General features: G+C 43.6%; 1 protein-coding gene across 3 annotated transcripts; it reads left to right on the top strand.

Annotated features, from left to right (window-relative positions):
- Positions 1–28,816: 28,816 nt before the first annotated feature.
- TUBGCP3 (tubulin gamma complex associated protein 3) lies at positions 28,817–125,224 on the top strand. 3 transcript variants are annotated; one of them, XM_050766587.1, is made up of 22 exons: positions 28,817–29,097; positions 48,504–48,611; positions 51,965–52,032; positions 56,976–57,053; positions 57,939–58,156; positions 60,701–60,873; positions 61,914–62,032; positions 62,737–62,862; positions 67,882–67,950; positions 68,314–68,446; positions 70,164–70,330; positions 83,169–83,279; positions 83,600–83,708; positions 88,741–88,930; positions 91,494–91,629; positions 92,467–92,535; positions 95,230–95,365; positions 107,191–107,279; positions 107,773–107,904; positions 113,031–113,171; positions 121,231–121,347; positions 124,077–125,224. In XM_050766587.1, the coding sequence occupies exons 1-22, from the start codon at positions 29,022–29,024 to the stop codon at positions 124,233–124,235; spliced, it is 2,724 nt and encodes a 907-aa protein (XP_050622544.1). In that variant the 5' UTR covers positions 28,817–29,021; the 3' UTR covers positions 124,236–125,224. The 3 variants fall into 3 exon arrangements, with proteins under 3 accessions (XP_050622544.1, XP_050622545.1, XP_050622546.1); XM_050766588.1 differs by lacking the exons at positions 121,231–121,347; positions 124,077–125,224 and adding an exon at positions 113,280–118,945 and having other exon boundaries at positions 28,825–29,097; XM_050766589.1 differs by lacking the exons at positions 121,231–121,347; positions 124,077–125,224 and adding an exon at positions 113,276–118,945 and having other exon boundaries at positions 28,825–29,097.
- Positions 125,225–143,802: the final 18,578 nt, after the last annotated feature.

Raw genomic sequence — 143,802 nt, 5'->3', positions numbered from 1 at the left:
AGGGAGGCCTGGGGCAGGAGAGGGAGGCTGGGAAGCGTGGAACCCGCACGGAGGAAGGAGAAATTAGGCGTGTGCTGTCAGGCTGGCTACCACTGTTGGTGACAGGCCTCAGGGGAGCCCTGTCCACTCTGCAGTGGGGTGGGAGGAGTCCTGTTACTCCTGGGCCCCTATTCCCTGGTGTCCAAGCATTGCCACAGGGAGTGTTGATGCCCTCATGCGTCCAGCCCGGGGATCCTGCATCAGGAATGCCCCAGAGAAAAGCAAGGGCCGCAGAGAGCAGCTGTGTGACACTGGCCACCAGGGCAAGGATGAGAACACAAGGTGGGACTCAGGGGGTTGGGGCAGGGCCACAGAAGAGGCCAGTGCACCTGCAGAGGGCCACAGAGAACAGCTGGGTGACACTGGCCACTAGGGGAAGGGTGAGAACACGAGGTGGGACTTGCGGGTTGGGGCAGGGCCACAGAAGAAGCCAGTGCACCTGCAGAGGACCACAGAGAGCAGCTGGGTGACACTGGCCACCAGGGCAAGGATGAGAACACGAGGTGGGACTTGGGGGTTGGGGCAGGGCCACAGAGGAGGCCAGTGCACCTGCAGTGACCTTCTACCAGCTCCACTTGGCTGGTTTCTGTTCCCCCTTCAGCTCTCAGACGGCCAACTGCCCAGTGCCGCAGGGAGGCCCCATTATTCTTCTTGGGATTACTTCCCTCATGTTTTTGTTCCCCATAATTTGTAGCTACAATGTTGTTTACTTGTTGACTGTCTTCCTGATTCCTTGAACTACAAGTCCAACTAGCCAGAGACGTGTATTGATTGTATGTTCACCATTACGCAAGTCGCCCGAAAGAAGTGCCCTTCTGGTCACATCCTTCCAGGGGGTGCCTGGTACCCACATGAACTCCTGGCAAGACTTTCCTCAGAATAGTCTGGCCCACTTCTGACAGAGCCATGGTTCTGCCATCCCATGGGGTCCCTGCCCGGACATCTCTGTGAGCAGTTGGTTGAACATTTATTTATCTGTCTCTCATTTATTTATCTACACAGGAAAAAAAAAAAAAAAAAAAAAAAGGTGGGGTGGTGGGGACTTCGAGAACCTTGTTAGGCATCTGTCTGAGCTTGAGCACTCACTGAATGTCCATTCGTCACCAGATGGAGGGTCTCGACAGCGAGCTGTCCAGGTTCTTGGCACGGTGAACAAATAATTGAACAAAACGCAGAAACAAAGCAACAAAAGAATGAAGCGATGAAAGAAGAAAGAAGCAACAAAAGCTCAGATTTACTGAAGCAAAAGTACATCCACAGAGTGGGAGGGAACTTGCGCCAGCGGCTCCAGAGTCCCCCGTTAGGGATTTTATTAAATCGCTACCTAAAAGAATTTGGTAACACCCCCAGCTGCCCTACAGAGGCCTCCAACTGGCCACATCCTATTGGCCCACGACCAATCAGAGGCTGAAGTGGAGGCAGCTCGTGGCCCATCAGATGCTGAAGTGGAGACAGTCTTGTTATTTCAGGAGGGAGGCTGTGGCCTGCGTGCTGCCTGATCCCGCCCAGAACTGGCTGCACCTGCTGTTCTTTTACTTCTGCCTTATCCCTTGCTTACCCTCATTCCCTATTCTCCTGCCTCACATGGGCCTCTTTTCCTCTTCTTTAAAGTGGGGATAATAATAGTCCCTACCTCACCGGATTGTCAGGAGATCGGCAATCAAGTAGGTTGGCATATGTAATATACTTACGTTTGGTACACAAGACATGCCTAGTTATTATGACTACCTGTGCATTCTAAAATAGAAGAGAACCTTTATTCTTTACCTTTCAGCCATAAAGAATACAGAGTCATTAATGCAAATGTGTCCCTTACAATGTATCTCATAAAAATATAGACAACAGAATGTTACATGAATTTTAATTTATTCCATTTCCTAAACCCCAAACGTTTATGGTTTAGGAAAAACAGGGGCTGGTGGTGGAAGCGTGCACAGCAGGACGAACCCAGCATTCTGCTCAAAGCGGCCGAGTCCCCAGGTGCCAACCAGAGTGAAAAGGAATCTTAGGAACAATAATAGTAGAAACCATTAGAATGTGTCACAGCCCGCCAGGCGCGGTGGCTTGCGCCTGTAATCCCAGCACTTTAGGAGGCCGAGGCAGGCGAGTCCCTTGAGGTCAAGAGTTCAAGATCAGCCTGACCAACATGGCAAAACCCTGTCTCCACTCAAAATACAAAAATTTGCCAGGCTCTGTGATGGCAGGTGCCTGTAATCCCAGCTACTCAGGTGGCTGAGGCACGAGAATCGCTTGAACCCAGGAGGCAGAGGTTGCAGTGAGACGAGATCTCTCCACTGCACTCCAGCCTGGGCAACCGAGTGAGAGTGAGTGAGACTCTATCTCAAAACAAACAAACAAAAATAATTTGTCACAACCTTGAGACACAAAACTTTATAGGTGAGGATACTCAAGTTCAGGAAGATTGAGGAACTCCCCCAGGATGAGACAGCTAGAACGTGGCGAACTTGGACTTCTGCCGACCGGCATCCGGCCTTGGGCCCCTTGCTTTTCTCGTTGCTGAGGATCGAGAGGCCTGGGGCGGCTGGGTCCAGGGAGATGCCACCGGCCCTCCTGTTGTGGCTGCCACTTGCTGTCTCTGAGCAGCTTGGGATGACGTCACTGTGTCCAGGCCCCCAAGAGGGGGCGCAGGTGAGCTCAAGAGCTTCGGGGGGACCCTCCCAGGGCTCAGCACCTCGCCGCTTCCTCTCAAGGCCTGAGTTAGCATGAAGTAGGAGCTCAGAAATTATTTACTGGCTGATTAGACATTTCTTGAGTTTAAGTCTTAGTAGAGATGCAACAGGTCTCTACCAAGAGAATTTGCAAAAAGAATAGAGTTTGTAATAAGGGCTGGGGAGAAGTGTGGTGCTGGGGGCTGGGCTAGTTCATGGACTCATGGGTGACCCCACACTATAGCATGTCCTGTGAAAGAGGACCTCTCCACAAATTTCTCCCCTGTGGAAAGGCTGAGTCCCTGGGACGGCTATGTCCAGGGAAGACAGCGAATGGGCACTGAGTGGCTGCCTCTGGGCTGCCGTCTCAGCGGGCATGGGTGTGGCATGTGTCCAGATCTCAGGCAGGCCATCTCCTAGCCCAGCATCCAAGGGTCAATGCTGTCTGTCACACGGTGAAGAATCTGGAGCTCCCAGGGACCTCTGCTGTGACCTGGCCGGGGGTCTCCTGCTCTTTCCTTCTCTTTGGATCTGTTTCAGCTCTGGATGGGTCACTGGGCCCTGGAGGGAGGGGGTGCCCCAGGTCTCGCTGTGTTCACCTTCATCTTGAATCCCGAGAGAGCAGCCTGCATTTGGATTAGGACTGGTGTCCACATTCAGCCCTGTCTGCAGCCAGACATGCGCCTCCCAACAAAGACAGACGGACAGTGGGACTCCAGCCACCAGGCGTGAACCACCGGCCTCTGGACTGACAAAGCCACCTCCCAGCCCACAGGAGAGAGAGGCTCTGCACCTTGACCTGGTGAAGAATAAGGGGCCGTAAACCATGGGATTCCTTTTGGAGTCCCTTGGGGAGGGAGCTTCTGGCAGAGACGATTCTTCTGGACAGGTTTGATGTATTCAGGTCTCACTTTGCAGTAAGAATTGATTGCAAGAGAAGAAGATGGAATCACCTTCCCTAAAGGTCTTTAACGACAGGATTGGTTTCTAACTGTGTTGGGTCAGTTAACTGGATCCTGCCTGAAGGGAAGAAAAGGAATCAGGGCATTGCCCAGGTTCCTCCTAGTCCTGTGCTTGTGTGACCTGAAATAAAAGAGGGTTTGCCTCTGCATCTAGAAAACTGAGTGGATGGGCTTGGCTGGGTCTCAGATGTAATCTGTTTGCATGTGTCGTTGGAGGTAATTTAAATTATCGAAAATACTTTGTATCTGATGTCTTTTAAACACCAATTTATGAGCACAGTGAGAACAAAATGCTTTAGGCCATCCAAAGAGGTATTAAAGACAAAATACCACACTCCCGTGTCAGTGGAAAAACCAAACTCTGCAAAATACTTAAAGAGATTTATTTTCAGCCAATATGAGTGACTGCAGCCCAGGGAAACACAACCTCTAGAATCCTGACCGAGTGCTCCCAAGAATCCTGACCCAGTGCTCCCAAGGATCCTGACCCTGTGCTTCCAAGGCGGACAGCTTGTAACTGTTTCACACATTTCCAGGACGTGTGACCCTTACAGGCAAAGTCACAGATCAACACATGGAGTTTATGCCCTGGCTTGGCCAAAAAGGCAGGAAGTATTGAAGCAGGGACTTCCAGGTCCTAGGTGGATTCCGAGATTCTTAATTTTGAAATTGGTCGAAGGAGCAAGGCTTTGTTTAAAACTTGGGATCAACAGAAAGGAATGTCTAACTTTTGACTTTACCATGTGTTAGTTAAGACAAGAAAGTTTGCTAGCTGTGCCAGAGCAAGCCACGGTTCCTGGGGTCAGGGTGGCCTCTTAGCAAGGCTGATGGTCTGCAGATGCAACTGTTGACAGGTCCCTTAGGAAGGAATTTGGAGTGAAGAGCGGTGGCCAGAGCTTAGTGCTCATTGTCATACTCCAGGACAAACCAGGGTACGTCCCCTGCGGAGGTGCCAGGAACAGTTCCAGACATGCTCCTCCAGGCACGGAGGAAGAGAGAAAAATATTGCCAGAAGACCAATTGCAATGGTAATTTCTGGGGGAAAAAAAGCAGATGAGAGATGGATTTACCAATCAAAATAGGAAGCCGTTGAGGGCAACACTGAGTTCTCTAGAGTCAGGAGGACCTCAGGCTCCTCACCAAACCCGATCCCAGCACTTGGGGGACCTCTCTTTAATTTGGAAGAGGCAAATCCACTACTTTTCAAAGAAAGCGTTGAGCTTTTATAATAAGTCAATTAATGAAACTCCTAATGATATCATTAATAATAGGAAGAATTAAAAGGATTAAATAAATTAGTTGCTGGTGGAGACAAAGTAGCCTTGAGGACAGCTGGGACTTTTAACCACCTGCTGTCAGCTCCAGCACCACTGGATCACTCCCGAATGCGGTGTTTGTACTGTGGTTGTCAGATCCCAGCACCCTGAGCTGGGGGGACGGTGAGTGACCGCGGCGATAACTCTGAGACCTGCAAAGAGGGGCTGGCCGCCAGCTGCAGGGAAACTGCATACATCTGGCAGGTTGACACTCTTTTCAATGTGAAGAAATAGCCATTTGCAAGTTATTGGTTTTACGCCAAACACATGAATATCACACATCACTTATGTTATTTCACAAAAGCCAAACTTAGGGAGTAAAAGTATCTTTTCTTAGCCTTGTAAAATGCTGAAGAATGCCTCCTATTTGGCCCCTTCTCTGAATATTTATGATTCACTGAAGGTCTTTCCCCTAAGTGCCTTTTGAATCACATTTAATATGTCTTCATTTATTTATTCATAGCAAACACTTATTGAATGGCAATATATCGATGCTGGGATATAGGTATTAATAAAGTATGGCCTCCACCCTCAAGGAGCTCAGAGTCAAATGGATGAATCGCACGAGAGTGGTGAGGTTCTGTGCTGAGGCTGCCCTCACTGCCCTGCCTTGCCCCGGGCACACCCACCAAGGGCCGCTGCTGCCAGTACCTGGGCCTCTTCCTGAGGGCTCCCTCCAACTGCCAAGGTCCACTCAGCCTATGAGGCTGGTGGGGCAGAGGGAGTGGGGTTAGCATCCCTGGGAGCAGCACACAGACTTGGTGGGTAATTACCCAGCATCCAAGTCACCAGCAGGTCGGGGAGACGAAGATACACGAAGCCAAACAGTGCCCGATGGAAGCTTGGAAACCTGCCATTTAAGGGATAGTGGACAGGAGGAACCATTCGTCAATTAGTTTTATAAAACCAGGAAAGAGTGGTGTTCCCAACACCAAGAACAGAGAGCTTCCAAAGCGGTCATTGTCCAGTGCTGGGGAGAGCTCAGGTAGGATGAAAATTCAACACTGACTTTTGACCCGGCACTGAGGAGCTTACGCTGACCTTAGGCCAGCAGAGCAGCTCTTTGAAGGGATATGGAAGGAACGAGGGCTGGGAATGCATAGTAACCCTGTGTCTACTAAAAATGCAAAAATTAGCCAGGTGTAGTGGTACGTGCCTGTAATCCCAGCTACTCAGGAGGCCGAGGCAGGAGGATCACTTGAACCCAGGAAGTGGAGGTTGCAGTGAGCTGCGACTGCATCACTGCACTCCAGTCTGGGTGACAACAGAGTAAGACTCTGTCAAAAAAAACAAAAATAAACAAAAAGCCAACAAAAAACAAACAAGCAAACAAACAAAAAACATTGAGGGGAGGTTGGAGACAGGGCTCACTGGGGCCAGGGGTGAGGCGAGGTGTCCTCGACAGGGCCCAGATGTGATATCTTGGGGCACCGCACAGCAGGTGCACATAGAGAAGAAGCATTTAGGTTTTTCCTTAGTGCAACATGATTCAGAGATCAGGAGGAAGAACGGAGACGCACAGGCAGTCAAGAGCAAGCTCCATAAAGAAGAAAAGGAGCAGGGTCGGGATCTCAAAGCCGGGGCGGACCCAGGGCTGAGAGAACAGGTGGGTCTGTCTGCAACCCCAGGAGATGAAACCTTGCATTCAAAGCCTTTGAGGAGTTCTTTAAAACACCTGCCTTGGGTTCAACCTGCAGAGATCTTGGTGGTATTTTAGAGAGCACTTCAGGGAATTGCACAGCCAGGATTGGGAGTGCTGGGTCCACGCACGGGCGAGCAGAGGCCCGGGATGGCTTTGAAGGTGATTTATGTAAAGTGCCTGCGCTCAGTGGGCACACAGGAAGTTTCTGTTTCTCTCCAGCATCTTTTAGTTCCTTCCACATTTTAACTTCTCAACCATCTCCCACAGATTCCACAAGCTTTGCAAGAAATCTGCCCTTGCTTCTCAATGTTGTGTCCTATGAGATCACTGCAAAAGAAAATCATTTTTTTAACCATCATTTTATTTATTTTGCCAAAATTGCACTTTTGAGTCTACTGTTGGCAGGGGTGGCAGCATCATTTTTAAGCATTATCGCATACCCGACAGTGGCATTATGGAAACTTGATATAAAACACTCTTTCTATCCTGCTTAGATATTGATTTACTATCAGAGGACCATTTTCTTTTCATCTCAACCAGATGCTAAAAGGAACTTGAGGTGGACAGGAAGGACGCGTCCTGGGCCAGCTACCACTCAGCTGACCGAAAATAGAAGACAACTTTTCTTCTCCTTTGAAGCATCTTGAGGCATATTTTAATATATAGAAAGGAACACGTAACTGCGTGTTAAGAGACAGCAGGATTCTAAGTGATAAAGGTAAATCTGAGGGACCCTTTTTGGCTATTTAATTTATGTGCACCCTTCACTGTGACTGTCTGGCATAGGAGCAGAGGTCCGAGCCCACCATATGCCTCCGTACACAGAACCCCAAGAAAGGCCACTCTGAAAAAGGACTAATGGCCACAAACATATTGATAATTGTGTTTATTTATTTGAATACTTCACCTCTTACCTCATTTCTTTTCCTAGAGTTTGCAACAGGGCTTCCAGGGCCATGCAGTCAACAAAGCAACTTCATTTTATTCCTAATCTTAAAGGAAATATTTATATATACCATATAAGGATTCCCTTTAAGAATTTATTTAATAATACATTATTTATTATTATTATTATTATTGAGATGGAGTCTTGCTGTCACCCAGGCTGGAGTGCAGTGATGCAATCTTGGCTCACTGCAACCTCTGCTTTTTGGGTTCAAGTGATTCTCCTCCCTTAGCCTCCCGAGTAGCTGGGATTACAGGCATGCACCACCACACCCAGCTAATTTTTCTATTTTAGTAGAGACGGAGTTTCACCATATTGGTAAGGCTGGTCTCAAACTCCTGACCTCAAGTGATCCACCTGCCTTGTACTCCCAAAGTGCTGGGATTACAGGTGTGAGCCACTGAGCCCGGCCAATAAAACATTTAAATGTTTGCTTTTGAGTTAAGTACATGTACTTGCTTTATTTAGGTAAAATTTGCATACAGTGATATGCATGGAGCTTCAGTGTCCTATTCAATGGTTTTGACACATGTATATCCCCAGGTAACCAGCACTGCAGCCAAGATATGTAGCCGGATGTGGCATCTCATACCTGCAATTCTAGCACTTTGGGAGGCTGAGGTAGGAGAATCGCTTGAGCTCAGGAGTTTGAGACGAGCCTGGGTTATGTGGTGAAACCCCTTCTCTACAAAAAAAAAAAAAAAAAAAAAAAAAAAAATTTATAATACATTAGCCAGGCATGGTGGTGCGTGCCTGTAGTCCCAGCTACTTGGGAGGCTGAGGTGGGAGGATTGCTTGAGCCCAGGAGACGGAGGTTGCAGTGAGTCAAGATGGTGCCACTGCACTCCAGCCTGGGTGACAGAGCCAGACCCTGACTTGAATTAACAAACAAAAAGATGTAGAACTTTTCCATCACTCAAGAAACTCCTGCATGCTTCATTTTGATCAGGCCTGACCTCTCCCCGACATGAGCATCCACAGTTCTATCACTGTTGATTAGATTTGTGTCATTTCAACTTCAAATAAAGGCAATAACACACAATTGTTTCGGGCTCCTTTATTTTTTATTTTTTATTTTTTTGAGATGGAGTTTCACTCTTGTTGCCTAGGCTGGAATGCAATGGCACCACCTTGGCTCATTGCAATCTCCACCTCCTGGGTTCAAGCGATTCTCCTGCCTCAGCCTCCCTAGTAGCTGGAGGGGATTAGAGGCATGTGCCACCATGCCTGGCTAATTTTGTATTTTTAGTAGAGATGGGGTTTCTTCACGTTGGTCAGGCTGGTCTCGAACTCCTGACCTCAGGTGATCCGCCTGCCTTGGCCTCCCAAAGTGCTGGGTGTTTCTAGCTTCTTTTGTTCAACATAATGTTTCTGAGATTCATCCTACATTTTTATGCTCCAATTGTTCTTTCTTTTTTCAACTGCTGAATAGAATACCACTGTATGATCACACCACACTGTGTGTCTGTTCTCTTGTTGATGGATAGTGCTTTCTGTTGGGGCTATTGTAAACAAAACTGCTCTAAATATTATTGTGAAGTTTTTTTGTGTGGACATATACTTTCATTTCTCTAGGAGAGTTGCTGGGTCATAAGATTGGTGGATGTTTTGCTTTATAAGAAATGTGACACATTTTCCAAGCAACTGCACCATTTTATTATACAATCCCTATGGCAGGAGGGAGTCCAGCTGCTCCACACCCTTTGCTAACTGATATTATCATCTTTTCTGTGTTGGCCATTTTAGTGTAAAGTCCAGTTTTCATTTGCATTTCTTCAAGGGTTAACGATTTGATTCATCCCTCGAAGTTGCCACGTGCATGAGTGTAAGTTGTAGGTATGTTCATAGTAATCCCTTTTTATCCTTAATGGCTGCAGGATCTGCAGTTGTATTTGCTGTTTTATTTATTTGTTTGTTTATATATTTATTTTTAAGACAGAGTCTCACTCTGTTTCCAACGTTCTCTTGCTCGTGGCAGGGGGGAAAGAGCTCGTCCTCATTCTGAAAACCGCCTTTTTCCGTCAGGCAAAGACTGTGAACCACGATCAAAGAGACTCGTTTGTAGAACTAGGAGAACCCGCCTCCCTCGTTTGCGGAACTAGAACCCTCCTTACGGTGAGTTTAGCATTTTCTTCTCTGGCACCGGTTGCGGCTCCCGCTGGACGGCAGGGGGCAGCACCAGGCCGCCTCAGGGACGGACCCGCGCGGGCGGCGCCGGCGCTTCCTCTCAGGCTGCCGGGGTGGGCGGGGCAGCCCGTGGCCTGGGCGGAGTCGGGAAGGGCCTGGCGGGCGCGAGCCTCAGACTGAGGGAAGGAGAGGGCGCCTTTCCGCTCCTCTTTCCCTGGAGAAAAGAAACAAGTTGAGAGAATTCAGAGCCAAATGTAGGTTTTCTCGAGTGGCTCATTCCACACAGCGATCTTGCTGGTAGCCGGGAGTGTGTTTCTTCTGCATCAGATGTTCAAATGCTGTCTTCCAAAATGTTTCTGACTGAGGCAGGAATTTCAAACGAGATCCTAGGAGCTAGATGAAGAGTGACAGAGAATCGCGAATTTTCAGGCAAGACGCCAGGGATCTGGGGAAGAGAACAGTAAAACGTAACAGAAACAGCAGCTTCCTGATACGGTGGAAGTCATCTGGTGAAGATTTCTTGTACATTTTATATCGACTTTTTATCTCCTACTTTATTAGTAAAGTGTTAACCGAAGAAGTAAGAATGCATTTTGTAGCTCATCATTGTTTAAATGGAGGCTTTGAAATTCAGTCCGTCTTGGTGATTGCAGCTGCAGTGGCTGCGGGAGGGATCTGGCCTCTGCTCAGCCTCTCGCTGCTGTGGGAGCTTGGCCAGAACACTTGCTGTCTCTGAGCCCGTCTCCTGACGCCCAAAGCCAGGCTGTGATATCTGTGGCTGGGCTGTTCCGTGAGGAAAGGCGCCTCATCCCCAGCTCTTCCTCAAGGCTATGAATATAATCACAGGTGGATGCTCAGGGCCGTGAGTAAGAGTTCAGTGATGCAGCGTTTCATCCAGTGCATTTCTCTTCCCAGGCCTCTGTGACATCGTTTTCCCGACCAGCTGCCCCACTCTGGGCTTTTACATCGCTTTGCAGTGGCCGCACTGAGAGTCGACACCTGCTTCAGGACTTAAGGTTCCAGCCCCGTCCCCTCTTTGCTTCCCAGCACTACCTGGTCAGATGGTAGAGGACAAAATGGAGGCAGAAGAGGGAGGCGCTGCTGACATGTGGGCCAAGGGCTCCCCAGGCATTCTGAAGAGGTGGCTGACAGAGAGCCTCAGCTCCATGGAAAGGTTGGGATAAAGACCTTGTGTGATTGTCTACTCCAAATTCCTGACTTTACAAATGGGCTTCAGCCAATGGTTTGGGTCCCAAGCTGTTATTATTATTATTATTATTATTATTTTCATTATCATTTAAGACGGAGTCTCGCTCTGTCACCGAGGCTGGAGTGCAGTGGCGCGATCTTGGCTCACTGCAGCCTCTGCCTCCTGGGTTCAAGTGATTCTCCTGCCTCAGCCTCCCAAGTAGCTGGGATTACAGGTGCCTGCCACCACACCCGGCTAATTTTTTTGTATTTTAGTAGAAAAATTTTAGTTTCACCATGTTGGCCAGGCTGGTCTCAAATTCCTGACCTCAAGTGATCCACCCTCCTCGGCCTTCCAAAGTGCTGGGATTACAGGCGTAAGCCACCGTGCCCGGCCTCAAGCTGTTTTTAGAATGGCTTTAACTTTCTTTATATGTAATAGTGAAAAATAAATTTAAAGACAAGCCAGATGTCATGTTTGAAGAGGGGAATTAATCCCATAAAGAATAGCACATCCATGTGATGGGGTATTAGGAGGCCCTTAATAGCCAAGGGGTAGCCTTTTTGATGACAGAGAAAAATATGAGATATGATATTGAGTGAAAAGGGAGGTTACAAAATATCATGTGTAGCGCAGTCACAAGTGTATGCACACACGCAGTGGAGAGAGACTGGGTGGACAGCGCTAACTCATTACCAGGGCTGTCTCCTTTTTTGTGGTTTCCAGATTTTTCAATGCACATTTATTATCCTGGGAGCAGGAAAAAACTTATTTTTGCCAATGAAATAAAAATAAGTTTGGGCCAGGCGTGGTAGCCCACTTCTGTAATCACAGCACTTTGGGAGTCTGAGGTGGGCGGGTTGCTTGAGCCCAGGAGTTCGAGACCAGTCTGGGCAATATGGCAAGACCTCATCTCTACAAAAATTAAAACATGAGCTGGGTATGGTAGTGCATGCCTGTAGTCCCAGCTACTCAGGAGGCTGAGGTGGGAGGATTACTCGAGTCCGGGAGGTCAAGGCTGCAGGGAGCCGTGATGACACCACTGCACTCCAGCCTGGATGATAGAGTGAGACCCTGTCTCAACAACAACGAAACAGTCAACTTTGTTGGTGAATATCTGAAGATAGTTTCTCAAACTAAAAGATACCAAAAAAAAAAAAACCTTGGAAATACAAAAAGAATGCATGAATTGAAAACAAAAAGCCGTAATACAAGACTCTAAAGACATGGAATGAAACCTAATAAAAGACTGGTAGGTCAAATGAGAGCAAAGCATTTGAATTTGACTGGATTGTTTTCTCACTGGAAATAGTGATTCTATTAGTTCATCGTTAACACACTTTTTGAAATTCTGTAAGTAGAACTTACGCAGTGACTTTTTGCCTGGAAAACTGCTATAGGATCCCAGGGAGGACTAAATTTGAACAGAGGAAGTAGATGGTGTTACAGTGTCTGTTCTAGCTTTAAGTTCTAGAATAGGAGAGTTAGAGCACCTATTTGGGGTGGGGAAGGCAGAAAGCAATTCTCGGTATCAATCAAGAGAGCAGAACAGCCTCTCTCCCTCCATCCTCCATCTGCCCTCTTCTCCCTCCCTCCTTCTCTGCTTTCCTTTCACTCTGTGTATGTTAGCTTTGGCCGCATTCCATAAGCCAAGATAAAAATGTTAGGCATGATAAATTTGTGACTGTTACTAACATTTAGGATTTTTTTTTTTTTGAGATGGAGTTTCGCTCTTGTCGCCCAGGCTGGAGTGCAATGGCGCGATCTCGGCTCACTTCAGCCTCTGCCTCCTGGGTTCAAGCCATTCTCCCGCCTCAGCCTCCCAAGTAACTGGGACTACAGGTGCGTGCCACCACGCCCAGCTAATTTTTTTTGTATTTTAGTAGAGACAGGGTTTCACCATGTTGGCCAGGATGGTCTCAATCTCCTGAACTCTTGATCCGTCTGCCTCGGTCTCCCTAAGTGCTGGGGTTACAGGCGTGAGCCACCACGCCCAGCACATTTAGGATTGTCATTTGAAATTCTTCATAGGTTCTAAGTTTTAAAAAAACAAAATCTACCAAATATTAGATATTTAGTAGTTAAATAAAATCATTAAAAGAGAGCAAAGACTCGCCCAGTTTTAGGTGGAGTAAATTCTGGAACTTCCAATACAAAGATAGGCTGGGAAACCGCAAAGATACCTTCGCAGTTCTTCTTGGTGTGCATATCTGTAATCATGGATGGAGAAGCTGGGAGGAGAATCAGAAGGCAAGGTCAAACTTTATGGGACGTGATCCATTTGGTTCTTTAAATAAGAATCCAAAATTGGTAAAATACCACAGTTTGTGTTTCTCAGCTGAGAACATGGGTGAGAGGAAGTAAAATGATTTATTGTCATCAGTAGCAGAGCCACCCAACCCCAGTCTTTGGCCTCAGGCTCTTTCTGTGCCTTATTAAGTCAGCTGCTTTTAAACAGAAAGCCGAGTTTGCACACCAGACTATAATGCAGGTCTTGCTTTGGGAATATTTACATGGTAATCTTATATTCATTCGCATTATACACTAAATGTTAGCTGGGCCATTGTGTAGAAATATAACTTGTGCAAAATAAAACTGTTAATGTGTAAAATACATGATGGGGGAGTTTCTTGGTTTTGAGTGTCTGCCTCAAATTATACAGACTCATCTGTAAATTCCAGCTGTATCTTTAAAAATACACTCAAGCTAATGTTGAGTAAAATGAACAAACACTAGTGGCAGTGCGTGATCGGTCACTAGCCCACTCAATTGTTTTGTGAGGCAGATGAAATATAAAAATATGACAAAGAACAAATGTTTTCCTCTCCTGTGCAGAGATGAACTGAAGCCTGCCGCTGCCAAGGTAATTTATAACATATTTATAGAAATAAATGGCCCGTCTGGGCGTTCATGTGTTTCAAATCAATCACGGAGTACAATGCTCAGTGCCGAGGGAAAAGAGAGGTATTCAGAGGCCTTTTGAGACCTCCTCTGACCACGGTGGTGGCTCGCAGAAGAGTTTGCAGCTGCAGGTTCTGTGGTGGACAGAGGCTCTCTATCTTTACATTATTAACCTGGGTGAAGCGCTTTGTTCAAGCAGAAGGGGAATAAGCGCTCTAATCATCCGGAAACTCATTAACTTCTTTCTTTCAAATGTCTTATCAGATTTCTCCCTTGATGCTTTCCTCTAATTCCTTAGGACTGAAGGGCTAAAGACACTGGAGAGTGTATGAAAATATATTAAGCAATCACAAATGTCTGAATGCGAGGCACTGCCGTAGAGCTGGAAAGCAACAGCCTGGGGGTCTTGCTGCGCAGATTCAACCCTGGTCTCCCCCCACCGTGAACTTGGGCAGGCTACTCACAACTTCAGATTGCAGCTTCCCTTTCTATAAAATGGGGAGAACAAGATTGACCTTGTTCAGTTGTTGTGAGGATTGGAGATGTAACTGCTAAGCGCCTGGCACAAGGAGCAGTAGTGCAGTGATCTTAATTTATGAAACAGCAGTGACATCCTAGGGCTACAGAGGCACAGCAGGAAGTGCAGACACCAGGACTTCTAGGGTGCTGGTCTCTCTGTAGCCATGGCCCAGGGGCACCTGAGCTCTCCTACCCTCTGGCTTCCAGAAGCTTAATAGACTTGATTGGTCACAAGGAATATTCTGTCATGAAAATCAATGTTTTGGAGCAAGCTGAGTCCAGAAAAAGGCTTTGAGAAGGTTTTATAAGCCTGAAAAGGGGGGACATGGAGCTTGCCTCACATGGCTGGGGATGAGTTGGACCTGATTGGGGCACACCTAACTGCCACCTTCAACTCGACTCCAAAGGTCTGGACCTTCCAGAGAGATCTGACCTCAGAACCTGACATTCCAGATGTCTCAGGCCACCTGGGCGAACACAGACATCTCAGCACACGCTTCTTGTTACCTCATCCACTCCTTACAGCAGCCCTGGCCAGAGCTGTGGGAACTGTGAAGCGCTGTTAACGCTACCGAGAGAATGAATCCATCCTCATCTCAAGCCCGGGAGACAGAATGAGAACACTAAACCAATTTACGAAGAAAACCAGTTTATGAATAAACAAGTTAAAGTTCATGGCAAGTGCATCATTAAATGGGCCATATGAAGAAGAGCAACATGAGAAAAGATTAAAACATTAGTCATGGAATTTTGTGTCCAAACAAGGACATTTCATCACCATTATGAAAAGCCATTTGTATTCTTTTTAAATTTGTTTCGTTTTGTTTTTGAGACAGAATCTTGCTTTGTGGCCCAGGCTACAGTGCAGTGGTGCGATCTCGGCTCACTGCAACCTCTGCCCCCCGGGTTGAAGCAATTCTCCTGTCTCAGCTCCTCAGTAACTGGGATTACGGGCAAACGCCACTGCGTCGAGTAGAGATGGGGTTTCGCCATATTGGCCAGGCTGGTCTTGAACTCCTGGCCTCAAGTGATCTACCTGCCTTGGCCTCTCAGAGTGCTGGGATTACAGATGTGAGCTAAATTGTGTTTTACAATTAAAATACGTTTAGAATCAAAGAAACAGTGTTCCCCTTGAACACCATACTAAAAAACTTAATATGCCTCAAAAACTGTAACTATAGACCTGAGTTATAAGACAGAAGAATACAAGCAGAAATGATTCTGGAGAAGAGGGGAGTAGTGGCTTCTGCTTGCTAACCTGGAGAGAGAGGCAAAAAGCATCCTTCGATCCTAGTGATATTTATAGTAAAGCCTTATCAAATGTCAACCTTTGAAAATTAATTCCACTTTTTAAAAAAGTATAAGAAGAAACACTACATGCTCATAAAGCAAGATAACAGAAAGGAGAGTGGCTTAAAAGACTTCTTGACTTCTAAAGTAATTTATCCATCTACTTTCAACAGTTTAATGACATTTTCCTGAAAGAGAGGAGTTTTTCAAAGCCTGGTTGAAGTTTCAATCTGTTGAAATGATGTCAGAACAACAAATCATTCTGATCTCATAAAAGAAAAGTGAGTATAAATTTATAAATTAATTGTAATTTAAAAAATCATTCACTAGTTTTAGTCAATCAATCAGAAGCTCCTGATACTAATTGAGTGGAGTACTGATAAACTCATTAGTCATACAGCTTCCAGTTTAGGCAGGTTGAATGCATTTTCCCTCTATAATATCAAGTGTGACATGAGAGATAGAATATAAAAGAATTTTAAAACTAACCCACATCACGGAGAGAAGAAATGGACTCACGCCGAGATGAATGATTTGCAGCCGTCTTTGGGAATTCTGCACCGCAGCATCCCACCAGCGTCGTGTCACCTAAAAGGATCCATTTCATAGAGAAGAGATGACAGTTGGGGCACAAGTGTGGGATTCGTAGTCTTAGCATGGACTAATGCGAACTGTGGACCTCAGTTAATAATCATGTTTTCATATTGGTCCATTCGCTGTGCACTAATGCAAGATGCTAATTATAGGGGAAACCTGCCATGGGTGGGGAGACGGGGAGAGATGTGTGACAGTCTGTACTATCTTCTCATTTTTTTGGTAAATCTAAAATAGTATAAAAATGGTATAAAATCTAAAATGGTATAAACCATAAGGTGTAGGCTGGGTGCAGTGGCTCATGCTTGTAATCCCAGCACTTTGTGAGGCCAAGACAGGCAGATCACGAGATCAGGAGTTTGACACCAGCCTGGCCAACATGGCGAAATCCCGTCTCTACTATTAAAAAAAAAAAAAAATTGGCGGGCCTGGTGGCATGTGCTGGTAGTCCCAGGTACTCGGGAGGCTGAGGCAGGAGAATCGCTTGAACCCAGGAGGCAGAGGTTGCAGTGAACCAAGATTGCACCACTGCACTCCAGCCTGGGCGACAGAGTGAGACTCCATCTATAAAAAAAATAAAAAACAAAAACGCAAAAAACCATAAGGTGTACTAATTTTTTTTAACTCCCAATGATGAGAGAATGTGAAGGTGACACAGGAACCAAGTGAAAGAACTTCAAATATTCAAGTCTGAAACAATTTGAGCAATAAAATAAGCAAAGTAGTTTTAGATTATAACTCAAAATATAAATTAACTGCCCACAAATACTGATATAAATAAACTATTGAATAAATAAAAAAATGAGGGAGAATAGACAACTCTCTCAGTCAGAACAATGGTAAATAATTTATGTGGCATTCCATCCATAAGGAAGTGGAGCATAAGGACCCATGTATTAGGTGTGGGCTGCATAGTGACTTGTTTCCAAAGACTACAGTATGGAAAGAAAAAGAAAAGGAATAACCTCATAGAATAACTTTACCTGACAAACAGCACCCCAAGTCAGGTGATCAAAGTTATTACCACCAAGAGTGACAAGTCATGTTGACAGTATGCACCCTTGATAACATGTGATGAGACCTGTACTTTACCTCTGTGGATTTAGTGCTTTTATATTTGATGTAATTTGTGAGATATTTTGGTTTGATTCTGCCATCTTTATATTCTTTTTTCTCTCTTACAGTATGTTTATTTTTATTTATTTATTTATTTATTTTTTTGATTGATGGAAACCTTTTATTGTCTAATAATTTACTTTTTTTTTTTTTTTTTTTTTTTTGAGACGGAGTCTCGCTCTGTCGCCCAGGCTGGGGTGCAGTGGCACGATCTCGGCTCACTGCAACCTCCACCTCCCAGGTTCAAGCGATTCTCCTGCCTCAGCCTCCTGAGTAGCTGGGACTACAGGCGTGCGCCACGAAGCCCGGCTAATTTTTTGTGTTTTTAGTAGAGACAGTGTTTCACCATGTTAGCCAGGATGGTCTCCATCTCCTGACCTCGTGATCCACCTGCCTCAGCCTCCCAAAGTGTTGGGATTACAGGTGTGAGCCACTGCACCCGGCCATAATTTACCCTTTATTAGTTTGGTAGTTATCAAAATTTTTACTTTTCACTTAATGGTTTCCCTAGAAACTACAACAAATATCCTTGACATATCAAAGTTTAATATAAAAGGTACTTTTACCTCTTTTAGGACATTTCAAGGGTAACAGAGCACTTTAATAATATTTACCATCTTCTTTATTGGTGAGATATTTTTGTTATGTATTTAAGTCTACATATGTTAAACTTAAACTATTATTGTTTTTTCTAATCAATATCCATTCATATTTATCTTGTATTTATGGCATCCACTGTTGTGTGTTCCTGCCTACAGTGCCAGCCTTCAGCTAGTATCATTTTTCTTCTGCCTGAAGGAAATGTTCTTTAGTGTTTCATTTACTATAAATCTGCTGGTGGTAAATCTTTTTCATTTCCATTCTTCTAAAAAAGCCTTTGTTTCTCTTTCTTTGTAAAATGTATTTTGGCCGAGTATAGAATTCTAGATTGGCAGTTGTTTTATTTCTGCACTTGGAAATATAATTCCATTTTCATCTGGCCTCTATGTTTTCTTTCTGCTGAAATATCGACTATCAGGTTAATTAGTGCTCCTTTGATGATAACCTCTTTTTTCCTCTGGCTATTAAGACTGTCTCTGTTTTTGCTCTCCAAGGATTTTGCTTACATTTGCCTCGGCATGGCTTTCCTTAGGCGAGTGCGGCTGTGGTTTGTGGCACTTCTATCATTGCCTTGATGTCTTTTGCCATATCAGGAGTGTCACTTGCCATGATCTCTTCAGTTATTGTCTCTGACACATTTTCTTTCTCCCCTTCTTCTGGATCCCAATTATATGAATGTTATGCTTTTTCACTCTGTCCTCTATGTATTTCATATTCTTTCTCATATTTTAAATCCTTTTCTCAGCATGCTTTAATGTGTCTGTTTTCTTCATGTCACCATTTTTTTTTTAGTTGTATCTAAACTGCTATTAAGGTCACACATTGATTTTTAATTTCAGTTAATGTTTTTTAATTCTAGAGTTTCTACTGGCTTTTTTTTGTTGTTGTTCTCTAAATTCTTTTTTTTTTTTTTGAGACGGAGTCTCGCTCTGTGGCCCAGGCTGGAGTGCAGTGGCCGGATCTCAGCTCACTGCAAGCTCCGCCTCCCGCGTTCACACCATTTTCCTGCCTCAGCCTCCCAAGTAGCTGGGACTACAGGTGCCCACCACCTCACCCGGCTAGTTTTTTTGTATTTTTTTAGTAGAGACGGAGTTTCACCGTGTTAGCCAGGCTGGTCTCGATCTCCTGACCTTGTGATCCTCCCGTCTCGGCCTCCCAAAGTAGTGGGATTACAGGCTTGAGCCACTGTGCCCGGCCTGTTCTCTAAATTCTTTTTTTTTTTTTCTTTTTTTTTTTGAGACGGAGTCTCGCTCTGTCACCCAGGCTGGAGTGCAGTGGCCGGATCTTGGCTCACTGCAAGCTCCGCCTCCCGGGTTCACGCCATTCTCCTGCCTCAGCCTCCCGAGTAGCTGGGACTACAGGCGCCCGCCACCTCACCCGGCTAGTTTTTTGTAGTTTTAGTAGAGACGGGGTTTCACTGTGTTCGCCAGGATGGTCTCGATCTCCTGACCTCGTGATCCGCCCGTCTCAGCCTCCCAAAGTGCTGGGATTACAGGCTTGAGCCACCGCGCCCGGCCTTCTCTAAATTCTTTGCCATTCCCAATCTTTTCTTTGATTTCCCTTAAGCATCTTATTCATAGTGCATTATCTATGATACCTGTAAATCTCTATTTTCTGTTGTTTCTCTTGGTTTTCCAAAACACTCGTTGTCTCCTCACCTGACTGGTTAAATTGTATTGTGTGACTGAGACACTATGTGAAAGCTTATAGAGGTACTTTGAGGCTAGAATGAAGTTTTGTTTCTCTAATGGGGATTTATGTTTGATTCTTGCAGGTACTAGGGGCACTAGCAATCCTGCACACCACATTAATCCAATCATAATTTGAGATAATTTAAAGCTGAGCACAAATCCCTAAAGAGGACAATATATTTACAGCTTAGTCTGTATTCTACAATTTTACCATCAGTTCCCAACCCAGATCCCTAAGCAACCTTAAGAGCCCATTAGTCAGGCTGACAGACCAACCACCACTCTCCTTATCATGCCATAAACTCCAATTTTTGTTTTCGTAAGTTCAGAGGTAAGTTTAAAGTAAGTTTCAGCTTGTCATTATCCCAGCCATTTCTTCTGGAAATTGGAGGAAATCCATGGGGGAAAACTATTTCAAGTGCCAAGGTCATCCTTCTGTGTTTTCTTATTCTCCCAAATCTTGGTCCCCAGATTTTTTTACTGCCTTATGTTCCAGTGCCTTCGAACATATGGTTTTTATATTGTGTCCATTGTTTCCATGTGTTTGCAATGGGAGGATTGGTCTGAATTAACTAGTCTTTCATTACCCAAAATGGAAGTCTGGAAATGTTAGAATAATAGAAGTCATTCAATCTGAACAACAAAGAGAAAATATATTTTTTTAAAAATGAAGAAAGCCTCAGAGACTCATGGGCCTATAACAAAATAATTAACATCCACATCACCAGGGTTCTAGAAGGAGATCAGAATGTGCACAGGACTAAAAAGTTGTCAAGGAATAATGTCTGAAAAATTCCTAAATTTAGAAAAAGACATAAACCTATAGATTCAAGAAGCTGAACAAACTCAAGGAAACCATGTCAAGACATTTCATTGTCAAACTCCTAAAAACTGAAGGCAAAGAAAAAAAAATTATTGAAAACAGCCAGTGGGAAATAACATCCTAGCATCAGGGGAAAACTATTTGAATGAAAGAAAAGTTCTCATTAGAAACCACAAAGGCCGGGAGGAAGTGGCACAACATTTATCAAGTGTTAACTCAGAATTCTATATCTTGTGAACACAGTCTTCAGGAATGAAAGCAGAGTCAAGATATTTCACATGGAGGAAACAAAAATAATTTGCTGCCATCATACCTATCCCCAAAGAATGGGTAGTTCTCAAAACAGAAAGGAAATGATAAAAGATGGAATCTTGAAACATCAGGAAGAAAGTACAATGAGAACAATGAAAATATGAATAACTACAATAGGCTCTCTTCTACTCATGAGTTTTCTAAATTATATATGAAGCACAGACAGTACCACCATTTAGCGTGGTTCTCAATGTTTGTAGAAGAAATACTTATATCATAAATAGGGGAATGTAAATGGGCATAAAAGGAGATTGGGTTCACTCACACCATAAATTGTCAACAGCAGTAGACAGAAATAAGTTATGTACATGTAAAGTAGTACCTAAAGAAACTCCTCAAAAAAGATGCACCGGGAAACATTAAGGACAAATCAAACTGGAATTCTAAAAAAAATTGTTCAAATAATTCACAGGAAAGCACGAAAAAGAGAGAAATGGAAAACAGAATGAATAGAAAACAAAAAATATAATAGCAGACTTAAGCCTTACATATCATATTATATAAAATGTAAATGGTCTAAATATACCAACTAGAAGACAGAGATTAGAAGGCAGCATTAAAAAAACATGGCCCCTGGCCGGGCGCGGTGGCTCAAGCCTGTAATCCCAGCACTTTGGGAGGCCAAGACGTGCGGATCACGAGGTCAGGAGATCGAGACCATCCTGGCTAACATGGTGAAACCCCGTCTCTACTTAAAAAAAATACAAAAAAAAACTAGCCGGGCGAGGTGGCGGCGCCTGTAGTCCTAGCTACTCCGGAGGCTGAGGCAGGAGAATGACGTAAACCCGGGAGGCGGAGCTTGCAGTGAGGTGAGATCTGGCCACTGCACTCCAGCCTGGGCGACAGAGCGGACTCTGTCTCAAAACAAACAAACAAACAAACAAACAAAAAAACATGGCCCAACTATATGCTATCTATCCTTCAATCACAATCACATAGTAGAATGAAAGGGGAAAAAAATCGAAAAAAATATATACCATGCAAACAAAAGAGGCAGGAGCAGTCCTATTAATATCAGATAAGGTAGACTTCAGAGCCAAGACAATTATATAATGACATAAAAGTCCATTTGCTAAGATGGCATAGCAATTTTAAACATATATACACTAAACAACAGAGCTGCAAAATCAGTTAATGCAAAATTAACTGATAGAGCTGAAAAGAGAAACAGCAATCCACAATTATTGTTAGAGACCCTAACCCTCCTTTCCCAACAATTGATTGATAGAACAACTAAACAGAAAATTCACAAGGACAGAGAACAACTTATGATCAATCAACTGGATCTGATGGGTATTTGGAGAACATGGCGATCAACAACAGCAGAATAGATACTCTTTTCAGGTGCCCACAAAACATATAAAAAGATATACCAATTCTGACCATCAAACAAACCTCAGCATATTTAAAAGAATTAAAATCTTAGTCTGTCTTCTCTTACCACCACTAGAAATCAACAACAAAATAACAGGAAAATCTCCAAACACATGAAAAATAAATAACACACTTTTCATTACCCATGGATCAAAGAATAAGGATCAAGAGAAATAAGTGAAAGTACACTGAACAGAATAAACATGAAAATATAGCATATCAAAATTCAAAGGCTCAGCAAAGCAGTGCTTAGACAGAAATTTATAACACTAAATGTTTAGATTAGAAAAGAGGAAAAGTCTCAAACAATAACCTAAGTGCTCACCTTAAGAATCTAGAAATAGAAGAGCAAATAAACCCAAAGCAAACAGAATGAAGGAGATAATGAAGAGATTAATGAAATAAAAGCAGAGACATAACAGAGGAAACAAATGAGACAAAAAGATGATTCTCTGAAACTTAGCTGCAGGTTTATTTTATAGATGACCTTTATCAGGTTGTGAAAGTTTCTTTCTAGTCATAGGCTGGGAGTTTTTATTATGAAAAGGTTGGTTTTGTCAAGTGCTTTTTCTGTGGCTATTAGAAGGTCATATGGTTTTTTCTTTTATTCTATTGAGGACTTACAACATTAATTGGCTTTCAGATGTTAGCCCAACCTTGCATTCCTCAGATAAACCCCACTTGGTCATGTTGCTGGATTTAACCTGCAATCACTTTGTTAAAAAGTTGTATCTTTCTCATTTTGTAGTTTTCTTATGATGTGTTTGCCTGGCTTTGGTATCAGGTTAATACTGGCCTTGTAAAATATTTAGGAAGTATTTTGTCTCTGTTTTTTGTAAGATTGATATCATTTGTTTCTTAAGCATTTGAGAAAATTCACCAGTGAAGCGATTTGGTTCAGATCTTTTCTTTGTGGGCATGTAGTTAATTGCTAATTCAACTTGGTTACTTATACATCTATTCTAATTTTCTATTCAGTGTTGGTCAGTGCTCATAATTTATGTCTCTTTAGGAATTTGCCCATTTTATCTAAATTATCTATTTTTTAAACATTTTTAAATTTCTTTGTGATATTTTTAGTTTCACCATGGACCCTAATATGTTATTTCTTTTATTCCTGATTTGGCAAATTTCAGTTTTTGCATTTCCTTTTGGCTTGTTCAGTGCAGCAAATATGATCAGTTTTGTTTTCCTAGAGCCAACTTCTTTTAGTTTCTTCTGTTTTCCGTATTTGTCATACTGTTTTCTGTGTCACTGATTGCCATTCAGATATTTTTTTTTTTTTTTTTTTTCCTTTTTTTGAGATGGAGTCTTGCTCTGTCACTCAGGCTGGAGTGCAGTGGCGTGATCTCAGCTCACTGCAACCTGTGCCTTCTAGATTCAAGTGATTCCCAAGTAGCTGGGATTGCAGGTGTGGGGAACCACGCCTGGCTAATTTTTGTGTTTTTAGTAGAGATGGGGTTTCACCATGTTGGTTAGGCTGGTCTCTAACTCCTGACTTCAGGTGATCTGCCCTTGGCCCCCCAAAGTGTTGGAATTACAGGCGTGAGCCACCATGCCCGGCTTTATTTATTTATTTTTTTTCTTTTGAGACAGAGTCTCTCTCTCTGTCCCCCAGGCTGTAGAGCAGTAGCATCATTGCTGCTCACTGCAACCTCTGCCTCCTGGGTTCAAGCGACTCTCTTGCCTCAGCTTCCTGAGCAGCTGGGATTACAGGTGCATGCCACTATGTCCAGCTAATTTTTGTATTTTTGTAGAGACAGGGTTTCACCATGTTGGCCAGGCTGGTCATGAACTCCTGACCTCAGGTGATCCGCCCACTTCAGCCTCCCACAGTGCTGGGATTACAGGCGTGAGCCACCGCGCCCGGCGTCCATTCTGATCTTGTTGCCCTTCCTTCTACTTAGTTTGAGCTTGATTTGGTTTTCCTTTTCTAGATTCCTGATGCAGAAGCTTAAACTATTCCTTTTACCTCTTCCTTTCTAATGTAAGGATCAAAACTTAGCAGCATCCCATCAATATTTTGAAATGTTTCTTTCTTTTTTGAAACTAGTTTTATTGAAACAGAGTTGGAATGCAACATGCTGCCTGGAAAGTTGGCTGCAGCCCAAATGCCTGTGGGATCTTTCAGGTCTGACCACGGGCGATGACAAAGGCCCCACCTGGCTGCCTCATGGTGTGTGGCCAGTGCACTGCCATGTCTGAAGGCTGTTGTAGGGAAGGACCTGGGTGCCCTGGGCATCCCCTGTGCCCAGCCCAGGCACTTCCCTTCCGAGACCACACGGGTCCCTTGGCTGAGGCCTGTCTCAGGTACCTCTGCCAAAGCCTCCTTGTCAGGGGGCCTGGAAGACATTTTTCCCACTCTGACTCAGTATTCAGCACTTTTCCACTCTAAGCTGCCTCCCTCTCGCTCTTCCCCTGACTCCAGGGCCATAGAATGGCAGAAGCCTTTTGTTACGGGCTCTCTGGGCAGTGAGACAGTATTCCTTCACTGCTGTCTTCACAGACACACCTAACCTTCACCCAGTGCTGTGGAGGAAAGTCAGACACTGGGGTGGGGCTGGCACCCTCCGTGAGGCCTCTGGCTCCTACTCCTGCCGGGAGTGACACCTGCCTGGTGGAGACCGTGTTTGGCCTTTGACCCACCCACCACCCGGCACCTGGCAGCCGGCCCCTCCCGCTCAGTGCCTCACAATGCACAGATTAAAAGTGTGTAGTTTATTACATTTAAGAACCAGTATTGAAACATTATTAGTCAAAGTCCGTACTTTATTCAGACTACCTAGTTTTATCTACTATCTATGCCGGTTGTGAACTATTCCATCCTGTGTCCAGGCATAATGCAGAGAACGCTGTCCTGGCCACCCTGGGGGTAGCCATGGCCACAGGTCATTGTCACAGAGTCCAGATGTTCCATTTGGAGCCAACCAGTAAACACCTGGTCACTGTGCCCACTCAGTGGTACGCCGGCCAGGACTCTGTAACACAATGGTGTGGATGCCCTGTTCTCTGGCTTTCCATCCCATATCTCCAGTGCTACTGGGCCAGGGATCTTTGATGTGATTCTTTTGTTCCCAATGTAAAGGTGCAAGTGGACTAAGTTGACCAAAAGAGAGGGTAAGCTAGGTGAAACCATCTCAAGTTTGTGTTATGCCATCCCAATACTGAGTGGTCTAATCTCTCGGTTGGCGTAGTACCAGCATTAAGGCATGTGAACTGGTTCCTTTTACTGAAAAGCTCTTCCTATGGCTTTTGCTTTGCAAAGTATTATTAATAGACCAGTGATGCACACTAGCCTTCGTCATACTAGTGCTAAGCACCAATGACTGTTCCTGAGAAACACAGACACATTTCTGATATTCTGTCTACTCTTGTCCTTGAAGAGGAGCTGCCAGAACCACCAGAAAGGGGCGCGAGGCCACACACCTACCAAGTGTTGTCCTGTAATTGACTAGCACAGGCCCAAGCCTACTGCAAGATGTTTGCTTCATGGGCAATGGCTGGTGATAGCAGCAACAAAACATAAGAACTAGGGACAAAAAGAAGGAAATGTGGTGGGAACTTGTGAAGGAAGACCTTCCTCATCTATTAATGATGATTCTCATTAAGATACAGGCCTGGTCAGGTGTCTTGAGAAGGCTGATCGCCTCAGATGTTGTTTTCTTCTCATCCTTGTTGGAACCGGAGAGTTTTAGTTTTAGATCACCAATCCAAGATGAAGTCCAAATTGGCAAAGCAGCTTTCCTTCCATGGGTGGCAGGTATCCAGGAATCAACTCCTTTAAGCTTAGTGGCACAAGGGTTGGTTAGGGGTCCCTGATAAGGTTCCTTCCTCTTTGGTGGAGAAAGTCCTTTAAACGATGCTATTTCCTACAAAGTCTCCTGGCTGAAGTATGTGGTCCTTGAGTTTTTGCTTCTTGGAGCTCAATGTGGAAAGAGTCTTTGACTAAGTAACAGTTTTTACTTAGGTGCCTTATGAGGCTGCTGCAATACTACAACCTGTCCCTTTCTAATATCATTGATTTACAGTTTCCTGGAGACAATTGCATAGGTCTGTCCATTATAATTTCAGATGGAGACAGCTGGCATTTACCCATAAGGGCTGATCTTAGGTGAAGCAAAAACAAGAAAGAGCTCCCAGTCAAGGAAGTTTTAAAACTTCAGTTAATTTTGTCAATTGAGTTTTGATTATTCTGCTTGTGCATTCTACTAACCCAGATGACTGGGGTGATAGGCACAATGGAAATGCTGGAAAATGGGCCAGATTTTGCATACTGACTGGATTATTTGTGCAGTGAAATGAGTGCCTCTGTTGCTATGAAGTTCTTGAGGAATTCCCCAAGTCGAAATAATTTTCTGTAAGATAACTACTTACCGCTCAGGCTGCTGCTCTCCTGCATGGAAATGCTTCTGCCCATGAGAAAATACACAAACCATCACTAGGATTTGCCTGTATCTTTGTGATGTTGGTAGCTGAAAAAATCTAGTTGCCACACCTCAAAAGGGCCTTCTGGTAAAAGGAAATGACCTGGAGAACTGGGTCAAGGTTTCCTTGCATTATATTCTGGGAAGACAGCAGTGACTGTATACCTAAGAGAAACAGTTGGAGGTTTCTGATGACATTGTTCTCCTAAAGAAATCAATAATCTTATCAGGGTCCAGTGAGTTACATCGTGTATGCACATTAAGAAAGACGGCTGGGCCAGGTGCGGTGGCTCACGCCTGTAATCCTAGCATTTTGGGAGGCCGAGGTGTGTGGATCATGAGGTCAGGAGATCGAGACCATTCTGGCTAACATGGTGAAACTCCGCTCTACTAAAAATACAAAAAATTAGCTGGGCACGGTGGCGGGCGCCTGTAGTCCCAGCTACTCGGGAGGCTGAGGCAGAATTGTGTGAACCCAGGAGGTGGAGGTTGCAGTGAGCCGAGATTGTGCCATTGCACTCCAGCCTGGGCAACACAGCGAGACTCCGTCTGAAAAAGAAAAAAAAAAAAGAAAAAAAGAAAGATGGTTGTAACTTAGTTGGAAGTATGAGTTGGAGATTTGGATTGAGCTAATTTTACATAAAAATCTAACTTCCTTAAAGGCCAAAATGGTTTGATCTTTTTGTTCAGATAGGTTTATGGCCACCCTGTTTGCTATACTATCTGCTAACTGGCTTATCTTGCTTTTTTGAGTGTCTTTGAAAGGCCTGGAATCTTGATAATGGCTAATGATTTTGGCAATAGTATGGTTTCCCATAATTCTGAAACAAGGCACCCTTTTTTTTGTGGGCTGACTAGAAAAGGTTAAAAATCCTCTTCGTCTCCAGAGCATTCCAAAATTATGAGCTACTCTGAGCATATCTGCTATCGGTATAAAGATTAGCAGTTATTCCTTTTGCCAACTGACATGCTCTAATTAATGCTATTAACTTTGCTTGTTGAGATGGTTGCTCCTAGAAGACAAGCACTTTCTATTTCTTTGGGCAAAGGCGCTATGGCATAGCCAGTGTAATACCTTCCAGCTGCATCCTTTAAGTAACAGCCATCTGTAAACCAAATAACATCAGCGTTAGTGAGGGGGGTTTCTTGTATGTCTGTCCTAGGAGACAGCTGGTCAGATAAGATGATGCAGTCATGCAGCGTTTCAGCTGAAGGTGGGGGAGAGGCTGGCAGAATGTAGATGACATCTGGACACTGTAGTATGGGGCTGAGAGAATAACTTCATAAGAAGCCAGTTACTAACTGATCGTGTTGAGTGTGGTGCAGGTTTAGAAGCGCTTCCACAGAATGTGGATCGTAAGCAGTGAGGGGTGATGGCATCCTTGGTGCTTTGGTTGCTCTTGCAGAGCTGTGATGGTTGTTGCTTCATGCAAGGAGGCAGTCCTTTAGCTGCAGGGTCTAGTTGTTGACTGTAATATCCTACAAGTCTGCTTTGTCTCCATGTTTTTGAGTCAGAACGCCAACAAATGTTTTACTTGCTAACAATTCTGCAACCAGAGCTGGACCCAGGCCCGACGGGCTTTGCAGACAGTCACATGTGTGGCTGGCCTCAGCTGGGATGTTGGGATAGCTGGATTGTCCTCCCTCTTCCTTTTCATGGGATCTCGGGATCTCTTTCCATCATTTTTCCTTCAGGAAGTTGGCCTTTTAACATGGTAGCTCACGGCTCCCAAGCGTGCACCCATGTGTAAGCTTTAACGATTGCACTGAAGATGGCTTGGTGTAATTGTCCGCTTATCGATCTTTTTCTCGGCAGGTCTTCTCCTGTTCTCTCACTCCGTACGTGATTGATTTATTTTCCCAGGACGTCCCAGTCACCCGGGCCTGGGGGAGCGGCCTGCGCGGCGGTGTGAGGTCGGGCCTGAGCAGGGCGCCTGCTGGAGAGTAGCAGGTGACTTGCCACACCGCATAACCCCCTGCACCCTTTAAACAGGCTTCTTTCATCAGAAGCGTGAATCAAACCAATGCCGTTAACACACACGCCCCCATATAAACACACCAAATTATGGCCTTTAAGGTGCTACCGGCCACCAAGTGCTCTCCAAGGAAGCCCGTGACGCTTGCGACTCCAGGGCCGCTCTGTCCGCGAAGCTCGAGGGCCTCGGGCCACCTGTCGCCCGGAACTTTCCCGGCCGGACGGGCAGCAGCCGGGGGAATACGCAGGGGGAATACGCAGGGCAGGGCCGGGAACGCTTAGGCAGCCGCACGCGCGGTCGCGGCGCAGGGAAGAAGCGGGGCATTGTGGGAAGCGCCCGCGCTTTCGGCGGGTTCCGTTAAAATGGCGCCCTGGTGGCCGGCGGCGCCCGCGCCTTAGCCTGTCGGGAGCCGGGAGCTTGAGGGGCGCAGGGAGGGCGCGGGCCGCAGTCCCTGCGCTTGCGGCGGCGGTGGCGGCTCTGCCCAGACCCCCGCGCACAGTCCCGGGCAAGGATGGCGACCCCGGACCAGAAGTCGCCGAACGTTCTGCTGCAGAACCTGTGCTGCAGGATCCTGGGCAGGAGCGAAGGTAGAGGGGCCGGGCGACGCGGGGCCTGCAGACCCACCCCGGGGGCCACTCCCTGCGCGTGCAGCCCTAATACGTCCCGGGGCTGGAGGAACGAGGATGCAGGGCCGGGGCAGAGGGCTGGGGACGGGCCGAGGACGTGGGGCCCGGACGAGGGAGCGGAGGGCTGGGTTCCGGGGTTAGGGAGCCGGGGAGGAGAGCGGAGGGCTGGGGCTCGGGGGTCAGGGAGCCAGGGAGGAGAGCGGAGGGCTGGGGGCCGGGACCGGGACGGAGGGAGTGGAGAGCCCGAGGCCGGGGCCAGAGCGCGGGGCCGGGAGGCGGGAGGGCGGAGCCCGGGCCGGAGCGGGCTGAGTCACCGCTCACTCCGCGCGCGGGTCCGTCAGTGAGGATGGGAGGAATGCCAGCTCGCCAATTTATCCCGGTTCTCTGGTGTCACACGCCAGGGGAGGGCGCCTCTGCGTGCCTTTGGGTTCATGCTGTGTGGGGTGGAGAGAGCGGCTGCGCCGCGGAGGAGCGTGCGGGGTGCTGGAGAGTCACATCATCGTCCCTTTTCATTAGGAAAGTTTAACAGGCTTGAGCATTATGGGAATGGGGTGTTAACGACTGTTATCTGCCATATTTTCTACTGTTTAAAGGGTTGAGGGTTGGATTTGATATAAAACTATTCTGGGAAAGTTCACATGGCGAATATTGTTACTAATAAGCTAAACTAATCCTATACAGTAGGCAAAACCATTTTGTAGCCGAGGTACTTTGAAAGAAATGGTACAGGATGCCATTTCTTGCTCCGTGTTTTGGCCAGGTTGGTGGGGGAGAGAGTGAGTATGCACCGTGAGGGAGTTTTCTGAGTAATGGAAGCAAGTGTGTTACGTCTTAAGGACCAAAATGTGGAAAAGAAGTTATTCAGTTTTTGAAGGAAGACTTCAAAGTTACATTTAAAGTACTGGGAATGCATTTTGACTTTTTATGCTTCATGACAATTACTGCGTGTAATTCATTGGATGTTCTATGATAATCTTTGGGCAATCATGAATTATTTTGTGTTACTATTAAATGAGTGACTTCACACAATTCTTGCTACATTTTGTAAAGTTTCATTTTATCTCTTTATTTATCTAAGAAATCTTTGAGGACAACCCCGTCCTCAAAGTTCCTCCCAGGAACTACGCTAAGTGCTGGTGATGCAGATGCACAAGTCATTCCTCCCACAGATCTGACACTCTAGTGGAAGAGACAGATGATAAACCAGCCATGTTAATTAGCAATAAGTACTGTGGTGAAAAAGTACGGTAAAGGAATAGAGAGAGGCAGATCACGAGGTCAGGAGATCGAGACCATCCTGGCTAACACAGTGAAACCCAGTCTCTACTAAAAATACAAAAAATTAGCCGGGCGAGGTGGCGGGCGCCTGTAGTCCCAGCTACTCGGGAGGCTGAGGCAGGAGAACGGTGCGAACCCTGGAGGTGGAGCGTGCAGTGAGCTGAGATTGCGCCACTGCACTCCAGCTTGGGCGACAGCGAGACTCCGCCTCAAAAAAAAAAAAAAAAAAAAAAAAAAAGAAAGAGACAGGTGAGGGAAAGCCTCTGAAATATTTACAGAGACCTGAGTGGAGTAAGGGAGGGCCGTTTGAACATCTGGGGAAGGTTCTGAGTAGAGAGAACCAACGAAAAGGCCTTGAGTTATGAGCATGGCCTGCCCTCCTTTGTTTTTGTCATTAGCACACTGAGTTTCCTTTCTCATGTTTCATGTTCCTCGTCATAGGGGGAATCAGATAAAACTAAGATTGATAGGACTTATCCAACTTAATGTCAGTGTTTTCCTTGTACCAGTGGTTCCAGAGTTTTTTGTTCTAGGGATAAACCACACATTCATACATTCCCATTGTCATAATTGGATTTTGAAAGTCATTCATCGTGAGCTAAAATGGTATTTCTCAACTTAAAGACTTTTGAGACAGAGTCTCATTCTGTCGCTCAAGCTACCGTGCAATGGCGCTATCTCGGCTCACTGCCAGCTCCGCCTCCCGGGTTCACGCAGTTCTCCTGCCTCAGCCTCCAGAGTAGCTGGGACTACAGGCGCCCGCTACTACGCCCGGTTAATTTTTTGTATTTTTAGTAGAGACGGGGTTTCGCCGTGTTAGCCAGAATGGTCTCGGTCTCCTGACCTCGTGATCGTCCTGCCTCGGCCTCCCAAAGTGCTGGGATTACAGGCGTGAGCCACCACCGTGCCCGGCCAAAAACGTTTTTTTTTTTTTTTTTTAAACATTGAAGATTCTTTGATATAAAAGTTTTGCCCCTTCTAAGAGATTGAAAAGCTTCTTTTCAGCAAAATTCTGTATCCTACTGTCTTCCCATTTAGAATTGTGTCTAAATTAAAAGTGGGCTCTCAAATCCTGGCAGGGTCCTCTCTGAATTATTTATTTATTTATTAGAGACAGAGTCTTGCTCTGTCACCTAGGCTGGAGTGCAGTGGCCTGATCTTGGCTCACTGCAACCTCTGCCTCCTGGATTCAAGTCAGTCTCCTGCCTCAGTCCCCGAGTAGCTGGGATTACAGGTGTATGCCAGCACTTCTGGCTAATTTTTGTGTTTTTAGTAGAGATGGGGTTTCACCATGTGGCCAGGCTGCTTTGGAACTCCTGACCTCAAGTGATCTCTCCCCTGCCCCCCGCCCCTGGCCTTCCAAAGCGCTGGGATTACAGGTGCCAGCCACTGTGCCCGGCCCTTTCTGAATAAATTATGTCATGAAATCCATTAAAGGTGATGCTGTTTTTGCTGTGTTCTAGATAGCTAGGATTGTCAAGCATTTATGATATAATTTTAAATTATGCTGTTATTTACTGAAGAATTTATAAATAGTAGCTTACCTTGTTCGTTCATTTGTTATACCTTAGTGAGCAAAGGAGCAATATTAATTACTACCTTTACAATATTTGATGTTAAAAAATTTGATTAGTGGGCATTTTATCTGGTAACTCCAGAGAACATTTGATTAATTATTCTTTGATGACATGTTACCAACAATTGGCCTTATGCTTTTGTAATACATTGCTTCTTTAGTACTATGAAATCAAGGCATAATAGGTACTTGTTACTTTTAATGAGCATTTCATACGAATCACATTTTTATAAGGTATCTTTTAAAAAATTAAACAGTTGACTTCAAGGGACCTTCAGAAGCAAAGCACCTACATAAAATGGTGTTTGACAATTTTATAAAGTTAACATAAGTGTGATTTACCACCTTTTCCAACTTATAACATCTGTGAATTTGCTTGAAACACATACTGCCAGCCAGTCATAGTCAAATCCTGTCTTCATATCCCTGCCCCTCCTGGGAGCACATTTATTTATTATGTCTTTGGGTAGTTATTCTTATCATTGGAAGCAGTGTGCTTGATGTTAGTGTTTCAAATCTGTCAGAGGTTACACTTCTTTTCATAGCTACTTTGTAATCCTTTTTCTATGAGGTAAAGAATACATAAAGAGGAATTTATATTAGATAAGTATTTCATCGTAAATGTTCAGGTATGACTACAGTACACCACATATTCGAAGATGATTGCCATAATATGCAAGACTTCTATTGAGTATACTACAAGCCACTAGCAGAAGATAAAGGAGTATTGTTTTGGTGATTCAGTACAAGTGGTGTTGATTTCGTGATTTTCCAAAATGATAAAGAGCTTTTGATGAAGTTCCAAATACCACGCGATCTTCCTTTGGTTATGTAATTACATCATTGGGAAGATCAATGTGTATTACATGTGTATTAAGATATACATTAGCTGTGTATTAAAATTTCAGAGTTTCAGGCTTTGTTTCAAGTTGTACTTAATGGATTTACTATTTTTAAATAAGTTAAAATTTAAAAATTGTCTTGGTTTAAATTTCTAATATAGTAACTATGGATAGATACAACCTACATAAACAAAAGCTTTTTGGAGTTCTCAATCTTAATAGTGTAAAGAAGCCCCGAGACCAAAAAGTTTGAGAACCACACATCCAGAGTAATGTTTTTGCTGTTTTAGAGCATTGCTTTCCAACTAGAGCCATGCATTGGGATCACCTGTGATTACTCAAGAACCAGATGACGTTGATTGCTTGTGGGAGGGGGAACTGGTGGCCAGTGGTTGAGAACAGGACTTTTTATGGTATCTAACTTCATGCCTTTTCATTTTAAACTCTCTAAATGTGGGACCTACTCAGAATTAATACTGTGGGCTCCATCTCTAGGGCTTCTGATCCTGTAGGTCTCTGTTGGCGCTTGGCATCTGAAACATTAAAATGCGTGAAAGTTACTCTGACTTGCATCTGGAGTCAAGGATGGCTAGTGGATGTGCTCTGTTCCTCTACTGAGCTCTGTGGCTTACTCCCAACTCCCCTCTGATCTCCCCCATCCTTCAGAAAAGCAGGAGTGTGGAACAAATAAGCCACACTGTAGACAAGAAACAGGAAGGCAGAAACTTAGGTCTTCCCAAACAGTTCAACTTTTCTGCATTTTTTGAATCTTGAGAAAGCACCCAACTGTGGAGTTTCTGTATTCACTTGAGTCGCATTTATTTTTGTGCATCTTGAAGTTCGGTTGTCATTTTTAACCTGAGGGTGTATAGAATCTTTTGGGGATACAAAGGGCAACTTTTTTGTTTAAAAGCTCTTGGGCCCACATCCAAGTGTCTCTGGAGCCTTCACATTTGGGACTGAGTTCTGCAATTCCAGCTTGAGGGTCTTGCCTTGGCTTGGTATCTCTTCTAGTTCCGCTTCTCCTCTGCAGTCAGAGGGTCCTTTCTAGAAAATCAATCTCATCGAATCTGTTAATGGCTTAATTTGTTCTCTACTAATAATCTTCAGGATGAAGACCAAATTGTCTTGCTTAAGGTTAAAAATTGGGTGCATTTTTTGAGTTGTGATTTTAATGGCTGTAGTATTTTTTGAGTTGTGATTTTAATGGCTGTAGTAGATATAGTATGTATTTAAATAATATTTTCAGGTTAATAATAATACAAATAGCTAACATTTATAGAAAACTTAAAATATGCTGGATGTTGTGCTTATACCGTGGTAGAATTATGGTGAACCTCATTTTGTAGATGAGAAAACTGAGACTGAGAGATTAAGTAGTTGCTCACTATCATCTAGCTAGGAAAGTGCAGGGCCGAGGTTGGAACCCAGGTTTCTGATTCCACAGGTTGGCATTTTGAATTAATTCATCCCTGCTCTTAAGTATTGAATTCGATGGCGAATTTCTCTGTGTGCTTGATAGAGACAAGTCATGGCCCAGCCTGTGGGACAGCGTCTCACTGCTACGTGCTCTTGTGTTTAGAGTGTACAACTCAGCAGCACTGCTCTCTGGTCAGGCAGCGTGCCCTTGCATTCACTGAAATATTTTCAGAGGATCATCAGAGGAGTCTTCACTCCCCTCCCGGGAACCTGAGAACCGCCCACCCCTCACACACCCAGAGCAGATTAGAGGTGGGAGAACTAGACCACTCCTGAGGTGATTTGTGGCCAAAAAAATGGAGTACTCTATTTTTCACTGTTGGATTAAGCAGAGTCATCAGAGATCTACATCTGGACCTTGTCACCTGGGGTTCTCAATGGAGTGACTGGCTGAGTGGCATTTAGAGCCCCGTGGCACAGCCTTCCTGCAGCAGCAGTGTCCAGTGCCGCCCTTCCCTGTGGGTTCCCCTCTCTGCTCCCGGGGCTCCTCATGCGGCAGCCTTGGCTGCCAGGCTAATGGCGCATCCTGCAAGGCCCTCCCTCAGCATCTACTTCATGAGGTCCTCCTAGTCGTGAGCTGTCATAGTGCCCTCATTTTCTTTGACGCTCTTATCACAGTCTGCCTTGGGTACTCATGTGCCACATTTGTTGTGTTTATGTCCGTCTCGTTAACCACTGTACATCATATTGTTAGGGCCCGATGTGTTTGGCCTGTAGTAAGTACTTAGAAGTTATTCATTGAATTACTGATTCAGTTATACTTTAAACACTGAACAATATTTTAGGAGTATTTAAACCAGAAGTGTGTGGTGGACATTGCTTGATTTTTCCCAGCTTATTCTTTGATTACAGGTTCACTAAACAAGGATTGATTGCCATGGCTAATTTCTTTAGTAGTCCAGATTCTGTGGTTTTCCCTTTGAAACACAGATTATGTAGATTTGGTTTAATAAGTAACTGTTGGATTTTGAAAATATTTTATAATCAGCGAGAAGGATAGACTGGAAATTTGGTTGGTAAGAGGACAGGGAGACCCAGGTGTGGCTGAAGAGGTAAGTGGGCGTGAAATGACGACGCCCATTTGAGGTGCAGAGAAAGTGAGGAGGCGAAGAGGAGAGTGTTTCTGGCATTGAAGAGTTCCTGACTTTTTGGTGGGAGAAAGCTGAAAAACATATAAAACATTTGGAGTGGGGATATTTATGTGATGTACTTGAGTGTGAAAATGGTAACCTAAAAATAATTTTTACTGTGTGTGGTGGCTCACACCTGTAATCCCAGCACTTTGGGAGGCCAAGGCGGGAGGATTGCTTGATCCCAGGAGTTTGAGACCAGCCTGGGCAACATGGTGGGACCCTGTCTCTACAGAACATGTAAAAATTAGCTGGGCGTGGTACATGCTTGTAGTCCCAGCTACTTGGGAGGCTGAGGTGGGGGATCACTTGGGCCCGGGAGGCAGAAGTTGCAGGAAGCCGAGATCTTACCACTGCACTCCAGCCTGGGCGACAGAGTGAGACCCTGTCTGGGAAAAAAAAATTCTTAACTAAAATAGTGACACAACTTTTTAAGGAAACTTTTCGATGATACTTTTAATATTTATAAAATTAATACATACTCAGGGTAAAAATTCAGAGAGTGTGGAAAAATGTAAGGAAAAAAATAAAAACTACCCCGATCCTGTGACCACACAAAACGTTTTAGGTTTCATTTCGTTCCTTTCCCCACCATGTAGGCATTCCCTGGATCCTTGCTGACACAGTGCACATGTGTCTGCTTTAGCTAGAATAGAGACAGAATGATGGGGGGTGTGAGTCCTGAGAGGATGTGGAGAAGAGCATGCCGGGCGCCAAGCTGGAGGTGAGCTTGGTGTGTTCCAGGAATAGCAGGAGTGAAATGTGGGGAGCGAGGGGCTGGCTCCGTGGGCTGGGGCCAGGAGTTTGGGTTCTGTTGTGAGTGTGATGGGGGGTGAGTGAGTAGAGTGATGATAATATTTATATTTTAAGAGGATCACTTTGTTGGGTGGATAATTCACTCTAAGGGGGCAAAGGTGGAAGCAGGTGACCAGCTCCTCAGGAGACTTCCTGTAATGGGATGGTAGCTGTGGAGTGATCATATTTGGGATTTGCTTTTAGGAATAGAATCGACAGGATTTGCCGATCTAAATAAGTACTTAATAGTCTGAAAATGTCTTTATTTCCCTTCGTGCTCCTATTCCTGAACTCTTGGATCATCAGTCAGATAGAGACATTTTGGTCTGAAGTGTTTTTCCTCTGCCCACTTTGAAGGTATTCTTTCATGATGGTTGAGAAGTCTGATGTTAATCCATTTCCTACTCCTTTGAAGTTGTATCTGGTAGCTTTTAGGATTTTTAAAAAATCTTTTATGTTCTGAAATTTTGCAATAATGTGTCTAGGTGTGGAACTTAAAAATTTACCTGAATTAACACTTAGATTAAGCAGAGTCATCAGAGATCTACATCTCTTCAATCTGAGGATTTTTCTTTTTTTAAAATTTATTTTTTTTCAAAACTAGTGACATACTTAGAATTTTTTTTTTTTTTTTTGAGATGGGTCTTGCTGTATTGTCTGAGCTGGTCTCAAACTCCTGGGCTTAAGCGATCCACCTCAGCCTCTGAAAGTGTTGCAATTACAGGCGTGAGCCTCCATGCTAGGCTGACTTTTTCTTAATGATAGAAAAATTTTACTATTTTATTCTTCTTCATAATTTCTAACTGTTCTGTCTTTTGTTGTGTTTGATTTTTCCAGCTTGCATTTAAAGTGTCCTTTAGTATCTCCATTCTGCTGTTTAGCCCATTAAAAAAAAATTCTCAGTGTTTAGGTTCACAGTGATTTCCTCTGTGCTACCATTTTGCCTTTGTGCTGGCAGCCACCGTCCTGTGTCTGTGGACGTCCCCGCTTCTAGAATTTCGTGTAAATGCAGTCATACAGTGTGCAGTCAGAAGTTTTGAGACTTGTTTCTTTCACTTAGCATAACGCATTTGAGGGGCATTTACAGTGCCCTATCAATAGTTCATTCCTTTTCATTGCAGAGTAGTGTTCCATTGTATGATGAACCAGTTTATCCATTTAACCAGCGAGGGACATTTGGCTTGCTTCCATTTTTGGCAGTGATGGATAATGCTGCTATGAACATTCATGTGAACATAAGTCAGTTTTGTAGGATAAACACCTACAAGTGGGGTTGCTGGGCCTCGGGGCAGGTGCATGCTCATTGGTTTCAGAAGTTGCCAGACTCTCTTCCAGTGTGGCTGTGGCTGCTTTGCCTCCGCACCAGCAGTGTGGGAGCGCTCCAGGGATGCCATGGCCCCACTGGCACTCAGCAGTGTTTGTGGTTTTTATCTTAGCTGTTCTAGCAAGTGTGTTTTGATATCTCAGTGTGGTTTTAATTTTCATTTTCCTAGTGATGTTGAACATCTTTTGTGTGTGTGTGTGTTTTGCCATTCATATGTCTTCTTGGTGAATTATCCGTTCAAAACTTTTGTCTTTGTGTTTTGCAAATTTTTTTTCTCAGTATTTTCATTCTCTTAACAGTGTCTTTTGCAAAGCAAAAGTTTTTACTCTCAATGAAGGCCAATTTATGAATTTCTAAAAAAATGGGGTCATCATTTTGGTATCATGTAGGAACTCTGCCAAACTCAAAGTTGGCAAGATTTCTTCTTTTGTTTTGTTTTATTTCTAAGAGGGGCTTATATTTTACTCTTTTATTTGAGTTAATTTTTGTTGGGGTGATCAGCCCCAACACGAGGTCGTGGGGGTGACGAAGTCTGGTGGAGTCAAAGGAATGAGAAAAGACAGTTTGAGAGAGAAGGTGGGTTCAGGGGACCATGGCTAAGTGTGGAGGCTGTGAAGGTCCCGAGCTCTGGAGGCCCAGACTATTTATTGGTGATCAAACAAAGAAACAGGTGGTGAGAATGTGGGGGTCGAAAGGTCACGTTGCATTAAGCACATGATTTATAGCTGTGATGGTTTAGCATATGCTCTGCTGCTTGAGATAATGGAGAGCAGGTTCTTTTAACTCAAGTTAACAGTCGATCCTGGGAGAGCAAGGAGCAAGGAGCCAGCAAGTCTAGACACATTTCACAGCCAGGAGCCCTGGATTCTATCCAAGCCACGAGGGGTCTTATGCCCTGGGCTTAAATTATGGTGCATCAGGGTAGCCTTCTTCCACCCTTTAGTGCAGAAGTTGGTGTTCCAGAGGCCACAAGGGGTTTTAGACCCTGGACCCCGGACATGTTCCAAGACTCTTTTACATGATGTCAGACATGCCCTGCCTCAGCTTCTCCCAACACTCAGCTTTTCCCAACAAATTTTCATATATGGCATGTGATATAGGTTGAAATTCATTTTTGAGTTTACCAAGAAAGCTTTTTCCCCCCTCACATTTTAGTTGCTTTCTTATCTTGAAGACTAAAAGTTTTAAAATGGACCTTTAAAAAATGTTGATGCCATGGCCCCCCACTCCAGACTAATAAAATCAGAATTTGTGAAAAGTGAGTCTTGGCATTAATATATTTTTTTAAAAAATGTTTTATTTTAGAATGATTGCAGACTTACAGAAAAATTGCAAATATAGAGTTTCTGTAAGCCCAGTACCATTTCATCTATTATCAGCGTCTTACATTCCCGTGTTGCACTTGTTAGAATTAATCAGTAATGATACACTAGTATTAATGAAGCTCCATAGTTATTTAGATTTCCTCAGTTATCACTCAGTGGCCTTTTGCTGTCTCTAGGCTCCCTCTGGGAATGTTCCATTCAATTGTCTTGCCTCTTTGGGCTCCGCTTGAAATGGAAAATTTCTCAGACTTTTTTTTTCATGATCTTGAGAGTTTTGAGGATTAAAGGTTATTTGTAGACTACCTCAATTGAGTCTGATATTTTTATCATGACTAGACTGGGGTTATATATTTTTGGGGGGAAGACCCCCGAGGTGAAGTGACATTTTCATCACATCCTATGGAGGGTACCTGCCACCAGGGTGATTCATCATTCTTGAAAGGGACCTTCCTCGCTTGGCTAAGGTGTGTGTGCCAGGTTTCTCTGCTGTGAGTGACTCTCTTTTTTCTGCTTGTATTGTGCTCTTTGGAAGAAAGTTACTATGCCCAGCCCACCCTTACAATGTGGAGTTATGTTTTAGCTACTTCCTTGAGAGTGAAGTGTCTACATAAATTACTTAGCCCTTATTATCTTTTAAATTTCTATAAGGTCAGTAGCAATATCCCCTCCTGATTCTGTGTCTTGTCTTGTTTTTCTTGGTCAGTCTGGTAAAGGTTTATCAATTCTATTGTCCTTTTTTTTTTTTTTTTTTTTTTTTAAGAATCCAGATTTTGGTTTCATTGATTTTTTTCCGCCCACCATTTTTTGTTGTAAATTTCATTGATTGCTGTTTTTTTTTTATTTCCTAATGTATACTTTGTTCTTTTTCCAGATTTTATCATATAAACTGAAATTATTGATTTGAGGTCTATCTTCCTTTTTAAAGAAAGCATTTTATGCTATAAATTTTCCTCTAAGGACTGTTTTAGCCACATCTCACATATTTTGATATGTTGTGTTTTTATTTTCATTCATTTTCTAATTTTCCTTGACAGTTTTTATTGCCCATGTATTTTTTTTCAACTTTGTTGAGGTATAATTGATAATCCAAAATGTATATATTTAAGGTGTGCAATGTGTTGCTTTGATGTATGTATGGATTGTAAAATGATTACCACAATGAAGCTAGTTAACATGTTCATTAGCTCACCTCGGTACCCGTTTGTGTGTGTGTTTGTGTGTGTGTGTGTGTGTGTGTGTGGTGAGAAAAACCTGATTTACTCGCAGCAGATTTCAAGTACACAATCCATTGTCACTAACTGCCGTTCTCATGCTGTGCGTTAGGTCTCCAGAACTGATTCGCCCATGACTACAAGTTTGAAGTGCTTGCTCTTGGAGTAAGAAGTTGCATTGCTTTCTTCTACTGCAACCCCTTGAAAGTGCATTTACTGCAGTTTGAGGCTTTTCCCCGAAAGATTTCTAGGACCTTTATAGAGAAAGAGAAAGGAGTAGCAGTTTTTCCAGTTTGAGGCCTGTTCTCACCTTTCTTCAGACAGCTCAACCTTGCTTCCATTAAATTTTTTAACTGTTCAGAATTACATTCATTCCATGAATTTTTAAGTCTTGTAGTTGTTACTGTGAAGATGCAATAAAATGTAACGATATAAAACAACCTTTTAAATAAAGTTTAATTTAAATAATGAAAGGGACATATATAATTTTCCTATGACTGCTGTTAACAGATTACCACAAATTAGTTCATTTATCCCCCTGTGTTTCTGGAGGCCAGAGCCAAAGGCAGTGTTGTGGGCTAACTGCAGGTTGCAGGGCTGGGCTCCCCCTGGAGGCTCTAGGGGGTGCTGCGTCGCCTTTTCCAGCTCTAGTGGCTGTGGCGCTCTTGGCTCATTGGCTCCTTGGCCCATGTGTGTGTTGACTGACTGCCAGATATTTGGAGATTTTTCAGATACCATTCTCTTTTTTTTTTTTTTTTTTTTTGAGGCGGAGTCTTTGCTCTGTCGCCCAGGCTGGAGTGCAGTGGCCGGATCTCAGCTCACTGCAAGCTCCGCCTCCCGGGTTCACGCCATTCTCCTGCCTCAGCCTCCCGAGTAGCTGGGACCACAGGCGCCCGCCACCTCGCCCGGCTAGTTTTTTTTTTTGTACTTTTAGTAGAGACGGGGTTTCACCGTGTTCGCCAGGATGGTCTCGATCTCCTGACCTCGTGATCCGCCCGTCTCGGCCTCCCAAAGTGCTGGGATTACAGGCGTGAGCCACCGCGCCCGGCCAATGCTTTTTTTTTTTTTTTTGAGACGGAGTCTGGCTCCGTCGCCCAGGCTGGAGTGCAGTGGCTGGATCTCAGCTCACTGCAAGCTCTGCCTCCCGGGTTTGCGCCATTCTCCTGCCTCAGCCTCCCGAGTGGCTGGGACTACAGGCGCCCGCCACCTCGCCCGGCTATTTTTTTGTATTTTGTATTTTTTATTTTTTTTTTTTATTTTTATTTATTTTTTTTTTTTTTGAGACGGAGTCTCACGCTGTTGCCCAGGCTGGAGTGCAGTGGCGCGATCTCGGCTCACTGCAAGCTCCGCCTCCCAGGTTCCCGCCATTCTCCTGCCTCAGCCTCCTGAGTAGCTGGGACTACAGGCGCCCGCCACCGCGCCCGGCTAATTTTTTGTATTTTTAGTAGAGACGGGGTTTCACTGTGGTCTCGATCTCCTGACCTTGTGATCCGCCCGCCTCGGCCTCCCAAAGTGCTGGGATTACAGGCTTGAGCCACCGCGCCCGGCTTTTTTGTATTTTTTAGTAGAAACGGGGTTTCACTGTGTTAGCCAGGATGGTCTCGATCTCCTGACCTCGTGATCCGCCCGTCTCGGCCTCCCAAAGTGCTGGGATTACAGGCTTGAGCCACCGCGCCCGGCCTCAGATACCATTCTCTTAAGGATTACTAGTTTAATTCTGTTAGTGTTAGAGGGCATACTTTGAATAATCTTATTGTTTTCTGTTTAATCAAACTGCTTTGTGACCCACAATTCAGTCTGTCCTGAACGTTCCACGGGCATTTGAAAAGAGTGTGTGTTGTTTGGTTGTGGGATGGGCTGTTGTGTGAATACCGATTAGGTTTAGTTGGTTGTTGGTGTTCAAGTCTATATCCTTGCTCGTTTTCTCTTCACTTGCTCTTTTGATTACTGAGAAATGCCCCTTGGTATCTCCAGATGTATTTGTGAATGTCTGTTTTTCCGTTCTGTTAGAGTTTGCTTCATGTGTCTTACAGCTCTGCTGTATAGAGTGTTCACGTTTAGAATTGCTATGTCATCTTGGTGAATTGCCCTTTTATCATTTTGTGGTCCCTTCTTTATCCTTGTTAATTTTTCTTAGTCTAAAGTTTACTTTGTCTGATAGAAATATAACCAGTTCACGTTCATTTTGAATAGTGTTTTTGTGGACTTTCTTCATCCTTTCATTTTTAAGGATGTCTTTCTTTTTTTTTTTTTTTCTTTTTTTTTGAGATGGAGTCTCTCTCTGTCGCCCAGGCTGGAGCGCAGTTGCCGGATCTCAGCTCACTGCAAGCTCCGCCTCCCGGGTTTACGCCATTCTCCTGCCTCAGCCTCCCGAGTAGCCGGGACTACAGGCGCCCGCCACCTCGCCCGGCTAGTTTTTTTTTTTTTCTTTGTGTTTTTTAGTAGAGACGGGGTTTCACCATGTTAGCCAGGATGGTCTCGATCTCCTGACCTTGTGATCCGCCCGTCTCGGCCTCCCAAAGTGTAGGGATTACAGGCTTGAGCCACCGTGTCCGGCCGAAGGATGTCTTTCATCATGTCTCAGTTGGGCTCCTTCTCGACAGCACGTAGCTTTAAGGGGCGCCTTTTTCCAGCTTCCCCTTCTGTGCCGCTGCTCTCACTCTCTGGTTCCCAACACACTTCCTCATGTTCTGGTAAAATCCAAACCCCGCAGCCTGCCAGCCTTGTGATGGAGTCTCGGGGCCATTATTGGTTCTTGCCAAGTGTGGAATGGGGCAGCCCACTGTGGGGGTGCCCCTGAGTGAAGGTGGAAGGGGCCGGTGGCCTGGCACAGGGCTGGGAGAGCGGTGGTGCTTCCTCCCTCCCTCCCCACCTGGGCCCTGGCTGGGGAGACTGGGCCTGGATTGGAGGTGTTTCAGTCTTTGCTTGTTTGTGGTTTGGGTTTTGGAGTGTTACCCGGCCCCAGCTGGTGTCGTAGACAGCAAACACATAAACAAAATATCAAAAAGCAAAAATGGGGGAAGTCACTCCAGGTTTTCCTTTGATCCATGAGTTTCATACCCAGTCTGCTCCTCTTACCCATTGTTCAGAGTCTTTTTAGAGGTGTTTTATGTAAATTTGCCAGAGTTTTACATTTTTTGCCATCAGTAGTGGAGTGTGCTTACTCTGTCTTGACTGAGATGACTTCTGTCTGTAGTTCCTTCTTTCAAGTCAATCCTGTTTATTTTACATCTTTCAGGGATTCTTCAGTTTCTGTTTCACCAAGAGTGCCCTTCTTAGATCCACTTTTCTGGTTTTGTTTATGTCTTCCTTAAATCCTTTCTTACATTTCTGGGGATTTTGGATTCTCTATGGATTGGACAGGGGAAGCCACACTGGGAGCTCAGAGTGCCCACTTGAAGGTTCTCTGTGGATTGGGCAGGGGATGCCACACTGAGCTCAGACTGCTCACTTGGATTTCCAGATGCCACTCGTAGTTCCACTTCCTTCCTCGGATGGAGAACAGTGTTGGCTTTTGCTGGCGGATGCAGCTGGGCACTGCCCTGTTGGGCTGCTCGTTTGCATCTCAGGTTGAACTGGGCCCAGCACTCAGTGGTCAGGGGATACGGGGATCTGGAGGTATCTACTGGTAGCTTGACTTCTGGAGTCATAGAAGTTGGGTACACAGGCAGGCTATCCCACCCTGGTGCCAACTCCAATTCACTTATCGAAGTGATTGCTTTACTCGGAAGGTGGAGGCTTTCCTAAGTATTTCTTCCTGACCCTTGACATTCTTTTGCTGCTGAGACTGTAGTGGGGAACCATTCTTCTCCCAGATCCCTTGTACTGAGGGTGGGAGTTCCTCAGATTGGGAGTTTGCCTCTGCAGAGATGACAGCCTGGATTTTTTCTTGGGGCTAAGGCAGTTTCTGTGAACCATGTAACTTCCCAGGCCCTTCCCTTATCATCCTTTCTGTCTTGTGTGACTTCTTTGGACATGTATTGCACTCCAGGTTTCTGCCTCCCCACTTCTGCCTGGCCTGATCTGGTGATTTCCTTCTCTTGGCTGTCTTAATTTCCGTCTTTTTGCCTTTTTGTTTTTGTTTTTGAGAAACTTCTTCAATTTTAAATACAAGCTTTCTACTTATTTTAAAAAACATCTGCCTTCATACTTTTAATATTCAAGAGCTTGTCTTCTCTGAATTTATGGCATCCTGTTTTATTTCATGGATGTGTTATGTCTAATCTCGTAGGCCATTATAGCTTCTTTGTTTTTGTACATATTCCCCCCATTTTCTTATTTCCTATGTTGTCACTTTTTCTTAGAGCTTCCTTTTTTCCTTCTTGTGTTTGTCTCTTTTTTGTGTTAGATGATGCCCTCGGGTGTCTGGTGATACCTGTTCTTTTCATCTTTAAGAGTGGAGTTGTTGGAAGGTCTTGGCTAGGGCAGCATTTGCCCAGTGCTGAGCTTCCTTGTGGAGGACAGGCACACGTCATCTTACTGTCCTTTACGGATACTGTGTTATTTGACAATTGGAAGGTTTTTGGCACCCTGCGTTGAGCAAGTCTTTAGGCACCATTTTTCCAACAGCATGTGCTCACTTTGTATCTCTGTGTCATATTTGGAAATTCTCACAGTATTTCAGACTTTTTCATGTTATTATATCTGTTACGTTGATGTGTAACTTGTGATCTTTGCTGCTACTATTGTAATTGTTTTGGGGTGCCATGAAGGGCACAAACTTAATCAAAAAGTGTTGTGTGTGTTCTGACTGCTCTGTCAACCAAGCGTTCCCTGCCGCGCCCCCTCTCCTCAGGCCTCTCTGTTTCCTGAATCACAGCAATATTGAAATTAGGCCAGTTAATAGCCTTACAGTGACTTCTTACTATTTAAATGAAATTAGTAATCAACAGAAAACCAAACACCACATGTTCTCACTCATAAGTGGGAGTTGAACAGTGAGAACACATGGACACAGAGAGGGGAACAACACACACTAGGGCGTGTTGGAGGGTGGGGGGGGGTGAGGGCGGGAACTTAGAGGATGGGTCACTAGGTGCCGGATACCAGCATGGCACACGTGTACCTGTGTAACAAACCTGCCACACGTGTACCTGTGTAACAAACCTGCACGTTCTGCACGTGTATCCCGCTTTTTGTTTTTAGAAGAAATAATAATAAAAGAAATTAGTGTTCAAGTGAAATGAAGAGTAACATGTCTCTCACTTTAAATCAAAAGCTAGAAATGGTTAAGCTTAGTGAGGAAGGCATACCAAAAGCTGAGATACGTGAGAATCTAGGCCTTTTCTGCCAGTTAGTCAAGTTGTAATTGAATAGGAAAAATTCTTGAAGGAAATTACAAGTGCTATTCCAGTGAACACAGGAGCAATACATTGAAACAGCCTTATTGCTAATATGGAGAAAATCCGAGTGGTCTGGTTAGAAGATCAGACCAGCCACAGCCATTTCCTTTAAGCCAAAACCTAATCTCGAGCAAGACACTAACTCTGAAGGCTGAGAGAGGTGAGGAAGCTGCAGAAGAAAAGTTTGAAGCTGGCAGGGTTTTTTTAGTTTATGAGATTGAAGGGAAAAAGCCGTCTCTGTAACATAAAAGTGCAAGATGAAGCAGCAAGTCATCCAGATCTAGCTGGGACCATTGAGGAAGGTGGCTACTCTAACACAGATTTTCAGTGTAGGTGAAACACCCTTCTATTGGAAGATGCCATCTAGGACTTTGATTGCTAGAGAGAAGTTAGTGCCTTCCTTCAGAGCTGCAAAGAACAAGCTGACTCTCTTGTCTGGGGCTAACGAAGCAGGTGACTGAAGTTGTTGAAGCCAGTGCTCGCTGACCATTCCAGAAATCCCGGGGCCCTTAGGAGTTATGCTAAATCTACTCTTCCTGTGCTCTAGAAATGAAACGACAAAGCCTACATGGCAGCACATCTTTTTATAGCACTGTTTACTGAATATTTCAAGCCTACTGTTAAGGTCTGCAGCTCAGAAAAAGATTCCTTACCGCTTGTTGAGAATGCATCTGGAGTTGTCATGCCTGCTTACATGCATCTGTTCTGCAGCCCATGGGCCAAGAGTAACTTCAACTTTCAAATCTTTTCACTTAAGAAACACATTTTATAAGGCCATAGATAGAGATTCCTCTGATGGATCTGGGCAAAGTAAATTGAAAACTTTCTGGAAAGGATTCACCATTCTAGAATTAAGATCATTTGTGATTCATGGGGGGAGGTCAAGTTGTCAGCATTAACAGGAGTTTATGGGAGGAGGTCAAATTGTCAGCATTAGCAGGAGTTTGGAAGAAAGTGATTCCAGCCATCATGGATGACTTTGAGGGTTCAAGCCTTCAGTGGAGGAAGGAACTGCAGATGTGGTGGGGGAATAGCAAGAGAAGTAGAATTAGAAGAGGATCTTGAAGATGTGACTGAACTGCCACAATCTCTTGATAAAATGTGAACGCATGAGGAGTTGCTTCTTGTTGATAGGCAGAGAAAGTGGTTTCTTGAGATGGAACCTACTCCTGCTGAAGTGCTGTGAAGATTGTTGAAATGACAGCAAAGAATTTAGAATGTTACATAAACTTAGTTAATAAAACAGTGGCAGGGTTTGAGAGGATTGGCTTCGGTTTCAAAAAGAAGTTCTACTGTGGGTAAAATGCTGTCAAACAACATCACATGCTACAGAGAAATCTTTCACAAAAGGAAGAGTCAATCGATGTGGTAAACTTCATTGTTGTCTTATGTTAAGAAATTGCCATAGCCCCTCCATTCTTCAGCAGCCACCGCCCTGGTCAATCAGCGTTGTCAGCATCAAGGTGAGGCCACCGCCCTGGTCACTCAGCAGTTGTCAGCATCAAGGTGAGGCCACTGCCCTGGTCAATCAGCGTCGTCAGCATCAAGGTGAGGCCACCGGCCTGGTCAGTCAGCAGTCGTCAGCATCAAGGTGAGGCCACCGCCCTGGTCAATCAGCGTCGTCAGCAACAAGGTGAGGCCACCGGCCTGGTCAGTCAGCAGTTGTCAGCATCAAGGTGAGGCCACCGGCCTGGTCAGTCAGCAGTCGTCAGCATCAAGGTGAGACCCTCCGCCTGCAAAAAGATTGCGGCTTGCTGAAGGCTCAGATGATGGTTAGCATTTTTAAGCAAGAAAGTATTTTTGAATTAAGGTGTGTATATGTTTTTTTCTTTTTAGACATAATGCCGTTCCATACTTAATAGACCATGGTATATTAAACCTAACTTTTATATGCACTGGGAAACCAAAACGTTTCATGTGACTCACCGTTTGTGATATTTTCTTTAATGTGGTGATTGGAACCAGTTCTGCAGTATCTCTGTGGTCTGCCTGAATTGGACTAAGACCCATCTGCTTGTTGGGGATCCCCACCCATCACCGTCTGTCTCTCTTTTCTCTTGGGCTGATCAGTTTTCCCATAGACAAATTGTGCATCCTGGCATTCTGGGAAGGACTGGGGGTCCCTGAGTTGTCTGTCACCTTTGCTTAGTGACCGGGGCTACCTTAGTGTCCATCCAGACCAGGCTTGCTGGGCGGGTCTCGGTGGCTGTCTGGCAGTGTGGGATTGGGTGGAGGACCCAGGACTCTCTTTCCATCCAGACTTGCAGCCAGGTCTCCCCCTTCAGCCCTGCTTGCTCGTGCATCCTGAGAGTATCCAGTTCCTTCCTTTCCTGAGCCTGCTTGGGCTCTGCAGTGGGAACTGTATTTCTTTTTGACATTTGTTCCTCCTACTCCCCTCTCCCCATTCTTAATCTGACAGACATTTAGTGTTCAGGTTTCATTGTCCTCTTGAATCAGTTACCACACATCCATCTGCAGTCCAGCTTCTCACATTTTTTGACTTCTGATTCCTTTCTGCCTTGTTTTCTTTGTCCTTGTTGGTTTATGCTTTTAGTTTTAAAAACTCCTTTATCCTCAATTTTATGATGTTTTTGAAGGGAGTGGAGGCACATGTGTTTAAGCTGTCATCTTCATCTAGAGGTGCAAATGCAAATTAACTGTCCGTTTTGACTGTTGAGTGACCCTCTTCTGGCTTTTTGTGTTTGTTGACCTGGGAGCTTCTCAGAGGCTCTCTTGACCCGGCCTCCTCCTCATGTTCATGTGTTGGGATGTGACCCTTTCTGTTCCTTTTCTTTTCGTGATTACTGAGCCAGTTTGTTTTCTGTCATCTAGGATTTTTCAGACTCTGGTGTGTTACTGTTCTCATTCTTATTTTAAATTGAACTCTTATTTCATTCATTCATTCTGTTTTGATTTCTTAATAGCTTTTCTGTCCTCTCAGTTAAGACCTCGGGGAAATGGAAGATAGATGTTACTACTAGTTCATTGTTCTTGAACTGGAAGCTTCTGGTGACCAGAACTTAACCTGGTTGGTAACAATCCACATCCTTTTGTTTGCCTTTCAGCTGATGTAGCCCAGCAGTTCCAGTATGCTGTGCGGGTGATTGGCAGCAACTTCGCCCCAACTGTTGAAAGAGATGAATTTCTAGTAGCTGAAAAAATCAAGAAAGAGCGTATGTATTTTTCTTAAATGTCATGTGGTGGATTCTTAAACTTGTCAGAACTTAAGCAGATGTATGTATGCATGTCTGTAGGTGTGTATGTAGTTCCCAAGCACATTTTAATATTGGTACAAAATAAGGACAAGTCAATTCTGTTGTAGAGTCAGAACTATTAGAACATAGTACTTTAGAATGTTTAATTCTGGGATGGTGCATAAAGCTTTTGCAAATCCTGGCACCTTAGAGAAGAAAGCTTTCCATTTGTTAGTTCTTGGCTGGCGAGTAGATTATCTGATTATCCCTGGCAGGGCTCTGCCGCCCCACTTCGCCTCTGGAGAGCCTGAGTGGGAAGCTCGGCTCTGAGTAATGAGCTGCCACACATGAGCAGTCCTGTTTGAAAGGTGGTTTTTGCAGGTGGCCAGCTCTCCATCCTTATAGTTCTCTGGGCTGTATAACCCAAACACAGTGGTGCTTTTCAGTTGGCCTAGAAAAGAGGCCTGCGCGAAGGTCAGTGCATTTCCTTGCTGGGCCTCCCCGTTAAACTGCCCAAGTGGAGTGGGCGTTGGCCTTGGGTCTCAGTAATAACTCCTTCTACAAGTTCATTTGGCCTTGGGTCTCAGTAATAACTCCTTCTAGAAGCCCATTTGGCCTTGGGTCTCAGTAATAACACCTTCTAGAAGCCCGTTTGGCCTTGGGTCTCAGTAATAACACCTTCTAGAAGTCCTGCATGGCACAGTTTTCCACACCTGGCGGTTGCATTATGAACTGTGTTTGGCCCATGGTCTGTGGCGGTCCCATTTTAGAACTGTGTGACCGCACTAGATGGCAAGTCAGCTGGGGATAGAGTTGAAGGTGTGACCCAGAGTACTTCACCTAGACATAGTTCAGGGCTGGATGAGCAGTGGAAGTCTGAAGTGATCCATCTGCTGTTACGATGCAGAGCGCTGGGGAATAAAAATGAGGTATTTAAACTGCTGTTAACGTATTAAAATTTATTTTCCTCAATGTCTGTAAAACAACATGAGAACACTATACTCTCGGCCGGGCGCGGTGGCTCAAGCCTGTAATCCCAGCACTTTGGGAGGCCGAGGCGGGTGGATCACGAGGTCAGGAGATCGAGACTATCCTGGCTAACATGGTGAAACCCCGTCTCTACTAAAAATACAAAAAACTAGCCGGGCGTGGTGGCGGGCGCCTGTAGTCTCAGCTACTTGGGAGGCTGAGGCGGGAGAATGGCGTGAACCCGGGAGGCGGAGCTTGCAGTGAGCCGAGATCACGCCACTGCACTCCAGCCTGGGAGACACAGCGAGACTCCGTCTCAAAAAAAAAAAAAAAAAAAAAAAGAACACTATACTCTCCTTGAAACCTAAACCATTTTACCCGTTTGAGATGATTACTGAGGACTCCAGCAGTTAGGTACTGCATTAACAGCCCGTTTCCTTTACAAAGTCACATTTCATGGCATCAGGGTGAGCATATTACCCGTATTTAAACATGCTACCATGCATGTGTCAGTAGCTAAAAATCAAGTTTGTTTAAACTCATACTTAAAGAACTGACAGCTACATTGCTGCAATGGATATTCAGGGGAGTCTGGGATTTTCCTTTTAAAGAAGAAAACTAACAATGTAGAGTTTGTGTTTCCTGTGTGTGTTGTGTTTTAAGATTAAGGCATGTTGTGTGTTGACTGACTTGGGTGCCTCTGGGGTGTCCCCAGCAGGTGTCCCCAGCTCTTCTTGGGAACCTCCAGTGAGCACCACCTCTTCAGCACCTATAGTCCTCTCCCGTGATGGACACTGTTTATTTGTCATGTTTTACGAATGCTTAGACATTTGAAATTTGATTACAGTTGTTGATAGATTAGTTGAGTTATGGTAGCTCTGCTCTCTGGAATAATACAGAAAAGTTAATTTTCCATTTGATATAACCGATCTCAAATATAAAGTGCTAGTGTTTTATATTGAAACAAATTGCAAAAGTGATCATGTGTGACAAACATTTTCCACACTGGCAGGTGGGGTACATTGTAACTGGAGATGTGGTATAATTTAATAGAGAAGCAATTTAATAGAGAAACATCACTTATTTGTAAATACTATGTGTTCATTTTTCTTATTTTATTGTGCTGTGACTGTAGTGCATGTATAAATTAGTGCCAATCTCATTCTATAGAAAGAGCATCACTTGCTTGATTTCATGGTTGTAATTGGAATCTGTTTATGTGTTGTAAATACAGTAAATTATATCAAATTTTAATTGCATTCATTTTGTTTAATGCATTTTACATAGTATATTTTAAGATAGCTTTCCTTTTCTATATAGGAAGAGTCGAATGTACAGTTACGATTACATTATGTAATCTCTGGTATGTGCTTCATACCAAAATCCTTTTTTAACTAAAGAATGTGGGGTTGTCTGTAAAGTCAATCATTGTCTTCGTACAAGTGAATTAGAACATTTAATGCTAAATGTGATTGACTGATGAGCTTTTTATATCATACTACTAAAATGGGATAAATACAAAGGTTCATTAGAGAGTGTTGAAATTATAAGTTAGCCTTTGAAAGTGGCACCTTTTCTAGTGGGTGTAACAGCTTCTTTGAGAGGCACCTGCGCACAGGTGGTGTTTGCAGTGTTGTAAATGTGAGCAAAGTGAGTTCTCTTCCCCCAGGGAACCCAATATGACCGCAGCTTCTCCTCCTTCATGGAACAGAACATAGAATGAACTTCTCATTCGCTGCAGCTGCTTTCAGATAATTTTTAAGTGTAGCTGGAACAGCCAAAGACATTTGTTAATCAGATGAATTGGTGGATGAAAATTAATAAGCTATTTTGAATTTTATTTTGAAACAGTAATTGATTATGACATTTAATACTAAAACAAGGTGAAACATTGCTGTGTATCTTAATAAAAATGTTTAGGATGTGTAGTTTCCAAGTAGAATGAATGACCATGAATATTGTACTTGTTTACTGTCCTTGGATTCAGGATTCCTGATATTTTCACTTTCCATCCCTACCTCCAAGTGACTACTGTTAACTAGTTACAGTGATCATAGTTTGCCTTACTGTTGATTAATATTTGTAGATGGACTGTAAGTACTCCCATTATTTCTATTACCTTACCTAATTTTCACATAAACTCTTTGATCCCAGCCTAATATTTTCCATACTTTACAAATGTCAGGGAGTTAGATGAATTGATCGGATTCATAGAGCTTAAAAGTTGCTCATCATCTAATTTGACAATGGCTTTTGACTCTGAATTCATCACTTGTGAGTTATGTTATTGTAGGTGAAATAGTATCATACAATGAATTTTGGTGTTTGTAATTACTACGCTTATTTTCTTTCTGTCTTTTCAGTTATTCGACAACGAAGAGAAGCAGATGCTGCATTATTTTCAGAACTCCACAGAAAACTTCATTCACAGGTACGGTGCAGAATTCTGGAAGTCATTAGACTCATTGTTGAGGATATGATGAGTGGTATAGGAACCTTTGAATGTTTTTTGTGGTATCTTATTAAACTTTTCTATAATTGGTAATTGCTTTTAATTGTAGATTGTATTTGCTTTTTTGTGTGAGCTTCAGTATTAGAAGTTTTAGCTGCATTTAGTGCTAAATTGCTTATAAAGATGAATGAAGCTACAGTGGGAAAGTCAACAGAATTTGTGAGTTTGTATTGTAGTCGCTTAAATACATTGCTGGGAGGAAGTACATTGGTAGAAGTCTTGACTTATCTTCATATAATAGCTAAACTTTGATAAACTTATTCATTGGATCATAATTTGTACTGCCATAGTAAATAATGAAAAAATTGATTTTGAATGTGGTTGGATATTGATACTTGAAAATGAAAGATCTAACCTTTTTTTTTTCTTTTGAGATGCGGTTTCGCTGTGTTCCCCAGGCTGGTCTCAAACTCCTGGGCTCAAGTGATCCTCCTGCCTGAGCCTCCCAAGTAGCTGGGACTACAGGTGCAGGCCACCAAGCCCAGCCTTGTATTTTCATAAAAGATTTTGGCAGCCTGTATGCCAATACATTAATTGAATCGTAGGGTGAGATTTTTGTGAATTCTGACTATAAAGGAACTTAGTTCATCCAGCTTTCTTTCCTTTTATGGAGAAGAAAGTGAATCTAGAGAGGTTTAGTGCTTTGCGCAGCAAATACTATTAGTGTTACACAGTGAAAATGATTGAGTTAGGCCTAATGCTGCTGGTAATTAAACTTCCTCTGTTGTTATATTGTGCTCTTGAAACACGCTTAGTTCATTTGCTGTCCATTTTGATTCCTTAATTGTTTGACTTGGATTCACTGTTTTAAGCATGCTTTTTTTCCATAATATTTGTGATATTATCTTTGTAATGTTTACAGAGTAAGAAATAGGAACCTTTTTTGTCCATTCATTTCCAGGCAGATTATTTCAAACTGCTGTATCATTTGCTTTTCTTAAATCTTTCTCCATTTTTAAGACCATTTTCTACACACTGAATGTTAAAAAGATTTGCTTATTGGATACCATATTTCTCCAGATTCTTAGCCTTACCAAGGTCCCCAAAGGGAGACTTCATCTAGTAAAAGCTGTTGTATTGGTTAATATCAGCCATTGGATGAAAACATATTTAGACACCTTGTGACTTAGAATGGTTGTTTTCCAAAATTTTGTTTGGAGCTATGAATGTTTATTCCTAAATATCAATGTTAAGTAGTGGCCCGCTTCCTGGGGCTCGCCCCCAAAACTGACTTGCTTGGCTTTTTCATTGCATGACTGAAACATGATGAAAAATACTAAGAAGTAATAGTATAAGACCAACGATTAAACAAAGTAGAATAGCAGATTCAGGTTAGTAGCCATTCCATCATTTTACCAAGAATGGCTCCGCAGAAGGGTGAAGGTTGCTGATCCTATTTTTTATCTTGTCTTAGTTAGGGCCCCATGTGTGGGTGTGCTGTGCAGACCACGGGGATGAAAGGTCAAAGGTGCAGTCGACTGTTTGCTCTTGTTGCTGTTAGACCTGGAGGGAAGGAGTCGGGAATGGAAGGAGGGTCCAGGTTGACATGGAGATGGGAGTAGAGTGCCGTGGTGTTCTTGAGTTGAGTCTGAAGCGTGGCTGAGCAGGAAAGGCCAAGCGGGGAGAATGGCTTATGAGGGGAGTAGAACAAGAACATTGTGCAGCTGGACTGCCCAGGCAGGGCTGGGGCGTTGAGGGCAGGGAACAAACGGCGTGCAGGTGCTGTGGCCACATGGTAGGTGGTGCCCTGTTGATGAGGGGTGTTCTGGTATGGCAGTGCCGGGAAAGCTGAGATCAGCTCTTGTGCTGGGCACTAAGCAGCTGCTTTGCAAAGATGTTTATTTGGTGTTCCTCTAGCTCTTACCATGTACTGATAAGACTTTCTTCACGTACAATTCAGTTTGTGCACAGTTTTAAAAGTTTTATACCTGAACTTGCGGTCCTGTAGTTTCAGAGTCTGAGGTGGCGGGTCTGAAGTGGTTTCGGATGGCTAAAAGCATCTGTACTGCCAGAGTGGTGGAAATGATCTGGTTTCACCCACCAGATTTCTCCTCTACCCACTTCTGCCCCCTCTGAGCTCTGTAGACCTGGCGGATTATACTCCCGGCCTCTTGCTGTGTGTCTCCCAGTTGGCTTCAGCTGGAACTGGCTTAAGCCCCAGGGTGAATCCAGAGTTGGGAGAGGGATGACACCAAACTGTCATCTCCCCTGCTGCTGGGCAGCTGTTTGTCAGTGGCGTAGCTGTGCCCACAGCTCCTGAGGGCAGGCCCTGTGCTGTGTTGGGCCCTCCTGGAGCCTGCAGCTACTGTCTCCAGCCCTGACCCCTCTGGTCTCAGGGTCGTTAGTGGCTCCTGGCTGGTGGTGTTCCCATAGCGGCTCCTGGCTGGTGGTGTTCCACCCGAGTGGGTCCTGGCTGGTGGTGTTCCACCCGAGTGGGTCCTGGCTGGTGGTGTTCCACCCGAGTGGGTCCTGGCTGGTGGTGTTCCACCCGAGTGGGTCCTGGCTGGTGGTGTTCCCAGACTGCCTCACCGTCTCCTGTGGTTTCCGTCCACACCTTCGTATCAAATGGTCTTCAGCAGACTGAAGAGATCCTCGGTGTTTTATACTTGCTCTTTTTATAGTTAAAAAATGCTGCCTCCTCCTTTATGTCACTTGCTAGGTTTGTGGTGCGTAATTTTGTTCATTTTTGAAATTTCTCCACCCTTCACCCTCAAATACATCTTTGCTAAAATAAAATCTGAGATTTTTAACCTAGCAGTTCCTTAGTGCAAAGGTAGAACATTTCCTGCCGTCTTTCCCTTCACCTACTGGTCATTTCACTCAGAGACTCCCTGAAAACTCCCACAGGTTCTCACAACTTGGCATCCTCTGAGCTGAAGGGAGCGTTGCGCCTTATTCCACCCTTCTGGGCATCCATTCACATCCACCTGCACGCTGCATGCTCTTTCTTCTGTGTTCTCTGTTTTGGTGAATGATAGCACCGTTGATCTTGCCCCCATGAGAACCTGGGTGTCATCTTGACTCCCCAGCTATACCTCTTGTTCGGAGGTGGACAGACCTGGGGGTGAACCCTGCATGTGGCTCTGTGATTTGGGTGAGTTATTCATGTTTGCTGTCCTTCGTTCTCTCATTTGTGGCATGAAGAGAATAAGCCCTGTCATAGTGTGGTTGTGACGATGACAGGATTTAATGCGTGGAAAGAGCTAAAGGTTGGCGGCCGCTTGGCTCCTTGGTCCTGGGCCTGAGTGCCTGAGCCTCACGGGCCCCTGATGCCGGCTTGCAGGGACTCGCCAGGGACGTGTGCCTGAGCACACACTCGGCTCACTGTATTGCATTCAGCTGCTTGCATCTCCCTCCAGATGACAGCAGTCTTCCTCTCATGTTGTCCCCTCCAGCCAGTTCGTCACTTGTGTGGTGATGGTGCCTCTCCCCGGGATGTCCTTCGCAGGCTTCCTGCTGTTGTCTTTACCTCCAAATCCAAGTTTCTTGGTGCAGCGTGGAGGCCTCATTCCGATGTCAGCTTCCCTCCTGACTCCTGGCCTTTGTCAGGTTGCTGTGTTCTCCTGTCTGTCCCTCTGCACGGTCCATCTTTCTAGGGGACTTGAGTCTCCTCCGGGATCCCTTTTGTGAGCTGTGAAGTGCCATTTGACACATTGCATCTGCCCACTTGTCTGTTGCCTGTGGTGAGACACGCTCCATCAGGGCTGGGTCTGTTTCTTATCCTTGTGGCCCTGGCTGGGGAGTTAGTTGAGTTTCTGAAAAAGCCTATGTCAACCAATTTTCTGAAGTTAGACAGTAATTTAAATACCTGGGATGAGCTTACTTTTAAAAGAAACTTTCAGAGAATGTGTTATGTAATGGAGAGTTTACATAATATAAGCAATCATCCCATCATTTGTTTTGTAAATAAAGGTACTTACATATTGTAGCCTGTGCATGCAAAAGGTAAGGCTGTATGAATAGAGTATACTGAGGTTTGGCTGCTGTTATGTTTGTGAATCAGACTGGTATGATACACACTTGGAAATTAATGAAATCTGTGTGATGACCCTTGCATAGAAACCTGTGGGTTAGTTATCTTGACAACTAAGTGCTTCAGACCCACATTTTTTTTTTTTTTTTTTTTTTGAGACAGAGTCTTGCTCTGTCTCCCAGGCTGGAGTGCAGTAGTGTGATCTCAGCTCACTGCAACCTCTGCTTCCCAGGTTCAAGCGATTCTTGTGTCTCAGCCTCCGAAGTAGCTGGGAGTACAGATGCATGATACTACACCTGGCTCATTTTGTATTTTTAGTAGAGATGGGGTTTCGCCATGTTGGCCAGGCTGGTCTCGAGCTCCTGACCTCAAGTGGTCCTCCTGCTTTGGCCTCCCAAAGTGCTAGGATTACAGGCGTGAGCCCCTGTTCCCGGCCCAGACCTACATCTTGACTTTAGGTACACATGATGCTGAGACTAACTTCTGCTTGGGGCTTAAATGGGATGTTGATAAAGGAAAAAATAATTCACATATTTTTATGATGGCTTTGTCTCATAATTATGGTTTTGGGGACATTGTAAGAATTATTTCAGGGGAGATGATACTGTTATTCAGCAATAGGGTAACTTAAAAAACTTTTCTTATTGGGGACTTTAGAGCTAGTTAATAGGGGAGCGAAAGACCCAAGGGTGTTGGTTGCATGAGGACATTTGCTTCCGCCTTCGGATGGGTGGCACTGTTGAAAATACTTATGAACTGTTAGATTCGATGTCACTATGTGAATTTTGAAATGCATTTCTAGTTTTGAAATACAGTTCAGGAAAGAGGAAAATAAGACTGGAGAGTAATATAAAAATCATTCCTTTAATGTTAACTTTTTTCCAAACAGGGAGTTTTGAAAAATAAATGGTCAATACTCTACCTCTTGCTGAGCCTCAGTGAGGACCCACGCAGGCCGCCAAGCAAGGTAAGCGGCTTTGCCTTCGCATTTTCGGGTCTGTCGGGACACCCCGGCAGACTTTGATAGGAAACGGCTTCTGCAGCTAAGAAAATCATGCTAGGAAAGCAACACGCTTGTCTGGTCGTGGAAGGTCAAGAGATTTCTTTGACTTTTTCTTTTTAAGTGCGTTTTTAGTCAGTGAGCAGTTTCTTGAAGATGTTTTTCAGAATTTTGTTATTCAGACAACAATGGGTGATTAAATAGAGAATAAACGGTCAGTTTTCAAGATGTTTACTTTGTGAAGTTACTGATATTGGCACCGATTGGCAATTCTTTAGGAGTTTTTCATGCTCTCAGTTGTGAGCGTTCTTTACTTTTGTGCCAGTGAAACCCTGTCATCACCGGGCTGAGTGTCTGCCCTGCAGTATGTCAGAGTGATTCTGGTGCTCTGTGTCCCAGAGTCTGCTGTAATGAAGTACCCACCAGAGACGTGGGAGTGCAAAGAGGGTGAAGCGTGTGGGTGAAAGAGTTCTGTCTATTGCTAAAGGCTTCGTCTGAGTAATCATTATATATTAATATACATGTAAAGCATATAAATATGAATATATAGAAGTAATCATTATTTAATAATGCCTAACTTTAAAAAATATCTAAGTTTCAGTTTGCTTGAATCAGCATGAGTGTTTAGTTATCAGACAATGTAGTAGTTGTTGGAGTTCAGAGAATTTTCTAAAGCTTTATCAGTTTAGGCATATTTCAAAAGCATAACATCTAATTTATTGTTAATGAAGTATAGAATCCAAATCCATTTACAGAAATAGAAGGAAAATCTGAATATAAATGACCTTTTTAGGTTTGGGAAGACTGTTGTGTAATTTTCTGTCTCTGCTCTTAGTGTGTTTCTCTTTTCAGGTTTCTAGCTATGCTACGTTATTTGCTCAGGCCTTACCCAGAGATGCCCACTCAACCCCTTACTACTATGCCAGGCCTCAGACCCTTCCCCTGAGCTACCAGGATCGGAGTGCCCAGTCAGCCCAGAGCTCCGGCAGCGTGGGCAGCAGTGGCATCAGCAGCATCGGCCTGTGTGCCCTCAGTGGCCCCGCGCCTGTGCCACAGTCTCTCCTTCCGGGGTAAGGCCATGCCGACGTGCACAGATTCTCTGTGTGTTAGAAACAGAGACTCCTGCAGGTTGTTAACCAGACATCGGTGTTCACCCGCAGTGTCAGTGTCAGTGGGCTTCATACGTGCCAGACAGCATTCTGGGCATTCTGTCCGACGCTGTCCGTCTCTGAGTGTTACTCCTCTTCACAGCTGTGTCACCCGTCTTCAGAGCCGTGTCACCCCTCTTCAGAGCTGTGTCACCCCTCTTCAGAGCCGTGTCACCCCTCTTCAGAGCCGTGTCACCCCTCTTCACAGTGGTGTTACCCCTCTTCACAGCTGTGTTACTTACTCCTCTTCACAGCTATGTTACCGCTCTTCACAGCTGTGTTACCGCTCTTCACAGCTGTGTTACCCCTCTTCACAGCTGTGTCACTCCGCTTCACGGCCGTGTTACCCCTCTTCACGGCCGTGTTACCCCTCTTCACGTCCGTGTTACTCCTCTTCATGGCTGTGTTACCCCTCTTCACGTCCGTGTTACTCCTCTTCACGGCTGTGTTACCCCTCTTCACGGCTGTGTTACCCCTCTTCACGGCCGTGTCACTCCTCTTCACGGCTGTGTTACCCCTCTTCACGGCCGTGTCACTCCTCTTCACGGCCGTGTTACCCCTCTTCACGGCCGTGTTACCCCTCTTCACGGCCGTGTTACTCCTCTTCGTGGCTGTGTTACCCCTCTTCACAGCTGTGTTACTCCTCTTCAGAACTGTCCTACGGCAGGGGTTCTTTCCACTTTGTAATCGACAGAGCTGGCTGTAAAGTTCTGGCCAGTTCTCAGCTGTCACTGAAGTGTCCATCACGAAAGAGCTTGAAGTACCCTGTGCAAAGCCCTTCATCTAGAGGTTCTCTGACTGTGTGCTCAGGTTTTTCTCTTAGGGAATAGTGACCTCTTCATTGATGTACATTTTTCTCCTCACTGGATTCTTTAATAAATTGTTAAGTAAAATAAAATAAGGTTGAACTTCCCTCGAGTGCTGAGATCTTTAAGGATTGTGACATTTTAGTGCATGTGAATTAAGATGATGAAATGCAGGAATGCACAGCGAAGGTGTTATGTACGTGGTCAAAGCACGTTTTCAGGAAATACAGGATTTACAGCTAAGAATCAAGCAGGTGCCGTTGTCATTCATGGATGGAACTTTGTTTTCCTTTGTTTTTAATTACGCATTCTTCCTATATGTAGATAAATAGGTGGATTTGCTTTTTGCCATAGTTGGTTCCTGGAAATCGCATTAAAGTAGATTATCATAAAGTAGATATTTTTCCAGAAAAACAGTGACCAAGGATTTAGCATCAAATAAATGGTGTTTTCCGTATAAGTGTAATAGAATTATTAAATCATTTTGTGATTTATACAATTATGTTCAAGACACTCAAAAACAGAATGTGTGTTCTATACGTATGAATTACTAATGGGGTCTAGCATTGTGTAAAGAAAACGCAAAGCGTTTAAAAACAGAACTTGACACATTTAATCTAAAATTTAAATTCCAGCTAAAAGAATCAATTGACATTCTCATTTATACCTTAGAATTTAAATTAATTACTGTTATCCTATTAAAAATCTGTATAGAGAACTTTGAACTGAAAGTCTTTTAGAATTGTCCTCTTAAATTTAGGACTATGCCCAAAGACATAGTTTTAGTGAATGTTGTTGACTTCTTTCCTGGTGAAAATGGAGTAAAATAAGAACTGTTTTAGGTCTTTCCTGTTCTCCTTACTTCATGAGTGGATTGTGGATGAACCCCCCAATACTGCACCAGTACTAATTCCAAGCTCTGGCACCTGGAAACTAGTGCAGCTGAGGTTCTCATTTTTGTGTTTTGCAGTCCCAGGAAGTGATATTTAGTTGCATCTGTCAAAACTGACACTATTAGAAATCAGCTATGAGGTTCTTACATTTTTCAAAAAACAACTTTGACATAGTCTCAAAATTGCTGACAAGCCATCTTGACCTTGAATATGCATTTGAATATGCTGCTTAGATTTTATACGTTTGTATATGTTAGAAGTTAATTGAAAATTACAGTGTTTCTTTTCATAGTGAGCACCCTGAAGGCTGAAGACAGGTGTGGCCAGCCGCCTGGGACAATGTCACAGTGACTCAATTCTACTCAGTACATGGGGACTGAACAAGAGTTGTTGATTTTGAAATTAAAATAAGTAGAGAATTTCAAAGTGGTTATAGGGTGGGTATATGTTTATAAAGAAAAGCCAAGTAGATTTTGATATTAATGGTAAGAAATAGATATGTAAGGTAGCAGTAAGATGATTTTTCAACCGCTGTGTTGGGTCTGAACGCTAGGCCAAGGGTCCCAAGGAGGCTTGGCCAAGTTCAGGGGACTTGGGACTGTCTGTTATTGATATATTCGGTTAGGATAAAGTCATGGTATCAGCTATCTGAGATTTATAAATTTACATAATTCACAATAGTAATACAAGAGAAATTTCTGGGGACACTTTTGTCTCTTCAGTGAATAGTCTGGCTATTAGAAGATAATACATGTTTCTTTTTTTAGACAGTCTCATCAAGCTCCGGGAGTAGGAGATTGCCTTCGACAGCAGTTGGGGTCACGACTCGCATGGACTTTAACTGCAAATCAGCCTTCTTCACAAGCCACTACCTCAAAAGGTGTCCCAAATGCTGTGTCTCGCAACATGACAAGGTCCAGGAGAGAAGGGGATACGGGTTGTGAGTAAAGATCTATGTTTATACAGCTTTTCTGTGAACGTTTGGAATTCGGCCTTTCCTTATTTTAAAGTACGGCCCAGGAGCCCCACCTCAAACCTTTTAGTGGTTTCTTGTTCTTATGATGAAGTCCAGAGTCCCTGGTGGTCTGCGGCACCTTGGGGAGTCTGGCTTTCCACCCCAGGCTCCCTGGACTGCTTCCTCCCAGCACAGTCTGCTTTTTGGCTGCTCGTCCATGTGGCCTCCTCCCCACACATCTCTCTTCTTTGCTGTTCCTCATCGAGTTCTCCTGGTCTGTTTTCATCCTGCCATTCTCCCTGGTTTGAAAGTCTTCAAGGCTGGGTTAGGCACCGTGGTAAAAGTCATCTTCTTCCACCAAAGTGTTAAGTCCACCTGTTTCATTTATGGGGCCAGTGCTTAGCACAGTGCCTGGCATGTCGAAGAGAGTCCCTGAGGAATTACTCGATGGTGAGATGAATACCTCATGGAGGATTTTAAAGCCCTGCTAGATTCCAGAAGGAAGCCTGAGTTTCTTTCTTGAGAACACTACAGTTAGCAGCGTTTGAAACATGAGTGTCCTGAAAATAGAGGATTGGGCTTCCCTGTTGACTTATAATCTGCTGATTCTGAAATGGCTCTGGATGTTACCTGTACCTGTACCTGTGTAGAATGCGAAGGTGAGGAGCATCTGAGAGCCGGAGGACATCCTGGCAGTCTTAGTCCCCTGCAGCAGTCTCTACCATCTGCCCCACTCCCCCTGTCCCCATGTGTAGCTCCCGCGTCCGGCGTCTGTCTGTCCACGGCCCACACTCATGTTGTGTTGGACAGTTGTGTGTTCGTGGCACAGCAGGCCAGCCTCTAGACTGAGACTCACCTTGTTTCTTTCTAACTTCATACTCTCTTTTTCATCTTGAACTTATTTATTGAGTTAGTAAATTTCATCCGGGTGGCATATATCTAATCTGAAGCTAATTGTGTCATAATATCTGTTGTATCTTAAAATGTATTGTCTAGTAATTACTCTTTAAAAAATGATTTTGCAGGTACTATGGAAATTACAGAAGCAGCTCTGGTAAGGGACATTTTGTACGTCTTTCAGGGCATAGACGGCAAAAATATCAAAATGAACAACACTGAAAATTGTTACAAAGTAGAAGGAAAGGTATGGTCACATAAAATCTAATTTAAAATATTCAGAAAGAAAAAAAATGTCATGAAGTCCAGATAGTGAGCTGTTGATTGATAAGGTGGTACTGGGATTTTGCGAATCGAGTGTGAGGTGAAATTCCACTGTGGAATCCTGGTTTCTATTTCTGTCCATTGTGCTCGTTCAGTTTTATTATGGGGACCCTTTGTGATTAATGTGTGCCTCCTTTCCTCGCATCTACTGATGGGGCCGCCCCATAGCTGATTTCTGCATCCTGCTGTGTGATGGCTGAGGCATCCAGGGGACAGAGGTCCCTTGGCGCCTTCAGCATTGATGCAGGATTCCAGGTCAGGGGTCTTCACCCACTTTTGCTTCCTTTTTCCATAACCTGCCTTTACCATGCCCATTTCTTGTGGTGTGAGTCACACTGGGGCTTTTAGCCCTTTCACAGCGTAACTGAGATCACAGACCATCTCTGCCACACCGCAGGTCAACTGCAGGGTGGTGTGAAGGGAGCTCATGGTGCCCTTTGAGGTGCTTTCCATCACGCTGTCACTTGATGTGCTTTCCTTCCTTTTAGTGATGGGATCTTAGTTTTAACTTTTATGTCTTGAAGCCTAAGGATTATAATATTAAAAGTGTAAGTGTTTGAGAAAAATACTAGTTAAAACTCTGGTATTGACTTTTAATGTTTAACATATGATGTATTTACTTTTTAGGCAAATCTAAGTAGGTCTTTGAGAGACACAGCAGTCAGGCTCTCTGAGTTGGGATGGTTGCATAATAAAATCAGAAGATACACGGACCAGAGGAGCCTGGACCGCTCATTCGGACTCGTTGGGCAGGTGTGTTCATGGTTCCTAGGATGCTGGGATGCCGCGTACTTTGGGAAACGCTTATTCTAGTTGAAATCTTACTGAGAAATAGCTCCTCCTACGGCTCTTTCCAAGTAAAGCAACTTTGAGAGTCAATTGTCAGGGTCCACTCAAGAAAGTAGAAACCACAGTAGGTGCTGATGAGGACATTGAATGCAGCAGGTTGGCTCAGGAGCTGCTGGAGGACTGTAAACCACAGAGAAAATGGTGAGACAGAGCTGGCCATGGGGAGCTGGCATTGCCCGATTCCAAACGCTCAAGGGGGGCCCTGCCCAGCTGCTGCTGCCTCCTCCGGAAGGTGGAGGAGGGGCCCTGCTGGGAAGGGGCCTGCTAACGGGGGACACTCCCAGCTGCGTGACTCCCCAGGCAGCACGGTGAGGCAGGATTTGGGAACACTGCTGAAGCTGGAGATGGGAATCCGGCTATGGCTGTCTGGACAGCCCTGGGTGGGCACTGCCGGTGGCACAGTGCATGGCTGGGAGGGAGCTGCTGCTGCTTCTCCTTCTGGTGGAGCCTGACAGGGGGCAGCCGACAGGAGCTGTGGCATCTCCACTGTCCAGCCCTTCTTCGTGGCTAAGCAGCATGTGGTCTTGTCCATAGGTTGCTTATTGGACAGTAATTACTGCCAATGAAATCTCCAAAAATTACTGACTCACAAAATAACTGTGTACTATAAGCCCAGCATAGCACAGGACTCATGGCAGTGTAGCTGGTGAGTAGGAGTGTGGCTAGGGGGTAGGAATGTGACTGGTGGGTAGGAGTGTGGTGCTGCAGTGTGGCTGGTGGGCAGGAACATGACCGGTGGATAAGAATGTGGTTGGTGAGTAGACACGTGGTGTGGCAGTGTGGCTAGGGGTAAGAACATGGCTGTTGATTAGGCGTGTAGTGTGGAAGTGTGGCTGGTGGGGAGGAGCATGGCTGGTGGGTAAGAATGTGGCTGGTGAGTAGGAGCACGGCCAGTGGGTGGGAATGTGGCTGGCGAGTAGGAGTGTGGGTGCTGGGTAAGAATGTGTGGCTGGTGAGTAGACGAGTAGTGTGGCAGTGTGGCTGGTGAGTAGGAGCCTGGGCGGTAGGTGGGAGCCTGACTGGTGTGTAAGAATGTGGCTGGTGGGGAGGAGTGTGGCTGGTGGGAAGGAGCATGGCTGATGGGGAAGAACGTGACTGGTGGGGAGGAGCATGGCTGGTGGGGAGGAGCATGGCTGGTGGATGGGAGTGTGGCTGGTGGGGAGGAGCATGAGCATGGCTGGTGGGGAGGAGCATGGCTGGTGGGTGGGAGTGTGGCTGGTGGGGAAGAGCATGAGCATGGCTGGTGGGGAGGAGCGTGGCTGGTGGGTGGGAGTGTGGCTGGTGGGGAAGAGCATGAGCATGGCTGGTGGGGAGGAGCGTGGCTGGTGGGTGGGAGTGTGGCTGGTGGGTGGGAGTGTGGCTGGTGGGGAGAGCGTGGCTGGTGGGGAGGAGCGTGGCTGGTGGGTAGGAGTGTGGCTGGTGGGGAGGAGGATGAGCATGGCTGGTGGGGAGGAGCATGGCTGGTGGGGAGGAGCATGAGCATGGCTGGTGGGGAAGAGTGTAGCTGGTGGGTGGCAGTGTGGCTGGTGGGGAGGAGCGTGGCTGGCGGGGAGGAGCGTGGCTGGTGGGTGAGAATGTGGTGGGTGAGTAGGCCTGTGGTGTGGCAGTGTGGCTGGTGGGGAGGAGCGTGGCTGGCGGGGAGGAGCGTGGCTGGTGGGTGAGAACGTGGTGGGTGAGTAGGCCTGTGGTGTGGCAGTGTGGCTGGTGGGGAGGAGCGTGGTTGGCAGGGAGGAGCGTGCCTAGTGGATAGGAGTGTGCTGTGGCAGCATGGCTGCTGAGCAGGAGTCACACTTTGAGCTTTGAAGCAAGGCAGCCCAGGGTTCCAGTTTGGGCTTCTCCTTTAATGGTCACGTCATCTTGCACAGGTTATCTTCTGTTGGCCACAAGTTTCGTCCTGCGTAGAGTGGAGTAGTGATTACCTCCAGATTGTGAAGATGGGGAGAGAATGCGTATAAAGATGCTGCTCCCCAGGCTAGGACTGTTTTCTATTCTGTTTCCCAGTCTAGTGAGTTGCTCGATGACCAGCCACCATTCTCCTTCATTGCAAAGGCAGAGAGAAGTGAGCTGGCTCTTTCTTGAGGCAGGTGGGACTGATGGGCCATCCCCTCAGCAGCCAGCTGTGATTTTAGAGTCCCTGTCCCCTTTCTCGAAGGGAGTGTTTGATCGTGTCTCGGTTTATATCATCATCTTATGCAAGTGTCACTGATAAGTCCTAGTTAACTTGGTAGACATGAAGCAAGACACACACAAAAAATCAATACAAGATAACGAAATAAACCGTTATGTAGATACTTTATTACAGGAGGTGGATTGATCACTATAGTAGTATCATATTATGTGTTAGAGCAGGGGTCCCAGCTCCTGAGCTGTGGACCGGTACTGGTTCGTGGCCTGTTAGGAACTGAGCCGCACAGCAGGTGGTGAGTGGAGGGTGAGCAGGCGTGACCGCCCGAGCTCTGCCTCCTGTCAGATCAGTGACGGCGTTAGTTTCATAGGACGTGAACCCTGTTGTGAACCGTGCATTCGAGGGATCTAGGTTGTGTGCTTCTTATGAGAATCTAATGTCTGTCTAATTATCTGAGGTGGGAACAGTTTTATCCCAGAACCACCCTGCCCCCCCATCCCACACTGGTCCGTGGAAAAATTGTCTTCCACAAAACCAGTCCCTGGTGCCAAAAAGGTTGGGTACTGCTGTTTATAGTACTGGACTTTAGAGCCTCTTCTTTTATCTCCTTATTGATTATCATAGCAGCCCTCTAAAATGATCAGGGCAAGCATTAATTGTCCCCATTGTGCAGATGTGAAAATTGAACCTTAGCAAGTTTAATTGATTTGACCAAGTTGCCCTGACTAGTAGATGGCAGATACGGACCAGGGTGTGATGTGTCACTTCTGTTCCAAAGCTGTCTATGTTCTATTTCCATTTCCTCCTTTTTGAAGTCATTGCTTTGTGCTATCCAGTTGCTGAAGGAGTGGTGGTTTATTTATCTTATTTGAAGTGCCAGCGTGTGCACTCAGTGGGGTGACTGTGTGCCCTAATTTATGCCTTGCATAATTTGTGTCCTGTGTCAGTATTACCAGTGCCCCCAATTAGCCTTGGAGGCGTCCTGGCTCTAGACATACCAAGTGGAGCAAAATCATATATGAATGAAGATACTGTTTTGTAAGCGTGAAATTTACATGTGCATTTAATGAACCAAGGTGAAAACAGCCTCTGCTAACCATAGGCCTTTCCGTTTGAGTGAGTGCGGCGCTGCCACACTCTGCCTGCTCTTGCACTCTTTGGTTGTAGACCTCTCAGAAGCTGACTCACATACTCCTGTGTATAAATACTTCCATTCTACACGATGGATAATGATTTGATTATTTCTGCAGGGTTTTTTTTTTTTTTTGTGACAGAGTCTTGCTCTGTCGCCCCGGCTGGAGTGCAGTGGCGCCATCTCTGCTCACTGCAAGCTCCGCCTCCCGGGTTCGCCCCATTCTCCTGTCTCAGCCTCCTGAGTAGGTGGGACTACAGGCGCCCGCCACTGTCAGGCTAATTTTTTGTATTTTTAGTAGAGACGGGGGGGTTTCACCATGTTAGCCAGGATGGTCTTGATCTTCTGACCTCATGATCCGCCTGCCTCGGCCTCCCAAAGTGCTGGGATTACAGGTGTGAGCCACCGCGCCTGGCGGCATATTCAGCAGGTTTTTAAAAGCTTCGATGTGTTTGTGTTTCTGCCCTCCTGCCCTGGGGGCTGGGATGGAGTTTTGGTAAAGAGTGATGCTGTGCCTGAGCAGATTCCATGTCATTTTCTCTGTAAATATTACTGAAGAAAATTGACCTATGGTTTAATAAGCACCTTTGGGCTCACGCTGTGCCAGGCGCTTGCCCTAGGTTACTGCATTTATTCTTCCCTGTGTAGATGAACCAAGAGGTTCATACCATTGGGGGCTGACGCTGGTGGTGCCTCCAGTGGGAGCCCTGGATTTTGCCCCGTGGTCTGTCTCATTCCAGACTCTCTAGGACGTTTCTTCTTGCACACCTCACTTTTGACGTCGTCTTTTGTGTCTACAAAATTAGTATGTTTTATGTTCATTTTTGAACTTGAAAATGTTCACATTTGTCTTAGTCCACAAACCATAAATGCAGTAAAATACACCTATAGAAGACTGCTGATATATTTTAAAAATATACAGAAAGTTATGCAACCTACATATTTACTTAAAGAAAACAAGTTTAAAAAACATTAAAAAAAATTTTGATGGCTTTTTGCTGGATAAAACTGAATGAGAAAGAGCACAGGTTCATCCCTTGCAGGCTGCTCCTGCTGTAGGCAGCGCTGCCCCCAGGCATCCTGGAGTTACATCCCACAGTTCGTCCCTGAAGGCTCTTGCCACAGGACCGGATGCAGGTGTATAAGGTGCCTCTTCCAGCTTCTGATTCCGGTTGTTTTGACCTGACTCCTTTCAGCATTTAAGATTGGAGATGTGTGGAAAAGTTCTTACTACTAATAGAGGTCAGAAGAGCAAGCAGTGCAAACAGAACGAAAATTAGGGGGATTGGCACTGAGCTGCTAATTTTTAAATTTTGTTAATTAAGAGCCTGAAAGAAAATTGCGTTCTAACCCTGAATATTTACAGGGGATATAATCTTCAAGGATCATTCTCTAAAGTGACTGCACTTCATGAAAACTATACCATATTTTTTTTTCCATTCCTCTTCTGCAGAGTTCATGCTTTTTGTACTAAGGAACAACACTTTTTTCATGTTATTAAAATTATATTGTGGTGATTAAGATGATTAAATTATTGACAAAACCTGAATTTAAATCTTGTAGCACCCCACCTGAACTTTATCTAAAAGCATTATACCTTTCCACTTAAAATCAGTCCATGTATAATGAGTGTGTCGTGCTTTAATTATATTTCTCTTCCACACAGAGCTTTTGTGCCGCCTTGCACCAGGAACTCAGAGAATACTATCGATTGCTCTCTGTTTTACATTCTCAGGTAAATATTTTATTTTTATTTTTATTTCTTCATGATTCTAAGCGTTATGAAATTGAAGCTATATAGAATGTTTTAAGTTACTTCATACATTACTTTTAAAAGACAGCAATATTTTTCATAATATTATTTGTAAGATTTGAATATCAAGTTTCAATGTATCCCAGAGCCAGTTAATTGCTAATTTTCGGAGTTCCACCGGTTAAAGGTCACTTGTAGCTTAAAAATACTATTTTTTTTTTAAAGGGGACTTTGGCTTCATTTTTATGAGGATAATCATTTTCTTATATTCACTTGATATAGATTAAGAAGTGTGACCTATGTAGTTATTTGTACTTAAACATTTCTATCTTTGTTGTTTTTTAGCTACAACTAGAGGATGACCAGGGTGTGAATTTGGGACTTGAGAGTAGTTTAACACTTCGGCGCCTCTTGGTTTGGACCTATGATCCCAAAATACGACTGAAGACCCTTGCGGCCCTGGTGGACCACTGCCAAGGTCCCGTGCGCGTCTCTCCTGTGCGCGTCTGGCTCTCGCTTTGTTTTAGAACTTGTTGTCCCGTGCGCGTCTCTCCTGTGCGCGTCTGGCGCTCGCTTTGTTTTAGAACTCGTTGTAGGGTGCGCCATCCAGGCTTGCTTTTGTGTCCTGACCTTTTTTATCCTTCATGGCCATGTTGATTCAATAGGAATCGACAGATATGAACCGAGAGGGAACGTAACCAGTTGCCAGTGTGGCCCAGTATTTATACGGTAGAAGCTCGGGCTGGCATTGAGATGGAGGTGGGAGGGGGGGAGGGTGTTTTGCGTTTAAAGTTTTCTCTCTTGCGTGGTCCTCGGTTACCGTTCCTGACAGCGCGCGTCGCTCCCTTGGTTGCCTTTCCTTGCATTTTGCTTTTTGCCTTTATTCCTTCTGCGGTCGGGGACCATGTTGGTGACTCTCGGTCAGATGTTCCCATATTTGCATGTCTTGCTTTGGCCTCTCTGTCTCTAGGTTCTGTATTGCTAGTTGCTTTCTGACATTTTTTCTCATTGTTTGTACTACCATAGCCAAGAACCTCTTTGCCTTTTCCCTCATTTGTATCATTGAGATCCTAGTAGCAGTTACCTCTTAGGGTTGTTACGACGACATGAGATGGGCGAGCCGGCCATCTGCTGCACAGGAGTTCCTTTCTCACTGCCATCCTCTGCTCAGGGTGGTCCCCAGAATCTGCAGGGCCCCATTGGTCGTCTTGCTGTCTGCACACCCTCCTCTCTCACCTCTTGGCACTTCCCTCAAAAAAGAGAGAAGTGGAGAGCAGTAAATAAACACCAGTGTTTTCTCCAGTTCCCAGGGCTCCTCCGGAACTGGATTCCCCCCAAACTCCTCTGTCACTTTCCGTGTCCCGCGGGCCCCTGGGGTCCTTCACTTCCCTCACTCTGCTCAGCCTGTGCGCTTGGCCTTGGCACTGTAGGGGCTGTTATAAGAGCTGCTGTCCGATCCCCATATTCAATCTCACACCCCCACTTTGTGTACACACAGCAGAGCCATCTTCTTAAAATCAGACCCCGTCACTCCTCTCCTTAAAATCTACCAGTGGTCTAATAAAATCTTGAATTCTTAGCATAACATAAGAATTCTTCATGTGCTTCTATTTCCAGACCGGATTTTTGCCACTCCCAGTCCTTCATACTGAGTAGCTCCGGCCCAGGCCTGGGGGCCTCTTCTCTCCACGCAGAGCAGTGTTTCTCACACTGTGTGTTGTAGCCAGTTAATGGGTTATAAAATCAGTGATAGGTTGGGTCTAGCATATCATACCAAAAAACGTGCAAGTATTGATTCATAGAACTTTTGTTTTTCACATACATTTGTGCCCTCCATTGCACCGTGACGCGTGAGTCTTAGTATGCCTCAAGGAAAAAAGGCATGAAAAGTCATGTGAACTTTAGATTGTGTAGCCAGCAATTTTTTTGCTACTTTTTGTTTCTGAAAAATTCCTCAGCAGCTAAAGAGAGGAGTGACTCACAGACTTGTGTAAAGCCAGGGTTGGAGTCTGGACCTCCTGGTTTCTGAATCATGGCATGTTACTGCTGCTTCTGGGTCCAAAATGGTATTAACTGTAAGAAAACAAATGCTCTTTATCTCAGTTACTTGGGTGTCTTTGGTTAGTGTGAAGTGACTGGTGTGTACTATGAGTGTAAATGTGGATTTTTTTTGTATTTTCCCCCATTTCTCCCAGGAAGGAAAGGAGGTGAGCTGGCCTCAGCTGTCCACGCCTACACAAAAACAGGAGACCCGTACATGCGGTCTCTGGTGCAGCACATCCTCAGCCTCGTGTCTCATCCTGTTTTGAGCTTCCTGTACCGCTGGATATATGATGGGGAGCTTGAGGACACTTACCACGAAGTAAGGATCGGTGTTCGGTTCTGAGACTTGGATTTAAAAAGCATGGGCATGCAGTTATGCTGTTTCATTTTTCCCCTCGTGATTACCATATTATCCTAACAGAAACGCGACTGCACTTCATTTGAATACGATATACGTTTTACACAGTGCCTTGACAGCTGGTTAGCTCACTGAACAGTAGATGAGTTCATGAGTTCTTTGGTTAGTGGAGAATTGTCCAAGTTTATTCCTCAGCAAGGTGGAATCACTCGTCCAAGTTTATTAGCACGTGGATGGCAAAGCAGGACAAGGCCTCCTGAGTCTTGGGGGAGTCTTCATCGCAGATTCTGCTGCTTTGCCGTGATTACTTTGCAAACTCACTTTGGTGCTAACAGCTTAATGAAATAAGTTAGTTGTATATATGTCTATTGAAATATGGTCCGTTCTGTAACACAGCATGTGCTGCTTAAAAATCACTTGTGTAGTAAATCACATGATGGAAATGATAGGGCTTTTGGTGGGAGGTAGGGTGAGGGGCACCACACTCAAAAGGTTTGTCAGTAACATTAAAACAACAGAAAGACAGGAATCTAACGAAAGTTGTACAATTTAACACATTAAAGCGTTAAGAAATACATAAGCACTGCCATAAATATCACATTGGCCTTGGAAAAGCCCTGGCGTTTGCTTGTGGAAGTGGGCTGTTGGGGCTGCAGCCTGTGTGTGACGGGAAGTGGCAGAGGCCTGGCCATCTGAAACGCAGGTGTGCCTGTGTGTGGGTGCTGCTGGCTGTAGTGGCCTGTGTTCTTCTGCTGTTTCTCATGGATCAGATTGCAAATAAGCAAATGTGAAGTTCGTATTATGTTCAGTTTGTTTTCTAATTTATTGTTTGTGCTGTTACAAGTTGTTTTTAAAGCAAGCGTTGGGGCAGAATGGAGTCTCTCTGGTGCTCTGTGTGCTTTTGAAACACATGGGCGGCATGGCACACGCGCATCTGCTTGGGCGAGCTGCTCAGCCTGTCTTGTAGCGCTTTCCCGATGGTGTATGTAGTTTTTCTTTATTACTGGACATTATTTCACGGTAGGGACAGATCTGTTTTTATCTAGCCACTCTCTTATTGATGGAGATGATGGTTTTTGTAGTTTTTAATCTTATGAACAGTATTAAAATGAACATCCTTTTATGTGTCTTCTTGAGCGTATTTATGGCCCAGTCTCGGCTCACTGCAAGCTCCACCTCCTGGGTTCACCCCATTCTCCTGCCTCAGCCTCCCAAGTAGCTGGGACTACAGGTGCCTGCCACCACGCCCGGCTAATTTTTGTACTTTTAATAGAGACGGGATTTCACCATGTTGGCCATGATGGTCTCAATCTTCTGACTTTGTGATCCGCCCGCCTTAGCCTCCCAAAGTGCTGGAATTACAGGTGTGAGCCACTGTGCCTGGCCCATGGGGATGCATATTTTATTTTATTTTATTTATTATTTTTTTATGGTGATGCATATTTTAAACTTTGATTCTGCCACGTTGTGCTCAGGAGTGCTTATCCAGGTTGACCCAGCTATCAGCTTTCTGTTATAATCCTCACTCCCGCGTCCTTCTCAACACTTTGTATAATAATATTTTCACGTAATGCACAAAATGTGCCATCTCACTGGGGTATTTATTTACATTTCCCTGATTACTAGTGAGACTGACCAGCTTTTCATGCTTATAGGTTTTTTTTTTATTTCTTCTCTAATTACCTGTTAGTTTCCTTTGCCCATTTTTCTTATGGATTTTTCTTTTTAGGAGTGAATCATGGATGGTTTTATATTTTCAGATTTTTATATATGGAATTGCTCTTTTAAAAAATTGTATCTTTTAACTTTTTTTCACGTTCTTCCAAACTTATAAAAAAGTTGGAAGAATAGTACAAAGAGTCATTGTACTGTTGACTGATCCTTAACTGAGACTCCACACAAGTTTTACCATGTTTTATCGTAAACTAAATTTCTCTGTATTCTTGAATCTGTTTCTGGATTGTCTTTTTTCTGTTTGCTTTTTATCTGTCAGTGTTATTTAAATGACTCTACTCTGTGGTTTGAAATTTGGTAGAGGCAGTCCTTTTGTTCTTTTCACAATTTCTTTGTTGTTGTTTTTGCACATTTATACTTACATATGAATTTAGAATCAGCCTGTCAATTCTGTTAAAAGATATTTAAAAAATTTTTATAGGGATTGCATATTGAATTTGGAGATTAAAAAGAATTTTCAGGCTTCTTGTCTTCCTTTTGCTGAATGAACTTTCTTTAAAAAAAAAAAAAAAATTGAAGCTTTGTAAGGTATGTTTTATTTCACTAATGGTTCCCTAAAGTTTTTCAAAGCTTTTGTGAGCCTGTATCTTCCTAAACGTTGAAATCATGAGTAAACTTTTTTTTTAACCCCTTCCTCCATTAAGATGAAGAATCGTGTCCATTTCCCGGGTTCTGCATACCTGCATGCACCGCCACACACTTTTTTTTTTTTTTTTTTTTTTTGAGATGGAGTCTCACTCTGTTGTTCAGGCTGGAGTGCAATGGTGCCATCTCGGCTCACTGCAACTTCCGCCTCTGGGGTTCAAGCAATTCTTCTGCCTCAGATTCCCAAGTAGCTGGGACTACAGGCGCACGCTGCCACACCCAACTAAGTTTTTTGTATTTTAGTAGAGACTGGGTTTTACCCTGTTGCCCAGGCTAGTCTTGAACTCCTGAGCTCAGGCAGTCCACCCACCTAGGCCTCCCAAAGTGCTGGGATTACAGGCATGAACCACCGTGCCCGGCCCTGCACTCTTAAGCTCTATACCTGTTGTTAAATCTGTGTTATTTTATATTTTTAATTTTTTGTATGCAATTTGTAATAAGCCACTATCCAAGTCAAGAAATAGCACTTATCAGTATCCCTATTGTATACCCATCGTTGTCCCCTTCTCCTTAAAGGTAAACTTTATCCTGACCTCTGACACTGTAGTTAGCTCAATTCTTATTTTAAATTTTATATAATACTCAATGTTAAAATATATTTACATGTCATCTATAGAGGTATATTTGATATTCATCATTTAAATTTGAATCCTTATTTTTAGGTTTCTGGAAAGTATTGTAAAATTATTTAGTTGACTTAAAGTTCTAGACCTAATTTTTCAAGATTAAATGGAGTCTTAAATTCTTGTACTATTTAGTTTTTATCATCATGATAAGGTTCTAAGGACACGTAGGTAATGGGCATTTCCTTTGGTAGAGTGAAGCTTATCATTTTTAATGCATTTATGTTCAGTTATTCCATAATTACAGGATGAGGTGAATTTTGGAAGCTGTTTAAAAACCTGTGCAATTGATTATTTAGAATGCATATTATAATTTTAACCAAGGAAGTGCAAGACTTGTACTCTGAAAACAATAGAACATTGTTGAGAGGAATGAAAAGGGCCTAAATAAATGGAAAGACATTCCATGCTTATGGACTGAAGATTTGATACTGCTAAGATGGCAGTACTCCCCCAACACGGGCCACGCTTTCAATGTTTGATATTGTTAAGATGGCAGTACTCCCCCAACACGGGCCACACTTTCAGTGTTTGATATTGTTAAGATGGCAGTACTTCCCCAGCACGAGCCACACTTTCAGTGTTTGATATTGTTAAGATGGCAGTACTCCCCCAACACGGGCCATGCTTTCAATGTTTGAGATTGTTAAGATGGCAGTACTCCCCCAACACGGGCCACGCTTTCAATGTTTGATATTGTCAAGATGGCAGTACTCCCCCAACATGGGCCACGCTTTCAATGTTTGATATTGTTAAGATGGCAGTACTCCCCCAACACGGGCCACGCTTTCAATGTTTGATATTGTCAAGATGGCAGTACTCCCCCAACACGGGCCACGCTTTCAATGTTTGATATTGTTAAGATGGCAGTACTCCCCCAACACGAGCCACACTTTCAGTGCAATGTCTATCAAAATTCCAACAGCCTTTGCAGAAGTGGAAAAGCTGATCTTCAAATTCACAAGGAAGTGCAAGGAGCCCTGAGGCCAAACAGTCTTGTAAAAGAACAAAGTTGAACAAACTTTCTGATTCTGATTTTAAAACATGCTACAATGCAGGGTAATCAAAACAATGAGATACTGGCATGATAGACCTCTGGGTCAGTGGGATAGGAGCGAGAGCCCAGAAGTACATCTTCATTTTTATTGATTTTCAATAAAGCTGCCAAGATGACTCAATGGGGAAAAAAAGCCTTTTCAGCAAATGATAACGGGACAACTGGATAGCTGCATGTAGAAGAATGCATTGGGATCTCTGTCACATACCATCTGTAAAGATTAACTCAAAATGGATCAGACATCTAAACTTAAGTGCCAAAGTTATAAAACTTAGAAGATATTGTGGTAAATCTTTGGGACCATGGATTTGGCAGCAGTTTCTTAGATATGTCACCAAAAGCATGAGCAATGAAATCAGACTTTATCAAAATAAAAACTGTGTACATTAAAGGGCACTTTTGAGAAAGTGAAAAAACCACTCACAGAGTAGGAGAAAAGTTTATCCAAATCGCTTACCTGATAATGGTCTAGTATCCCAAGCAACTCAACAAGAAAAACCACTTTAAAAAGGATTTGAGAAGATATTTCTCCAAAGAAGATACAAAAATGGACAAATAAGCACAGGAAAAGATTATCGTTAGAGGGAAATGCAAATCAAAACCACAATTAAATACCACTTCACAGCCATTAGGTTCGTTAACAAAAACAAACCAACAGCCAGAAAATAACAAGTGTTGGCAAGGATTTGGAGAAATTGGAAACTGCATCATTGCTGGTAGAAACACGGAATGGTGTAGCCACTCTGGAAAGCAGTTTGGCAGTTTCTAAAAATATTAGATATGGATTTACCATGGGACCCAGCAGTTCTACTATTAGGTGTGTACCCACAGAAACGAAAACACGCATTCATCTAAAAACTTGCCTAGGAACATTTATAGCAGCATCATTTATAATAGTCAAAAGTGAAAACAGCTCCAGTGTCCATCAACTGATGAATTGATAAATAAAATGATGTATATCCACACAATGGAATATTATTCAGCCTTAACAAAAAAATGAAAATCTGATACTTGCTACAGTGTGGATGAACCTTGAGAACATTGTGCTCTGTGAAATCAGCCAGACACAGAAGGCCATATATTGCATGATTCCATTCGTATGACGTGTCCAGAATTGGCAAATGCATAGAGATAGAAAGTAGTTAATGTTGTCAGGGACTGGGGGTGGGGAGGCAGAGAGGAATGAATGCCTGCTTAATGGATACGAAGTCTCTCTCCAGGCTGATGAAAATGTTCTGGAGTTAGATCTTAGGAATGGTTGTACGACCACATGGTAAATATACTAAAAGCCACTGAGTTGCCCACTTTAAAATGGTGACTTTTATATTATGTGATTTTCATCTCAATTAAAAAAAAATGTAGAAGTTCTGAGGGATGCCAGCTATGGTAGCTCCTGTGGCTCTTTCCTGGGCCTTCTCCCTCCCTGCTGGGTTGAGGTGCTCCGGTTCACCAGTGGAGTCATCGTGCCTAGGTAGAGCTCTGTAGCTCTCAGGCTGCACATCTGTTTAGCCACACATGGGGCCTTGCAGGAGTTTTAATGTGGACTGATACGGGCATGAGGATTTCCAAAGCCCTGCAGTGTGTCTGCTGTGCACTGAAACTTGAGGACCCCTGGCCTACCCACCCTCTGATTCCCTGCAGCAGCCCCCACAGTCGGGCGGGGACCTGCAAAGTTAGTTCTAAAATTGAGGTGATGGGAGGGGGCTGAGTTCAGAGTGCCACCTCCTTCCACACCAGCTCTGCACACTCATCTCCCTTCCACACTCACACTCGTCTGTGCAGTAGTGCAGGCTCCACGAAATTCCCTTGGAGGGAAAGAGTGGGAAGAGAGTGAGGGATAAACGATTGCAAATTGGGTGCAGTGTATACTGCTTGGGTGATGGGTGCACCAAAATCACACAAATCACCGCTAAAGAATTTACTCATGTAACAATGAACAAACACCGCCTGTTTCCCCAAAACCTATGGAAATAGAAAATTTAAAAAAAAATTCGCTTAGGAAGAACTCTGCTTTATCTAGTATGTCCAAACTGAATGTCACGTCAGTGATGTGGCTTATTTTTTAAATAAATAAAATTTAACACATTAAGAAGGATTAGTGCCTATTTCAAAACACCTGCAACAGCTTAACATCTGATGTGAAATGTGTGGCTCCTGTTGTGACAAAGGCACGGGTACTGTGGTTTGTTAGTCACATTTATAATTGAAGGAAGAGGTATATTTCAGATAGAGGTTAGTGAGGTTAGTGAAAGTAAGGATGAGATTAGTTTTCCTCCCAAGTCCACAGACCCGTGCTGTGCTGTCTGTCTGTGGGTCCTGGTAAGGGAAGCCCAAGTGGGAACAGGACCCAGGGCTTTTCTTTGACCCGGGCTTTTGCAAACACGAGAGATGCATGGGCTGGGTATGGCGCTGGTGTGAGAGCTGCACTTTCTGTATTGACCTGATACCTGAATTCACCTTGACCTCCAGTTCCTCCTGCCTGGGAGTCGGATGATGCCTGTTGAATGGGGACGCGGTGCGTCTCCCTCTTGGCTGTGTCTGTACTACTGCTACTGCCTACTGCTGTTCCTCAGGGACTTCCTTACATTGGGCTCCTACCAGTCTCCGGGACCTCGATCTCTCTGTTGATGGCCCAGAGAAAAACTTCCAGATGACATCTGGGCTTTGCTGTGTCTGCTGTGGTGTCATTGAAAGCTGCCTCTAAGTCTAACATCTGAGATTTTACTTTTTAACAATAAAAAGGATATAGACCTTTAGCCCACGAGTGCTAAGAATGTTATCTAAATTTTATTTTGCTTTTATTTTTATTTTATTTATATCTTGTACATTTGCAAAGGCAAGACAAAAATAGAGGGCTATAAGAGTTTGGAAGGTATTCTGAATGATTAAGTTGGAAAGCACTTTCAGCATTTGGGAAAAGTATATTTTTTGCTCTTTTTTTTTTGTTGTTGAGATGGAGTCTCGCTCTGTCGCCCAGGCTGGAGTGCAGTGGCCGGATCTCAGCTCACTGCAAGCTCCGCCTCCCGGGTTTACGCCATTCTCCTGCCTCAGCCTCCCGAGTAGCTGGGACCACAGGCGCCGCCAGCTCGCCCGGCTAGTTTTTTGTATTTTTTTAGTAGAGACGGGGTTTCACTGTGTTCGCCAGGATGGTCTCAATCTCCTGACCTCGTGATCCACCCGTCTCGGCCTCCCAAAGTGCTGGGATTACAGGCTTGAGCCACTGCGCCCGGCATTTTTTGCTCTTAAATGTAAGTACTGTGAAAGTAAACCAAGTTTTTCCATTGTGTTACTACTATCTGGAGAAGCTGCATGGTGAATCCTTTCTATAACTAACCTGGCTTCTTCCCCCGTAAACTGAAGGTAAACAAGTTATGCCAATATATTCAAGTTACAGGCAAAACCACTCAGTTTCCAACTGCCCTTTGGATAGTAAAGATTAGGTGCTTCGACTAGCAGCAAGAAAAGATGGGACAAGTTAAAATTAAACTCTCTTGCTTTCAAAATTGGATTTCCAGACTTGATTCACATGTTTACTTAAATGCTGTGATAATATTCTAAAACTACGTCCTTGAATTTGAAGATCCACAAAGTATGGATGAGACAGAATATCTCTGGATCTATTTAGCACCCTTGCTGTGTTACTGAAATTTAAAAGTTTATCATATAAAATATCTTACGCCTTTGGAATTTTTATGCCATACCTCTTGAAATATTGTAATTATAAGTTTACCTTGTAAATTATCCTTTGTTGTACAGAGAATCTGACCAATTTACTCATTCCACTGGTCCAGCTGCCATTTTATTTATTTTTATTTTTTTTGAGACGGAGTCATGCTCTGTTGCCCAGGCTGGAGTGCAGTGGTGTGATTTGGCTCACTGCACGCTCCACCTCCCGGGTTCACGCCATTCTCTTGCCTCAGCCTCCTGAGTAGCTAGGACTAGAGGCGCCTGCCACCATACCCGGCTAATTTTTTTTGTATTTTTAGTAGAGACGGGGTTTCACTGTGTTAGCCAGGATGGTCTCCATCTCCTGACCTTGTGATCCTCCCGCCTCGGCCTCCCAGAGTGCTGGGATTGCAGGCGTGAGCCACTGTGCCCAGCCCATTTTATTTTATCTAAGTGTGGCCTTAGGAGAAATCTCTTGGTAGCTGCCTGCATGATTGGCAAGTTGAAGTTGGAATTTTTTATGATTTGTATTAATGGATCTGATTTTTAGAAGTTGCTTGCTAAGAAAATTACCCTCTTCATTTCTGTTTTTAGTAGGGAGGCCTTGGCGTTTGTCCAGCAATTAATGAGAAATCATGGTACAATTATGTTTTATTTTTTTTCTTAATTCTTTCTGCATTTGACATAATGGTGAAAATTAAAGAACCTTGAGTGGAAAATGCCTTAGCAAAATAAAAGTGTATAGCAATTATATTCTGACCTTGGTTTTTTTCCCCTCTGTAACTATATATTTTTTCAAAGAATTAATTATATTCTAAAGCGTACCCAGGCTCTCCGTTTGCTACGAGATGTTTGCTGCTAGAGTGATTGCGTGCTACTTTGCCCTTAGATGAAGCAGTGCTTTCATAACTTCTAAAGATGCCTGAATTGCCTGAGATTTTTTATGGTTTAAATTAAGTTTTCTTTATTGTTCATACTGATAGAAATCCGGCTGTACTCCAGCTATTAGGATAAATTAGTGTGTTGTCTGTAGAAACGAGCTCTTCTAACGGAATAACAGACATACAGTTTATATGCAGTTACTCTAATCTGTAGTATGGCAAGGTACAGAGCAGTCCCAGCATGAGCACGGTGACTTAGTCGCTGCTGAGATTACTCACGGGGGCTTATTTCTGTCATGGACAATTTAAGTCTATGTTAAGGTGATGACGCCTCCGTGATAGTATTGCTGTTTGCCCCTGAAAGGTAATGTAGATCACAAAAGTCTAAAATAGATCAGTGAATGCTTCAGTCATTTAAGTTGATACTTAAAGATAAGACATTTTAGTTGAAAATAAACGTAGCAGCCTCTTCCCTGTGGTCATAAACATGTTGGCACTTACTCATGTGCCTGCTGATGCAGGAGATTGGCTGTGCCTAATTCATACTGTCTGGACCTTAAAAGGATCAAATAGAAGATCTTGACATCATTAAGATTTAGTTTCCTGAAATACTTACTCTTGGAAATAGATTTCTGTGAAAGAAAAAAATTCATTTTTAGTTGGTTGCCCTGGGAGAATGATGTTATTTAAAAAAACAACAATTTACTGGTAGCGTGTGTTCAGTGTTTGGCTAGAATTACTTGATTCTTTTATTAAACTATTTTTTTTTTTCTAATAGAAAAGTATTTGCAGTTTAAACAGTGTTGATCACATAAGCACATACAGAGGATGAAGTTAAAATTTTCCAGTAACCCTGTCAGGACCAGACACATTCTGTTAATATTTGTATATACTGATTTTTTCTGTGTATTTGTATGTATCATATGCATAGTATTTTGTCAACTTATTTTGTTGAAGTAAATAATGAACATTATTTTATGCCATTAAATATTTTTTTGACACCAAGGCTTATTAAAATGATCTCTGAAACTCTATTTTGTGAATATAATCGTCCCGTGGTATATGAGGGGAATTGGTTCTAGGACCTGCGTGGATACCAAACTCCACACGTACTCATGTCCTGCAGTTGGCCCTGTGGAACCTGTGGGTTGGGAAAGTGGGCCTCCCGTACGAGTGAGTTTCACACCCCGAGGAGGCTATGTTTCTGTGTGTGCCGTTGGCTGTAAGTGGACCCGCACAGTTCAGATTGGTGCGATTCAAGGGTCAGCTGTATCTGCGATTTTTTCCTGGGAAGAACTACGCTTTTCATCAGATTATTGGAAAGGGCTGTGGTAGTTAAGAACAATCTATTTTTAATGACTACATGGTAATTTATAATTCATTTATGTATTCCCTTGTTTTTAAGACATTTAGCATAGCATATTGGAAGTATGATATATGCTGATGAAGAATATTTTATTCTAGTAATGCAAGTATAACATTTTATTCAGTTTATTCATATTCACAAATGAGACTGTCCTGTAATATTTTTGGTATTTTTCTAATCACTTGTGCTAGTGCCAGTTTCATGAAATCAACTGAGGCCATCCTATATGTATTTCTGTGGCCTATAATACATTAAGCAACCTAAGAATGATGTCTTAAAAAGTGTTAGTAGCCCTGTGCCTTAGTGATAGTATTTTGTATTTCCTGTTTCTTCTGAAGATACTGTTTTCAGGGTCTCCTCTCTCTTGCTTCTTGGGTTAATTTTGACCATTACATTTTGCTAAGAAATCGTTAATTTTGTATTGCTATGTAATTTTTAAAGATATTCGGGATTTATGGAAAGATCACCAAAAAGGCACTTGGGGTGTGATACGACTGAAATGTTTTACCGCCTGACTGGAGAAATCAGCCATGCATCACAGGGCAGTGCTGAGTATTAGGCCTTCCAGCTTTTAACTGAAAATACTGCCAAGTGCTGAGGTCATGGTCCCAGTGCCATTTCTCCTTCAAAGGAAGTAGGGCTCCTTGGAGAAGTGGCTGATTCTACGTATTGGAAGAAACAGAGCTAAGCCTGCATCACGATCTATAGCAGAAAAGCAGGGCAGATCACTCGGGTCCAGTGTGAAGGACTCAGGAGCGGCTTGAAGAGGCTCCCCCTCCCCACATAGGAGATGGAGAGCCCCAGGAAGAGTATAACTGTGATGGAGGAAGCACTGGATATGCTTAAATCAACACTCTCATGATAATTAAAAACGAATTGGTTATCATTGGAGAATGTAAACAGAGGCATGTAAACAGATGCTTCCTCAGCATTTTTTGATATAGTCAAATGGTTTCCTCTTTTAATCTGTTGATATTATTAATTATGGTGATATTAACAATTCCTGATGAGGCATCCTTAGCTCAGAGGAAAGGATGGTGTATTCATTAAATGGGGCTGGCCCGGCCAGTAAAGAAAAAAATGCCATCTAGGAGAAAACATAGACTTCCCCCTTACAACATACTGTGTGCCAGGATTATACCAAGTTCCAGAGGAATTAAAGATCTAGGTAGTAGGCCGGGCATGGTGGCTCCTGCCTGTAATCCCAGTACTTTGGGAGGCTGAGGCAGGCAGATCGCTTGAGCTCAGGAGTTTGAGAGCAACCTGGGCAATATGGTGAAACCCTGTCTCTACCAAAAATACAAAAAATTAGCCGGGCATGGTGGTGTGCTCCTGTGGTCCCCGTTACTTGGGAGGCTGAGGTGGGAGGATGGCTTGAGCTGGAGGGGCAGACGTTGCAGTGAGCCAAGATCGTGCTGGTGCGCTCCAGCCTGGGCCAGAGAGTGAGACCCTGTCTCAAAAAAAAAAAGATCTAGGTAATAAAAATAACTCAATAGAAATACTGAAAGAACTTGATGGAGAATATTTTCATAATCTAGGAATGGGAAGATCTTAGGAAGACAGGAAACTCCGAAACCATAAAGGGAGACAGAATTTATCTGTATATAACAAAACATAGAACCAAAATATGGACCATACTATAAACAATGGCAAATGATTAACTTGGAAAAATTAAATCTCTACTATTTAATGATTCACAAATGATCACTACTCCTAATGTACAAAGAATTTTTGTATATTGATGAGAGAACAAAATGAATAGAAAGATGGGTCAAGGGCATGAAAAGACCATTCACAGGAGAAGAATGGCAAATGGCAGTCAGAACTATGAAAATATGCTCAGCTTCATTTTTGGTTAATGACAGCAATATAGGATAACCATGATTCCACCTAACTGGCAAAATCTAAAATGAGCCAGGATTGCAAAAACAGGACATCCTGCCCCTAGGAGTGTCAGTCTACACAGCTGTGTGGAAAGGAAACCTGGCATTGTCTATAAAAACTAAAAGCTACTTCAATTCAGCAGTTGTGCTTTTATAAAACAAGTTTATAGAAATAAAAGCGCTAGTCTGTTAGGGTGTATGACTGAAAAATGAGAATGGCCTCATTGTTGCAGTGGCAAGTAAACTGGAAGCAACAGCCATTGAATTTTCTCCTTACTACTCGGTTTCCTTTCTAATGGCGGTGCTGTAGGTGCCCATCAGGGTCAGGGCAGGGGAGCTGTGTGCCAGTGAGGAAGAAAGCTCCTGAGCACAGATGGTTCCCCGGGGAGCCACACAGGGGTCCCTTCTACAGTGCCACCTGGCTGGTGCTGGCCCCTTGTACACGTCGGTACATGTACAGCAAGGTCTGCCCATAGAGCTTGGGACTTGTCTGTGAACAGAGGATCCCAGCCTGGGCCCCTCTGTGTTCCAGGCTTTGGGGCTCTGCAAAAGAGAGACTACAAGGGCAGGCAGACTGATGGGAGGAGACACAGCTGCTGCCTGTGAGGGAGGGAACCCCAAACGCCTGCACTGTTACTGAGGAAGAGCTCCGTGCGGCCCAGGAAGCCTCAGTGTTAGGCTGCAGAGGCTCTTATGGACGTTCTGATTCTCCAAGGAAGACATAACTTGTTTTTGTTATACTTTAGTTTTAAAAGTTTAGGAAATACATAGTTCAATTTAGAGAGATTTCTGTGTTTCATATAAGTTTTATTGTATAAATGGGTAAGAGTCTCTGTGTCTGGAGAACTTGGCTTTCTAGAATAACTTATTCTTTGATGTTGCTGTTGGTTATTATTTTGCCATAAATATCACTCTTTAATGTTTCCATGCCCCTTCGCTTTCAGTTTTTTGTAGCATCAGATCCAACAGTTAAAACAGATCGACTGTGGCATGACAAGTATACTTTGAGGAAATCGATGATTCCTTCATTTATTACGATGGATCAGTCTAGGAAGGTAGGATTAGAAGAGATTTTTGTGATTTTGATGTTTTATGGCTATATATACTTGGATTATGTGACAAAACCAATTTCCATAAAACTTCATGCGTTTTGAGATTGTTAATGTTCTGGAGATGAAGTAAGTGCGTATTAATTGAATACATCAACATAGTATGTGTTCAGTGTATCTTTGAGTTACTAGAATTCGCTCCATACTGTAGCAGGTGCCTTGTTACTTTTCAATCAATAGCCAATTTGTCGCTTAGGAATATTTGTAGATTTGGGCAATCGTTTTAAATTTACATAAAGGTAATCATAGAATGTTTTTCTTTTTAGGTCCTTTTGATAGGAAAATCAATAAATTTCTTGCACCAAGTTTGTCATGATCAGACTCCCACTACAAAGATGATAGCCGTGACCAAGTCTGCAGAGTCACCCCAGGACGGTACGATGATGCTGGTGGGATGGTGATGATGGTGATAGTGTGATGATGGTGATGATGATGTGAGGACGGTGATGCTCACGGTAACAGTGATGATGATGACGTGGTGATGGTGATGGTGTGATGATGGGGATGATGGGGATGTGATGATAACGGTGTTGGGGATGGGTGGTGATGATGATGATGGTGGCGTGGTGGTGGCAGTGATGGTGGTGATGATGGTGGTGGTGTGATGATGATGAGGTGACGGTGTTGGGGATGGGTGGCGATGATGGCATGGTAGTGGCAGTGATGGTGGTGGTGATGTTGATGGTGATGTGGTGATGTTGATGGTGATGTGGTGATGGTGATGGTGTGATGATGGTGAGGTGATAGTATTGGGGATGGGTGGTGGTGATGATGGCGTGGTGGTGGCAGTGATAGTGGTGGTGATGGTGATGATGGTGAGGTGACAGTGTTGGGGATGGGTCGTGGTGATGATGGTGATGGTGATGGTGATGATGGTGAGGTGACGGTGTTGGGGATGGGTGGTGGTGATGGCGTGGTGGTGGCAGTGATGATGGTGATGGTGAGGTGACGGTGTTGGGGATGGGTGGTGGTGATGATGGTGATGGTGATGATGGTGAGGTGATGGTGTTGGGGATGGGTGGTGATGATGGCGTGGTGGTGGCAGTGATGATGGTGATGGTGAGGTAACGGTGTTGGGGATGGGTGGTGATGGTGGCGTGGTGGTAGCAGTGATGGTGGTGATGATGTTGATGGTGATGATGGTGGTGATGATGGTGATGTGATGATAGTAATGACATTGATAATTGTGATGGTGATAGTAATGATATGATGATGGTGATGATAGTGGAGGTGATGGTGATGATGATGTGCTGATGTTACAGATTACTTAAAAGTTTTTTTTGTACCATAGGATTTATAGATCATTGGAATTACTCTCTAAAACACCTGAATACATAGTATTATGTATGTATATGTATAGTACTGTGTAAATTTTTAATTTCCTTTTTATACAGAGCTAAACCGTAAGTGTTGGAATAGGTATAGCTATTTTGTCCTTCTTAATTTGTGTTACTTTTTAAAATGATAAAGTGACAGTGTGCCAAAATAAGGAACAACAGAAGAAATATTGCTAATGGTAGCTCATTCTTTGGGATGCAAAGGCTTCGTTTGGAGAAGAGCCAGGACTTACTGCACTTACTGTGTTTATTGCATTCAGAGTGCTGCGTGAGGGTTCAGCTTGTGTGAAGCGCTGAGGCTTTCCCTCGTTCTCTTCCTTTTCCCCATTTGCTGCCTGCCCCACCCTCAGTAATTTCATGATGATGTTTTGTGTATGGCTAACTTACACTTATAGCTCTCCAGTTTTGGCTGTATTTGCTATTATATTGTCATGGTTCATTCAAAAGGTTTACTTCGCGTAGGACACTGTGGTAGCTATTACATTGTCATGGTTCGTTCAGAAGGTTTACTTCGCGTAGGACACTGTGGTAGCTATTACATTGTCACGGTTCATTCAGAAGGTTTACTTCGCGGAGGACACTGTGGTAGCTGTTACATTGTCATGGTTCGTTCAGAAGGTTTACTTCGCGTAGGACACTGTGGTAGCTGTTACATTGTCATGGTTCGTTCAGAAGGTTTACTTCGCGTAGGACACTGTGGTAGCTGTTACATTGTCATGGTTCGTTCAGAAGGTTTACTTCGCGTAGGACACTGTGGTAGCCGTTCAGAAGGTTTACTTCGCGTAGGACACTGTGGTAGCTGTTACATTGTCACGGTTCATTCAGAAGGTTTACTTCGCGGAGGACACTGTGGTAGCTATTACATTGTCACGGTTCATTCAGAAGGTTTACTTCGCGTAGGACACTGTGGTAGCTATTACATTGTCACGGTTCATTCAGAAGGTTTACTTCGCGTAGGACACTGTGGTAGCTATTACATTGTCATGGTTCATTCAGAAGGTTTACTTCGCGTAGGACACTGTGGTAGCTATTACATTGTCATGGTTCATTCAGAAGGTTTACTTCGCGGAGGACACTGTGGTAGCTACAGGAAAGAGATGATGACTTCACCATGACTGTTCCTTTCATGAGCTTATTAGTCTGGTCTTGGAGAGGAGATGCGTAATAAAATAACCAGTAGTCAGTAATAAAGGTGGAAAGTGATCAGGGATGTGAGATTTGCAGGTGAAGTGCTTTGGGTATTTTCAGGCAAGGCTCAACAGGAAGGCTTTAGAAAGAGGCAGGAATCGCACTGGCCGTGGAGAAGGAGGAGAATTTGGTTGTGGGTTATCATGCAGCCCAGGACAAAGGAATAACGTGCATGAAAGTGCAGATGAGAAATAGGACGAATTAGACTTATCTAAAGATTGTAGTGAAAATAAAAAGGTGTAAGTTATTATTATTTATTAATGTGACAGACTTAAAGAGAGACAGACTAGGACCTGGTGTAGGAAGTAGGATAGGTTACTAGGTGTGGTTTTAGCTACGGGTGTTACTGGAATGACAGATGTTCTCTAACAGGACTTGGCTCTCTGGACAGGAGGGCTGGGGATCAGGAAGTCAGTGATGGCACTAGAACTCTGAGCTCATGAGGCCTAGTCGGAAGGGCAGCAGGGAATTTCGGAAGAGGATAGCACTGAGAGAGGAGTGTCATTTAGGGCAATTTGGTTTTCAGTAACTGAGAGGACTTACTAATGGAGGCTTCCAGCATGTATTGGAAATGCTGTACTGAAACTCTGGTTAAAAGTTAGGGCCAAGTATAGAGATTTTGGAAGCATTTATCTCACCATGGTAACTCAGGACAAGGCAGGATGGTGTAGCAAGAGCTCCCGTGTGGTCCAGGGCAGGTCCCTTTTCAGGCGTGTGAGAGCCATGGCCCCTCTCACCCTAAAGCATTCACACACCATTTTAGATGTATTTTTTTGGGGGGAGGTCCATATACCCCAGATTAGTTCCTGGAATAGAGATAGATGTGATCCAGTGCAGATTTTGGGGAAATGTTTCTACATTGAAGAGGTGGAAGGAAGAAGAACCAGGAGAGCAGTTGTGTTCAAGTCATGACCTTTCATGGTGCCTAGAGAAGATGGCGCAGAAATGGGCTGTGCCTGGGACAGGGCGTCCCCACGCTCCTGCTGTGCGGGAGACTCTCCATGAAGGTTGCTGCTGCTTGTGCGAGCTCTGAGTCTGCAGTACTGCTGGCAGCCCCCACACCCACTGCCCCACATCTGCAGATTCAATCAACTGAGGATCAAAAACACTTAAAAAATGCAGCCATTAAAAAAATACAAAAAAAATCCGCCCCAATAGTGTAACAGCTATTTGCATAGCATGTACATTGTGCTAGATATTATAAGTAATTTAGAGGTGATTTAACGTACATGGGAAGATGTGTGTAGGTTAGGTGCAAATATTGCTCTGTTTTATAGAAAAGACTTGAGCATCAGGGGATTTCGGTATCTGTGGGGGTCGTGGGATTGGTCCCCTGCAGATGCTGAGGGCGACAGGGCGCTGCTGCTTCTCTGAAATGACTCCTGCTATCCCCATCGTCCTGTCCACGGCTGCCAGGGTCAGTGGAGAGCAAAGTTTCTGCTGTTGAGTGTTTATAGTATAACTGGGAAGATAGAAGATACAAATCCTAAAAGACTCCTAATAATGGTCAAAAAACAGGAGAACATGTCAGATTCATCTTTATCTGTGAAAAGGTTATGAAGATGTAAAAGTGTGAATAAAGAATAAAGAGTGAAAATTTAAAAACTGGAGCACGAGAGATGCCTCAACCCTGAAGGAGCAAAGAGAGTTCCGAGGAGGCTCTGGGTTCTGTGTCTTCATAGGCTGGTTTGGGCTGAGACTGATTAAGACTGATTCAAACCTTCTCTTTGGAATGAAAATGTTTAATGACTCAAGGGTATAATGAAAACATTTCCAGAGAAAAATCTTTATATCATTAAAATTACGTAGATCAACGGAAATAGAACCCCATGCCCTTAAAACAGGACCGTGGTGAGCTCATCAAGGGGTTCCGTGGTGTCGTGACTCCAGGCAGACCTCACTCATCCTCAGATAACTACAGCTCCTTCACTGGGAGCATCTTAGTTTTTTACTACCGGTGTGTAATTGGAATAATAGCAACACTAAAATAGGCCTGTCTTAACTGCTTTCTTCTGAAGGACAAACAAATCTTAGGAGTCTTTTGATATATTTAAACTGGGTAACTCAGATAATGGAAAGAGACTTAAACTGAATCAGAAGCTCTCGCCTTTCTTGTCCTTGCTTAGTCTTTGGCTAGCGTTTTGCTTTCTCTCAGTCTGAGGTTGTTCCTCCCACTGGGGTTATTGTCTAGCTTAAGTGTTATTGCGGGTTTAATGACTGATGTATTCATGTAAGTTTTAAAACCGGTTTTGTGCTTTGCGGATGTAAATCAGCACTGTAAGAAGCTCTGTTATGTGTGTAGTCTCCACCTGCGATTTCTTCTCAATAGAAAGCTATGGAAATGCTTTCTTCCCCTATGTTACTGCGTAGAGTCAGGCATCTTTACTGGTGACAATCTGGGTTTGTCCCCTAGACGTCTCCAGCAATCTCTGTGGAGTTCACTCTATGATGCGTGATACTACTCAACTTTTGTGAGTTGTACAATTCACAAAGCTTATTTGCATGTGCTGTTTTGGTCTTAAGACTGATTTATAGAAACGTCTTATGGGTATGGACGGGTGACTCAGCACTGGCTTGCCCTGTTACCAGTGTGTTTTGGTGAGATTTCCGGTTAGTTCCGGTGTATTAAGGGATTTGGAAATCATGAAGACGCACACGTAGGCATCTGCTGTGAACCCAGCTGGCAGAAGTGTTCTCATCTTTGTGGTCTTAGGGCTCTGGTCTCCTTCGTGGAACTTCCAGCTGCCTGTGCCTGAGGTCGGTGTGCTACTGGTGCCACAGACCGTGGTTGGCCCTGAGTCTGGGTGTGTGTACCTTCATTTCTCCTTTGTGAAAACACAGGCTATGGATGCATGTGTTCTCTTCCCTGTTGTTCTTTACAGCTGCAGACCTGTTCACAGACTTAGAAAATGCATTTCAGGGGAAAATTGATGCTGCTTATTTTGAGACCAGCAAATACTTGTTGGATGTTCTCAATAAAAAGTACAGCTTGTTGGACCACATGCAGGCAATGAGACGGTACCTGCTTCTTGGTCAAGGAGACTTCATAAGGCACTTAATGGACTTGCTAAAGTAAGACACTATTTTCATTTCTATAAATGAGTAATATATTTGACATGAGAAGGAATCTTGTGTTTAAAAGAATAAATTATATTAAAGGAAAATGAGTTGAATTCTTCAAGCATACTTTTTAAAATAAAATCTGAAAAAAATGTAAAATTTTCAAAAGGTAAAGCCCCTTTATTTTTCTCTGGTTATCAGCAGAGCATCATTGTCATGTTCTGTGCTTTATTCATAAGAGAAACTGGCATTTATTACCAAAACTATGGCGCTTGCAGTCTTCATGTATGAGGAGTTTGTCTAATCACAATTAACTTTAGCTTTAGTTTGAAATAAAGTGAAAAATAAAATACACATTTTAAAATTGAATTTTACTTTTATATTTGTAGTTAATGTTTCACATAAAAACAAAACTACAGCCCTTTTTATTTTGCTCCCTGACATTTCTCATGGCATCTTCCCTTCCAGAGTTAAATGTGTGTCCTTCTCCACCAGTAGAGACAGAGACAGTTCTGGACCAGAGCCTGCTATGCTCCTGGGTCTAGAGACAGTGCAGACCCCGGCCCAGGCAGTGTGAGCCTGGGCATGAGCACCCCCGGGGGCCACAGCCTGGGCCTGGAGATTTTCACCCAAGTGTTTAGAAGAATGAAAGTTATTTTTTGGTGTTCCTTTTAGGACACTTAAAGTAAGCTAAATGTTCCCTTTAAGACACAAAATCAGCCGAGCGTGGTGGCTCAAGCCTGTAATCCCCGCACTTTGGGAGGCCGAGACGGGCGGATCACGAGGTCAGGAGATCGAGACCATCCTGGCTAATCCAGTGAAACCCCGTCTCTACTATACAAAAAAACTAGCCGGGTGAGGTGGCGGGCGCCTGTAGTCCCAGCTACTCGGGAGGCTGAGGCAGGAGAATGGCGTAAACTTGGGAGGCGGAGCTTGCAGTGAGCTGAGATCTGGCCACTGCACTCCAGCCTGGGCGACAGAGCGAGACTCCGTCTCAAAAAAAAAAAAAAAAAGACACAAAATCATAACTTACCTTTAAACCCTGCCAGTGCTGCCCAAGCAACTGTTTTAGGGCCTCAGGTCCTCGAGTTTCAGTGGATTGCAGACTAGAAAGCTTGCTTGTGGGCCCAGTTCAGAGAATGAGATTTTCAGGTGTGGGGTGGAGGATTTGCATTTCCAGCAAGTTCCAGCTGCTGATGATGTTGCGTTTGTGGGGACTACACATTGAGAACTACTGTTTGAGACATGCAAGCTCTTACATCTTACCTTCTAGCCAGAAGCCAGTCTCCTTTGTGAAAACTCATATGGCTTTTTGAGGCATACACAGCCATAGCTGGCTTGCGACATGCTCATGCCTTAGTCACAGCTGATGTCTGCTAACAGGTTTGTCAGAAAAGAAGGTTCACTAATACAGTAAATGCTGGCTGTGATGAGGTCAACACCTGTTTGAAGTACGAGTGGTGATGAGCTTTTAAAGGGGAAATGTTCTCTAATGCCATGGGTGCGTATGTGGGTGAGTTGGTGCCGCTGGAGATGAGGAGCCAAAGTGAGGTTTGGAGGACCCTGATGGTGTAATAGGTCACATCATGGAGCCGGCTGAATGCATTTGCCTTGTGCCCAATCTTAATGTTGAAAGTGTCACAATGCTTCCTTTAAAGTGAAAAATTCATTTCTCCTCATGTTGTATTTTAAGTCCCTAGTTTTTAGGTTTATTTGACATTTTGTGTCTTTTTTACCTCGTCGCTGCCCTGCATTTTGTAGAGCTTTCGTGTCTACCTGAGTTGATTAGTGATGTTCTTAACTTGGCAACCCCCTGATTAGAGACGTGTTAGCTTCATATTTATAAAAGCAGATATCAGTAACCCTCAAGAAATGCTTGCTGAAAGTGTAGTGGTTCTTGGCCCTTTAGAATCATGACATCCATATACCTAATTGCTTTGATTCAATAGACCTCTCCTCCTCCCATTGGGTCTAAAATGAAATTACATCAGCTCATGCTGCTCATAGGCCAGCCTAAAGTTTGAAAACTTTGTTAACATGTATAGCTCGTTTAAGTACTTTCAATTTAAGCTGAGTTGGAGTCTCGCTCTGTCGCCCAGGCTGGAGTGCAGTGGCGCGATCTCAGCTCACTGCAACCTCTACTTCCCAGGTTCAAGCGATTCTCCTGCCTCAGCCTCCCGAGTAGCTGGGATTACAGGTGCCCACCACCATGCACGGCTAATTTTTGTATTTTTGGTAGAGGTGGGATTTCACTATGTTGGCCAGGCTGGTCTCAAACTCCTGACCTCAGGTGATCCACCCACCTCGGCCGCCCAAAGTGCTGGGATTACAGGCTTGAACAAATGTTCCTGGCCAAAATCAGTATTTTTGAGATTTTAAAGAAATGTAACTCCACAATAATTAGTAAACCCTGTTTGCAGTTAATGCTCTGAAGCTTTTGTTGCCACATTATTGTATTGGTCCCATTTGTCTTTCGAGTTTTTATAATTTGAACTCTTTTTATAGTTTATACTTTTTTTAAAGTTCATTAAGAATTGAAGTAATATTTTCTTTAATTTTTAAAAAATTTGTTAAGACCAGAACTTGTCCGTCCAGCTACAACTTTGTATCAGCATAACTTGACTGGAATTCTAGAAACCGCTGTCAGAGCCACCAACGCACAGTTTGACAGTCCTGAGATCCTGCGAAGGCTGGACGTGCGGCTGCTGGAGGTACTGTGGCTCTGCATGTTGGGAACGCCGCCCTGGCACCGAGGACCCACTGGGCTGGGGTGTTCTAGCAAGTGTTTTCCATGTTATTTCAGGCACAGCTAGCTGTTATCTTTCTGGAAACTGGGCAGCGTGAGTAGGAACTCCACTCTGTCACTTGTTGCTGCCTGGTCAGCACATCTCCTCCCTCTACACCATCTGGGTCTCCGTTTGCCCATCTTGCAGGGAGCCTTGCAGGGCTGCTAGGCTTAAGTTGGAGAAAACACATGACACCCTTGCCCTGAGCTGGGTAGCACACACAGATGCTTAGAAAATGGAGCTTTCTTCTCATAGTAAATCCAACAGGAGCACAAGACATGGTGTATGATGATATTTATCAGAAAATTGATGTTTTTAGTTTCAGTTTGGTAGGACATGACTTTCCTTTAAGGGTATGGGTATTAATATAAACCCACTCTTTACTTAGTTGTGATGAAAGATCATTAGCAGAATGGTTGGTTTTCTTAAAATATTGCAGGAGTCATTTTGGAATAACTAAGGATTTGGAACATATTTAGAGGCAGTGCGTTTTTGTTGTAGCAAATGGTGATGAATTTTAAACACATATTCACAATATTCATTCAGAAATACACCATTCCTTGCCAGATGTTTGCAGAGCACCTACTGTGTGCTCATTATTGCCTAATCGGTGAGGTTGTAGAAGTTAACCAGAAGATGCACTCAGAACTGCTGAGCAGCTTTTAACAATGGGGCGTTATTTTACTGCTTTTTCTTTGCGTCAACAAGTTCTTCAGCAATAAGCTTAAGGTCTTGCAATTATGTGTTTGTTTCTGTTGTTAGGTCTCTCCAGGTGACACTGGATGGGATGTCTTCAGCCTTGATTATCATGTCGACGGACCAATTGCAACTGTAAGATTATCCTGCATCATTTTATAGTATTTACAGCTGTTAAGATTGTTAAACATTTTGTTTGAAATTAACTTTCTTCTCTGGGGACTTCTAATTCAAGTGATCACTCGACATCTAAGATATACTCATTGAATAAATACTTAAGCCAAAATTGTGTGTGGTTTTTTTTTTTTTTTTTGAGACGGAGTCTCGCTCTGTCACCCAGGCTGGAGTGCAGTGGCCGGATCTCAGCTCACTGCAAGCTCCGTCTCCCGGGTTCACGCCATTCTCCTGCCTCAGGCTCCCGAGTAGCTGGGACTACAGGCGCCCGCCACCTCGCCCGGCTAGTTTTTTTGTATAGTAGAGACAGGGTTTCACCGTGTCAGCCAGGATGGTCTCGATATCCTGACCTCGTGATCCGCCCGTCTCGGCCTCCCAAAGTGCTGGGATTACAGGCTTGAGCCACCGCGCCCGGCCAATTGTGTGTGTTTTAAATGATTATTAATGAGTACTGAAATGCTCTCTCATTTTAAAAATTCTTAAAAATATCATTTGTTCTATCATAGGTTTCAGCAACTCCTTAATAAATGGGCTGTTCATTCCGTTCCATTATTAGACTGTGGCAACTAGTTTAGGATAATTTGAAAGGAACTGTCAAGTGTATTTTAGGGGAATCATATTTTTACTACTTAGATAAAATTTGGTATTTAGTATTCATTTAAACCGATGAGGAAACAGCTGTACTTTGTTCATAGTGCCTTCACCTACATCACAGTTACCACATTATAAAAGGCTGACCAGGAAAGCTGTCTGTTTACATGCCTGCAGTTAAAGTGCCTCTTTTTAGTGCTCGTTTTGCAAGTATTCAGACTTGAATAAATTTCCTTGACCAAGATACCCCTCTAAACTTACTTCAGTCATTTTTGTATCTGAAATGCTGAAGGAAGGACACTGCATTTCTTTGAGGTATTGGGAAGAGTATTTTGTTGAGAAGGAATATAGTTGGGCTCTAAAATTTTTTCTTAGTGGTTCTGGTAGAGGCTGCTTCGTGCTGTTTTCCCGCCTCTCAGGGTGCACATCACGCTGCTGAAATAATTGCGTCAGGGCACACTCACCCTCTTTCCTCTTGGGGGTAAGAAACCTGCCACTGGTAAGTGTGTCTCTCCTGCCTACAGCGAGATGGGACCTGCTGGTGCATTTTCCTTACACCTAAATTCCTGCTGTGTGACCTTTATTGATCAAAGCTACTATATGTTAAGTGTATAGCTTCTCTTAAATGTAATTTCTCATCATATTCAAATTAGCTTTTTCTCTTTTGACTTATGTCCTAACCAATTTAAAATATTACAATGCAAAAAGCAGTGTGATATTTTAGCAAATTATTTAATTTATTTTTGACACGGAGTCTCATTCTGGCACCAAGCCTGGAGTGCAATGGCACGATCTTGGCTCACTTCAACTTCCGCCTCTCGGATTCAAGCGATTCTCCTGCCTCACCCTCCCAAGTAGCTGGGATTATAGGCACGAGCCACCGTGCTGGCTAATTGTTGTATTTTTAGTAGAGATGGGGTTTCACCATGTTGGCCAGGCTGGTCTCAAACTCCTGACCTCAGGTGATCCACCTGCCTCCCTCCCAAAGTGCTGGGATTACAGGCATGAGCCACTGTGCCCGACCTTAACAAATTATTTAAATTAGCAACTTTCATATCTCCTGCCTTGTTAATTTGCATACATTACATATTTTCATAGCATAAAAGATACCATAGTACGGATAATTGCATTGATTATTTCAGAAAGTCTGAGTGCCTTGACAAATAGGTAAACTGAACGTTGCCTAGAGAAGAGATAATTAATTATTTCATAGTATTACAGATCTTATTAAGAGTGTCAAAGGTGTCATGCCATGTACATAAACAGTTGCTCATGCAATATTGTTAAATGTTTAGGTTTGCAAAGCTCTACTTTAATAGAAGGACTCAAGGAAAAAAGTTTATATCATAGATTTATTTTAAAAAGGCAAATCTATCACCTGAGGCCAGGAGTTTGAGACCAGCCTGGCTAACATGGCAAAAACACATCTCTTCTGAAAAATACAAAAATTAGCTGGGCATGGCGGCACACACCTGTAATCCTGGCTACTCGGGAGGCTGAGGCATGAGAATCCCTTGAACCCAGGAGGCGGAGGTTGCAGTGAGTGAGCCGAGCTCTCACCATTGCACTCCAGCCTGGGTGACAGAGTGAGACTCTTATCTCAAAAAAAACCCCACAAAAACCCAAAATAAAAGTAAATCGGTGAATATAACCTGAAGGATTCTTTTCAGACTGGAGATTCTTCTAGGCCTACCTTCCATGAGATTCACCACCCTTAGGAGCTACTGTTACAGAAGAAAGTGCACCCCTGCCTCATGGATCCCTCAGGCGGGTTGGGGGGAGTTGTAGTGAAGAGTCCACATTTTAGATTAGGCTTAGACTAGTTTAAAATGGATTGAAAATCCTGATAAACTGTTTGCAAGTTGTGTAACGTTAGGCCTCTGTTTCCCTGCTTTCTGTTCCTGTGAGTTTGCTTAGCATGCTGCCTAGCATGGAAGTCATCAGTGTGGTTGTTACATTATGATAGTTTGCTAAAATGTACCTTTTGAAAAAAAAGATTGAGACCTGTACTGAGAGGATTCTTATGTGGGAATACTATAAACTCGTCTCCTGCTGTTATCCCAGGTGTTTACTCGAGAATGTATGAGCCACTACCTAAGAGTATTTAACTTCCTCTGGAGGGCGAAGCGGATGGAATACATTCTCACCGACATACGGAAGGGACACATGTGCAATGCAAAGCTCCTGAGAAACATGCCAGGTGAGCCCTCAGTGCGGTCACAGGTCCGCACACTCCCAGCAGCGTCCAGCCCCCACTGGGTGCGGTTTCCAGCAGCTCCGCGGAAGTTAAGGTAGACTCACGGTGTTAGCTATGTATTTTTTCCAGATGGCGAACTTTCTTTTAAAATCACATTTATTTTTTATTCTAGTGTTCACATATATACTTTTAAAAAATTGCCTATTTTTAGGGAAAGCGGTTTAATACATCACTGACTCATTTAAAATTCACACAGTGTTTTAACTAAATTGTTTTTGAGAATTTCTTTAATGTTTTGTTTTGTCCATAAACCAGAACATGGGAATATATTATTTAAAACAATCTAAAACTGTAGTAAAATTTCTTAGGTATCAGATAGTCAAGATTATTTTAATGTTATAAACATTGAATGACTTAAATTACAAGTAATTTTGAAGTCTTTATATAAAATTGATTTGGTCAGAACCCTTGAGAAAGTATTTCAGTAGGTACATCTCTAAAGAAGAACTAAACGGTACATGCCTTTAATCCTTTGGTGAAAAGTAATTATTAGGAATAAAAAGAGAGCAGTTGTTGGGAGAAAGCAGTTCATGATCTCTGCTTCTTTACCAGCTCAGAGGCTGGTCCCTGAGCAGCTAGCAGAGATCCAGAATAGTGACCCTGCCGAAGGCTGTGGGGCAGGGAGTTGCCTGTCTGAGCCAACACTGACATGTAGAATTGTCGGTTTTTACTGGGTGTTGATACTTGACTGTAGTGGGGAATGAATGGTAGGAATCCTCCAAATTAGCTGAGAGGGAAGCAAAGGGGAGATTTTCTTTTAAAGGCAGTGATGACTGCGGGCTGGGTGCCCTTCTTGTGAATGTGCTGCCACGGGCGGGCGGGGAGGCGGGAGGAGGGCCGTGCTGAGAGGACTGCATGCACGCCTGGGGCTCTGCGGGTCTCCTTTCTCCACGGTTTCACACCGTCCTTCTCGCCACTGTTGCGGGATCCCTCGCTCAGAGTTGTTTTAACTGGGTATGTACTTACTTGCCTACACTTTTCCTTCCCTCTGTCTTCTTACGAATACCACTGAGTAGATCAGTTCCTGGCTGCCCCCTTCACGAGGCAGCGTCTTATAGTGAGTTTAGACCAATTCAAGGCCAAACTGATGCTGTCATTGTCACGTGTCAAAATAAGCCTCTGCGAAGGCTGAGCTCCATACCAACTTGAAATATGGGCTGGTCGCGCTACAGTTTTCTGATCTGATTATCAGTTTAGCAATGTCTGTATCAGTTTGCTCTTCTCTTATTGTATTGAATATCAATAATGAGTTTTGTTTTCTAGTTGGAGATAACTAATAAATTTTTTGATCAGTTTTCTATGTATGGGAAAATGTATATTTTATTATTTATGAAATTTATATCGCTAGGATCCTGCTTCACAGAGTTTAACTCCAGCTTCTTTTGCTGAGCCTTCCCCCTCGCTATTGAAACTTTTTCTGAACCATTTTTAATAGCACGATATTACCTCATGTACATATCATTTCATCATTTCTCTTTGGACATGTTTTTTCCTCCAATTTTTTGCTAATATAAATAATGCCATGCATGTTTTTATAAATGCATCTTGATATGCCTCTCTGAATATTTCTTGAGAATAGATAGAAGTGGAACTGCTTGTTTAACAGTTTGAATTTTAGTTTGACTTTTTACTTACTAAGTATTCATATTTTAACTGTATTGATATTATCAGATCACTTTTTGGGAAATGTGCACCAATTTAGTTCACATCTCAGTAAGCCCAGGTCATGTTGTTGAAAGTTGTCTATATCACTGTTTTTGCTGACACTGGCTATTAATTCAAATAAATTGTCAGTTCATAGGTGAAAATGGAAGTTCATTTCAACTTTTATGCTTTTTAAATGTTATGCTTTAAAAATGATTGATGAAGGTAAACACTTTTATTTTTAAGACGGGGTCCCCATTTTTGCCCAGGCTAGCCTCAAATTCCTGTGCTCAAGTGATCCTCCCACCTTGGCCTTCCAGAGTGCTGGAATTACAGGCATGAGCCACCAGGCCCGGCCTCTTTTTTCTTCGTTTTGCTGTATTATGTAGTATTCCCTTTATCTACAGGGGATATATTCTAAGACCCTCCCCCCCACCCCATGGATGCCTGAAACCTCAGATAGTATCAAACCTTACATATACTGCGCTTTTCCCCGTATGTACTTACCTATGATAAAGTTTAACTTATATGTTAGCCACATTAAGTGATTAACAGCAATAACTAATGACAAAATAGAATTATTTTAACATCATACTATAATAAACGTTATGTGGGTGTTATGTCTCTCAAAAGATCTTACTGTACTATACTCACCTTTTTTTCTCGTGTTCTATTGACCTGATAAATGAGACAGCTACTGAGTGACTAAGGGGGCAGTAGTGTATACGCCGTGAATTTGCTGGACAAAGGGTTGATTAACTTCCTGGCTAGGATGGAGCAGGATGGTGTGAGATTTCATCACTACTGAGAACAGTGCTCAATTGAAAACTTATGAATTGTTTATTTCGGGGATTTTCCATGTACTATTTTTGGACTGCTGTTGACAGCAGGTGACAAACAGCATAAAGAGAAACTGTATGGGGGACTACCATGTTTCCTTTTTCGGGAATTGTTTTACCTGTGTTTCTGTTGGGGTGTCTGTGTTCTTACCTTTAATAAAGAAGTATTTTAAAGTAGTTCATGGCCAGGCAACTTCATGAGCAGAAATCAGCTAGCTGATCTTGCTAATCCAGCCCGTTAGAAATGTCCTGCTAATTATAAATCTGAAGCAGATTACACAGGGACCCTGTAGAGAGCTCCCATCAACAGCTGCCACGGGGCCTTGTACGGGTGTGGTGTGCAAAGGACGGCTTAGTCTTAAAGTGTCAACAGTTATCACCCTAGTGTTTTAACAATATTCATCTAAGTAATAACTTGTTCCATCCATCGTGTGCAGTAAGTAGTTACATGTGAAAGTGCTTTTCTGGGGACAAGAGTTTTTGATCATGGTCTACCAGGAAGGTCACACCCATTCCTCATGTAAGATTGTCTGCTCTTCCTGCCTTTACCAATCCTGGATGGTAGCAGTTTTTTATGTATTTGCCAGTCAGCTGGACAAAACACAGCGGCTAATACTAAAATGGTTTGTTAGATTCAATTAATCTAAAAAATATTTATACTACTGGAAACTAAATTCATGTTTCAGATAACATTTCACAAAATGAAGTAGACCAGTACAGGTAACTGAGCCTGTATTCTTTCTCAGCCTCTGTGTGGGGTGGGGAGGGAACGAATGGAGGCTTTTTCTTTCTCTTTCAGCTTCCCTCCCTTTCCCCTTTCAAAACAGTGGCATTGAAATAATTTGCTTTTGGTCTTTATTAGAAATAAAATCGATCTCTTACGTTCTTGAGGGAAAACAAGGATGCGTTCATCTTTCATGAAGAATCAAGATGAAATTTACGTAGTTAGGTTCCAATAGAAGTCTGATTCAGAAATAATACTTTTTAGTTTTCCTCTCGTTTTTAAGACATTAACTTACTCATCTGAGACAAAAATTAATGTTTAGACAGTGAGTTTTTAGAGGGCTCTTAAGAGAATATTAATTCTCTGAAATGGTCCCTGAAGTTCTCAGGGAACAGTGGTTAGTGGAGATTTACGTTTACCTTTTTTTTTTTGAGATGGAATCTCGTTCTGTCGCCCAGGCTGGAGTGCAGTGGTGTGATTTTGGCTCACTGCAACCTCCACTTCCCAGATTCAAGCTGCTCTCCTGCCTCAGCCTCCTGAGTAGCTAGAATTACAGGTGCCTGCCACATCGTCTGGCTAAGTTTTTTGTAGTCTTAGTAGAGATGGGGTTTCACCGTGTTGGCCAGGCTGGCCTCAAGCTCCTGGCCTAAGGTGATCTGCCCACCTTGGCCTCCCCCAGTGCTGGAATTACGGGCGTGAGCCACTGTGCCTGAGGTTTTTTTTTTTTTTTTTTTGGAGACAGAATCTTGCTCTGTCGCCCAGGCTGGAGTACAGTGGTGTGATCTCAGCTCACTGCAAACTCCGCCTCCCAGGATCAAGCGATTCTCATGCCTCAGCCTCCTGAGTAGCTGGGATTGCAGGCGTGTGCACCATGCCCAGCTAATTTTTTTGTGTTAATATTTGTAGTAGAGATGGGGTTTCACTATGTTGGCCAGGCTGGCCTCGAACTCCTGGCCTCAACTGATCCGCCGGCCTTGGCCTCCCAAAGTTCTGGGGTTAGGGGCATGAGCTGCTGTGCTCAGTCACTGTTGAAGATACTGGAACTCCACTCGCTTAAAATGAGATGTAAATACTACTACATTTTAAAATTAGAGCTTGTACGCTAGACACTAAATTATTTCTTGTCTAAAATATAATGATAGCAAGTTACAGGTTTTCCTTTATCTTTTCTAATCCCACTGAATGAAATGTGCTCTCGAGAAAGTGAGTGTCTAAATGAGGCTTTGTGGGGTAGGTGTCGAAGAGCAGGGTCTGGCCATGGAAATAGCTTGGTGGGGCCACATCTAAACCAGCAGGTCCCTTACAATTAGGAAGCTTTCAAGTAGAAGGCACTTTGGAGATACCACAGTCAAACTTTCCTAGTGTATATTGGAGAGCAGCCTGAGACCCAGAATCTGAAAAGGTTGGACTGGCCCACATTTGGTTTAGGCCCAATATATTGAAAAATAAGATAAATCAAGGTTTAACAGCTCATACTACATTTTGTTTTGGTTTTCCTTTCAAACATATTTTATTACTTCTAAGATACACATTGTTTTCATGTTCTCAATGTGTCTTAAAGTCTGTTGAGCTGCAGGGCTCCTGTTGCCTGCAGCTGTGTAAACCTGGCCCCAGCTCCTCTTGGTGCCTGGAGCTGGGCTCTGTGCTCCGGCAGCATAGCCTTTGGTACTGGCCACAGCTGCGGTTCGTTGCCTTCAAAAAGGTTACATCCTGGCTCCACCCTGGCTCTGTTTTGAAATGAAAAGTTACTGTGTTTGCAGAAAAGTGTAGAAATAGCAGTGGAGCATAAATCTGAAATCCATGAAGCACATAATTATTATTGAGAGAAGAACCAAAATGCCACCTTTCCATGTAAACCGTGGATTTTATCTTACCAGGAAAGGCAGGTGCCCGCGGGCCAGCAGTGTCCCGTGAGGGGCCCATCTGCGCAGTGGGTTCAGAGGGTGTTTCCCGCACAGGACTGTGGTCAGAGTGTCTGTCAGTGTGATTGGCAACTGGTTTACTTTCTTGATGATTCATATAGTAATGATTCGTCTTACAAATGACAGTGTCTTAGACTCAGTGAATGATAAAAGGTGAGTTGAAATTTTTGTCTTTAAAAATTTCCGTGTGTATCTATCTGTGTTTTTGTATCCTGTGTTTTATATCCTTAGTGTGTATCAACCGTCCAGTGTGGCCTCGGCCCTGCAGGATATGTGCTTGCTGTGTTTGTTGTATGTTTCACTCATCATTCCTGTGTTTCACTAAGGATCCAAAAGATACTTAACAAAAGTCTTTTGGATCCTCAGTGAAACATACAAATACAGATAAAAAAATTCTCTGTGCCTGGCTCCAACTGATAGAAACTTTAAGCTGAGCTGTAGGTGCTAGAGCTACATTGCCCGGGGGCGTCCCCACCCCACCACCTGTCTCTGAGATTGTATGGTCTCAGCTGTTTTCTTGGTCTTCTGCCTCAGTTTCCTCATCTGGGGGATGGGGTGTTGATGGCACTTACTTCATAGTGTTGTCAGGATTAAGTCTGAGTGAAAGTACTTGGAGCAGCACCCGCCTGTGGTGGGTGCCCCCAAGTTCACCATTGCCGTGGTTACTTTACAGGTGGTTAGAGACTTTGAAAACAATCCTAGTTCTTAACAAATGTCATTTGGATCCTTAGTCTTGAGAAAAATAAATCAGATGGGTACTTTGATAAGGTCACTTTTAAATACAGTAGCATCACTATATATGGGTTGAGGTGATTTTGAAATTGTGAACTAATTGTTTTAAGGTATTTTCTAAAGAAACCAAATATAATTTTAGCACTACTCGGTGCTATCTCTAGGGGCATCTCCGGATGTGAGGGGGTCCTGGTGGAAGGTGCCTGCCTGAACAAGTCCTTAAGAGCCAGTGTTTGAGTCAAACTTGAAGTTCTTTCGACAGCCTTTAGGGGTCAGTGGAGAACTACAGAAGAGCCTGTTGCTTAGCTGCTGCCCAAGCGGGAGGAGATAGTGGCCACCCAATTTTGTGTGTCGGCGGTCCAGTGTGGCGTCGGCCCTGCAGGAGGTGTGCCCCCTGTATTCATTGGACCTTACTGCCAATGTTGCTTTGCTTTTGGGATTCTTATATAGTTACTTGTGGGTCAACCATAAAAACACATTTAAAACACGTTCCTAAAATATATATTCAGAGTGCTAGGTAAAGAGATCCTAGGCATGTTGGCAGGTGTAAATGGAATTTTTTAGGAACTAACGGACTAGTTGTGCCTTGTGAATTGAGTTCATAGTCATTACAGCCTTAGAGCAAGTAGAAGTTCAGAAATAACTATTTTCTATAGTGTTTAATCTCTTATTTGGGAAAGAAAAATAATTGTGGTATTGTAGGGATTTCAGACTTCTGTCATGTGGATGATTTCACCAGGTTTCTTTTCAGTAGCAGCATCCTCACAGCAGCAACCAGATGTCTCTCACTGTCGCGGGGCTTTGTCTTAAAAGAAGACCATTGGAGATGCTGTCCGCTGTACTCATTGTAGACACAGTAAAGGGTGATTTTTCTAGAAGGAGAACTATATTCACTGGCAGTACTTTAAGACTGTAAAAGGAAAGAACACCTATATTCACATTGTTGTTAAATTGACCTTGCTTATAGAAACCTTTTGAAAGGTGTGAGTTTGAGTACTCAAGATCTGAAGGAATGCAGACTGCCTGCTCTGACGTTGAGTGTCCAAATCACGCATTTTTTTCAGGAAATCATCATTGAGGGCCCACTTAGTGCTCTCTGTTACTGGTTCCCAGTAATGGTGTGACAAACCAGCTCCCTGTGGCTAAGCAGCTCATGACCTGTTATGGCAGAGCAGACATTTACACAGGAACTTACAGTCAGTCAATATGGGAAAATCCAAGTGGCATGGGAATGTTTAAATGAGGCATCTGACAGACGTGGGGGTGGTTCCCGAAGGCTCCAGAGGTGATGGTGTCCAGTCTGGCCCTGACAGGTGAGGATGAGCTCTTCGGGTCAGTGGGGAGGAGAGCAGCATGTTTGGCAAAGCTGGGGAGGGGGACTGTGCTGCCAACGTGGGGCCGGGGAGCCCAACCGGGAGCACGTCCTGAAGGTCTGGATTCAGGTCACTGAGAATAATGAATCTGGGGCGCGACCGTGGCGATTAGCAGGGCAGCCAGTTGTGATAATCCGTGTGCAGTGACGTTGGCCTTTATGGTTACAGCAGCCGCGGGGCTGGAGGGAAGGGAATGGATTTGAGGGTGACTTGGCCTGTGGCGCCAGCAGGACCAGGTGATGCGTGTATGGAGGCCAGGGGGTGGTTGGAGTCTCAGTGGCACCTGGGTCTCTGACTTGAGGACCTGGTGGGTGGTGGCATCTTTTACCACCCAGGGAGCACTGGAGGAAGAGCTTCTTTGCGGGGGATAATGATTCCATTCCAATACGCTAATTTGAGGTATTTTTTAGGATACCTTGTGAGGCCATTAATTAGACTGGTCTTAAACTTAAGATAGATCTAGAGGTAAATGTTTTAGATGTCATCAGCCTGGATATGCTTGAAGTTGTGGAGTGGAATGCGGAAGGGGCATCAGTGAGTGGGAACTGCAGTCTCACAGGGTGGCATGGCTAGGAGGAAGATGGGGTTGGGGCGGGGGCCGTAGACCTGTCTGTCGTGGTGCACGATACCTTTTCAACTAACAGACCCCTTCGGAGCTGCCATATAGCATCTGAAAATTTAAAGATATACTATGGAAGAGTTGGGTAAAATCAAAGTCAAAACTTCTAACGAAGTTAGATGCTTTGTTTGTTGGGAGGCTGTTTAAAATGCCCATATGGAGAAGGAAGTGGAGGCTGAAAATCACAGAGGAGGAACAGATGGATTCAGAGTAAGGGGTTCGGGTTAGCCTTTAAGGAGGGAGAGGTTAGCATGCTAGGAGGGAGAGGTGGGCTTGGAGTGACTGGGGGCACGAGGGATGCAGGCAGAGCTGAGGCCGAGACAGCGAAGCAGTGCAAACCTGGTGGAGCCAGGGCTGCGGGATGGTGAGGCTGGGAGTGAGGGAGAGAAGGGGAAGGCCCCAGGCAGCACTGGGATGGGCTGGAGTGGGATGTCAGGAGTTTAGGTGGCACTGAGCATTGCATGACAGTGTTGTTTGGTAGATGTGTTTGTTCTGTTTTGTGGCCATTCAGTAGCATTTTTATTTCCCAGTGTGACATTAAAGAATCTAGAACATTAATCAGAGAAATTGTACACTCAAGAAAATCAGAGATTCTGAAATAGAATTAGTGATTTAATCACTAATCACTGTGTATCTACTTTCAGATTGATTTGAAGCCAGAGAAAAAAATTTCTGGTTTCTTAATAGAGCAACAGTGAAACGTAGAAGATGTTAGCAAAAGCATATTCGTGCCACGAAAAACCGGCATGTTACTCAGATGCTGCTGGCTTGACTGACCCTGAAAAGAACTCTGGAGGAAGTCTCAGAAATGCAGGTGGAGCAGAGCAGCATAGCCCTGAGCGTTCATGGGACTGAGCTGCTTCTCTCATGCGCGGAGCACCCAGCAGGGGCTAGAAAATGGAGAATAGCCACAAAAAATTTTTATGCTTCTGTAACAAATCTAGAGTCCCTCAGAGAAAGTGCTGATAGTAGCCGGCTTCGCATTTTTAGGTGAAGGTAAACTTTTAGGTGAAGTTTCACCTTTCATTTTTCGATGAAATCTACAGTTTTGTCAGTTGGCTTAAACCTTCTCTGAAAGAGGTCAGGATGGATAAGTATAACCTGGATAGTTGCTTGAAAAGGTAGAAAATAAAACAGATTGTACTCACTGTGCACAGGTGCACAGCTAAATGTTCGGGTCACACTGAGCGTGTACCTGGGAGGGGTCGATGGAGACGTCGATGTCAGGGTGAGACCTGCGAGTCGTGGCTTGTGACTTGTAGAATTCGTGACTTTGTTTCCCAATGAAAAGATCCACCAGTTCTGTGATGATATTAACATAAAAATACAAAAACCTTCCACAAGTGGTTTCTAAACTATTTCGTATAACTTTGCTGCACTGGAGAGAAATCAAATCACATCCGAGAAATATCTTGAGGACAGATCTATGTACGCTCTGTGCACCTGTAGAATGTTTTAAATACTCACCGTTCTCCAGGGAAGACGGGCTGTAGATTTTCCGTTATAGTCCAGTGACTTCAGTGGGGGAAGACACAGTCCTCTCATTTGAGCTCTGCGTTAAAACCTAAAATTCAGTGCAAGTGGTATTTTCCTTAGAATCTTACTGAAACCATAACATGGCTGAACATCACTTAAAACAACACTTTATTATACCCCTTTACATTGAAAAGTAATTGTTGTTCGAGGGGTTTTGAGTATTATTCGATTAGAAATCTTAGACTCTATTTATAGTTTTAGTAGGGAAAAGTACACTTACAATTCTAGGATTTCAGATGAACCTCAAAGCTGAACCCTTTCTTCAGATACACATTGACCATATCTGTGGGTTGTAGATTCCTAATGGCAAGAAGGATACTTGGGGTATGTGGAGTGCACACTGTGCTGCAGGAACCTCGTGAGTACAGATGCCCGGCAGATATCCCGGGTCTGCAGGAGCCCTGTGAGTACAGATGCTGGGCAGATGTCACAGGTTTGCAGGAAGCCTCGTGAGTACAGATGCTGGGCAGATGTCACAGGTTTGCAGGAAGCCTCGTGAGTACAGATGCTGGGCAGATGTCACAGGTCTGAGGGCAGCTGGGTCTCTTTTGAGGGTGTTAGAGCTGAAAGTGCATCTCATGGCTGTGGACACTATAGTTCACTGTGTTTAACTGTCTGTGGGGCCATGTAAGGAGCGCTGAGGATTCTTTGCAGAGTTGTAAACTTCATAAGTAAATCTTGTATATGCCTCTGATACATCAGTCATAGCCATTGGCAGGGGAGGCACTTGAGCCCTTGAGTGTGTGTGTTTCCTTGTGAGGCGCTGGGTGGCACATGGATATGGACGAGGGCCCTTTGGAGCTCCTGGTTGGTTGGGTTGCCTCCTCCCGCCTGTTCATTGCCTGAGGGACAGTGTGTCATCCCTCTCTTTAAAAAATGAATTTGCTCCTTCTGAAAGGTGCATTGTCTGAGTCTGCCATCAATGATCCCTAACTAAAAATTCTTCTGCCTCTTTGAAAGCAAGCTCTTTTTTTGTCTTTTGAAATTTATTTTTTTAAACATCTTTCTTACTGGCTGCCATCTATTTCATTTAGGTAGGTGCTGGTATATAATGTATATTAATGTCTGCTTTACACCTCTCTGGTTCTCCCTCACCTGAGCCCTCTGTGTTCGAGAATTCTAGCCCCGTCCCGAGGCCCAGGCACCAGGGAGGTGAGGAGTGTCCTCCTCTGCAGTGCGCCCTCCTCCTCTCCCCGGTGCACGGCGCGTCCCTGGAGACCGGGCACCAGGGTCAGGTGGTGATGCTGCCTGTTAGTGGAATCTGTGCTTTCGGACAGCGTTCATGCAATTCACAGACATATTTCATGCTTGTGTAAGTTGATCATCTGTTTAAGGATTTACATTTTTATAAGGCTTAGAATTCTGTCTCCTCCTCTCCCACTTTTCTCTACTAACTGGGCTGTCAAGTGTTAAACCAAGACAGCAAAACTGCAAGGTGTCAGTTAATCTTCAACTTACAGAAAGAGTGTTTTTAAAAAGTTTGCATTGCCATTGTTATTTTTACACACCTCTATAAAGAGGCTTAAGTCCCACTACTTCTTTCCTCTCTTGAGAAGAGGCAAGACTGACGTCTCACATAACTGCATGAGTAGCAAGTCTCGATCTCGTTATCGAGGTAACTCATTGAGGGCATTTGAAGCAGTAACAAAACATGTCCAAGCTGACCTGTGCTACAAAGCCTTTTTGTAATCACCTCACTGATGGGCCTAGCTCTGATTTGTAATCACCTCACTGATGGGCCTAGCTCTGATTTGAGCCATCACATACATTAGTGTAACAATATGCTGCCATAGTCTTTGAACAAAAAATTAAAAGTGCGAGCAGAGAACTGTGCTCTGTGGTGACCTTCCAGCCTGGTGATGGTTGTGTGATCTCCTAAAGGATAAAAGGAGAGTCTGAGCTCGTCCCTGACCTCCCTCGAGGCTCCTCTTTCTCACAGGCGGTAAGGCCACAGTCGGTTCCTTAAAGAAATGTCACCTTTATCTCCAAAGAGCAAGAGAATAGTAAATGTTTCACGCACAGCAGGCAGACTAATTGTAAAGCCATGAAGCAGAGCTTCTGTTTATTCAGTGCACTGCATTATTATAAAATAAATGTTTTGTATTTAATTTTTAAATACAATTATATTTTGTTTCATGTATTCCTTATTAGGCTCCTATTAGGTAAAGTAGTATAGTACTACTTGGTTAGATAGCTCAATTCTCGTTTAGTTTGAAATGTTCAGAAATTGGTTATGGAGAGGTTTTTTCCTGTTAAGGGGTCACGAATTTAAATGACTGATTTTTTGTTTTCAGATAGCTTGCAGGTGGGTAAGGGAGAACAGCACGTTGTCGGTAAGTGTACCTGCAGTCACCTCTGACGTCAGCTCTTCCCTTGCAGAGTTCTCTGGGGTGCTGCACCAGTGTCATGTTTTGGCCTCTGAGATGGTCCATTTCATTCATCAGATGCAGTATTATATCACATTTGAGGTACACTTCAGTCACTGTGTTGATTTTAGTTTCAATAAGTCATGTCTTGGTATATGTATATATGGTGTATATATATGTTTTACATGGTCTATATATATGTGGGTATATATATGTGTCTGTGTGTTTATGTGTGTGTGTATATATATATTTTTTTTTTTCCTTTTTTTTTTTGAGATGGAGTCTTGCTATTGCCTAGGCTGGGGTGCAATGGCGTGATCTCAGCTCACTGCAACCTCCGCCTCCTGGGTTCAAGCGATTCTCCAGCCTCAGACTCCTGAGTAGCTGGGATTACAGGCACCTACCATCACTCCCAGCTGATTTTTGTATTTTTAGTAGAGACAGGGTTTTGCCATGTTGGCCAGGCTGGTTTCGAACTCCTGATCTCAGGTGATCCGCCTGCCTCGGACTCCCATACGTGGTATATATTTTGTGAGTGATGCTACACTAGGAAGAACATGAGCTTATCTAGCATCTTTAAATTGTTGTTTCCCAGGTGCTTGAATGTTCTTGGGATGAGCTTTGGAACAAAGTCCAACAGGCCCAGGATTTGGATCACATCATCGCTGCACACGAGGTGTTCTTAGACACCATCATCTCTCGCTGCCTGCTGGACGGTGACTCCAGGGTAAGACTCCGACCTGCTTAGAAACAAGAAACCAAAAGAATAATCTTCTTTTCTTGGGTTCTTGTCAAGTGAGGGAATCTTAGAAATCCCCTGATGCAGCCACTTTGGTAATAATTCACATAATTTTATTACAAGTTTAATGTTGAAGGTACAGTTTCTGAACAGAACTGGAACAGTAGTGCAGTAGTGCTGAAACAAGAATATACTCTAAACTAGATATAAAAATGGTAGAAAATAATAATGCCTTTTCATTTTCTAGATATAATGATATCCTATTGTGGTATTCAAAAGAGAAAACCATGAGTTTTGAGGTTAATATCTGAACAAAATAAGCAACACAATATAAGAACAAAACAGGCCAGGCACGGTGGCTCACGCTTGTCATCCCAGCACTTATTGGGAGGCCGAGGCGGGTGGATCACCTGAGGTCAGAAATTCAAGACCAGCCTGGCCAACATGGTGAAACCCTGTCTCTATTAAAAATACGAAAACAGTAGCCGGGAGTGGTGGTGTGTGTCTGTAATCCCAGCTATTTGGGAGGCTAAGACAGGAGAATCACTGGAACCTGGGAGGCAGAGGTTGCAGTGAGCTGAGATCACGCCATTGCACTGTAGCCTGGGCAATAGAGTGAGACTCTGTCTCAAAAAAAAAAAAAAGGAAACGAAACACATGGTAACATGTATGACATTTTTTGCAAACATTCTTTTCCTTTAGGGTCCATGTTCTGAAAGTTGCACGTTCCATGTGGCAAATCTTCTAGAGCTCTGCTTTTATCCTGAGGTCTGGGGCAAGAAGGAACCACATTGCTTTCACTTGAAGCAAATATATTGTGAAGTAGGGGGCAAATATCAAATGCATTTTTGACATGAACTCCGTGACTTCACAGACGTTTCCGGCTGGCGGAGGCTGCCTCCAGCTGGGCCTGCACTCTCCTCGGGGCCTGTCAGTGGAAAACACACCACTTCAGGGCCGTTACTTCATCTAAATTTTAGTATATGTAGGTTAACCAGCCATGAATTTCATTATTAAAGAACTATTATGTCAAAAAGTGGTTGAGATCAAAGCTGCTTCTATATGGAATGTTTTTTTTTTTTTTTTTTTTTTTTTTTTTTTTTTTTGAGATGGAGTCTCGCTCTGTCGCCCAGGCTGGAGTGCAGTGGCCGGATCTCAGCTCACTGCAAGCTCCGCCTCCCGGGTTCACGCCATTCTCCTGCCTCAGCCTCCCGAGTAGCTGGGACTACAGGCGCCCGCCACCTCGCCCGGCTAGTTTTTTGTATTTTTTAGTAGAGACGGAGTTTCACTGGGTTAGCCAGGATGGTCTCGATCTCCTGACCTCGTGATCCGCCCGTCTCGGCCTCCCAAAGTGCTGGGATTACAGGCTTGAGCCACCGCGCCTGGCCTATATGGAATGTTTTACATGTTTTTATAAATATGTGGAAATTTTGTCAGAAAAATAATTTAAAATACTTCGAGGATAATTAATAATTAAAGAAATATACATCTTGAGGTTTGAGGCCCTTGAAACCTCTATTACTAACCATGGTCTTGTTATTGGACTAAAACCACAGAAGGTTTCATGGTGACTGCCAGCCGTTGCCTCTCTGTATTCAGTAGATGCCGATGAGCATCGTCCGCACACGTTTAGGACGTCAGTGTAACAAATAGCTCTGTGTTCCTAGACTCGTGTGCCATTGGCCAGCATGGCCTGTCTCACAGTGCAGTTGCATGGCAAGACAGACACAGGCTCTGTAGCCAGGTAGACCGAGGGTTGAGTTTCACTTCATAGCTTTTGACTCCAGTGTTCTGTTTTAAAGGGCGTGATCCTAGTCTCTTCAATAGATTTGTAAGAATTATATAATTCAAGTATAATGTTGACCATAGTGACTGGCAGATAGGTGTTAGTTGCTATTTTGTGCCTGGGTGTGTGTTTTGCAGAGGTGTTTACAGTCACTAGATTTCATGCATTTCAGAAAATGTTTGAACTACTGAGGACTAGACCCATACTGGTATCAGTCCAATTGTGGCAAATAAGTAACACTCCACACAGCTGACAGATAATGTAGGAGATTTATCCCGCCTACAGGTATGAACATTCTGTATAAGATAAATTGTCATAGCTTTTGCCCCTAGACAGTTTCCACTGATAAGAACCCTATCTGGGGGAGGAAAATCTTCCCATTTGTAGCACAGTGCTCTTGTGAAAGTGGGAAGTGGGGTGTTCGTGTGTGCGTTGCTCCCACCTGACGTCGTTGAAGAAGTCATGCCAGAGGCTTCATGATCGTTTCTGAACTTGCCTTTGCTGATGGCTTTACTCCTAATTTGATGATTTGTTTAAAATGAGGTTTTTTTTTTTTTTTTAATAAAAAGAAACCCAGTATGTAAAGCAGATTAAAACAATCCATTATTGACATAAGCAATTTTAAGTAGAACAGTTTTATTATGTCACTCACTAAGAAAACCAAGACGGTTCTGATACGTGTAATTTTGAAGCTGGAGTCTGTGCCTGTTTTTGTGGTTTTTGTTTGTGCATTGTTGAGAGAAATTGTGAATTGGTACCACTGAGGTTGCCAAAGAACGGCCTCCTGAAGGTGCCCTGTGCAGACAGATTGCCAGCAAAGCCCTGCCTGGCAGCCTGAGCTTGAAGTCGATGTCAGTGGGTCACCTTGTAGATAGATTAACTCTTCCAAAGATAATAAATTATTCTTTATTAGACTACATAAAGAAACAAATTAGAGAAATCTTTACTAAAAACAACAGATTAATCCGTCTCTTTTATGTTGCTTGTTTAAGATCCTGTCAAAAGGACAGAACAGCTTCTAAGATGAGAACGTGTAAGATGGAAGATGTGTTTAACCGCATTAATCATGTGGTGGTTTTATGTTAGGAACAGCATCCCTTGATCACATCCTTCTGTCATTTGCCACATCAGTCCACATTGTTTTTGTTGCCATGTACTTTGGAGACCTGATTTTGCATAAGGGCATTGTAGTGAGTGAAAGAGAGCATGGGTTGTTCACTGCCCAATACTGAGTTCTCCTGCTTCCGTTTGTTCAAAAACCCAGTCAGCAAATACTCATTTCAGCTTTGTCTCGCTTGAGATCAGACGTTAGTTCAGCTCTGAATGGTGCTGCTGTGACTTAGCAAATGTATTTTGAACCAAAGCATCGCCAGCCTTTCATAACGGAAAATATTTTTGCAGAATAGTATTAGTCCATTAGACAATGGGTGGTGAGAAGTGGCTTTGCAAATGTCTTCATTAACTGTAAAGTTGTGTTAAAAATAGAGTTAACTCAACTTCTTAGTTTCTCCCCAAATCGACTGTATTGTGTCTTCCCAACCACAGGCTTGGAACCTCTCCTGTTATCTCGGTTTCCTTTATGCTTCTCAAGTACAGTTGTGTCATTTTTCTCCTATAAACTTCTTGCAAATCTTTTGTTACATTATTGCTACATTTGAGAAATTTGGCTGGTCTGAAATGGTATTGATTTTATTACTTTGATCTCTAAGTTTTCTAGTCTAATATTTTCTTGGCGCATATTTTTTATAAATAAAACCAGTTTTGTTTTTTTCATTCCACACAGTCTGCCTTTGCTTCTTTTTTACGCTTCAGAGTGTTAGCTAGGCTGACTCTAAGCACAAAGGGAATCCCAGTCTTATTCCTGACGTTAAAGTGATGCTTTGTTGCTTCACCATTGGCTGTTTTGTTTGCAAAGACATTTGATAGGACCTTTGTCAAACTAAGAGGGTTCTGCCCTACTCCTAGTTTGCTTAGATGCTTTATTTAAATTATGAGTGGGTGTTGAATTTTATCACAGTTTTCTTCTGCACTATTGAAATTAATCCCCGCTCTGCCCTCAGACTGTTAGTGTGTTTTTTCAAACCTAAGATGGCAGAGGGTAGAGTTAACCTTTCTCTTCAGTCATAGCACACTGCCATCAGTGGTCCATGAAAAGCCTTTCATATTTTGTTAGGTTTAATTTTATCCTCTGCCCTGCCAATACTCCAATTCCACCCTCCTCTACCCCCTTCCCTGCTGTTTGCATCAGTTTTAATGTGTTTGCTCTATGGCCTTGGGTATATAGATGGTATTTTCTGTGGATACATTTTTAATTTATGTAAATGATTTTGTGCTGTAGATTTCATTGTGTCCTTCCATGCCACACTACGAGAAAGATTAATGAAGTACAGTAGTTGTTTACTGAAGATTACTGTATAGTAGTTATAAGCAATGAACGGGAGATCCCTGCTGTGACACTGATATTTGTTTAAAACATTAGGAGTTTTTTCCTCATATTAAGGTATCCTTTTATTCCTGGTATAAAATGTGATACACTTTTTAAAAACCTTGCTGAATTTGCTTTTTATATTTTACTAAGTACTTCCTTTCTCATATTTTTGATTACCTGCTTTTGCTATATCTAAAGAAAAATGGAGATGCTTTCCTATTCTTTTTTTTTTTTTTTTGAGACGGAGTCTTGCTTGTCACCCAGGCTGGAGTGCAGTGGCATGATCTCGGCTTAGTGCAAGCTCCGCCTCCCGGGTTCATGCCATTCTCCTGCCTCAGCCTCCAGAGTAGCTGGGACTACAGGTGCCCACCACCACGCCCGGCTAATTTTTTGTATTTTTGGTAGAGACGGGGTTTCACCGTGTTAGCCAAGATGGTCTCGATCTCCTGACCTCGTGATCCGCCCACCTCAGCCTCCCAAAGTGCTGGGATTACAGGCGTGAACCACCGTGCCCGGCTCCTATTCGTTTTTAAGTCTTGGAATAGTTTTACTCATTACTACCTGCTATCTAGCTTTGAAATTTGGGCAGAACTTCATTTTTGTAAACTTGTGAGGACTGGAGATGATATGCAGAGAGCTCCTGGCCCACCGTGGGACTCGGGCAGTCACACTTGCTCTTGTTACGGGTGCAGGTGCAGGACCGTCTTGTTTTGCTGGTGCCCAGCGCAGCACTGCTCAGCTGGAGGGTTCGGGATATGTGTGGCGAGGGAATGAATGAACAGCTAATGAGCACTCTGGGAATTTTAGTTGATATCTTTTATATCTTTTCACTAAATGTCAATGTTTTAAGAAACTTAGCTTGTTGAGGCTCTATTCATAAAACATTGTCATCTCTTTCAGGCACTCTTAAATCAACTTAGAGCTGTGTTTGATCAAATTATTGAACTTCAGAATGCTCAAGATGCAATATACAGAGCTGCTCTGGAAGAATTGCAGAGACGATTACAGTTTGAAGAGAAAAAGAAACAGCGTGAAATTGAGGTATGGCCTTTACACTTGTGAATTTATCTATTTGAATAATGAACTCCTTGCCACACACGATAATCACCAATGCCAACAAATAACTTACTTGCCAAAATTGTCAGACAGGTTGAGATGTGCCTATACTGCATTTGAAGTTCCGAGAAATCACTGACAGTTGTAAAGAGAGAGGGGCCACCCTCACTGTCATCATCATCATCCTGTTTCACAAAATAAATAAAAACAGCAACATTCATGAGAGTCACAAGTCTCCTGCCTGTTTTTGTTACTAAGTGCCACAATGCCGACGTCACCTGTCGGAGTCTCCACAGCCGCCTCCACTCTGCATCGCTCTGGTGTTTGAAGCTTGTGGATCATGCACCATGCTGCATTTTGCAAACGTGTGCATCTACAGATGCTCCTCAACTTACAGCAGGCTTATGTCCCAATAAGCACCTTCTACATTGAAAGTGCATTTAATACAGATGGAGCATCCCTAATCTGAAACGTGAGAAGCTCCTAAACCTGAAACTTTTTCATCTCTGACATGACGTCACAAGTGGGAAATTACACACCTGACTCCTTTGCTTTCTGATGGCTTATTGCACGCAAACCTTGTTTCCTGCAGAAAATTATAAAAAATATATAAATTTACCTTCAGGCTACTATGTATTTAAGGTGTGTATGAAGCATGAATGAATTTCATGTGTAGACTTGCGTCCCCTCTCCAAGACATCTCATTGTGTATATACAAATACTGCAAAATCTGAAATTCAAAATACTTCTGGTCCCAGGCATTTCAGATAAAGGATACTCAACCTGTACCCCGATAACCCCATCGTTAAAGTAAAAAAAATCTTAAGTCACACGATCTTAAGTTGGAGACTGTATATGTGTGTTTATATACCTGTAATGTAAGTATATGTGTATATATAATATGTATAGGTATATATGTATGTGTATACGTGTGTGTGTGCATTGCATGTATGTGTGTTTACAGGTACATGCATGTATGTGTGTGTGTACATGTATATGTACATGAACCAAATTTCTGTACTTAAACGGTTATTTTCAGATTTATTAAGCAAGTTTGGCTGTTTATGGGATTTCGTTTATTTTCTATGATCTGTATAATCTTTTACTTTTTCAAGATACAGTCATGTGCCACATAACGTTTTGGTCAATGACAGACTGCATATATGACAGTGGTCCCATAAAATTATAATGCCATATTTTCACTGTACCTTTTCTACGTTTAGATATGTTAGATACACAAATACTTACCATTGTGTTACAGTTGCCTACAGCGTTTAGTACGGTCACACGCTGCCCAGGTTTGCAGCCTGGGAGCATAGGCTGTGCCATATAGCCAGGGTGTCGGCGGCTGCACCACTGAGGTTTGTGTAAGGCACTCAGTGATGTTCACACAGGGACAAAACCACCCAGCAATGCATTTCTCAGCATGTGTCTGTCTTTAAGGTCATATGACGGTACTAACTCGTGGGATCGTCAAAGACATTATTCAGTCAGTACAGTTCGGTTAGTTTTACTGTTGAGTGTTGTTTCCCTTAAAGCCTGTGTTAGAGGACCACATGTAGCTTAGAGAGTCCTCCACGGGGAGCACAAGTTATTTCTTTGGTGTATTTTGGAAACATTTGTATCGCTAAGGGCTCTCATTATTCAGAGCGGATTTCGGTAATTCTGGAGCGTTGTCGAGTTGGCACACAGAAGCTCCTGGACCTTGTCCAGGCAACCTTGTGGATAACTTAAAGTCAGACATACTCACGATTCTACCTAACTCTGTAACTTCCTGGCTTTGTGCCTTTGGGTGGCTCACCTCTCCAAGATGTCGTTTCCTTATCTGTAAAATGGGTGATAAGGAATATGACCTCACAGAGTCACTTACCTGTGTGTGATGATATATGACGCTTGTTTAGTAGGCACTCAATGGATGCTGGCCACTGCCATTTGTAAAACTGCCCATGTGCCCCAGAGAAGCTTCCATTCTAGAGAATTACTAAACTGTCTAAAAGTCGACCAAAATCAATTCTTCGGATTTTAACCCTGTGCTAATAGCGCATCTGCCGGCCATGTGAGAGTGGAAGGTTCTCTTGGGCACTTAGCTGTCACAGTGAGTGGGACAGATGAGCAGGCCACATCCACGCTGATTCGGGATATTCCATTCAGACTTCCTTAAGGATACAGGAAGAGACACAAAAGCTAAAACCGTATCCGAGAAGTTATTTAAGTTCAAACGGCAAGATAATATTCAAAGCCATCATTTCGACCTGAGGTCCCCTGAAAGTTCTGAAGAGATTATGCCAGTCGCCTCCTGGAAAGGTGACAGAGCCCCGGGTGTGTGCTGGGACCGAAGCGGCGCCCGCCGGCTGCACCCCCGGTGCCGCCATGTTCTCCTTGTGCTGCCGTTGGGTGGGGGACTCCAAAGGGTCCTTCTCCTCCTCCTCATGGCTCTTCTGTTTCTTTCCACTTTTCTTCTCACACACTATAAATATCAATTTATAGTGATTTTACAATACAAATGTAGGATTAAAGGACTTTTACTTTCATTTTTTATCAATGTATCTTCAATGTTGAAAACCTTGGTTTCTAACATGATCATACTTAATTATTTGCCGTCTTACCATAATGCATCCGTGCTTGCACCCATACATGTGACTGTCTCAGAATGAGAATCCCGATGCTGCCACTGATACGGGAACAGTATAGTTTTGAAAATAGTTTTACTTTTTTTGCAGTTTTTTTTTTTGAGGGAAAAAATATTTCTTCTGTTATTCTAATAATTTTAAAAAATTTTTTGCTAAAATTTTTTCCACTAAATAGAAGCATTCAAATTCCATGTGGTAATGTCCTTGAAATAATTTGGCTCTCATAAAGGTCTTCCACCAACTCACTGCACGGTTAGGTTAAGTGGTTTCATTTTGGCTTTTAATTTTTAGGGATTGCTTTTACTTAACAAACAGAATTGAATATAGTTATCTAAGATAGTAACCTAATGCCAAAACAAAGCATCTGGGGAGTTTAGCTTTTGTTGCTCTCTGTGTCCTAGTCTCCCTTGTAAACAAGGATTGGGAAATCCACAGTATTATCACACTGATAGATCAAAACAATAATGTGTTACAAGTTTCAGCTTATTCCAAGCATAGAACCCTCCCTGTTATTATTCTAATAAAAATATTGTAATTCATGCTTATAAACTAAAGTGGAAAAATTATATGATCATCTCAATAGATGGAGAAAATCATTTAATACCAAGTAAAACCCAATAAAAAGGTTTGCATGAATAATCTTATAATAAAACATCATACTTGGGGTGAAATATTGGAAGCACATCCCTGAATGAGACACACATGCTCCTGCACTGATGCTCCCAGCCAGGGCTGCGAGCTGAGAGGAAGTACAGAGAGAAGGAAAGAAAGCTGGCATTTTGTTGTTGTTGTTACAAAAGTCTGTGGTTGTGTAAAATGTCTCTTGCCATGTACAAAAATCAAATCGAAATGGATTAAAGACTTAAATCTAAGACCTCACATTGTGGAACTACTAAAGGCAAACATTGGGGGAAACTAGGACATTGGTCTGGGCAAAGATGTCTTGAGTAATACTCTACGAGCAACGGCAAAAATGGACAAATGGGGTCACATCAAGTTAACAAGCTTCTGCACCCAAAGGAAGCAATCAACAAAGTGAAGAGGCAGCCCAGACAACGGGAGAAAATATCTGCAAACTACCCATTGGCGAGGGATTGATAACCAGAATATATAAGGAGCTCAAACAGCTTAACTGGAAAAAATCTAGTAATTCAGTTAAAAAATGGGCAAAGGATCTGAATGGACGTTTCTTGAAAGAAGACATGCAAATGGCAAACAGGCATCTGAAAAGATGCTCAACATCATGGATTATCAGAGATATGCAGATCAAAACTACAGTGTGCTATCATCTCACCCCAGTTAAAATGGCTTTTATCCAGAAGTCAGGCAAGAACAAATGCTGACGAGGATGTGAAGTAAAGGGAACCCTCGCACACTGCTGAGGGGACGGGAATTAGTCCAGCCACCGTGGACATAAGTTTATAGTCGAGCACATGGATGTCCTTAAGTTACAGAATAAGATCACAGTAGTTAAAAGAGTGGTGTGGGCTCAAGGAAAGACAAGTAAGTGGAACAGGGTAAGGGCCAGAAGCCCACAGGAAGACTTTACTCTGTGGCACGTGGCGCTGAGAGCCGTGGGGCCTGGGCCTAATTAGGCAGCATTGGCTAATTTTAAGCAGCTCAAAATATACTATTTTACTCTACTAAGTTTAGATGTTTAATGTTAAAATTTTAAAGGCATACACCAACAAATGTTGGTCAGGATGTGAGACAACTCTTCTGCTGCTGGTTCTGGATAAACTGGAATAACCACTTTGCAATACTGTTAGGCAGTGACCAGTGCTGAACTCAGGACTACTCTGACCCAGCATTCTCTCTCCTAGGTGTAGTGCCCAACAGAAGTGCGTCTCAGGCACACCAGGCCCCATTCCCACAGCCAGGGTGTCTCAGGCACACCAGGCCCCGTTCCCATAGCTAGAGCGTCTCAGGCACACCAGGCCCCGTTCCCATAGCTAGAGCGTCTCAGGCACACCAGGCCCCGTTCCCATAGCTAGTGCGTCTCAGGCACACCAGGCCCCGTTCCCATAACTAGGGTGTCTCAGGCACACCAGGCCCCATTCCTGTAGCTAGAGTATCTCAGGCACACCAGGCCCCGTTCCCATAGTCAGGGGCGTCTCAAGCACACCAGGCCCCATTCCCGTAGCTAGAGCGTCTCAGGCACACCAGGCCCCGTTCCCATAGCCAGGGCATCTCAGGCACACCAGGCCCCATTCCCGTAGCTAGAGCGTCTCAGGCACACCAGGCCCCTTTCCCATAGCCAGGGCTTCTCCGGGAGGAGAGCTGGTGATTGGAAGGGGCCACAGGAACATCTGGGTGCTGAGTTGCCCTTGCTCTGCATCTGCATGGGGGTGACCTGGGCATATTCATCTTGTGATAACTTATTAAGCTGTTCACGTATGAGTTTTTACACTTTTTAATGTGTGTTATATTACAGTAAAATAGTAAATTTCAAAAATTTGTTTAAAGAAATAAAAGAGGTTGGTGAGGAAAAGATGGAAAGTAAGTACTGTTATTTCTTTATCTTTTGTAACCAAGCATCAAAAGATACTGTTTAAAGCTCATAAATGAAGTAAAACAGGTATACCTGTGTTAAAAGATGTTAGAGATATGAATAGAATGTTTTCTAAAATCAGATGGCAAAAGGAAGGAGGACAATAATTATTCTTGCCCAGATTAGAATATTGATACCATCCGAAGAAAAAGATGGAATGTCTTATGAAGTATAGGTAAAAAGGTAACCACTGGGACACAGTGTCACTGCCTGGCTATTAGAAGAAACACAGGTGATATGGTAGAAGATTACCACCCTCAAACTGGAAAGCGCAGTATCAATATGAAGACAGAACTAAGAGCAGATGTACGTCACGTCGATCAGGGGACTTGGGTTCAAAGCTGCTCAGTAGAGATGGTGTTTGCTTGATGGCCCCGGTGGGGGTGCTGGATGGCTGGTCGCTGAGGGCTGAAGGTCATTATCTGGGCAGACCTACAAACTGGGAAGTTCTGGCCGGGCGCGGTGACTCACGCCTGTAATCCCAGCTCTTAGGGAGGCAGAGGTGGGAGGATCGCTTGAGCCCAGGAGTTGGAGACCTGCCTGGGCAATATAGCAAGACCCTGTTTTCCACAAAAAGGCGGGAGAGGGAAGAAGACAAATTGGGAAGTTGTGGCGTAGAACAGAGTGATGTAGACAGTTCAGAAAGAAAACAGTGGACATGAACAAGGCACATAAAGCAAATTAAATTCTTCAAAGCAAAGCAGGTTGTGGTTCAGAGCACAGAACAGTGAACACGGCAGGAAGGGCGCGTTGGAGTGGTGGGAGGAGCAGGGCACAGTGAGGACCATGCAGAGCACAAAACAGTAAACACGGCAGGAAGGGCGCGTTGGAGTGGTGGGAGGAGCAGGGCACAGTGAGGACCACGCAGAGCACAAAACAGTAAACACGGCAGGAAGGGCGCGATGCAGTGATGGGAGGAGCAGGGCACAGTGAGGACCACGCAGAGCAGGCAGTAAACACGGCAGGAAGGGCGCGTTGGAGTGATGGGAGGAGCAGGGCACAGTGAGGACCACGCAGAGCAGGCAGTAAACACGGCAGGAAGGGCGCGTTGGAGTGATGGGAGGAGCAGGGCACAGTGAGGACCACGCAGAGCAGGCTCCCTGCAAGGCCCAGGTCACGCCGTATCAGTACTCACTTAGAAAACCACCAGCAAACAAGGAGAAATGGGTCAAAACACATGGATATTAGACAAATAATCAGTTTCTTACAGACTATGGAAGATAAAATGCACATAAATAAGAAAATATGAAAATTCATAACTGCCTATATTAATAAATTGGAGAGAATGAAAGTAAATAAACATCCCACTCAAAAAGTTGGAAAAGCAGGAATGAAACCTAAAGAAAAAGCCAAAGGACATAATTAGTAAAGATGAAAGTGAAAATTAGTGAATCAGAAAACAAGTTAATAAAGTCCAAGAGCTGGGCCTTTTTGGGGGCCAAGGAGTGGAGGGAAATTAAGCCATGAAGGAAGCTGAGAGGTAGTGGGAGGAGAAGGCACAAACTTACAAAACAAGTGAAAAGAACATACTCTTTTGCTCAGCTCTGTGGAAAAAATCTACTTGAAGGAAATCATTTTCCATAGGTTTCCGAAATTGGCCCCATGAGAGAAGGGAAATTGTAAGCGGGACAAATACTAAAGAAGAAACAAAGCCGTTGAAGGGCTCCCACCAAAAAGCGTCAGGTCAGCCGTGCTGAGAAAGCCTCCCAAACGCACCAGTGGTCAGCTTTGTGCTCTGTGAATTGTTCCAAGTCAGAAAAGGAGAGTTTCTAACTTGTGTAGGAAGCATCACGAGGCTGATGCCCTATCTGAGAAAAAACAAATCTGGGTTATAAATATTGATGGAGAAATTTCACATAAAATATAATTGAAAAATGGCTAGCAGAATTTAAAAGCGTAATTTATGAAGACTAGGATTTATTTCAGGAATGCGTAGGTTTGGGAAATCCAGTAGTATAATTCACCGTATTTGACAAGCGAATTAAATCATGGCTGGGAGCGGTGGCTCCTGCCTGTAATCCCTGCACTTTGGGAGGCCGAGGCGGGCAGATCACCTGAGGTCAGGAGTTCGAGACAAGCCTGGTCAACATGGTGAAACCCTGTCTCTACTAAAAATACAAAATTAGCCGGGCACGGTGGTTCATGCCTATAATCCCAGCTACTCGGGATATAGGCAGTAGCTGTTGAGGCAGAAGAATCACTTGAACCCAGGAGGCTGAGGTTGCAGTGAGCCGAGGTCACGCCATTGCATTCCAGCCTGGGAGAGTGAAACTCCACCTCAAAAAAAGAAAAAAAAAAAAAATCCTATATATGCTATCTGAGAAGACATTTAGTCAAATTCATCATTGATTGAAATGATCTTAAAAATAGAAATAAATGGGTATATCTCCAGTACTGAAAAATACATCATGGTTAGGGAACTAGAAGCATTCTCATTAAAGTCAAGATCATAGTTTAAAGGGTGCAGACACTTTGAGCCAGCTGGTTCCACTTTCACACATACTGTCTTTGTTGTATAAAAACGTGTACAGCACAAGGGAAGGATAGAAGGCTGTTTACATCACACTAAATGAGATGAACGATATACATTGTTACACGTTATACAATGTGATATTAAAAACAACAGAGGCAGTTCTCTGTGCTCAAATGTGTTCATATGAAATATTTTCAAGATACATTGTTAACTGGAAAAAGTAAACTGGAGAGCAGTCTGGCATCAGAAAATTATTGTGAAAGTATTGAACGGTACAGAGAGGCATAAAAAGCAGACACCTCCCGCTCCTCACATACCTGTTTTCAGCCCTACTCTGTAACCTGTTTTCCATCGTGATTTTACTTACGTTTGGTACTTTTGATGCTCCAGGGCCAGTGGGGAGTGACGGCAGCAGAGGAAGAGGAGGAAAATAAGAGGATTGGAGAATTTAAAGAATCTATACCGAAAATGTGCTCACAGTTGCGAATATTGACCCATTTCTACCAGGTGTGTATGAGGAGTGGCTCTTCACACCACTCTGCCCCATGTTCTGTTCCTGACACTTGCTTTCACAGTGACGAGAGCTGAGTCAGCCCTGTCAGTCTGGCACTTACTTGTGTAGGTTTGAGTAGCACCCATGGTGGACCCTGTGACCCTCTGGGGGACTCAGGTATACCTGGGCTCCGGGCATTGCCATTGTGCCGCCAGTGAGAACCCTGGTCAAAGGGTGGCCCCTGTGCTCCCCCGTGGTGGGTGCGGGGACTCGGGGGTGGCCCCTGTGCTCCCCTGTGGTGGGACTGTGGGGACCTGCAGGCATCTCTGCAGCCTTCACTTGGGCTTTTCTGTGACTCCCAATGGGGACTGTCCCTGAGGCAGCTGCCCAGCCTGGGTGAGGGGCCGGGCAGCCAGCAGATGTTGTATAGACCCCAGAAGGCCGGGGACGGCTGCTCTGCACGTCTGTACCTCTGCTTTTGCCTTCATGTATGGGTCCAGTTTCTCATTTCTTCCATTTCTCAGTGTGATCTTAGAAGTAGAGATGAAGAGATTTCATGAAAAATATTTGTTTAGTCGCTGATCAGTAGTTGTGGAGCATCAGTCCTCCAGCCCTCCGACATCGTGCGTTTGTGTGCTGGTGCCTTCATGTGGTTCAGAATTGAAAGTGAGACCTCACTCGCTCCGTTCTGTGGCATCTAGTTTGTTTCCCAGGTCCTCATATCTTTTTTTTTTTTTTTGAGGCCAAGTCTCGCTCTGTCACCCAGGCTGTAGTGCAGTGGTGTGATCTTGGCTCACTGCAACCCCCACCTGGTGGGTTCAAACAATTCTACTGCCTCAGCCTCCCGAGTAGCTGGGACTACAAGCATGCACCACCACACCCAGCTAATTGTTATATTTTTAGTAGAGACAGGGTTTCACCATGTTGGCCCGACTGGTCTTGAACTCCTGACCTCAAGTGATCCACCTGCCTCAGCCTCCCAAAGTGCTGGGATTACAGGCATGAGCCACCATGCCTGGCCCTCATACTTTTTAAATATTCATTTTTCTTCAAGATAACTAAGAAGGAACATTGTCCCTTTTACAAGTGGTCTTACTCTGGCCTTGGCCTACTTTTTGCATTCTTGTTGAAGTTTCATAAAAGGGGATAGTGACTGGCAGTCATGCTCTGTGCACAGGCATCCCTGTTGAATGGTGTTTGGACACGATGCCTTCTTGAACTCATGTTATTTGTACAGTATGTATTCCTGTTTCTTAAAAATGGGCACCTACTGGTTAGGTCCATACAACTCACTGACATCAGGCAGACAAATCCTTTGTGTGGCTACAAGGGAGCAGCGTGGAATTGTGAAGATTTGTCTGTGCTTATTTCTGAGAGAGACAATGATGTTCTTGTTCATGGTTCCACATTTTCCTGAGGGAGTTAATACATTTTTAAAAAGTAATTTTAATCACCGTAATCCCAGTTTTGCTCAAATTACAGTCTTAAATCTGAATGGTAATGATTTACAAAGAAGATTCTTTTCTGTAACAGCAGAAGCCTGTCTCTGCTTTCTGTGGTGGTGCCGGAGACAGCAGGGTGTTACTGCCATTGACTGGGAAAGAACATCCAGTCTCAAACCTGTGAAGAAATATTCTTAGATTTCCTTTTAGTCAGTTTCACAGATCGTTGTATTTCGATTTCATCACATCATCACAAAACAGGAAGTCACTGTCTATATTTTGGCAATATAACTTCTTAGGAGTGTTCTCCCCTCACCTAAAAAGGCAGTGATTCACACACACACACACACACACACACACACACACACGCATGCAGGCGCGCACACACACACACAGTGTTTGCCTGATCAGAGGTGAAGTTACTTTATCAACACACTAGAGCCTGTGCCCAGACCTGCCTGTGAGTTTCGGCATTCGTGTTTCTGACCAGAAGCTGGGAAGGGGCAGCGATAGCTGGTGAAGACTTGGGTGGGGCTTGGTGAGGGCACGGTGCCTCAGTGACTTTTTCTCTGCAGATGAGGCCTGTCCAGGCCAGTAGCTCTTGAACAGATCAGCACCCCGTGGCATGGAGCAGGCTCCGGCACTGGGCAGGCATGGGCCTGTACTCAGTACGCAAGTCTTTCAGCCTGAAATAGAAGCAGCCGGTCCTTTCGTCTAATCAGAGTTAGGGGAAACTTCTGTCACATCTTTACAAACGCCCTTCAGTAACAGGATGGTAGTGACACCAGTGCCCATGAAGAGGGCGGCTGCAGCCTCACGTACAGCAGCTAGACCCACAGACCCGACCGATGCTCTCAATCTGTTCTCCAGCGAGGGCTCTAGGACGAAATCCTCTTTTGTGAGTCATGTGAAAGATGAACTGTGTGGCACTGAGTTCTGCATTCAAAATGAAAAGAATAGAATGTTCTAACATCTGTTACTTTGCTGTTTTGCTTATTCTCGTGGAACTTAAGAACAAAGTGAAAAAACCTATTGGTTAGTTGTTTTCAAATAAAATGTATTCTTCACTAATTTGTCCTTGTGAAAGGGTGCCTGTTCCTAATGCAGGTGCACTGGCCATGTGCACTCCAGGGTCCCAGCAGCTCTCGCTCCCTGGACACCTGCCCTGGTGGGCATTTACTAAGGGCCTGTTGATCTGGAAGGAAAAACAGACCCAACCCAAAGGGGATTAAGGTCTGGGGAATACATTTGTGGGTCGTTCTTTCCTGAAACAATATTTCACTCCTTTTGCTTCTTTTCAGGGTATCGTACAGCAGTTTTTGGTGTTACTGACGACCAGCTCTGATGAAAGTCTTCGGTTTCTTAGCTTCAGGCTGGACTTCAATGAGCATTACAAAGCCAGGGAGCCCAGGCTCCGCGTGTCTCTGGGTACTAGGGGGCGGCGCAGCTCCCACACGTGAAGCTCGCGGTCCTCGCAGGGAGCTGCAGATGATGTTCGTTGCACCGCTAGACACGAAATTCCCATCGACGTCCTCCAGGACCTGCACGCTGCGGGTGTCCTGCCCTTCTGCCCACGAGTGCGCCATGTTTCAGCGGAGCGGCGTGCGGGAGAAGCCACGCGTGTTTCTCACGTCGGAGTCGAATGCATTTGTAAATCACTAAGTCAAGTAGGCTGGCTGCCCTGTTCACATTTGTCTCTAAAAGTATTCATCGCTAAAAGATACCATAATTTGCTGAGGCTTCTTAAGCTTTCTATGTTATACTTTATATTTGTCACTTTAAAAAATCCATTTCTTTTAGAAAAAATTAGGGTGATAGCATATTCATTAGTTAAGATGGTAACGTCATTACTATTTTTTTAACATCCTCTTTAGAGGTAATTTTTGTTAACATAACCAAAAATTAAACTGAAACAAAATGTCCCAACTAAGAACATATATAGAGCATTTTATTTTTTTTGAGTGTTGTAAAATATTAGCCTCTGTGAGATCCTTTGTATCTTAATGCATTACCTTTACACATATTTATTCTTATTTTCTCTCCTTCCAGAGTTTACATTTTTATATTTAATTTACTATTTCAGATTTTTAAAATAGTATAGAAAAAAGTAGGAGTGATAGAGAACAAAAATACTGTTACACAGTGCAACCCAAATACCGTGAATGCGTCAGCTAAAGCAGCGTGTACATAGGAATGATGAGAAAAAGTTAATGGAGTATTTTATTTTCAAAGTCCCTGATAAGCATTGGAAAGAAATCGACATGGATAATGAAGATTTCCTTTTTCCTTGCCTATTTTTTCATTGTAAATATTTATATACTACTGACCAAGATGCTGGGGTGGGGGGGATTGTTTTTTGTAAAAATGTCATTATCAGGTCACATAAATCTGCCTTTATGTTGCATAAGTGAAAATTTAGAAAATTAAAAGCAATTATCTTTCAGATGCATTCGTTATTTATTGAATAGTTAAGGAAGGGACAGTTTACTTGCTGGATTTGAGGGTTGATAGGATTTGATTTAATATACTACAGCATATGAATTATTTAATAAACGAAACCAGGAAATTAGACTTTGCATGACTTTCGGTGTAGAAGCAAAGGCAGTGCCACCAGTCAGGCCTCAGGAGCTTCACACCTCGGACTCCTTTAGGTGTGAATTCCATTTAAAACTGAAGGGGCTGTCAGGAATCTTGGCCATGCAGAAATGAATCCATGGCGAAGGCCGGAAATTCAATGTTATTTTAGTTTTAAACTTCATAAAATCAGAAATTTGAAACAGGTTTTTCTACTGCAAGGTTTTCTAGAAAGTATGGCGTATTGTGTATCTCCGAGAGAGATGTGCCCAGGTTATTGACCATGCAGCCAGATTTTATTTTATTTTATTTTAATTTAATTTTATTTTATTTCAGAGAGTTGTTCCAGGGATTAATCCTCGGTAAAAAGCACCCTAGCAAAGCCCCCCCTCGATTTTAGGGATTACGACTCCATTGGAGTGTAGGAGTCACCAGGATTTAGGTCAGATTTGTGGACTATGGAGGGCTTCTGGGGGGTGTGGCCCTGGGGGGTGCCTGCGGGTCTGAGGGTGGGAGCTGGGATGGGGTGAGGCCTCTGAGGAGCTGCGTGGGACCCACTCCCCATCATTGTGGATGCACAGCTGGGCTAGTTAGGGAGCCGGGGTCCCAAAACCCAGCGTCAGGCAAGCATGGATGACTTGGGGGCTCCACACTGGGCTTGTGCGAAAAGGAGAACCCACGGTGTGGGCAACCGCACCAAGCTCTGGGAGGGTCGCGTCTTTATCCAGAAAATGCTAACTGTTCTTACGTATCATGCTTATTGTAAAGATTAGTGATGCTGTATCCTTAGGGTCCTGGGCAGCTCAAGCAGGCCACCTGGCTCCGTCCACGAGGACACCTCTCGCCCACCAGGAAGTTCAGTGACTGTGGCCGAAGACACAGATATCCTTGGTTAGAAGGGTTGGCAGCCCTCATATCCTGCTGCATGGGTAGGCTCGACTGGAGAGGGGAATATTCTTGCCTTTCTTGCCTGGTTGTCAACTGCAGTGTTCATGGCATCATGATTCTCAAGTACCTCTGGAAAAATGTGCCTCCAGACATTAAAATGTAGGACAGAAGGACACAGCTTTGTTGAAGGAAAAGAGTACTTTTACCAAATAGCCATAGGCATACTTGAATCGTGTTAACGTGGCCTGTGTGGAAGAGATGTGTGGTGCAGCTGAGGCATATGTAAGGGGCAGCCTTCATCCACAAACGATGCGTGTGTTCTGAGCGCCCCACTGCGTGGCCATTCCCCAGCCTCTCTGCCTCTTCTCAGCCCTCTCTATCCCTAGACACAGCAATATTGAAATTAGGCCAGTTAACCCTACGGTGGCCTCTAAGTGTTCAAGTAAAAGGTAGAGTCACACGTATCCCACTCTAAGTCAAAAGCTAGAAATGACTAAGCTCAGCGAGGAAGTCGTGTTGAAAGCCAACATAGGTTGACAGGCCTCTTCTGCCAAACAGTTGGTCATGTGAATGCGAAGGAGAAGTTCTTGAAGGAAATGAAAAGTGATATTCCAGTGAACATAGAAAGACAGGAAAGCAAAACAGTCTTATTACTGATACGGAGAAAGTCGTAGTGGTCTGGCTAGGAGATCAAACCAGCACAACATTCACTTAAGCGAAAGCCTAATCCAGAGCAAGGCCCTCACTTCAATTCGGTGAAGGCTGAGAGAGGTGAGGAAGCCGCAGAAGAAAAGCTGGAGGCTAGCAGAGGTGGATGGATGAGGTTGAAGGAAAGAAGCTGTCTCCATAACACAACTGCAAGGTGAAGCAGCAAGAGCTGATGGAGAAGCTGCAGCAAGAGCTGGTGGAGAAGCTGCAGCAAGTCGTCCAGAAGACCTAGCTGAGCTAATTGATGAACGTGGCCAGACTGACACGTTTCATTGTAGACGAAAGGGTCTTCTGTGGGAAGAAGATGCCATCTAGGACTTTCATAGCTAGAGAGAAGTCAGTGTCTTACCTTCAATGGAGAGGCTGATTGTCTTGCTAGGGGCCAATTAATGCAGCTGGTGATGCTCAGTTAAGGCCAATGCTCACTGGCCCTTCTGGAAATCCTAGGGCACTGAAGAGGGATGCTGAATCTCTGCCTGTGCTCTCTAAATGGAACAACAAAGCCTGGATGACAACACATCTATTTACAGCCTGGTTTACTGAATATTTTAACCACACCCTCACCCCCCCACCCCCCGAGATCGATTGCTCAGAAAAAAAGGTTATTTTCAAAATGTTACTGCTCATTGATGGTGTACCTGGTTACCCACGAGCTCTGCTGGAGATGTACAAGGAGGTGCATGTTGTTTTCCTGCCTGCTAACACAACATCCGTTCCACAGGATCAAGGAGTAATTTCAACTTTCAAGTCTTATGATTTAGGAAATACAGTTGATAAGGCTATAGCTGCCATAAATAGTGCTTCCTCTGAAGGATCTTGGAAAAGTAAACTGAAAACCTGGAAAGGATTCACCATTCTAGATGCCATCATGAACATGATTCATGGGAGGAGGTAAAAATGTCAGCATAAATAGGAGTTTGGAAGAAGATGATTCCAATCCTCATGGATGACTTCGAGGGTCGAGACATCAGTGGAGGAAGGAACTGCAGATGTCATGGGACTAGTAAGAGAGGGAGAATTAGAAGTGGAGCCTGAAGATGTGACTGAACTACTGCAATCTTACGATGCAACTTAAATGGATGAGGAGTTGCTCATTCATGTAGCCATCTAGTTGCAACGTTCATCTGTCCATCATCTTTGCTTATGGATGAGCAAAGAAAGTGGTTTCTTGAGATGGAATCCACTTACGGTGAAGATGCTGTGAACGTTGCTGAAATGACAACAAAGGATTTAGAATATTCCATAAATGCAGTTGGTAAAGCAGTGGCAGGGTTTGAGAGGATTGTCTCCAATGTTGAAAGAAGTTCAGTGTGGGTAAAATGCTATCCAACAGTATCACATGCTACAGAGAAATCTTTTGTAAAAGGAAGAGTGGATTGATGTGGCAAACTTCATTGTTGTCTTTTTTTAAAGACTGCCACTGCCACTCTAACCTTCAGCAGCCACCACCCTGATCAGCCAGGAGGTATCTGCATCTAGGCAAGACCTTCCACCAGCAAAAAGATGACAACTTGCTGAAGGCTCAGATGCTCAGTAGCATATTTAGCAATAAAGTATTGTTTATGCACTTTGGTTTTTTAGGCATTGTCTGTTGCACACTTAATACACTATAGTGTAAACATAACTTTTGGATGCACTTGGAAACCCAAAAATTCGTGTGACTCATTTTATTGTGATTCTTTCTTGTGGTCTGCAACCAGATCCATGATACCTCTGAGGTCTGCCATATTCTTTGGTATGGAAATAATGATCAAAAGAATGCAATTCAGTGTGTAAATGGTAGGTGGGGCCAGGTTCTTTCTGTATTTGGTGAACCTGGACTGGAACGTGCAAGCGTCTGTTGGAATGTGACTTGGTGGAAAGAAAGGAAGAAGGGCGGGTCAGATGAGCTCATGATGTGATTCTTAAAATTTTGCCAATTGTCAGAAAAATCACTGTCTTGGACAAGTGTTTGTACTAATGACTTGTAGTTTTAGCAGCATATGAACTGGTCGGCATCTTTGGTGGGCAGGTTATAAAGAATGTTTCCACTTTCTACTATGGTTACTGCACCATTCAGATATCCTGATTCTGAGGTAATGTATGCATTTTCATTTAGGTTTTCAAATTTGTTGGCATTCATTTTTACATAGGTTCCTTGATAATTTTTCAAATATTCATTTTTGAGTTATATTCCTTAATATTTTCTATTCATGGCTCTCTTTTCCCTTGCTGGTCACATTTACCAAATTTTGTTTATGTCTTTCAAGAATTATCTTTTTTTGGGGGTGGGTGTTACTTATTTTACTATAGATACATTTTTTTTTCTTTTGCTTTATTCATAAATTACTTTTTTTTTTTCCCCCTGAGATGGTGTTTGGCTCTTGTTGCCCAGGCTGGAGTGCAGTAGCGTGATCTCGGCTCACTGCAACCTCTACCTTCCCGGTTTAAGTGTTTCTTCTGCCTCAGACTCCCAAGTAGCTGGGACTACAGGTACGTGTCACCACGCCTGGCTAATTTTTGCATTTTTGGTAGAGATGGGGTTTCACCATACTGGCCAGACTAGTCTCGAACTCCTGACCTCAGGTGATCCGCTCACCTCGGCCTCCCCAGGTTACAGGTGTGAGCCACTGTGCCTGGCCATAAATTACTATTTTATATTTAATATCTTCTTTTGGTTTAATGTTTCATGAATTGAGTATGTATAGAATTTGTTGTGTCATTGTTTAATAAGCATTTCCAACTGTAAGTTATCCTCTGCATGTAACTGTAGTTACTATCACAGGTTTTTACATATATAGTTTATTTTCAATGTTATTAATACCTAACTAGTATGTAATTTCTGTTAATTTTCTTAATTCTGGATATAGTTAACATTTCAAAATTTCCAGGAAGTTTGGTTTTTTTTCCTTCAATTTTTTTCTTTTGGAAAAAGAAAAAGGAAAATTTGCCAAACATGTATCAAAATATATTACAAAGCTATAGTATATATACAGTGTGGTATAGGAACAGAAAGAAACATCCATGGAGTGGAATAAAGTGACTAAAATTGCCAGTGTTCACAGGTCTTTAGTAGGTTCACTACAGAAATATGTCAAGTGTCTGATTATTCAACAAATGCTTTGGGGTAAATTGTTTCAGGCACAAACCATTTGGAGAAAATTTAAATTAAAGATTTTTGCTCAGAAGAAAAATTCAGATAGATTAAATTCAGGTAGGATAAATATGAATGATTAAAAGCAGAATTACTAGAAAAAAATGCAATATTTTTATAATCCCAGGGTTTCTGACTTTTAACATGACACCAAGGATGAAAACTATGAAGGAAGGTGATGAAAGATTTAACTACATAAAATGGAAAACTGTTTCCCAGTGAAAGTCAACATTACAATAGTCAAGACAAATAACAGACTTAGAAAATCTAATTACAACATTGACCACAAAATCTACATTCTTAATTATAGCAGGCCCTTGTAAATGAATTTAATGTCTACTAATAATTCCAAGCATATCAGTGAGGAATTTAGGAAAGAAATACAAAACACAAGAAAACATATAAAACACAAAGAAATATGCTGAGTCGTAGCCTCACTGGTTAGGTTGTTGTGACACAGAATGTATTATTGTGTTAATATTAACACAATTCAAGTCTGTAATCTGATGCGTGTTGATGGGCATGGGCAGCAGGAGTCCAACACTACAGTCCTGGAGAAAGCGTTCTTGCATAGCGCCTTCCCCACCCCTCTCATCATGGTCCCATCACCAGGCAGCTACTGCCCTGCTTTCTGTCATAGATGGCTCTCATTTTGTAGAATTCTGTTACATTTGGTTTGTCTGTGTTGGGTGTTTTCAGTAACCCTAATTATGTCCAGGTGCATTTCATGTGGTTCCTGCATCAGAAGTTAGCTCTGCTTTTTTTCTGAGTAGCACCTGCTATGGCTGCATCACCCTGGGCTCATCTGTTCTCCTGTGTGGGCCTCTTTGGGTTGTTCCCAAAGTACATTATAAACAAAGCTGCTGTGAACATTGGTGCACAAGTTATATAGATAAATGCTTTCATTTTTCTTGAGTAAATTCTTAGGAGAGGAATGGCTAGATCATGTGAAAGGTTTACATTTAATTTTTTAAGAGACTGCCAAAATGGTCAAACCATTTGACATTCTCAGCATAAGTGTGTGAGATTCCAGGGGCTCCAATCCTTGTCCATTCTTAGCGTAGTCAGCACTCTTCATTTTAGGCATCTTTTAGGTGTGTAGTGGCATTTCATTGTGGCTTTAATTGATCTGGTTTGTAAATGGCATCAGTATTCCTAATGTGATGTTATTGAGCATCATTTCATGTGCTTATTTGCTGTGAAACCTTATCTGTCAAAATATTTTTCCACTTTTATTGTTACTGAGTTTTGAGAGTTTTTAAAATATGTCTGGATAAAGTGTTTTATTAGATAGGTGACTTGCAAATGTTTCCTTCCAGTCTATGGCTCATCCTTTTTTCAAATTGAGCATTTACTAGGTTATATCCTCATCAGTATAGGGATTTTCATCTAAGTCCATGGTGTGGACAGAGTCTCCCAGGGGTAAAGTTTATAGGATTAAAATACAGACAAATGTTGACATGTACAGGGAAGCTGCTGCTGCTGCTTTTTTGCTGTCATTTTTTTTTTTTTTAGATGGAGTCTCACTCATTACAACCTCCACCTCCTGGGTTCAAGAGATTCTTGTGTCCCAACCTCCTGAGTAGCGGGGACTACAGGCTCCCGTCACCATGCCTGGCTAATTTTTGTATTTTTAGTAGAGGCAGGGTTTCACTATGTTGGCCAGGCTGGTCTCGAACTCCTGACCTCAGGTGATCCACCTGCCTTGGCCTCCCAAATTGCTAGGATTATAGGCGTAAGCCACTGCACCCAGCCTTTGCTGTCATTTTAACCATGAAATGGAGCTCTTCAGAGGAAGCAATGTCTATGTATTAGCCTACAGTTAATGGAGAGTCCTCACTGTGATGATCGTAATTTCAATTGCTGGCTTTAGATCAAGGCTATTTATTTAGCTCTGCCCTGTTCATCACAGGTGGTTGCCAGGCACTTGAAATATGGCTAGTCTCAACTGGGATACGGGGTAAGTGTAAAATGCATCCTAAATTTCAGATATTTAATATGGACAAAATGTAAAGTATTTCAATATTTTTTCATACTGATTACATGTTGAAGTGATACTATTTTGTATATATTTGGTAAAATAAAATACATTATTAAGATTAGTTTTACCTATTTTTACTTTTTTTAATATAACTGCTAGAAAATTTATACTGCTTATATTGCTCATGTTATATTTCTGTCAGATTGTGCTTTCCGCTCCCTCCTTCCCTCCCATTCTTCCTTCCTTCCTTCCTTCTCCCTCCCTTCCTCCCTTCCTCCTTTCCTCTCTTCCTTTCTTTCGCTTTGCTTTCTCGCCCAGGCTGGAATGCAGTGGCGCGATCTCAACTCACTGCAACCTCCGCCTCCCAGGTTCAAGCAATTCTTCTGCCTCAGCCTCCCGAGTAGCTGGGATTACTGGCGTGTACCACCATGCCTGGCTAATTTTTGTATTTTTAGTAGATAGGGTTTCACCATGTTGGCCAGGCTGGTCTCAAACGCTTGACCTCAGGTGATCTGCCCGCCTTGGCCACCTAAAGTGTTGGGACTACAGGCGTGAGCCACCGCGCCCGGCCAGATGGTGCTTTTTCACATGACCTTTCTCCCTTCCCAGATTCCATCCAGGACATCACGTTACATTTGGTTGTTTTATCTCCTTAGGCCCCTTTAAGCTTTGACATTTCTCAGATTTTTGTTTTTGATGTCGCCAGCAATTTTGAGGATTAGTGGTCGGTATTCTATAGAATATCCCTCAGTCGGGTTTTGTCTGATATTTTTCTCATGATTAGACCGGAGAGTATAGGTTTTTGGGAGGAAGACCAGGGCAAAGTGCCATTCTCATCACATGTTGTCAAGCATGACTTCTCACTGGTGGTGTTGACCTTAACCCCTGCCTGGCTGAGGTCGTGTTTTCTCCACTGCAGACTAGCTGCTTTTCTCCTCCTTTTCCTATTTCTGTCTTTAGGAGGGGCCACTGTGCAGCCCGAACTCGAAGGGCTGGGAGCTTCTCGAGAGTAGAATATCTGCATACATTAGAATATCTGCATATATTAGAATATCTGCATACATTAGAATATCTGCATACATTATTTGAAGTTCTGCATGGAAGACGGTGTCTTTCCCCCACGTATTTATTCAAGCATTTGTCCTCTCAGCGTGGACATATGAAGATTTATTGTCAATTTTGCATTATAGTCCAATCCTTTATTTTGTTGTTCAAATGGTTCTCAATTGTTTTTGAGTTATGGTAGCTTGTATCTTTCAGGGAATTGGTCCATTTCATCTAAGTTGTCAAATCAATGGGCAGAATATTGTTTGTGGTATTTTCTTATTCATTTAATATCTGTAGAAACTGTAATGGCGTTACTGTAATCTCATTTCTGATATTAGTAAATTGTGACTTTTCTCCTTGATTGGCCTGGAGAGAGATGAATCACTTTTCCTTATCTCAAAGCAGCGGCTCTTGTCATCGATTTCCCTGTATTGTTTTCTGCTTTATGTCTTACGGATTTCTGCTCTCATCTTTATTATTTGCTTTCTTGCGCCAGCTCCGAGTTTCTCTTTTTCTTGAGGTGGAGGGTAAGGTGACTGAAATCCTTCTGCTGCATTCCACAATTAGTTCTTTTCTTTTTTCTTTTTTTTTTTTTGAGACGGAGTCTCACTCTTTCGCCCAGGCTGGAGTGATGTGGCGCGATCTCAGCTCACTGCAACCTCCACTTACTGGGTTCAAGCAATTCTCCTGCCTTAGCCTCCTGAATAGGTGGGATTACAGGCACCCACCACCATGCCCAGCTAATTTTTGTATTTTTAGTAGAGATGGGGTTTTGCCATGTTGGCCAGGCTGGTCTCGAACTCCTGACCTCAGGTGATCCACCCGCTTTGGCCTCCTAAAGTGTTAGGATTACAGGTATGAGACACCATGTCTGACTCACAAATACTGTGCTTTCATTTGTATTCATTTCAGAATACTTGCTAATTTCTCTTTTCTTCTTTGATCTGTGGGTTGTTTAGAAGTTTGTTATTTGGCTTTCAAATATTTATGGATTCTCCAGATATCTTTCTGTTACTGACTTATGATGTAATCTCATGGTGGTCAGAGAACATATTGTGTATAAATTCTTTCACATTTACTGAGATTTGTTTTATGACCCTGAGGAAGGTTTGTCTTGGTAAATGTTCTGTGAGCGCAGAATAATAGAATCTTATTCTGCTGTTTGGTGGTGGAGTGTCCTGTGATGTCAATCGGTGTAAGTTGGTTGGTATTAATCATATTACCCGTTGAGGTCTTCTACACCCTTACTGACTTGTGTCTACTTTTCCTTTTCAATTATTGAGAGAGTGTTGTTGAAATCTCTGACCATAATTAGGAATTTGCCTATTTCTCTTTGCACTTCTCTCATTTTTACTTCATGCATTTTGAATCTCTGTTATTATTAGGCTCTTAGGTATTTAGAATTGTTATGTTCCCTTGATTAATTGTCCTGTTTGTCATTATAAAGAGACTTTCTATTCCTGGTAATATGTTTTGCTTTGAAATATACTTTGTTTCATAGCCACTCCAGCTTCCTTTTGATTTGTATTAATTTGATATATAGTTTTTTCATTCTTTTACTTTTAGTCTTATTTGTGATTTTATATTTAAAATGATCATCTTGTAGACAGCATACAGTTGGGGTGTGTGTGTGTGTTTTATCTAATCTGGCAATCTCTACCTTTTAATTGGAATTTCTAGACTTTACATTTAATGTGATTATTCACTTGGTTGGATTTAAATCTACCATCTTGTATTTGTTTTTCTTTATTGCTGAGACAAGACCCTTCTTAGTACTCATTTTAAAATTAGGTAGTTAATTCAACAAATATTAAGTATCTGTGATGTACCATTGTTAATCTGCACTTTTAAAATTATTAGAGAAGGAAGACTTCAACTTCTGGTTCAAATGGAATAGTAGTGACCAGATTTACCCTCCTGCCTGGTACAAACAAAAGTCCCAAAGAAACCAGACAAAATAAAACAGTGGGTCTCATGTACACCTGACAGCGGAGGACAGAGACCTAAGAGACTGGAGAAACCAAGGTGAGTGCTGCAGTTGCCCTGACTTACCGCCTGGACGAAGCTGACAGTCTGCAGCACAGGGAGCAGGGCCTACGCAGAGCGCGGCAGTTTCTCTGAGGTGAGACGGGGCTGGTTGTCCGGGGAAGCTGAGGTGGAGCACAGGGAGCAGGGCCTACGCAGAGCGCGGCAGTTTCTCTGAGGTGAGACGGAGCTGGTTGTCCTGGGAAGCTGAAGGGCCTACGAGGAGCGCTGGCAGTTTCTTGAGGTATAGCTGGTTGTCCTGGGAAGCTGAGGTGGCTGGAGTTTATAGCACAGAATGTCCTAAGAGACACTAACTAAGCAGAGGAGAGGTCAGGGCTAGAACTCCATGTGTGGGAATTGTCAGCATAGAAATAGTACTTGATGGTACGGGATTTCCTTGAAAGAAAGTACAGATAAGAAAGTTCAGGACCAACCCTGAAGTTTTAGAGGTTGAGCAGGAGAGTTGGAGAGTCTCAGGATCCAAGAGAACAGAGTTGCAAGAAACACACCGTTAGCTCTTTTGAATACTGCGGAAAGACAGAATGAGATGATGATAGAAAATTGGTCATTGTGTTTGGCAAGATAATTTTGACAAGAGGTATTTTATTGTAGTGCTGGTTTTTCGGATTTATTGGTTTTTTAAAAGAAGCAGCTTTTGATTATATGGACTTTATATAATTTCTCCACACGTGTATAGTTTAAAGTTTAATCATAAAGCCAGCAGCCACTGCTACCTCCTAGGTTAAAATACAGGACATTTCTAGTAACCTGAAAGCCTCTTGGCTCTTTCTGATTATATTTCCTGCTCTCTGTGCAGGTAAATCATCTTATCTTTTGTGGCAATCACTCTCTTGCTTTTCCTTATAATTTTACCACCTGTGCATACGCTCCTCACAATAATGGATTCATTTTGTCTACACTTGAATTTTATGTTAGTGCCATCTTTCATATTTTATAAGTGAGGTCATACTGATACCTGTAATTTGAAGTTATCACGTTGATATCATGTCAACTGTAACTGACATTCACTCATTGATATGTACTATTCTGTTTTTTTTTTTTTTTTTTTAGTCATACCATAACTTCTTCAGCCATTCTACTGTTAATGGGTATTTGGATTATTGGCAATGTTTGCCTGTTACAGATGTTGTGGTGTGAGCATCTCTTGGGCATATACGCAAGAGTTTTTCTAGGGTAAATACCCACGGGTTTAGGTCATAGGATATCATCAACTTTACTGCACAGTGCCAAGCTATTTCACAAAATGCCAGTTACGTTCCTACCACCAGTGCGTGAAAGTTACCATTGCACAGCATTCTGGAACATTCTGGAACATTCGGCATTGCCAGGCTTTGAAAGTTTAGCTTATCTGGCTACTGCATGATGGTATCTCATTGTGGCTTTAATTTTTTACTTATTAAATACTAATGAGGTTGGACATGTTTTTTATATTCACTGGCCCCTTTAATTTTTTCATTTTTGAATTTCTGGTGCAAGTGTTTTCCACTCTCTGGAGGGTTGTTATGATTTGTAGGAGTTACTTAGGCATTTGTATACTGATCTTTTGTTGGTTACATATATTCCATATATCTTTCAATTTCTAGCAAGATTTTAACTTTGTGTTGTCCTACTTGAACAGACATTTTAACTTTCAATATAGACCTATCTATATTTATGTTTTTAAAAAATGTTATGGTTAGCAAATGTGTATTTTTGCTTTTTAGTTTGTTTGTGACTTTTATTTTAGTTCAGGGGCTGCATGTTCAGGTTTGTTACATGGGTAGATTGTGTGTTGCAGAAGTTTTGGATACAAATGATCCCATCACCCACGTGGTAAGTGAGCATAGAAGCCGATAGGTAGTTTATCAGTCCACCCCCACCTCCTGCCCTCCCACCTCAAGTAGCCCCCCGTGTCTGTTATTTCCATCTTTGTGTTCCTGTATGTTCAATGTTTAGCTCCCGCTTACAAGTGAGAACATACGGTATTTGGTTTTCAGTTTCTGTGTTAATTTGCTTAGGATAATGGTCTTCAGCTACATCCATGTTGCTGTAAAGGACATGATTTTATTGTTTTTTTGGCTGCGTAATATTCCATTGTGTACACGTACCATATTTTCTGTATCCAGTCCACTGTCGATGGGCATCCAGGTTGATTCCGAGTCTTTGCTATTATGATCATGCTGCAGTAAACACATGAGTGCATGTGTTTTTGTTTGTTTTGCTTTTTTGGTGGAACGATTTATTTTCCTTTGGGCATATACCCAGTAGTGGGATCACTGGGTTGAATGGTAGTTGTGTTTTAAGTTCTTTGAGAAATCTCCAAACTGCTTTCCACGGTGACTGAACTAATTTACATTCCCACCAACAGTGTATAAGTGTTCCTTTTTCTCTGAAACCTTACCAACATCTGTTGTTTTTTGACTTTTTAATAATAACCATAATGACGGGTGTGAGATATTATCTCATTGTGGTTTTGACTTGCGTTTCTCTGATGATTAATGGTGAACATATATGTTTATTGGCTGCATGTATGTCTTCTTTTGAGAAGTGTCTTTTCATGTCCTTTGCCCATTTTTTAATGTGGTTGTTTGTTTTTAACTTGTTGAGTTGTTTAAGTTCCGTATAGATTCTGGATGTTAGAACTTTGTCAGATACATAATTTGCTGATATTTTAACCCATTTTGTGAATTTGCTGTTTACTCTGTTGATAGTTTCTTTTGCTGTGCAGAAACTTAGTTTAATTAGGTCCCATTTGTAAACTTTTATGTTTGTTGCAATTGCCTTTGGGAGCTTAGTTATAAATTCTTTGCCATGGCCCATGTCCACAATGTTATTTCCTAGATTTTCTAGAGTTTTTATAGTTTTAGGTCTTACATGTAAGTCTTCATTAACCCTGATTTGATTTTTGTATATGGTGAAAGGAAGGGGTCCGGCTTCAATCTTCTGCATATGACTATCCAGATATCCCAGCACCATTTATCGAATAGGGAGTCCATTGCGTGTTATGGTCGACCTTGTCAAAGATCAGATGGTTGTAGATGTGCAGCCTTATTTCTGGGTTCTCTATCCTGTTCTGTTGGTCTGTGTTTTTGTTTTAGTTTTCAACCCAGTACCCTGCTGTTTTGGTTGCTGTAACCTTGTAGTACAGCTTCAAGTCAGGTAGTTTGATGCCCTATATATATACTTCCCATCACTGAAATCATGGAAGATATCCTTCTATATTTTATTCTAAAAAGTTAGTGCAGGTTGAGTATCCTTATCCAATATGCTTGGGACCAGAAGTGTTTCAGATTTTGGATTTTTTTTTTTCAGATTTTGGAATATTAGCATTATGTTTACCTGTTCAGCATCCCTAATTCAAAAATCTGAAATCTGAAATGCTTCAATGTACAGTTCATTTGAGCATCATGTTGGTGCTCAAAAAGTTTCAGATTTTGGATTTTCCAATTTGAGATGCTCAACCTATAGTTTTATCTTTAAGTTTTGTTTTTAATGTACATGGGATTAATTTTAACGTATGGTATGAGGCAGGAACCCATTTGCATTCATTTTTCATAAGTGTATTCAGTTGCCAAGCACCAGTAATTGAAAAGCTGGATCTAAAGTACTGTTTCTGTCATAAAGCATGAATCTGTATTATGTGTGTTTTGTTCCATTGATCAAATTGTCTTGCCCCACACCACTACAAGACTGTCTTAATTTCTATGGTGGTTATTCTTCAAGAATGGCTATATCTGACCTTTTCTCTTTCATGTACATTTTAGAATCTAGTTCTACCTGCCCCACCGCCAATAACATTGGTATTTTGGTTAGGATTGTAAGGTATCTGATGTGGTTTGGATCTGTGTCCTCACCCTAATCTCATGTTCAGTTGTAATGCTCAGTGTTGGAGGTGAGGCCTGGTGGGAGGTGATTGGATCATGGGGATGGATCCTTCATGAATGGATTAGCACCATCCCCTTAGTACTATTCTCTTACTCTTCTCCTGGTAGGAGTGAGTTCTCACAAGAGCCGGTTGTTTAAAAGTGTGTGCCACCTCCCCCGCTCTTGCTCCTGCTCCTGCCATGTAAGACGCCTGCTCCTGCTTTGCCTTCCACAATGAGTGAAAGCTCCCTGAGGCCTCCCCAGAAGCAGATGCTGCCATGCTTCCTGTGCAGCCTAGGGAACCATGAGCCAATTAAACCTCTTTTCTTTATAAATTACCCAGTCTCGGATATTTCTTTATGTAGCAGTGCAAGAAAATACTAATATAAATTGAATTGGAGAAAGATGACATTATAATACTTATTCTACTGATCTGTGAACATACTATATCTCTCCATGTTTGCCTAGGTCTTTCAAGATTCTATAAATTTCTACATGATGGGTTTGCACAACTTTTGTTAAATTTATTCTTAGGGACTTTATTTTCTTAATACCATTGTAAATGGTATCTTTAAGGTATAATTTTCTACTTGTTGCTGATGCACAGAAATACAATTATATTTTATCTTGTATTTTTTTGAGATGCTGTCTCACTCTGTCACCCAAGCTGGAGTGCTGTGGTATGATCTTGGCTCACTGCAACCTCTGCCTCCCAGGCTCAGGCGATCCTCCCACCTCAGCCTCCCATTAGCTGGGACCACAGGCATGTCACCATGCCCAGCTAATTTTTTTTATTTTTTGTAGAGATGGGGTTTCACCATGTTACCCAGGCTGGTCTCAAACTCCTGAGCTCAAGCGATCTGCCCATATCAGCCTCCCAAAGTGCTTGGATTACAGGCATAATCCACCATGCCTCGCCAATTAATTTTTTATATATTATTTTATATCCAAAAGTCTTGCTAAATTATCTTTGCTATTATCTATTAATTCTAGGAGCTTATCCGTTTTGTTCATTGGATTTTCTATGTACCTAGTCTGGCTCTCCCAAGAAGGAGGTAGCAAGATGGAATTAGATTTATTAGGGAACACACCTGCAGGGGAAATGGGGAGGGATTCGGTGGGGGTTGGGAAACCCAGCAGACCAAGACTGAGCGTATATCCTCATGAAGAAGGAGAGGAGGAGGAAGATTGGCGCAAGGATCTGAGACTGCAGTGCAGTTCTGAGGTGTTTGGCAAAGCCAGTGGGGATCCTTGAGCTAAAGTTGTCAGAGGAGTCTCATGTCTTTCAGGATGGGCATGGGCTGGGGGCAGCCCGTGGACAGCATGACCTCTGTCTGCATGGAGGCTGGGAGGCCTCTGCATGTTCCTGGGCATAACAGCTGTGGCCTCAGATCACATTCCCACAGATGAAGGTCTCAGCCATTTTCGTGGCCACACAGACCTGTTTCTCCAGACATCTAGAGAGCAAGTCTTTTATGTTCCTGTGGGCCTCTCTTCCCGAGGGGAGACTAAAGAGGGTGTATGGGATGGGTGCAGCCCTGACCACTGTGTATGTGGCTGGAATCGGTCTTCCCCTCCCGCTCTGTTCGTGTTAAATTCTCCTCATCCTCGGGGATCTTTTGACGGGTGTTGGTGGCTTACCTTGTGATGTAACCCGAACTGAAACTCTTAGGGTGCGAGGGTCTGAATCTTTGGTAATTCACCCCTTTCAGGCCAGGCTTGCTGCACGAAAATGAGACAAAGAAGTTCCAGGAGGCACCAGCTGGGATTGTCTGGGTCCCACGTGTGCTGCTTCCTGTCCCAGCATGTCTGCCACCCTGCCTCTTCCTGTGCTCCTGCCAGGGTGGTGGCTCCTGGGCACAAGACGTATGGGTTCCCTGGCAGCAGCTGTAACCCGTGGTTCAGAGGGAACCTTGCCCTGGTGTGGAAGGTTTGAGTTGGGGGACACAGTGCTATGTAGAAGCCTTTCTTAGCTGGTGCACAGACCTGAGGAGTGGCACTGTCCTTGCAGGAGGCGCTGGAGAGGTGCTTCAGCTGTACCTTGAGTCACCTGACCCATGTTCTGGGTGGTGCATGTGGGACCCAGCCTGCAGGGACCGGCCCCTGCGTCCTCACGGGTCACTTGCCTCCCAGCCGTGCAGCTTGTGTGTCCATGTAACGCCTGGATCACATGGACTGAAAGTTCATGATCCTCAGGGGTCAAGCCAGAAATGTCCCATGTTCAGCAGCTGAGGTTTGCTTAGTAAACACCTGTACCACCATGTAGAAATCTAAGGGGACTAGTGAAACCAAAGCTGTGGAAGAATACAGTTGCTCCTCGACTTACCATGGGGCTTCGTCCAGTAAACATGCCTAAATTGAAATCATGTGGCCCAATCGGGCATGGTGGCTCATGTCTGTAATCTCAGCACTTTGGGAGGCTGAAGTGGGAGGATGGCTTGAGTCCAGGAGTTTGAGACCAGCCTGGGCAACACAGTGAGACCTCATCACTACAGAAAAAATGTGTGGCTGCCTGGGGGCTGCCCGACATTGTGAGAGGACAGCTCCTACTGCCTGCTCATCCCTTTGCATTGTGGTGAGGTCAAAAATCCGACCTCAGGGACCTTCTCTATAGTGATATGCAGTGTAATATAAAATATAATATAAAATGGCTAAATATAAAATGGCTGTATAAAATGCCATATATAAAACGGCAATATAAAATGGCTACATAAGCAGACCTCATACAGGAAGTGTGCTACATATCTCTTTCAGTAAAGGGGGACTCTTTAAAGTATATATACTTTATATATGTAAAGTTACATAAAAATATATGAATTTTATTATATGTAAGTATATTTACCTTTGAATTGACCAATCAAGATAGAAAGACTAGAAAATATGCCCCCAAATAGCAAGAGTTCTCTCTGATTATAGAATTAATCAGGATTTTTGTTTTCTTCTTTGTGTTTTAAAAATGTTATTGTTTGTGACGAATTGCTTTTGTAAGCCAAATAAAAATTAGAGAACTAATGTATAGGTTCAGAAAAGCTAGGAGTGAAAGCAGCCTCTTTAGAGGGCTTTTGTGCGGGTGTTGGGGGAGCGTCACTGGCGGGACCCCCGCTGTCGGGACCCCTGAGCCACCACGCCTGAGAGTGGCGGGTGTGCCTGGGGCCACGTGGTGTCCCCCCAGCTGCGCTGAAGAACCAGCCACGTGCTCTCATCACGGCGTTTTCAGCCTTTCACCTCCCCAGTGTTGAAAAACACCACAAGCTCTTCCCTGAATGTCCCCTGTGTAGCACAGTCAGTTTCGGGATCTTTAAGGACACGTGCCTTGGAGAGCCTGTTCACAAGTCACCAGGTGCATGGAATTGGAGACTGGCGAGGAGCCCGGCATCCTGACTTAGACCCTTGCCCCTAGCCATGTCCCCTGCTCTCTGTGGAGTTCGGCACAGAGGCTGGTGTGGGATCCGAGCGTCTACCCTCACCCCTAGCCACGTCCCCTGCTCTCTGTGGAGTCCAGCACAGACGCTGGTGTGGGATCCGAGCATCTCTTGGATCAACGGCCAAAACCTGCACATCCTGAAGGCACCCACAGTGTCACCTTCTGGGGGTCCTGAAGGCACCCATGGTGTCACCTGTCTGGGGGTCCCGAAGGGTCAGCAGCCTCACCTGGAATGGAGATCTCATGCCTGTAGGGGTTTCCCAAGAATACAGAGGTGTCATTACCTCTGAGGTGCTTTTGGTTATTGTGGCCTCTCTGCAGTAGGGGACAATTTCCAAAATCGTTGTCAACACCTAATACGCACCAGGCACTTCCTACGCTTACCTGTCGCTCTGACAGCCACCCTAGAGCATTTTTAAGATATCGTTCTTTTTTCATCTGGGGAGATCAAGGTTCAGGGAGTGAAGTGGACCTGAGTCACCCTCCTTCAGATGCAGTGTAAGGCACCAGGCACCAAAGCTCCTCTCCCAGTCCAGCCAGAGAGGCCACCCAGGTGGGGCTGCGACCTGCTTGGGGCGCTGCCGTCCAGCTCCTCTTGCCGACGTGGTGTCCTGCAGGGAGCTGTCCGGTCCCCACCGAAGTGGTCCACGTAGGGCCTGGCAGCTTCCAGCGCCCCTTCCTCCTCTGCTGGGGGCCTCGGCCTCTCCCCAGCCAGCGCCCGAGGGGGTCGGGTTGCCTAAGCATGAAGCCTGCTCCGGAAGTGAGGTTGGCAGGAACCCAGACCCCGCCTGGGGCTCCTGGGGGAGGATGTGCCGGGAAGGGGAAGAGGAAGGGAAGTGAATATTGCACAAAGATCTCTGCTCTCCAAAAATATACCTCTGCTCTCTGGAAAATTGAGTAAAATGGGATGGAAATTTGGCTAAGTGATGATGGATATTGTTCTGTGGACGAGTTGCCAGGTGTCTCATAAAGAAGAGAAATAAATTTTTATTTCTCTGCCTTTAGGCTGGGCTTAAGGTTTTAATAGGAATGCAGCGAGGGGATGTCGCACAGCAGCTCGCCTGGAGCTGAGATCATTGTTTCCGACAGAGCCTCAGGCCGCCTTCCTCTGGCACCGCGGGGCCGGCTCCCCTCACACCGAGGGACCCCGTGGAGCCCGGGATGGGGTGGAGACCGCGTGTCCGGCGTCTCATCCACGTCCCATCCACCCGCGGCATGTGGGTGGCGCTGGGCTGGTGTCCTGGGGGAGGAGGCCCGGGCGCCCTGGGGGCCTCCTGGCCAAGCGGGCGCCCGTTTCAGCTTCTGCGCGCTTCTGGTGTGGGCAGCCTCCTCCGCAGGCCGGAGAGGAAAAGCGCTTCCCATGCACCCTGCGGCTGGGGTCCT

Source organism: Macaca thibetana, chromosome 17 (genome assembly GCF_024542745.1).
Source record: "Macaca thibetana thibetana isolate TM-01 chromosome 17, ASM2454274v1, whole genome shotgun sequence".
In the NCBI taxonomy this organism is placed as follows: domain Eukaryota; kingdom Metazoa; phylum Chordata; class Mammalia; order Primates; family Cercopithecidae; genus Macaca; species Macaca thibetana.
This window is presented reverse-complemented; position numbering and strand designations above follow the sequence as displayed.

What these genes read in the sequence shown, in the direction of transcription:
- TUBGCP3 (XM_050766587.1), top strand. Translation starts at nt 29,022, where the DNA reads ATGGCGACCCCGGACCAGAAGTCGCCGAACGTTCTGCTGCAGAACCTG. An exon ending in GATCCTGGGCAGGAGCGAAG is followed by an intron (nt 29,098 to 48,503) that starts GTAGAGGGGCCG and finishes TTTGCCTTTCAG; the next exon opens with CTGATGTAGCCCAGCAGTTC. An exon ending in TGCTGGACGGTGACTCCAGG is followed by an intron (nt 107,905 to 113,030) that starts GTAAGACTCCGA and finishes CATCTCTTTCAG; the next exon opens with GCACTCTTAAATCAACTTAG.